General features: G+C 39.6%; 1 protein-coding gene across 1 annotated transcript; it reads right to left on the bottom strand.

Moving 5' to 3' along the window:
• Window positions 1-60,394: 60,394 nt before the first annotated feature.
• LOC149317300 (chloride channel protein C-like) lies at window positions 60,395-137,895 on the bottom strand. The gene is made up of 16 exons (XM_089518856.1): window positions 137,645-137,895; window positions 131,553-131,682; window positions 124,893-124,973; window positions 123,285-123,460; window positions 122,483-122,575; window positions 117,646-117,889; window positions 111,680-111,874; window positions 110,117-110,214; window positions 108,941-109,044; window positions 105,427-105,598; window positions 104,670-104,841; window positions 95,894-96,060; window positions 82,941-83,120; window positions 64,667-64,760; window positions 62,493-62,588; window positions 60,395-60,838 (listed from the first exon to the last, which is right to left on the bottom strand). Exons 1-16 carry the CDS (start codon window positions 137,893-137,895, stop codon window positions 60,608-60,610), a joined length of 2,484 nt encoding a protein of 827 aa, XP_089374982.1. The 3' UTR covers window positions 60,395-60,607.
• Between the last annotated feature and the right edge of the window lie 6,284 nt (window positions 137,896-144,179).

The raw sequence follows: 144,179 nt of genomic DNA, 5'->3' as shown, positions 1-144,179 counted from the left end.
CTCATAGTCCAAAGTGTCACTAATGAAATGGCACAAGACATATTGACACTTCCAGAGTTAATGGCTCAAAATATTTGTTGACAACACTGAAAGGGTTCATTTCATGTTTTGTTTGTCTATCAGGTTTCTATCTCATCTCCAGGGTGCTCACGAGGAACATACATGGGGATTGTCTCATTTTATTTTCACATCCATCATGGAATGTAGGTGAAACTGGGGAATGGCAACTGGTCCAGGAGCTTTAACAAATCAGTGTTTACTCTTGTCATCATTTTTAGTGATTCAGCCTCACCAGGAGAGTGTGCACATAGTAATGTGTACAGTGCTCAAAGATGTATGATTGCAAAAGCCAACCTTTTCTGATCATTCACCTTGTTTCCTTGACTCAAAAATCCTAATGTTGCACTCATTGTAAATAGGGCAGAATTGCCCACACTGGAAGATCCAATCTCTGTCAATTGCCAAAAAAAACCCAAAAAGTCATTAAGAAGCTGAGGATACTTTGTTAAAAACAAAGATCCCTTTCACACAAAGGATCAGTAACTTCTGACAATTTATGTGTCTTTAACAAATGGCTGGCAGATATAAGCACAAAAGTCACAATTTTTTCCAGTCAGAGTGATTTTATGACAGAAGAAACTAATCTCTACCGGTTATATACTTTTATTAAACATGTTCACAGTGCCAGTAATATATTTGGTATACTGCCTTACATGTAAATAAAACATTATCTTTCCATATAGCTTGTTCATATGGCTGCATAAAGGTGTGCTCTTGTGCAACTCCCATTCATTTCTAGTGTCGGATTTGTATAGAAAACATTACTGGACTGCCAGAACAATATTATATTTCTGAAACCTTACCAAAATGAACTGCTAAAATTATCCTGGAAAGTAGCAAGGCACTGTCAAATCTGGCCTCTGTTAAATCAACAACTCAGCTCATTCTACAGTTACCTTTGCTAACCTTTTAAAAGAGTGCATGAATGGTTTCCCAAAAGTATTTTGCATTAAAGTGTCCACTGGTATGCACCCCAGTGGTCACATGAGCTTTGTCTCTGAGTCACTCATCAGATGTGGTACAGCAAAAGGACTAAATCAGAAACTAACATCCAGGTTAAACATGCTACAGTTATTTCCTAGAGGCAAATTCCAGGCCATGAACACAGAGAGCCAGTTTATACACTCCTCAGGCTAAGTAAGTTTTTACACATCCAGACACTTATCAGCAAGCTGGATTTTTTGGAGGTGCCTCTAGTGAAATAACCATCTCTGTGTTTTACCATGGATGCCAACACAGATGCGTGTCTTCACTCAATCCACTTGAACAGTTTTTGTAGTGACATTATTAACTGCAATTTACACCAGTGCAAGAAAACCTAGCTAGAAAACTCTGCTGGGTGCTGAAAAGAAATGACCAGATAGGAACCCAAGAGCTGTGTGAGAGCCATACACTATTATTAGACAACTGTTGTTGTTTCCGACTCATGCCAAAAGTAAGGTGAACCTATCATGGAGTTTTCTATGACTGAGAGTGTGTGACTCACCCAAGGTTACCCAGTGGGTTTGCATGGCCAAGTGGGGAATTAAACCCTTATATCCAGAGTCCTACTTCTATGCTCAAACCACGACACCATGCTGGCTTTCAACTAGACAACTACCCTCTGAAAATTAAAATGATCAATTTACATTCATCTCCCAGAATGCCTCACAAATTAAAAACCTTAATTTTTATACCATTGCATATCATGAGAAATGCATGCTAAACCAAACTCTTTGTATATACTCTTTGTTACCACAGGGTAACTGCAATATTTACTCCTAGGTAGAATAAACTGATTTGAGAGCCAGCATGGTGTAGTGGTTTGAGCATTGGACTACAACTCTGGAGATCACGGTTGGAAATCCACTAGGCAAGACATATGCTGTTAGCCCCAGAAACCTCATGATAGGTTTGTCTTAGGGTTGCCATAAGGTGGAAATCACTTGAAGGCACACAACAACAACAACCAACAAAAATAAACTGATATTATAAATCCATCTTCAGTACTATTTAAACCGTTAGATCTATATATCTATTCCATGAAGAGTTTCCTGCAGTTTCTGTTGATATAGATTGCATCAGCTTTGCTAACTGGCACATGGTATTGAAATTTTTTTGGTCAAATACTGGTAGGCCAGCACTAAGTAACTATCTGCTTTCTGAGCTCAATTCATGATGTTTGTTGTAACTATTCATGCTCTAAATGCAGGGACTGCTCATGGATCTGCTACCACAGGGGTGGAAATCACTCATGACTTTACATCTGCTGCTATGAGCTGTGTAGCAGCTTTTTAGGACTCTACAGAGATTCAGCACCAGGAGATCTCTCATACAACTCAGAACAGCTGTGGGAGCAGCAGCAATATGTAAAATTAACAGAGGATTTGGCACCCCCATGACGCAGAACCACTAGTCACCCATGCCTAAATGGCTTGGGCCCTGGCTATCTAAAGGACTGCTGGTTACATAACAATGTTATAGTCTTCAGGAAAGACCCTCTTGAGAATGTCATCACTTGTGGAGGATAAGTGATGTTAATATGTATGCAGAGCAGGTTTTTCTTCTTATTGGCTCCTAGGCTGTGCAATACAATACAACCTCTCAGTGCTAGACAGTGGTAACACTCTCACTACTTTAGAAAGAGGGTGAAGACACATGTCCTCAAACTCACATTTTAATCTGTTTGGATATTTATTAACTATTGTAATTCTAACAGTTCTACTGGGAATTTAATGGTTTTATTGCTTAATTTGTTGTCAGTTATCATTACCAGCTCTCATGGACACTATTTTTTTTTTTTTTTTGGTAGAAAGATATAATTTTAAAGGATTGATTGAGTGATTGATTGATTGATTGAATTTATACTCTGACTTTCTTTTGAGATGTGTTCAATTTATGTAAAATTAAGCTAAAGCATTCATTTACAAAAATTAAAAAAGAATTAAATAGTATTATATTAATGCATGATTAAAAACAGTCTTTAAAACTTTTAAAACATAACTACCAGTAAAAGATTAAAAATATAGTACACCACTTCAGACATGCTACTGCTCCATAATTATCCTAATTGTTCCTAATTATCAGACATAAGCTGAGTTCCTACATCATCTCAGTATAAATATCCACTGCTAACATTCTGCTATGCTAACACTCTGCAGTTTATATACTGAATAACAACAAAGTGCAGTGTATGAGAAACTGTTAGTGTATACAGCTGTCACCTCATTACACAAAACGTGTAATGTGCAATGCACAGAGGCAGTATGCAATGCCCAATGTACATTGACTCACTACTCTAGGTGCATTATTGTATATCTGCAAGGGTTCTACATGCAGAACTCTGTTCCTGCCACAGTCAGATGGATATAGCAATTCCTTGTTGTCACTCTGCATATTTAGCACCACTCACATCAATATTTGTCACCAAGAGGATTCTGGACATAATTAACACCACATTCATTATGGCTCTGTCTTGTTCCAATTTTTAGTAACTTGCCTTTTAAAAATATTCTAAACCACTTGCTTAGTCCAAACATCTATTCATTTATTTTTAAATGTTTAGTATTACCATATGTCAAAAGGTTTGGCTGAGACAATTTAATAGTGTCATAATTCACCCTGATGATTTTTAGAAAAGGTCAAAATTGCAAACTTAATATGCACAAAGTGTTGAAATCCCATAGTAATATAATATTTCATACAACTTGACCTTGTTGTTTCAACACCTTTGAGGTCTTCAGGAAAGCACCAGGACTGATCAGGACAAAAGCAATCCCTATGGCATATTACAAAAATGGGACACAGGATAAGGAACATTTGCCTAGGAGGGAAGCCGCCGCTGAATAAGCACAAAACTCTCAATTGGAGGAAAAGGCCACAACTTTCTTCTTCTTCTTCTTCTTCTTCTTCTTTTTGGCTTTACTTCGTGAACGAAGATTCGGGAAGGACTCATCCGTGCTTTCTACAAGGGCGTTGATGACGTTGGATGTATCCTTTGAGCCTGTGCAATGGATTTTTCTGGTGGGGCGCAGCGTGCACAGAACTGGCCTCACCCTTTAAAGCAGAGGTTCGACTGCTGAGGCCTTGACAAGCATGGACAGTGGCAGCGAGGTCCTCGAGTCATAGGTTTGATTAGAGTTTCCTGCTCTTAGATGGTTGACCTTACAGGGTTAGACGAGCACCATCTGCTCGGGTTTGGGATTAGAGTTTTCCTTCTCCTAGGATGGTTGCCATAAGGCTAGAGAGCCCATCCTGCCCTTTGGCGCTCTTGGTCAGACCTTTCGGTTGTGACCTGTCTGGCATGGGAGGCCCTACTGGTGGCTATTATACCACTGCCAGCATAGCTCACAACTTCATTAGGGTACACAAGCTTCTCCCCCACACAGTCAGAGCATAGCTGGAGGGGAATAGGAGGCCGAAAGATGACAGTTAAGGAGGGAGGAGCCTCTTTCTTCAAGCTAGCCTTGATGGAGCTGGGTCTGCCTGATCACTCCCTCTCAGGCCAGAAGATGACAGTTAAGGAGGGAGGAGCCTCTTCCTTCAGGCTAGCCCTGATGGAGCTGGGTCAACTTTATTATTACAACCATAATAAAACAACCAAAAGTAGGGTTGGCGAAACAGCATAAGGTCTGGATCTGTCATCCACCAACTCCTGGATGAACACAAGTGTTTTGTCACGGCCAAGGTTCGGGATGACAGAGGGACAGACCTATTAAACACCCAGCCGGTAACTGCCCATGCAGTTGATCACATATCCGCACATGCGATTGTTCACCTCTCTGTCCCTTGTCAACAGGGGACGTGGTCGCAATGTTGCCCCACAATGGCAGCACCGCATCGGTCTCAGCACCCCCATGTCCCCATTTGGACTCCTGATCCGGGGCTACGCAGCCCTGGAAACCACAACTACAGATCCTAGACCTATGCAACCACCTAAGAAGTTGTGACAGCAACCCCATTCCCTGCTGAGGGTGGGTGGGTGGGGTGAGCCAGGCTGCAAATGGCACTAGCCAGAGCACCGCGTGGCCTTAAATAGGCCTGTACACCAATGGGAGCCCAAGAAGGGGGTGGAGGTCCCACCTCCTGGCCTCCCAGCCTATCCAGGGCAGCACCAAGGGATGACGCCGCCTAACCAGAAGGTGCTTCTGCCTCCTGGTGCTATCTGGGACATGTAATCCAGAGCCCCAGACCAGAAGCGATTCTTCTACCTTGTGCCCAGGCCAATCCCGGCCCAGGCAGCCCATCGCACGGGCTTCTGGGACTGGCCTGGGCCAGGCGGCATGGCCAGCAACCATGGCTCTCCCCTGCTGGGTCAGGCAGCCTCATTTAGCCTAAACAGATGTTGAATGCAGAATAGAATGGAGGCTGAGCCATGGCACCAAAACAACTGGGTGGGAAGGAGGACATTTCATCCCACCACATTATTTGTAAGCTGCAGCAACAAATCTAACAAACATTACAAATTGCAGCACACTGTTGCTATACTAGCTAAACTAGAGATTTCCACATAGCCCTTTCCTCTTCCCCAGAGCTGAGTCCACCAAAATGGGGAAATCTATCTTGACATTTGCCTGAAGATGCCCCATAAAACTGGAGACTCAGGGCCCCACTCTGAGATCTGTGAACCCTACAGCATATCCAAGTGTCCAGCCCAATATAAAGAAGACACAGAAATGTAAAGGATCTGGGGACAGGGCTCCCCCCAATACACACACCCACCATTCCTTCTGAGCTCACAAATTTCTTGTGATACCCAGAGGATGAGCAACAGGCTGAAAGAATTAATTGTTCCAGCTGACAACAGCAAAGATACAGCTCTTCTCCAGTCCTGAAATGGAAGTTGTACTGCATCCAACTGAGAATGTATACACAGTGGTAAAATATCCCTTGGAAATGTGCATAATCTTCAAATCCTGATTTTTTAACAAATATGCAGTTTAAATTTCAGCATTAAATGCATCTTTAGAAAAACACTTTTCCTCTCCTCAGGAGGCATTGGAAAGATTCCTTATTTGTCCTGGAACAGGGTCAGTTACCTTGAAAAATCTAAAACAAAAGCAATATTTTACTGAGCGGTCATTGATAAATCTGTTTCTTGGTATGTGCATTTATATTGTTTGGCTGTGGATAGATCCAATTCATTCCTTTTTATGTATATAAAAACTGTTTCCACAAAGGACCATTTTTTTCAGTTGCACCAGTAAGAACTGATTTATTATTGTGTAGTTTCTGATGATGGCTCCCCAGATGGCAGAGGGTGTGATCTTTATTGTAATCCTTTCTCACTCTACTCATGATCCAACGTCAGAGATTTTTTACTCCAAACCCCTGCTGGTTTGAGCCTTCATGTTCCAAGTCTTATTTCCCTCCTATGGCTGGCCACAGTTTTAGCATCTGACTTTCACCCTCTACCATAAGAACATGTGGTAGACTGACATTAATGCCATTGTGTGAGTCATTAGTGCTGGAAGCACCATAATTCCCAGAGAACCAAATGATATGCTTTGAAAACCAGTTAAGACATTATGCCATTAATCATTCCAAGGGAAATTTTAGTAATATTAGGGAGAGATCACTGGTTGAGACATAAGGAGTGCTAGTTTTATTGGTTTTCATTAATAACAGTCCTTTGGTAATTCTGCTGACACAATACCCCAAATAAGTTGCTTGCCACTTCCAGTATAAATGTTCTTGTCCAGCTTCATAAGGGTATTTAGAAGCTTGTGCAATTGATCCCTACCAAATATGGCAAAAAAACACTGACACTGAGAGACAACTGACTGAAATTCCACTGAAGTTACTTTTCTCCAGTGAAGCAATTTACATGTAGTTTGTAACAAGTGCACTGCCAGCCTGGACTTCTTTGTCAGCACAGAACGTGTAAGAGGTCTTTTTAATCATGCTGTCAAACTGCCACAGTTTTAACTTCTTGCTTTCTGTATCAGCGCTTTCTAGAGGCCTGATACGATGAGTTCATGTTTTTGAGCAATGCTTCCTAGGGCAGGTGTCAGCTGACGAGTGCTGACACCTCAAGAAATGGTGCAGCATTAGCCCATAGGGTTTTTTTTTCCTTGCAATCCAACATTATACCACTTACCAAAGCATGGTACAATTTTGAAAGCAGCATAGGGATAAGACAGGGACAGAATTATACTGATGATGTTTCTTTATACTCTGTTCTCTGTACCATCCGTTTACAGTAGAGAAGCATCACATTTCCCAACACAGATTGAGAGCATTTGGAATTCATTAGAATAATCAGGATTCTACTAATCTACAGTCAGCCTTTTGTACTGGGGAGACTTGGTTGGTTCCAGAGACCACCATGGAGATAAAAAAATGTGGGACCTCAAGTCCCATTACCATTAGTTGATGCCCATGTGTGCCGAACTGGTGTGGCTGTGTGCACACACCACCATTGACGATAGTGGGCCTGGACAATCTGCAGATGCTCCAATCCATGAGTGGCTAGCCTGCTAATATAAAGGACCAATTATTCATTATCAGTTTCTTCAGAACAAAAAAAAATCAGATTAAAGGTGCAAAAGAATTTTTTTTAAGTTTGGTTGTATTTAAGGTAGTAAAGTAATCTGAAGTAATGTAAAAGCAACTTTGTTTTTAACTGAATTCATGTTCCTACCACTTTTGAACAGAAGAGGCTACACCACTGGACAGAGACCAGGTGGTTGTACTGTACAGTGCTGCTGCTCCTGTTAGTTGGAAAATCTACTTTTTTGTACCAGATCTTCCACTATCATCCATGCTGAATGGGCATCTAATTTATATCCCAAATAAAATAAAGGTGCGGTACAGACCGCCATAAAGCGGTGTACTCGCGTCAAACTCACACAAATTCTAGAGTTAGGGAGCACGCACCAACCGCACACTCTCTAACCCTAGTTCGTGTGGACAGCGCCATCGTTATGTGGTGCATTCCACATGGGGCACATGAAGATGATGTCACACACACACCGCATCCAAACAGTGCAGCACGCATGTGACATATCAGTGCCACTGGAGGGCTCTTATTGCGCCTTTCCAGTGGTGTGGAAAGGAGCTCTGAAATGGAGCTCCTTTTTAGGAACAGATCATTCCCGCAGCAACTATATGGCCACAGGAACAATCCTGAGGAGAAAGGGGCCACCTCTTTCTCCTCATGGCTCCCGGGGTCATCAGGCCCCAATCCTCCATTTTTCTGAGCCGCAGAGAAGCGGCATTTTACATGGCCCGGAAAAATGGCGGATTGAGGCCACAGGACTGCCAGTGAAGCTTTTCCAAACTTGCTATTACCTCTAAAGCTTCAGAATGGCAAGAAATTAGCAGGTCTTATTCAATATTTTGGACATGATCACGTAATTTGCTTTTCAGTATTTTTCATGCAAGCATCTACCGTAGAAACAGAAACCTTCTGCAGCCTTGTCTTTTGAAACTTGTTGCTGGGCTCAGACTGTTCACTTCCTGGCAAAGATGAAGTGTCATGCCAATTTTGATGTCAGATTTAGATTTTTAAAAAAAATAAGGTGGGGGATAAGAGAATACAATAAAAGTTTTCTTTTTACTTCTTTCACAAATTCAATAGTTTTATCAGTTCAGTAGTTACTCAGCTTTGATTAAATGCAAACACTGATGTTCCAGTGAGATTTCTTTTAGTGCTTTTGAACAGATTTTTGTGTTTCATATCAATGAAGTAATGTGTTCTGAAAGTCTAATAGTTTAACCCCTTCCTTACTCTTTGCAGGACCAGTTTATTCAGTCATATATTCCAACATAGAAACATCAAAGCAAGCTATAAAAAGCTGTAAGTGATGGAGCAAATCTGTGGTCATTTGTGGATTTAGAACATCAAATTCCTATAAAACCTGTGTACACTTTTTTTAAAAAGTTTTTATGATCCTCAGTTTTGAAGATCTGTTTGTTCTAGAATATATGAAATGATAATAGGGCTTTTACATTTTACTGGTGTTTATAACAGATTAGTATACAGGAAACCAGAGGAGTGGGAAAACAATAAAGCTGATGTTGGATACTGCTTTCATCTTCTTTGATGGTGTTCCTATTCTCTAGCACAAGGGTAGGAGTTACACGGTCCTTCAGGAATCCAGTTCAGTCCTTGGGACTCCCCACTGATCCCCTCCAACCCCCCCAATTTTTTGGAAGTTCAATAAGTATTTTGTGACTGAAAAAAGACATTGTTAAATATGCTTAAAGAGAAAGAACTCATATCCACCCTACAAGAAAGCCCAAAATGACTAGAAATGTAAGTTAGGAATGAGAAACAAATCTAGAGACAGAATGTGAAACAAGTCAGGAACATTCAAGCACTCAAGATGATCTTGAAGGTTATCGCATCAGTGCCTGAAACGTTTCTATTCTGTTCCGAAAACGTTTCAAGATGTAACGTTATGGGAACGGATATTATCGCATTCGAAAATGTAAAGCGTTCCGAGAACGTAACGGGAACACAATTTACCGCATTTGTCCTTATAGGAAGCGTGATAAGTATGAGAACGTTTCAATATTCGCGCATGCGTATTTATTTCGGAGGACCTTGTAATGATGACGTAATCACTCTACTGTTCCTTTTCACCCGGAACTGAATCAGGTGACCTTTTGTGGGGTGTAAAGTTGGCGTCTAAGGAAGTGTTTTTGGAGCTACTGTGCAGTATTATAAAGATTGATGAAGAGCAAAGACGGAGGAGAAGAAGTCACACTGCAAAAACTCTATTTCTCTTGAAGCGACGAAAAGCTGCTTTAAGAAAATTGTTAATTTTAGCTGGCAGTGGAAATGTAAATATTACCACTTGTCTCGCATGGATGTCCACCTGGCCTCGCATCCCTCGCTGGTGGGTGAGACCCCGCGAGCGTTCCAACTGGTGGAGCACAGAAGTTCTCCAAAATTGGGATAATGAAATGTGGATATCCAATTTCCGCATGCCCAAAGAAACTCTTTTTGTCTTCCCACAGAGACTGGATGGCCATGTGTCAGGATTGCTTTGATTGTGATTTCCTGCATGGCATGGTGTTGGACTGGATGGCCCTTGTGGACTCTTCCTACTCCATGATGCTAGAAAATGCTTCATTATGGATGTGAAGAAAGAATTAAAAAGACACAAAATATAACGTCCCCATACAATTTTGTTGTAACCAGCCTCTGCTGGCTCATGTTTTTTCAACCTTACATTATTATATTACCTCCTCGACATGCAAAAAACTCCATTTTTACAATGAAAGAATAGTATTCTGATCCATGTCATCAGGGAATACCGTGGTCATGACCATCCATTAACACACAATTCATCTTGAGGATTGTTGTGATAAATTTAGTTAATTTCACTTTCCTAAAAAAAAGCTCCATGTCAGGATCTTTTTAACTACTAAGATAAGGTTACATATTATGGATGACATGAAAATCTAAGAAAGGTGCAAGATAAGAAGTCAACAATCATCAACACTTTACATATTTTACGCACCACGTACAACATACCAGTAATACAGCTTTTGATCGTATTGAACCTATTCGCTGCAGTACTAAGTTTTGGCCCATTATTACTGAAATGATACCTCAACCACATTGTTTTATTTATTATCTCGTCCATCATGTATTGTGACAACTAATCATTAATGCAAAAAAACTACTACAATCATCTTTATGACCATACATAAAGATGACATACAGTGTATTATTGTCCATGAGTACCACATGCACAGAAGGAAAGGATTTCCCAGAAAAAAATTGTTTTCAAACACTGCCTTGATTTTTTATATACACATATAGACAAACACACACACACACACATAAATATGTAATATATACATAATATATATATTACACACACACACACATATATTATATATATATATATATATATATATATATACACATATATATAATATATATTACACATACACACATATACATATATATGTAATATAGCTATAATATATAAATATACATATATATTGCCAGTTATCTATATATACAAACATTGATATTACTAATCTATATAGATGTCATTTATATATGTGTGTGTGTGTGTGTGTGTGTATAAAACATGTTTTCTATTTATTACATATTTCACATGTTTCATATATATATATATATATATATATGTTGTATATACATATGTATGTATATATAGAGAGATAGAGACAGAGCGAGAGAGAGAGAGAGTTTTCCATATACATATATATAATACCATAATTATACACACATCTATCTACACATAGCCCTCACAAATGGTGGGGCTTGATTTTTTTTCTCTATTTATTTTACTCGATGAGTCCCAGGGAGAGCAAGAAAACCGACGCTCTAGGAATGGGGAGGAATGCAGGGAGGGAAGTCCGTTCAGCCAATCAAAACAAGGCAGATCATGAGAACGGAAGTAAGAACGGTTACATTACCGCTCTCACATTTCTTGGACCGTTTTAAAAACGTTTCCACAAGCTTGGATCACTTTCTCATCCGTTCCCTCCGAGGAACACATATGGAACGCTTTGAGGGGTATGTAGAACGCGATGGGAACCCGATGGGGACATAAACGTGCGGTAAAGTTAAAAGTGTTCTGTTCCAATCGGGTTCCAATAACGTTCTCGGAACGCGATGCGATAAGCTTCAGAGTTACTGAAGCAAAGCTCATCTGGATCAGGAGGACTTCATACCCCTTCCTGTTTAGTAGAATCAATGACTAGTCTGATTTAATCAATCAGTCCAGGAACTAAGTGGTTGCACACAGATTCAAAGATTGTGACAAATAGCCCGAAAAATCCACAAAAAACTATTGTGACAAATTGAATCCACTGTCAAAATAATCTTGCCATTAAGACATTTCTCCTAATGTTCAATCCCAATCCATCATAATGCTCTTGCATTTCTATCCCATTTGATCTAGTCCATCTACCTTTGCTCTTTCATCTGTGCCAAACCTAAGCTAACTATACTGTAAAGATTCAAGAAATCTGTTAGGCAAGAGCTGGTAGATATATTTCAAGAATAAAGTAACCATCTGTAACAGCTCTCTGTATAACCCAGGATTATTTAATTTTTTAAATGTGAAAAGGCTACATCATGTTCATCAAACAAATTTCCCAGTAGGATTCCTGAGCATTCATGTAGGCTGCATTTAGCCTTTTATTTTTATACTATATTGATATTCTTTAAAACTGTCTACATTCTATGCATTATAGGTGTAAACAGCTGGGAGAATTCCCATTAAACTGCCAAATGCTTCCCATTAGACGCACCTTCTTTTAGTTACTTTTAACCTAGCCAAACACTAATTGCCTAGGCAGATTTTTTTAGAATTGCCTTTCTGACTGGTTGCTTTTTTAAAAAAATTAACCTCCAAAAATTGGCAAGTATTTGCTGAAGTTGCTATAGCCATTCTTCAGGATGAGGTTACTGAAAAAAAGGTAGTTATGTTAGAATCACAGAATCGTAGAGTTGGAAGAGACTACAAGGGCCGTCCAGTCCAACCCGCTGCCATGCAGGAAATCTCAGTTGAAGCATCCCCGACAGATGGCCATCCAGCCTCTGTTTAAAGACTGGAGGAGGAGACTCCACTACACTCCGAGGGAGTGTGTTCCACTGTCCAACAGCCCTTACTGTCAGGAAGTTCCTCCCAATGTTGAGGTGGAATCTCTTTTCATGCAGTTTGAATCCATCGTTCCGGGTCCTGTTCTCTGGAGCAGCAGAAAACAAGCTTGCTCCCTCCTCAATATGACATCCCTTCAAATTTAAACAGAACTATCATATCACCTCTTAACCTTCTCTTCTCCAGGCTAAACATCCCCAGCTCCCTAAGTCATTCCTCATAGGGCATGGTTTCCAGACCCTTCACCAATCTGGTCGCCCTCCTTTGGACACGCTTCAGTTTCTCAATGTCCTTTTTGAATTGTGGTTCCCAGAACTGGACACAATTATTCCAGGTGGGGTCTGACCAAAGCAGAATATAGTGGCACTAATACTTCTCTTGATCTAGACACTATACTTTTATTGATGCAGCCTAAAATTGCATTGGCCTTTTTAGCTGCCACGTCACACTTTTGACTCATGTTCAACTTGTGGTCTACTTGGACTCCTAGATCCCTTTCACATGTAGTTTCATTCAGCCAGGTGTCCCCCATCCTATATCTGTGCATTTTATTTTTCCACCCTAAGTGAAGTACCTTACATTTCTCCATGTTGAATGTCATTTTGTTAGCTTTGGCCCAGCTTTCTAGTCTATTCAGGTCATTTTGAATTTTGATCCTGTCCTCTGGAGTATTAGCTATTCCTCCTAATTTGGTGTCATCTGCAAATTTGATAAGTATGCCCCAATTCTGTCGTCCAAGTCATTGATAAGGATGTTGAATAGCACTGGGCCCAGGACACAACCCTGTGGGACCCCACTGGTCACTTCTCTCCAGGATGAAAGGGAGCCATTGTTGAACACCCTTTCGGTTCACCCAGTCAACCAATTACAAATCATGTAACTGTTACCTTGTCTAGCCCACATTCTACAAGCTTTTTTGCAAGAATTTCATGGGGAATCTTGTCAAAGGCCTTACTGAAATCAAGATATACTATATCCACAGCATTCCCTTCATCTACCAAGCTGGTAATTTAATAAAAGAAAGAGATCAGATTTGTCTGGCATGACTTGTTACTCTGAAACCCATGTTGACTCTTTGTGATTATGGACTATCGTCAGACTAACTGGACAATAATTGTTGGGATCCTCTTTTTTTCCCCTTTTTGAAGATGCCCTCCTCCCATCTTCTGGGACTTTTCATGTTCTCCAGGAGTTCTCAAAGATTATTGCCAATGGTTCCGATATTATATTTGCCAGTTCTTTTCATATCCTTGGATGTAGTTCATCTGGTCCTGGAGACTTACAGTATATTCATTTAGGTTAAACAGGTATTCCTGTACTATCTCTTTACCTATTCTGTGCTGAAATTCCCCTATTCTGTCTTCTGCTCCATTATCCTCAGCTTGAGCACCCTTTGCCTTTTCTGAGAAGACTGAAGCAAAAAAGGTATTGAGTAATTCTGCCTTGTCTCTGTCTTTTGTTAGCATTTTGCCATATTCTCCATGGAGTGGCCCTACCATTTCCTTCCTCTTCCTTTTGCTGCGGACATATAAAAAAACCCCTTTTTATTGTTTTTAACCTCTCTAGCAAGCCTGAGTTGATTCTGCGCTTTAGCTTTTCTGACTTTACCCCTACACGTGCTCACTATTTGTTTGAATTCCTCTTTGGTGATTTCCCCATTTTTCCATTTCTTATACATGTTCCATTTAAAAGTTAGCTCAGTTGAAAGTTTCTTAGTCATCCATCCTGGCTTCTTGAGACATCTCCCGTTTTTCTTCTTCATTGGAACTGCTTGAAATTGTGCCTTCAGTATCTCCCTTTTGAGAAACTCCCATCCCAGTGTTCAGTTTTTAATGACAGTCCATTTCTTAAAAGAGTTCCAGCATTTCTGGCACCTCTGTAGGAACCTGGAACTTGGCTGTGACTGAAACTGGATTTAAGATGGATCCTTTACATTGCCCTAGGCTTGGCTTGAATCATAGTCACCAGTTATTCTCTGGAAGAGGAAAAAAAATAATTAATGCCTTTTTTAATTACAAGGTACAGATTCTAAGGACTTTATCACATGAAGGAAAATGGAAGTATTTATAATAGCTATTATTATTATTATTATTGTTCACATTTAATTTTATTACAATTCAGGAATTGCATAAATTGTCAGCATGGTGTACTGGTTTGAGCATTGGACTGCAACTCTGGAGATCAAGGTCCAATTCCCACTTAGCCATGAAACCCACTGCATGACATTGGGCATGTCACACGCTCTCAGCCTCAGGGGAAGGCAATGTCAAACTTCTTCTGACCTAAGCTTGTCAATAAAGCCCCATGATAGGTTCATGTTAGGGTCACCATAAGTCAGAAAGGCACACAACAACAACAGCAACTTGTCAGCATTTAAATTAAGCAACACCCTTCTAACAATTATCAATAATAATAATATAATATAATATAATTATTATTATATAGTCAAGAACTGTAGCACAAGAGAGATGCTTTCAAAACTTTTCAGGTACTCTAGTGCTAGATTACCATAATATAGTGCACCCACACCATATACGGGCGCACTATACACAGCTTCAAATTTACAATGAAGCCATGTGACAATAAAATGAATGGCATGCACACTGCAACTACAGTCCCCATTGTTTTCAATGGGTACGAGAATACACAGATCCCCCATGTAAGAGAAGGTCCCACTGCACTACAGAAAAGAAGGGAAAGGGTTTCAGCAACTAGGAAACCAGAAAATCTCAAATGGATTATGAAAACAAGAAAATAAGCTCTCACTGCTGATATCCCTGAACACAGAAGGCACTGCCGCCACCGCCACCCTCCCCCAAAAGAATTAACCAAAAGAATAGATGCACACATGGTTTTGGAATTCAGAATGCACCAAAATGTACAAGAATAGGAAATAAGGTGGCATTCAGCTAGAGTAAAAAATTGTGGTGATTGACAGAAATTACCAGTAAATAAATTAGAAGAGAACCAGTGTAATAGTTTGAATCTTGGACTCTGCAACTCTGCAGACCTGAGTTCAAATCCTGACTCGATCATGGAATCCCATTGGGTGACCTTGGGTAAGCCACACAGATCTAGACAAAGGCAACCCCCTCTGAACAAATCGTACCAAGAAAACCCCATGATAGGTTTGGCTTGGAGTAGCCATGAATCAGGATCAACTTGAAGCCACACAACAACTCAAAATATGTACCAAAATATGTTTGCATGTGAATTTTACAATTAAATGTTACAATTAAATACAATATAAGAATATGCACTTTGAGATACAAAATACATTTATAAATGTGTATTTTGAAAGAAAATACAAGATATAAGTTTCATGTAGATTTTTAGTCTAAAAAATGATTACTATGGAAATAGGATGGAACAGACTTGAGAATTAGTGTCAGATTGACACAGACCGGTAAGAGACTAATCCTTCCCTCCCTAGTGAACACTTGAACAGAAAAGAACAGGGAGTTACATTCTAGGAGCATTGACTGTTCTGTTTTGTACAGCAAAGCTAAATTCATGTCTGAACAGTACTTCCTTAGCAACAAGGTATGTGATGACAAGGTCAAAAGAAATCAAAACCAAGCAACAGGCTCGAAAAGCAAATAAACAAGCTGATGAAGAAAAAGATTGTCATGTTTTGTGCAACAGAATGGTAGAGAAAACTTTACAAGCTGTAAGAGAAAAATTAACTGGCAGCACTGCAATAGTGTATTTCAAACCCTCTTGAGGTAATTGCAGATGCAAACCCAGTTGGACACAGAGCTATTTTGATGGAATGGGGTCATGTTGGAGCATATGCAAGAAGAACATTAAAAAACACAGAACAGTGGTACTCATTAACAGAAACAGAAGCCCTGGCAATTGTGTAGCAATATGAATACTTCCATTTGTCTCTTTATTTAAGTAGACCACAGATTATCAGTGACCACAGATTTTCAGATCCAACAGTTTAGACTTAAAATCACCAGCCATTAAAAAATGGAGCTGATGACTTATGACTCTATATCTTCACCATGAAAAAGAGCAACAAGCCAGCTCTTATTCCCACAACACAGAAATCAAGACATTCCAAACTATACAAGTCATGCATAGCAGACGGATTTATCAAACCGCAGATCAATGTCATTTGCCAAAGCCAAAGAAAAAATAGCAATATATGTAATCTAATAGAAGGAATGACCATTATTCAAAATGGAAGGTGGTGAACAATGACCGCAGATATCTAAAAAACCATTTGCTAAGGAGAGAGAGGGGGTGTCCAACAACCTGATAGACCAGACAACAGTGAAGAACCAGCAATGGCCAAAGAAAACAGTGTACCATCCTATCAAATTTGGTTTGTTAATGTACTTTCAGCAAAGGCATTGGTCAAGGATGATGGGAACTGCAGGCAATATCTTGGGGGAATCATGCTGTAAAAACATTTCATTTTTACTACTAGCACAAAGGAAGGGACAGAATATATGGCATGCAGAGGTCAAGCTGTTTAGTGTATGCTATAAAGGAAAACACTTTTCATTAGATGAGGGAAAAGCCTATAAAGTAAAATAAAATAGAGAATTTTTATGTAGAGAGCTGTGATACTCAACACAACTAGGTGATCAAGTTGTGTTGAGTATTAAGTTGATGATACAGTTTAATGCAAGCAACTTAAATACATAAGTGGTTCTTCATTAACAAGATTATAGTTCATATAAATATATCACTGGAATAGAAACTGGACAGTTTCTTACTCAGAATGGCATTGTATTGAAACTGCAGAAAGATTTGATTATGCATTATGAATGTGCATCAGCCACACATGTTCAAGCCCCAATTTGGTGGTTTTGATAGCAGCCATTTTCTGGTCAGATCAATTTGGAGGCTGTTCATTTTAACTGATGTCTGAATCCAAAACTTGATTCAGAAATTGAAATACTTTGTTATTGTTTCTTTGAATAATTCAGTGCAATTCACAGGTACAGTTGTCCCTTCTGTGGGATCAAGCCAGCCAAGTTTCAGATCATTTTTGTACAAGGAGTGGCCAATACCACAGATTCCTTTTTTTAAAAAAAACCTCCAGATACTTTAGGTTCTTGCCATGTAAGCCACGATAGCTGCAGTTCAAACACAGATGGAGAGCCACAATTGCCACCCCTGCTTTCAGGTTTGAGCATTTCAAAGAAGAGACAAGATTATTTCCCTATATTTGATAGTGAAAATTGTGATGAAAATGATACACACTATATTCCTTGTGAAAGGAGATTGTTCAGATTTGGTGTGATGCAAATTCTCTTTCTCTCACCCTTCATCATATATACCTTTTTAAAGGTATATAAAAATGGCATACAATTGTCCCACAATTTCAGGATCATTGTGGAGGTTAGGCAGTTATGATGAGTAACAAATAATGCATTTTTGTTTTCTGATCACTTAGCAGTAATGCCACAGAAAGTACAACAGAAAGGGACCATGGATGATGGATGTGGAGCATCCATCAGCAGGATTATTTTATTTCCAGATAAGCACCGAATGCTACATCTTCCCAGGTCCCACATACTCTACCAAAATGTTTCTAGAATTCCTGCACTAGGAAGAGAGAGAAAACTAGGCAAGAATACTTAAAGATGGAATCAGTATTGTGATATATGACTTCAGTATCCCTCCCTCAAATCACTGAGATCCTGGTAAAACCATTTATTGTGATAAAAAGCTAGAGAAGCCAATCACACACTACAACCCCCCTCCTTTCCCTTCTGCTTCTCTCCTGCTAGTATTTTCTTCATATGGAGTGCTTGGAAAGAGATATGTCAGGTTGCAGAGACATGCTGTCTGTGTCTTTGCTGGGTCCCCCTGAATCAATATTACTATCATATTACAAAGTAGGATGAGCCCTACTTTGATTCAAACACCTCCCAAATCAATCCAAATCAGCAATTTTCACAGTTCTGGATTTGAGCTGCATCCATATGCAAAGCACATCCCTACTATGCATGCCTTTAAAAATATGTATAAATACAGACTGTTCATGCCACCCAATTTTACCTTACATCTTATTTTTACTGGTGATAAAGGGATCCAAAATAATGTGTTTCTTAGTATTGTATCTAATAAAGAACCTTTCTATCTAGTGTACGAGTACAGAATGTATAATTCTGAAAATTGTCGTTATTCAGAAATGATAGGTTATTTTAAAAGAGCAGTGTATTGACACCAAAATTTATTTATTGCACATGGTACAACATTTTGAATAAAATGTGTTATTTTTTTAAAAAAAGCTTTTGATAGGACATATTAGCAGCACTCATGGAACCAAGTATGGGTGTATTTATCTGCATTTATTTAAAGCCTTTTTATCCTGCTTCTCAGTCCAAAAAGCTTGCTGAGCATCTTGCATATAATCCATAAAAGATGGTCCCTGCTCATAACCTTGTAGTGCAAAAAGACATGACACAGAATGAGAAGGGGATGAGGAGGAAAAATGAAAGAAGCAAGTAGTCTTTAACTGTGAGTGATCCAGAGGGGCTGTGTAGAAAACAAAATCTCCCACTCTCTCTCCACTAAACCAATGGCTGTCAAAGCTAGAATGGCATTTCTCAGTCTTACAGCCAGTTACTAGGAAGAGCACAGCACAGCCAGGTGAGGTTTGCATTTAAACAGATTGTCAGCCCTCCAAATTCATGGATTCTTTATCCACGAATTCAAGCATCCACAGCGTGAAAATACATTCCCAAAAGCAAACCTTGATTTTGCCATTTTATATAAGGGACACTATTCTACTATGTCATTCTATTTAATGGGACTTAAGCATGCATGGATGTTGTTATCCATGAGAAGTCCTGGAACCAAACCTCAGTGGATATCAAGGGCCCACTGCATTTTGAATAATCAGAAGTTATAGCTTCTTCTCCCCTGGCAAAGGCAGAGTTAAATAAAGGCCTGACTGATGTGCATTCAACCATTCCAGCCTATGTAGCTGTGATCCTAATTCAGATAAGATCCATGAGTGAGTGATGTTAAGACTGTCCTATCACAGCCCAGATAAAAAGTAGTGCAGATCTTATCAATGATGCTGTCACCATGTAAGAAATTTCATGGCAAAGTTAAAGACATAATTGCAAGAGAAAATGAACCACGCTTTTAAAATGTCAGCTCTTCTGACACCAACCAATTTCCACCTCTGTCTCCAAGTTCCTTTCCTCTCTGCTACTGCTGCCCCAAGAATGACAGGTAAGAGGACAAGAGAGAAATCTCTGCCACACCATGGAGCAAGGATACACTAGTTAACACTAACCACCCCACATTCCCTTCATTCTTCCTCTCCAGAAGCAGTGGCATCACTAGAGGGGTGTGGGGAGTTTGGCCCACACCAGGTGACACTCTAAGGGGGGACGACACCACTGCTCCTCAAACACCTACTTTTTGGGTGTTTGGGCTGTGGCATTCACCTGCTTCCCTTTAAAATGTTTTAAAAGAACAGTGAGAGGAAAATGGAGAGGCCCAGGAATTTTTTAAAATTCAAATTTTAAAATTTTAAATTTAAAAAATGAAATTTTTAAAAAAATGAAATTTTCTTAGACCCAGGATGTAACTTTCTTATGGCGAATCTTATCACATTCACACATCACCAGGCAGTACGCAGCCCTGGGCTTCTCCAGGCTTGTCCCACATCTTTTGAAGAATGTGCGAATCCCGTTCTTGAAAAGCTGTGAGAGAAGCCCAGGTTGCATATGGGCTGCATACTGTCCGGCAATGGGTGAATGCGATAAGATTCACCTTAAGAAAGTTACATCCCAGGTCTATCCCAGCAACGAAGCTAATGCGATAATCTCCACAGTGTTAGAGCTGTGTTGCATGAAGGAGCCCTAGTCCAGCACTCTGTTCATAAGTCAGGGACGTAGCCAGGGGGGGGGTCCATGGACCCACCCCTTCCATTAGATACAATGAATGGTGTGTGCCGCCGCACCCAAACCTCATTATAATGGTGGAACTTAGTCTGGACCTCTCCCCTTCTCAAAATCCTGACTACATCTCTGATACAGTGTTCCACTTGTGGTCACCCTATAAGAAACTCAGAACCAGGAATGCATTAGCTTAGGTTCACCAGTAACTCAAAGCTGGATCAGCATAAGGGGTTTAATATCAGTTCTATCATCACACAACTGATGTAAGATAAGGATAGAATTGCACTGCTTCTCACAATTTGTGTCACATTTGGGTGGTGTAATTTTCTATTTCAGTCCAGGGATAGAAGCATCCTCCAAGACCAAGTCATTTGAGTACTATACGAAAGAATTCAGGGTGGTGCTTATATGTTGTTGGGATGTGGGTGTTCAAAGTATTTTTTTTTTAATCAAATAGAAACTAGAAACACACCCAAAAGCTACAGCAGATATGGTGAGTGGACTTCTCCCCCACTCCAAGGCTTAAGTCCTATTTATGGAAAACATTTGTTCTTTTCAAAAGGGAAGCTGTTGGGATGATTAGCTCTTTTGTGACCACTGATAACTCTTGACTTTGTTTTGCACAGCTGGCTGGCCAATGCCAGTGCCAAATACAGACTGAGCATTCCAGCTCTTGACTTAAGGAGCATGAGGTGGGGGGGGGGGAGGATGGAGGACTGGGAGGAAGAATTCAGTAAGTCAGTCAAAGAAGGACAGGAGAGAAAAAGAATAAAAATATACACCAAACGCTAGCCACACACAATAGCTGGAAAGCGGGAGTGGAGTGGTCTTTTCCTTTGTCAGCAGCTAGTCAATGTATTCTTATAAGCACTTCCATCCTGTCAGGTTCTCTACTCAGTTTCCACCTGCTAGCAAGCCAGCTCTAGAGGGAGCATTGACCTGGCCACTCCCTTATTCTGCTGGCGCCAGCGGCTTGATGGGCCTTGCACTTTGATTATTTGTGTTAACAGTTAATTTAGCACCAGGGACACGTGTGCCAAAGCTGCCTCCACTTCCTCCAGCCTTACAACAAATGGGACTTTTATGAGATGCCTTTCACAGCTCTCCCGCCTTCTCTGACTTGACTCCAGTCTCCCTCCTGCACACCCAGGTTCAGTCTGGCCTGTAATCTTTTCTACATCTTGCAGGAAAAGAGCTATTTCTGGCAGCTCTGTCTCTTAACACTCACCCCCGTCAAACTGATTTAATGGAGATTTATAGATTGGGGGGATGGGAGTTCCAGAGCTCTCCAAGGCACTTTCCCAAAATGCTGTGTCTACTTTATGCATGGAATGTTTTAATCCTTGGCACTGAAGCTACACCCTCAACTCTTAGAGTGGTACGATATGTATATTTATTTAGTTTCCTCTGTGCAATAATGCTGTTGAAATCTTATTATTTCAGCCCACTAACAAATCAGCCCACAACATTTTGTCACCTCCAAGAAAAGACAAGACTGCATCCCCTGTCCATTCTGCCTACATAATCTGGCCAGAGAGACAGCTGAACCTTATTTCTTCAACACTGTAAAAGGGACATCTTCAATTCTCCCCAAAAACATCAAGATAGCTTAAATAGTGCAGGAAATGCTCAGTGGTGCACACAGTTCTAACCTTCAACTTCTCATTGGTATTTCCCACCCTGCATCATCTGCCACACAAGGCCACTGCCTTGGTCAATGTGCAGTGGGTTCTCTTGGGTCAATGTTCAGGACAAAAACTGAATTCTAAGAACCATTTTACTGCCATCATAAGTTGAAAACTTTGCTTCAGTAAGGATTCAACGAAAAGAGTTGAGTATGAATCCATGTACGTTATCTTTTTAAGAAATTCCTTCTCTGTCCTTTTAAAATCCAAATTATATCTAAAGTTCTAATGTTAGAAGTTTCTGACCACAATAGGGACAGGAAACACATGCTGTATGTTTATTTATTTTTTTACAGTTGTGATTGTCTCCCATTTTCTACCAACCAAAAAAATCCCTTTTACTGAATGTGATTACATGCTATCTCTCAGCTGTATTGTTCTTACACTCATCCTGCACCCTCTTCAACAACGGAGAAGAGTGTCTCACGAGAAAGCACTCATCCTACCCCATTAAGTTCTTTGTCAGCAAAGGCACTCCACTTGAACCAACTATCACTGCTGGACAGACATGCTGGAATACCTTTGTCTTGAAAAATCATAACCTGAATGGTTGCAGCAGAGTAATCTGCATGGAGGAAAGATGAAGTATGTTTACAATTACTGCTAATTGCCCGCCCATCCTCACTTACTAAAGTCCCTCAGATGGCATCACTCCCTCTTCTCCCCCACAAACATCCAGTGTGTGTCTATCATTGCTCTTAGTTTGTAGTTCTCTATAGGCTACTGTCCCACAATTGCAAGATCCATTCCATGTTGTTCCATGGAGACCACAGGGGGGCTAGCAGCAGTGACAAGGAGAGAAATGTTCCTACCATGGAGCTGCTGCCATATAACTCATTGCAGCTACTACCCTGCTGTCTGTCAGACCATTGTTTAAATATATAGGTGTCCTACAGAAGTAACTAGTTGGCAAATGTACTTAGGTGCCTTTTCTCTAAGACCTTCTCTTGCTCAAACTATTTTCAGTGAAAGTTTTGATATTGATCTATGTGTTGCCTCAGAAGCTTGCTCAAATAACCAAAGCAGACCAAATTGGAAAAAGGCCACAACTTTATTAAAGCAAACCATTGGAAGGGTTGGCATAAAGCATAAGGTCAGGATCTGAAAAATCAGACAACCCCATGTTTGTCTGATAGCAAAACCTGGTACCCACCAGGCATTGGGATGACCTAGGGGCTAATGAACACCGCTTGACCGCACCACTGCCGTGTGTTCACATATTCGCTAAGCCCCTGGTCACCGGGAGGCGTCCTTGCGTTATGGCCCCCGCAATGGCCATACGCCTGCCCAATTCGCCCCCGGGTCCCTACTGACTCCCAAACCAGAGCTCCATAGCCCTGGTACCACACCGTGCAGATCCTGGCCTATGCTGCCGCCCCAAAGTTGTGACAACAAACCCACAAAGAAAGCGGTGGGTGGGTGGGAGAAGCACTCTGCTTGCCTGCTCCCTTCCTGCTTGGCTCTGTCCACGTTGGAGCCAAGCGCTGACTGGGGGCCGGAGCCGGCCGCGCAGCCTTAAATAGGCCCCGGCTCCGCCCCCAGATCACCAGATCCGGGAGACTCTTCCTCCGGGGCAGCTAGCCAATGAGCTGCCCTGGAGGACCGGAACTCCCGGACCATAGAGCCCAGCCCCTAGAGCGTCACGGGGCGGGAGCAGGACACTTCCGCCCCGCGCACCAAAAAGGGGCTGGGGCAAGCCCCAGAGGCTTCTGGGGCTTGTAGTCCGCGCCGCTTGCTAGTGGCAAAGTGGCCTGCCTGCCAAGCCAGGCGGCCGCTTTTTGTTTCTAGTAGATAAGGTTCCCTCCAATATGGCCTACTGAGATAGCCAGTGTAGTGGTTTGAATACCCACTTGGGGATGACTCAGGGCTATGACTCAGGTTTGAATCCCCACTTGGCCATAGAAACTCACTTGTGACCGTAGTCAAGTCACACTCTCTCAGTCTTAGAGGAAGGCAGAGAAAACCCTCCCCCACAAACAAATCTCGCCAAAAATGTTATAGGGTTGCCTTAGGGATGCCAAAAATCAGAAATGAATTGAAGGCACACAGCAGCAACAACAACATGACTCCTTGATAGAAGGAAGTGGGCAGAAAGCATGATGGGTCCAGGAGCATTGGCCTCACATCTCCTTTCTAACACTCTGGACAGTGAAGTGGTTAGCCTCTCAAGGTGCCAACATCTGCGAAACAGCCAAATGGTGGAAGGACAGAAATGAGGAGAAGGAGAAGCAGAGAGTCGCAATAGACTCAGGATAGGCCACAGAATTGGACAGAGAGCAGGGGGTAGGATGCCATGGATTGCCAAGGAAAGGGACAGAGGTAGGTCAGGCTACTGATCTAATGTAGGGGCAAGGCTATTTTGTGTGGAAATGATCACACTCCCAGTTCCCACTGGAATAGATGCAGATTGTAATCATAATAGATGAATTTTATCAGACAGCCCCACAGCCAGGCAGTTGGCAGCCCATTTCCAATCCAGGCTTCTCCTGCAGCTTTTCAAGAATGGAAAAATCCTGTTCTTGAAAGCTGCAGGAGAATCCCAGATTGGATACAGGCTGCCTACTATCTGCCCATAAGGCTGTCTGATAAGATCCAACTGTTACAATTACAACCCTTGCAGGAATTGGTGGTACGATAATCTCCTTTCTGCTGTGCTCCTGCTCACTGACTCATATGCTTTCCTCCTCTCCTTGAAAGCTGAGTAGGCATTGGGTACAACAGCCATTCCACTATTGTAGCTGCAGCACATCTGTGATCCTGGCATAACCCAAGTATACAATTGCCCTGCCAAATATATATGTATGTGTACGTCTTTGTCTGTGTATAAACACACACACAGGGGGGTCCTTGGTAACTGCTGCAGTTTGGTTCAAAGACACGCACACCCCAGATACTAAAATCCATGGATGGTCAAGCATATACAATGGTAAAGAAAAATGGTATCTCTCATATAAAATGACAAAATCAAGCATTGCCTTGTGGATTTTTATTTATTATTTATTTCTTTGGGTGCAAATATTTTCAAGCTGTGGATGGTTAAATCCCTGGATGCTGACTCCATGATAAAGAGGATGGACTTTGTGTGTGTGTCTGTATGAATGAAAGCATACCAACACACTGATCTTAAAGCAGAGGTCAGCAAATCTGGATGCACCATCCTGCCCAGGACCTCTCTACCAGTCATTTCATTCCAGTTCCAGGAGTCTGTTGCAAAACAGTTGATTTTTAAGGACTTTCCAGGGCAAAGAGACACAAAGCACCATGCTTTTCTGGCAATTTTGAGTGGTTTGAGTGCATTTTATTTTATTTTTTATTTTTGCCAAAAATGTCCATTTTAAAAAAAGCCTGAAGCCTACAAGCTTTGGAAGTCTCCTGGGAGGCTTTTCCCATCTCTGTCCTAAACAGATACACAGATGCATGGGTGCCAGTGGTGCTTGGACATCTAGAGCAGGAATGGGCAACTGTGGCCCTTGAGATATTTGTGGACTGCAACTCCTATAATTCCACACCATTGGCCATACCTATCAAGGCTGATTGGGGTTGTAGGCATATCCCTTTGTTTACAGATTCAGTATCATGTTGAGCAGAACAAATAGGGGAAAGCTTATCTGTGATAGTTTTTTGTGGGTTTTTTTGACTGTGTGGCCATGTTCTAGAAGAGTTTCTTCCTGATGTTTCACCAGCATCTGTGGCTGGCATCTTCAGAGAATACTGGAATTGAACTGCATAATCTATTATTATTGCAATTAATTCGACAGGTATTGGTTACTAACACATGACCTTGACTTTTGAAAGACAAGCTTGTGAAACCATAAGAGTTTTGCAAATAAAATTAGGCCCAACCAGAGTCCTTGTGGGTGGGCAAACAATTTTATATTTTCAAAAGTAGAGGATAACTTGCAGTGTATTCAGATATGCCTTTAAAGAAACAATTTCAACAGGTAGGGAAGTCATGATTGTGTTGCATGTTGAGGTCAGCTGTCAGCCATAAAGCCTGCATAACATCCAAAGAATGCTGACATAGAAAAAGGAACCAGTGAATATTGTGACTCAAGAGTAGCTGGCCTCAATGGTCATCACAGGATAAACTATTGTGGAATAAAATTCAGAGTAAAATTTGGCAGAGTAAAGCAAATAGCACTCAAAATGTGTCTGCATCTTTCCCCTCTCTCTTTTTCCCTATGCTTCTATGATGTAGAAGAATCCTTGGAAGAAACAAGGTACATCGCTGAGGGTAAAGTGGTGGAAGGAATTAGAAACTGTAATTCAATCTAATATTTGAGGCTTGGCAAGTGCACCTATGGGATTTCATGAAAAATCCTGAATCCTTTTCAATCTTTTTTTTTTTTAAGCAATTAACCAGAACCCCAGTATCACTGGCTCCAGTGAGCCGCTTTGCACACTGTTTTATTACCCATTTCCTTTCCTCCTTGGCCTGCATGAGTTCCCATCCTTCTGCCTGAAAAAAGAAAAGAACAAACCCTGGGCTGCTAAGGGGCCACAAAGGGGCCACCACCATGTACAAGAGCCAGGTAGTGCATTTCACAGCTAAGGCAGAGCATACACATCCATGTGATTTGCGTTTGGACTTAAGTGCTGCTGTGTGGAGCCATTTATGTGTGGCATAATTAAAAACATCCAGCAGTAATTTAATAGATCCCACCAAGTACAGACATAAAGTCTAGCTTGCTTCTGCCTCCCTCCCTCCCTCCCTCCCTCCCTCGCTTCTGCAGTTTTAGCTCTTGGAGAAAGAGCAACAGAGTGAAAAGGGAAGCCTCAGGATATTCACTGGCAATACAGAAAACTCTTTTTGTTCCTCTTCTTTTTCTTTAAAAGGAGAGTACAAATAGCCTTGGGGGAAGGAATGGAGGGTATATAAATAGCTATCACATTTAAATTGCTCTTACGTGTCCCCCCCCCCCCCCATGAGCAACAATGCTAGGAAATGAATCTTTGGTTTGCACAGTGCATTGTTTGTGGTTACCTAGAAAGATTAATGATCTGTGAAGATGCTGGGAGTTTATTTCAGCACACAAAGCATGTGGCCAGCAATGCAAAAGAATGTGTGTGCATAGCTCTGTGTTTCCTTTCGTATGTCTTTCTGTGTATATGGATTTCCATCTTGATGAATATTTTATAATAAACATATCCAATGAGTAAGGAAGGGTTCTAATTCAAATCCTACTTCACTGAGTGAATCTGAGCAAGCTACTATGTCTCACCTGTCTGTTCAACTTGTATGCATAACATATTATACGAAAAGCAGGATTGGACACAGAAGAAGGAGGAGTGAAAATGGGAGGAATGAATATCAACAATCTAAGATAACGCAGACGACACCATACTACTAGCTGAAAACATCACAGACTTGAACCAGCTACTAGGGAAGATCAAGGAGGAAAGGCTTATTGTTGAACATAAAGAAAACAAAAATAATGACCACAGAAAATTTATACAGATTCAGCCTAGACAAAGAGGAAATAGAAACTAGTAAAAGAATTGCCATACTTGGGATCAAATATTGATCAAAATGGGGGCTACAATCAAGAAATCATAAGAAGACTAAGAATGGGGAGGGCAGCTATTAGAGAACTAGAAAACATCCTAAAATGTAAAGACATACAATTAAGCATGAAAGTCAGAATCATACAAGCCATTGTATTCCCTGTTACCATATATGGATGTGAGAGCTAGACATTTAAGAAAGCGAATAGGAACAGAATTAATTCATTTGAGATTGGTGCTGGAGAAGAATCCTGAGGTTACCATGAACAGCCAAGAAATCAAACAAATGGGTCCTAGAGCAGATCAAACCAGAAATCTCTCTGGAAGCCAAGATGACTAAAGTGAGGCTGTTGTACTTTGGCCACATCATGAGAAGGCACAACTCACTGGAAAAAACAATAATGCTAGGAAAGATAGAGGGAAGCAGAAGGAGAGGAAAGTCACCTGCTAGATGGCTGGACTCTATTAAGGAGGTCATGAGTATGAATTTGCAGGGCCTGAGCAGAGCAGTGGGGCACAGGGAGTCTTGGAGATGTCTCATCTACAGGTTCGCCATGGGTCGAGATCAACTCGATGGTGGATAACAACAACAACAACTATGTCTGCACACCATTATATGTAATATGGAGATAATAGCACTTGCCTATCTTACATGGTTGTTGTTACAATTGCTTTTTTTAAAGAAAAATATGGTTTGAGTAAACAAAATATAAATGCTGAAAATTATTTTGCACATTATCCTGGCTTCCAAATAGGCCCACTCATATTTAAAGAGGTCAGCATGCAATAAAATCACCTTGCCCAATCTAAAACAATATAAATAATGAAATGATTTTAAAAGGCTAAAATCATAACAAATCCTTTAAGAGTTCATAGAAGACAGATTAAAACTAGTTATAATAGTTTTAAGCTCGAAACCATGTCCATGTGCAGATTTGTATAAAACCAATTATTCTCCAAAGGCTTTAGTAAACTACACTTTTTACTAAGCAACAAAATGACAGCAAAACATACAAATTGGACCTCTAATGGGAGGATTATTTCTTAACTGGGGTGCCACTGTTAAGCAGATCCTCTCTCATGTCTTCCCACAGTGTTGCCTTGACTGCTGGGTCATAGCTGCAGCAGACCTCAAACCTTTGGCAGATGTTTATAGGGAGAGGTGCTCCTTCAGGTATCAGAATCCCAAGCCATTTATGTCTTTAAATGTTATAGCCAGCAGCCTGAATTCAGACTGTAAGCATATTGACAGCCACTATCCTTCTTAACTAATCATTGTACAGTCAAAACATGAAATGCCTAGCCCCCTGACTGTGAATGGATTGCGGGAAGACTGATAACAATATAAGTTCTCCCTAAACGCACAGTGCCCAGTCAAAACTAGTTTTTGGAAACACAAAAGGGACATGCTAGAATAAAAATATTCAAAGAGCAGAAAATCCAGTCTCAGCCTCTTGAGCCTAATTATTTTGTCGGTTTCTTGTATTCCATAGGCTTTGGAATGGATCTATAACTACAGAGAGAGACCCTGTATTGGATTACCTGGCAGTTTAAGGAAATTGCCTTATACTCTGTTTAAAAAAGGAAAAAAGAAAAGAAATCTAAATAGGACTCGACACTCCCTCTTTACCAAGACCATGAGCAACCCACAAAGGGAGATAACTCAGAAAAGAATGGCATCAGTTCCTATTCCTCCTCCTCACTGCAATAAATTTACATTTCATTGATATGATTAAGTGCTAGAACTAAATTTCATTATCTGTTTCTGTGAATGGAATGAAATGGAATGCAATATATAAGGGGTGTCTGTCATGTAGGACATATAACCAAACTCCTCCTTTAGTGTCCATGTGTGATAACCTCATAACATACTTCCAACATTGCAGAGACAAAAACTGGGGCATGCGTGGCCAAGCTACATCAGAGTGTGAAGATGGCAGAAGCTATTCATGAAGAAGAACACAGGAGTAGCAGAGGCTGCAGCAGTTTGCTTTTGCCTGAGCCTACTGGGAAGGGCTAGATTCCACCGCCCTCTCCTCTTTCCCCTGCTGAGTCAATTGCATGCAACTACATTTGCACTTTAAACTCAGATGGACACAATTTAACCAAGCTGAGGACACAGGAGGAAAGTTGAAGAAAGGGAGAGAAACTGGGACATTTTAAAAGCTACTAGAAAAATGGGGTGGTGGAGGATTTCTTAGGACTGTTCCTGACAAATCAGGACAGTTGAAGAATATGACATATGACATGTGGTTTTTCCTGACAATTTGCATGATGTTGCAGAACTGTGATTAACGGCTGGTTGGTACAGCCAAGAATCTCTGCACTCTAGTTTCCCAGAGTATATAAGGCAGCCATCAGGCTGACAGACCAGCTAGAATCACATGGCAAAGAATGGCAACTGTATAAATCTATGCTTCTGTGTGGTGGGAATACACAGGCCCCACAACTGCACTAGCTTTTCTAAGTCACTTCACATCACCCTGGCTCAGTTACAAGAGCAGCAGGAGTCCCACATGGATAGCTGTAGAAGCCAGTCCTGACTCCTGTGGAAGAAATCAATGAGACTTAAATGAGTTGAAACAATCAAGCCTACAGGAAGGACTTTCCTTCTACGTAAACAAGGACAGAAGCAAATTATGCCAAATCTCCCTTCACTCTTTTATTGGAACTTAACTCTTATTCAACTCATTTTTTTTTTCATTTGTTAAATGCTGTGCTCATTTTCTGACACACATAATAGAAAGCAAGACAGAGGGTTTTGGCTTAAATCAGGGGCCACAATTTCATTATATCTTAATACTGGAGATCCACAACAAATATAGAAATAATGACAGGGTACTGAAAAGTTCTCAACCCAATCAAGAAGGGAATGACCTAGGAGTTTATTGCACAGCAAATCCATGCCACGATAGACGTAGATTGTAACTGTCTGGAACAGATCTTATTGCACTGCCCAGTGCCCAGGCAGTAGGCAGCCCATATCCAACCCGGGCTTCTCTGGCAGCTTTCCTGTGCAATAATCTCCCTAGAGCCATGAAACTTACATGCCATTCCACATATTCACCCTGAAACTCAACACACTTGGCACATCTTTTCTCAAGTCTCTTTAACCCTTACCAAAAAAAAAAAAAAAAAATTCTAAAGTCTGGTCACTGAAATACTGCTCTACCTCTGCTATCACGCTGAATCAGTTGAAAATTTCCTTCCTTGCAAACTCTTTTTAAGGTTTGGAAATAGGAAATAGTCAGATGGAGCAAGATCTGGTGAACAGCATGAATGGTCTACATACTCAAACACCAAAGTCTTCAAAACATCCATCCTCTTGCCAGCCCTGTGAGCAGTTGCATTGTCCTGCAAAAAGAAACAACTTTCTGCAGCTACCCTTAAAGTTTTTCCTTCAATGTATCCTTTCATTGACACAACAAGTTAAAGTAGTATTCTGCATTAACTTTTGGCCCTTCTGAAGATAGTCATCAAAATACTTCCCATATCCCCCCCAAAAAAACTATGGCCATGACCTTTCTTGCTGACCTTTGAGTTTTAAATTTCTTTGGCCATGGAGAACCTGAGTGTTGCCACTGTTTGGTCTCTGTGATATATGTGACATTAAGCATGTTTCATCAATAGTTATGAGAATTTTAAAAAATTATGATTAAATTGTTCAAAATGCTGCAAAATCAACATGGAGGTATCCACTTGATTTTGTTTCTTGTCAGCATTCAAACATTTTGCACCCATTTGGTTGATAGCTTCTGCATAGCCAAATGCTCATGAATTATAAACCCAAGCCATTCACAGGGTATCTCTAATGTCTCAGCAACTGTTTTAACTGAGATTTGCCAAGTTGCCAAAATCAAGTCATGAATACACTGAACAATTTCAGAAGCTGACACTGCTAAAGGTCTCCCAGACTTGCTGGTATCTTCAGTCTCAAAATTTCACGCTGAAGGTGGACATACCATTTCTTCACAGTTGAGTATGATGGGCACTTGTCACTCAATGTTTCCATCATGCATTCATGGATTTCCTTTGGAGTTTTCTTCTGCAGGATCAGGAACTTCATGATGGCTGGAGTTCAGCACTTGAAAACTCCATACTTTTCATTGACATGGTTCTATCAATGATTAGGGGGAAAATGAATAATACAGAAGAACATTCTCTCAAGTTTGTGAGATTACCCTCAGATATGGGAAAGTGAGTCAGACAGAGAATTTTTCAGGACCCCCTCACAGAGTCTGATCTAATTTTCACTGAGGCAAAATTTGACTAGTAAACTCCTGCCTTCCACTAATTTTTAAGGAGTTTAAACCATGGTGCAAATTCTGTATTCTGTGGGCCCTTGGGCACTTCTCTGGATCCCATAAATCCCTAATTCAGTTTTTATAATTAACAGAAAAATGCTTCTTCAACAAAAAATGTCTCTAAATATGGTTTCAAATGGCTTCCTGTCCCACAATACCCAAAAACCATACCTAAATGTGAGCAGTCCCCTAAAATATTACTTCTGGATTACCAGAAATGGGGTCAAGTAGTGCCAAAAATGACCCATTTTCATCATATTTTACCTCCTAGTTGTCACTTCCCTTGTAAATATCTGAGCTGTCATGCATGATTTCTCCTACTGCATTCTAGCAGTGGCAGCATGTGATTGCTTTGTTTGCATCAACACATTTTAGTGAAAAAGATAGGGTGCCAAATCCTGTCTTCAAAACAGGTCCAGCTGTTTGGACAGTTCATTTAAATTTGTGGCTAAAACCCAGAGCAGATTCACCACCACAGTGATTTGAAAGCCACCAATCACCACTGTGTTCTAGCCCTGTTTGAAGTAGCTACTGATAGAGCTTAGCCTACTGATAGAGCTTAACCTATACCACTGCTTTTTGAAAATATTCCAAGCTGCAAGCATGTTCCATTCTCTATTCCCCAGGTCCCAAATTCTGATTTGCAATTCAATAGATTGCTATTCTGGGTGCTCTTCTCCTTCTCTTCCCATGCTGCTGTGACAGCTGTGAGCTGGGGTTAAAAAACCTGAAGGTTTCCAGGTATCATTCGACTACAAACACTATCAAGCATAACCACTGGTGATGCCATGTAGGATTAGGAGTCTATCCAAATCTGAAAAGCAACAGAGTCCCCACTCATGCCCTGTCCAACCAGTATCATCCCTTCCATTAACTAGAGTGTGCTAGGGAAGAGATAGGTTACTTCACTACCAATTATGAAAGACAAATTCCTGCTCAGTTCAATGTGATCAAAAAACCTTGAACAACCATCAGGGTAAGGGCTAAACTAAGGAGTTTATCACACGGGAGGAATTTCTCTTAATTTCGAATGAAAAGAAAGTGGGGCCAGAACGCATTCACGTGAATTCGCTAGTTCAGTGAATTTACGTGAATTCAAATTGCATTCAAACTGACTTCCCATTGCCCTAAAATAGCTTGCCATTGCCCAAAATTGTGTGTTGTGGTCTATCACGCAATAACATGAAACCCCATGATTGCGTTCGGACTGACTTCCCATTGCCCAAAATTGTGTGTGGTAGTCTATCACACAATAATGTGAAACCCCATGATTCAGTTCAGATTGCCATTTGATTATACTTCCAATTTCCCTTGTCTGATAAACTCCTAAGTAATAAGTAGGGGTGGGGGTGCAAAGTATAATACAACCTTTCCTTCCATATGCTTCAAAGTTCCTTGGGGTCAAGGAAGGAGAGGCATAGCAAAGGACTCAGACATTGAATTGCTGAGGACACCAATCCATCAAAGAGAATTCAATGCTCTCAACATTAAGCCCTGGGTTAAAAATAGATCTGTATGATCCCTGAATTGTGGAAGCTATGGAATGTGATTGAATAATTGTCCTAAGCACCTATTTGCTAATGTCTCTAATGCACAATTATATCTCTCCCTCCCCCGCTATCCCTTCTTTCGTGCAACTTTTTTTCCTCTCCCATTTAATGTTTTAATTTTAATAGGGTGAGTACTCCCCTACAATACCTCTGCACTAGGGATGTACTGAGCTAGAACTTTAAACAAAACTAAAATGACTAAAGTATCTCCATTTATGCCTGCTGACTTCAACAGACACATAATTTGCTCAAGCTTCTCTTTGTTTTCTGAAGCCTGTGCTTTTCCTTTTTTGCAGCCTCTTACCATTTATGATAGCTCAGCTCAGAAATTAACTCACATTGACTTGTACCTGTTTTCCAATGGAGCCTTGATAGAGGACAATTGTGCAAAGCAATTCTTCCAAAAGCAGGCAGGCAGGCAGGCAGTTCTAAATAGGAGAGTGGTGACTTTCAATTCTGAGATTCCACTTGCCATCATTCAGAACTGTGGCAGCAACTGTGTTGATTTCGATTCAAGGATTACTTCATTACTGCTTTTATTGTTTCTTGAACAGGATGAAGCAAGAGTATTAACAGAAAAATGAGGCCTCCCTCAGCTATTGAAATTGTGGATTCTCTTCCAATAGAGATAGAGATCTCTTCCATATATAAATAAAAGTGGAGCACTTTTTGTACTGCAATATTTTTTGCAATGCTACAGTTTCTCTCAATGTCATTTTGAAAGGTTGCTTGGCTGCAAACCTTTTCGCAGATGAAAATAATCTGTCTTCCCCAATGAGTGTAAGATTCCACACTCCATATAACATTGCCAAATAATCATGAGAAGATGGTACTAAACTGAAGATCACAAAATCAGACAGATAAACCTGAACTGTGTCAATGTTTTCAGCCTTTGCCCAAGAAAAGATTCATGCCACATACTAAACCTACAGTGGGGTGAGCAAAATAAAACTCAAGGAATGCATCCCCAACAAGAGTCTTTTCTACAGCCTTGTTTGTCCCCCTCCAATTCCTTAGAGGGAGAGGGGACATCAAAAAGGTCTTGTCAAAAATTATTTTCATTTTTGGAAGCTTCTAAGAACTGCAGTTGTGGCAAAAAGCAAGGTGTTGGTTTAAAGGTTTGCTTTAAAAGGTCCCCCTACCAACAAAAAAGGAAACCAATTAAATTTTCATTTTGTGCAAGATATTTTTATATACAAGGTTTCTGGATGATGATGAAGATGATGATTTTCACTGGAAAAAACTTTTTCTGGCACACAGCCCTTCCCCCCCCCCCAAAAAAAAAAAAAAACCAGAAGCAAAAACCCAAATGTAATTGTCTGGAAATATTATAGGGTTTTTTGTTGTTGTTTTTGCACAAACCTCCACAATTCTCTGTCTCTCACACAAAATTTATTTGCACAGAATAACTTCTCCAAACATTTTAAATGTGTGAATATCAGACAAGAACTAAACAGATAAATGTATTTTCTGCACCGTGGGGAAAAAACTATGGAAATTATTCATCCCTGCCTGAGGAGAAAATGGTCAAATATTGACACCCCTACTGTAGTACTAGAAATTTGGGGATTGAATGAAAAATTCACTGTGTGTGTATGTGAGTGAGGAATTATTTGGGGGGACAATGCCTACTTTTATTTCTATATGTCTGCAAAACAGACATATAGAAATAAAAATTCCTACTTTTATTTTTATATGTCTGCAAAACAGTAATCAGGTTCCAAATGGAAAATCTTACTACAAAGCACTCCATTCCAAATTCTGGACAAATTGTATTTTTGTGAGGCTCCGGAGTCCCTAAAAATGGCTTTCACCAAGAGTTAAATCTTCCCATCACCTTTATCAGCCTGTCCCAAGTGGGCTGAAAATTTGTTTGGAGGATTCTGGGAGCTGTAACCTTAAAAAGTAACTTGTGCAAGATTTCCAATACAAGCAGCTATGTAGCACAGTTACTCCTGTCATGAAATCCTCAGCTATGCAGTCTTTAGTACAAGCATGATGTCAAGATGCATACAAAGTCCAAACTACATGTGCACAAAATCCATCATGGCTGAGTTTAGTAGCAGCAGTATGGTTCCTGTTTTACACATACTGTTTCTGTGTGTACCTATACTACTGTATAGGTAGTATACAGTAAATGTATTACTTTAGCTCCATCCTAAGGAATCTGGGACTTGTAGCTTGGTGAAGTACTTGGAATTCTCTGTCTGCCGACTCTAGCTTACCTTCCTGAACTACAGCACTAGGGTTCTCTGGTAGAGAATTATTGTCACTAGGAGAGAGTTGTAACAATTCTCCTGCATGGGAGTATTAACAGTTCTGCTTTTAGAAAGTGATACCTTCTAGTCAGTTAAGACCATCTCTGCTAATTACAAATAAACTAATTAATGTAGAATGAAATCAGACCCTATGTACAACACAGATTCTCAGCAAGGAATCCCTATAAATTCAGCTGGACTGCTTCAGAGTTGAGACTTTGCTTTAACAGAACATTTAGTGTCAGACTTAAAATGAGACTAAAATACAGACATGTAACAAAGAAACTTAGTAAAATATGATGAACAATCCTGAGTTAAGACTTTCAAGTACGTCTTTTTTAAAGTATTCAATATGGTGCAGGAAAATCTTGTTTCAATTCAGCCATCTGTCTTTGACAAAGAGATCGAGAAAGGGGAGAAAGAGGATGAATGAACAATAAGAAACAATCAGTCTAAAATCAGTAAATTCAGGTTGCACTTCCAAGGGTCACTAATTGCACTAAAGGGTAATCAATCTTATTTTACTGCACATATCAGTATTTTGTTACAGACTAAGGCGTGTTACAGACCACCCGTTTGGGGTGGCCTGCACCCGCCCCTTTCCCCGCTGTATCAGGGCCTCAGCTGCCAGAACGGCAGCCTCCGAGGCCCCGATCCGCCGCTTTCCAGGCCGCTTCCCCGCAGCCTGGAAAGGGGTGTCCTTGTGGCTCCAAGCCCCAAGGACACCCGGCGACGGCGGGGAAGAGGAGAAAGGGGCCGCTTGGCCCCTTTCTCCCTTGTGTCGCTGGTGCAGCCATCTGAAGGCTGCACCAGCGACGCAAACAGCAAAAGGAGCTCCTTTTCGTGCTGCGGAAAGGGCGCTCTATGCGCCCTCGTGCAGCACAATGATGTCACGTCTGCGCCACCTCATTTGGAGGCGGTGCGTTCATGACGTCGTCATGGCAGCCCCCGTGTGGAACAGGAGCTGCCATTTTGTACGTGCTGAGCACGTACTAGGGTTGGGGGCTTCCGGAAGGGACGCCCCTTTCTAACCCTAGTACGTGCTGAGCACGTACTTTTATGCCCGTCTGTAACGGGCCTAAGACTCCCTTATCTGGAATTCCAAAATCTGAAATACTCCAAAAAAAACAAAATGTGACTGACATAGTGACACCTTTGCTTTCTCATTGTTCAGTGTATACGAACTTTTGTTCATGCATAAAATTATTTAAAATATTGTATAAAATTCTCTTCAGGCTATATGTATAAGAAACATAAGTGAATGTTGTGTTTAGAATTGGGTCCCATTTCCAAGATATCTCATTATGTACAAATATGCAAAACAAATTCCAACATCCAAAATCCAAAATACTTCTGGTCCCAAGCATTTCAGATAGGGGAGACTTAACTTGTATTACCTTTTGCTATTTAGTGAGTCACTCATATCATAGCAGTATAATGCCATGTGATGTTTAATGCATCATTGTCTCAAGTCAACTGGAGGCATAGCAGCTGCTTTCCCTTCGGTGCCTAGCTTGTCATTCTTTTGTATGTGACATCTCTATGAAAAGAGATTTCACGTATTTTTCAGATATGCTTTTGACACTCATTCTTAGGTGAACACCAGCCTCACCAACCCTACAGACCTAAATAGCTGGTTAGGTACATTTTGTCCAACCCATCCCATTACTGTAGAGGCAACAGCCTGTTTTTCATTTAAGGAGCACTGATATGTCGATATTGATGATCCATAAGTCAAACTTTTGGATCAAGCTAAAGGCCTATCTAGGCACAACTCTTCTTTTTCCATTAATAAATTCTCAAGCAGCTTCATAAATTTTGTTGTTTTATGGGAGGATCTTCAAGTTTCTCCCTTAAAATCTAAATACAACATGCTGTAGACACCATGACTTTGAATAATTCCTGTTCGCCTTTGCCATCTGATTTCTGTAACATCATGAGGGGACATGGAAATCTTAGAAAGCTTTTACAAAATCATGTGCCTTTTGGGGGGGGGGGGGTGTTGTACCTAATAAAAATATTGTTCCAAAATGGATTTTGGACTTTGTTACATATCCAGCACAGCTAACCCCTCTGTTTTTTATGATTTGAAAAATACCAAATTTGTCCTTTCAACCGTGAGATCCTATACTAGAGAAGATGAATACCAACCAACAGCTGGCATTTATTTTCTGTGGGTTCAACAAATCCAACAAAATGACTTCTATTGACTTGATTTACCCAATCCAGTACCTACAATTATTTCCAGCCTTGAAAATATAAAGGGTCCCTCTCTGTTCTCAATCTACAAAAGGGATCTGTCAGCTTCACACTGGATAAAGACGGCTTATTGTGGTAGTAATAATGGAAGTAGTGACAGAAACAATTGTGCCTTCCCTGTTCTTAGCAAACCTATGGGCCATTCAGATAGAAAATCAATACCTCATGAACCCCATTTAAGAGTTTGATTTTTTTCCCTTCTTTTTTCTTCTTTATAGAAAATGAAGCAGATGATACGACTTTAACATCAAGATACTCCCATACTCTCCTCTCTATATTTTGTAGCATTTTTGCCTCATGATGGGATCTGACATTTTGAAAGCATACACAGGTTTTTGTGTTCTTTTTTGTTGATTTAATAAAAGTAATATCCCAAAATGAATTTTAAAAGTTGCCTTGTAGCTAATAAATTTGTATTAAGAATCTCCAAGTTTTACCACAAAGGAAATTTTATTATTTTATAGCATTAATATCCCCATGTCTATTCTTACTTGTATCCGCTACCTTCTACAGAGCTTTCTCCCAGGCAAGTACATGGAGGATTGTAGCCTATAAATGACATTTTGTAATTGTCTTCCTCTCTAACTTAACAAGCAGGAAACAGTGCTAAATCCTTTCTATTTAAAGACCTTGCTGACCAGTTCTCAAAGTTCTAGAAAGTGTGATTATAGGTTTAATTTTATATTTTTTAAAGCAGTGTTTGAATTTAAATATAACATATTCAGAGGTAGCTATATTGACCATATAGCAATGTACAATAACTTCCCAAACCCACAGAACAGTGATACCTCCTAGTCCTAGTTGGAGTAGATGGGATATAAATAAAGGATTAGTAGTAGTAGTAGTAGTAGTAGTAGTAGTAGTAGTAGCAGTAGTTTTATTATTATTACCTTTATTCGGTCAACCAAAATGCACAATATACATGATGCAAGCTTTCAAAGCTCCATTGGCTTAATATGTCTGATTTTTTTATTAGTAGTGTATTACCGTGGGATATCAGTTGATATAGGAACCAGTATAAAATTGACTAAATAATCATAATAATTAACATCCTTTCTAGTGACAACACTGTGTGCAGTTGATGGGAGATGAAACCACAGATATCTGGAAGACCAAAGACTTCCCACCCTGCTATAGAAACTGGTGTATAGTCATGATGGAAATTGTCATAATAATACCTACAGTGTTTTGGAAAGAAACATATTCATAATCTTCAGTGAGCTCTCCAGGTGCCAATGCCAAAATTGCAATGGTTTCTCTTCTTCTTAATAATGAGTCAGCAAATTTCATAAAAGTTCTTCTGTGGCTGTTGGCAAAACCTCAGAGACTGAAGTCCAAAATCAAAACCATATGGATGACCATTTTAATACTATTATTATGACCAGTCATTTATGTGGTACCCTTAAATGTATGGTGTACTTCTCCAGAATACTGTAGAACATGCCCTCCTAATTTTGTACTGCAGCATTAGACAAATGTTTGCTGAATAGACAGCTTGCCAAAAGAACATTAGAAAATGATTTAGAACTTTAGAGAACGGCATCTTTGGAATCCAGCATTTTACAGATGAAAACTGTGACGCATGTGACCAGACAACATTGTTGTTGTTGCTGCTGCTGCTGCTGCTGCTGTGTGCTTTCAAGTTGTTTCCAACTGATAGTGACCCTATCATGGGGTTTTCTTGGCAAGTTTCTTCAGAGGGGGGTTGCCATTGTCATCCTCTGAGGCTGAGAGACCATGACTTGCCCAAGGTCACTCAGCGGGTTTACATGTCTGAGTTGGGGTTTGAACCCTGGTCTCCAGAGTTATAGTCTAATGCTCAGACCATTATGCCACACTGGGTCTCAACATCAGAGTGTGGTCAAGATGGCAGTTTGCTTTTGCCTGAGGCTGCTGGAAAGGGCAAGGTTGTGCCTCCTTCTCTCCTCTTTCCTATCCAGTTGAGTACAAACTAGTCATGCACTTTGAACTCAGTTTCAGCAATTAAAGTAATTTGAGAACAAAGGGTGAAAGTAGGTAGAGGAAAAAGAAACTGGACCATTTTAAAAGCAGCTGAAAAACTGGGATATAGAAGGTTAATCAGGACTGCCCATGCCAAATAAGAGAGCTGGAGGGCATGCTCTAAGGCTGCAGCTGGTTTCCATAGCAGAGTGCAATTGGTTTCCACAGCTGAGTGCAGATTCAAACCTGGGTCTCCCTGAGTCCCAGTCCAACATTCAAACCACTACATCACACTGCTTCTTTTGTAGGGATACAAAAAGCAAAAAATCTAGAAAATGAATCACAGCCACAACAGTACGACAGCCTCATTTTAATAATCTTAGCTTCCAGGGAGAGTTCAGGCTTGAATTTGTTCTAGGGCTCAATTGTTTGTCTTTTAGCCATCCAAGGTATACCCAGCACTCTCCTCCAGGACCCTATGTCAAATGAATTGATTTTCTTCCTATCCACTTTCTTCACTGCCCAGATTTTACATCTGTACATGGTGATGGGAAGAACAATGGCTTGGACTATCCTTTCATGCTCAGTTGTATATATTTACACTTTAGAATTTTGTCTAGTTCTTTCATAGCTGTCCTTCCCATTCCTAATCATCTTCTAATTTCTTGACTGCAGTCTCCATTCTGATCAATGATTGATCCAAAGTATGGGAAGTCAAACTATTTTCATTCCTTCATTAACTAGGTCAGCTTCTGATGGATGTTAGCCATAGAGATGTGCTGAAGGACCTAGAGATTCCTAGAGAGATATTCTCTCAGGTTAAAAAAGTAGATTTTATTTGCATTTTATTTCATTTTCATGGGGGTTGTGCACCCCTAACTCTAGTGAATGTGGAGGACCCACTGTATTTTAATCAAGAACATGGTAAATGTTAGGATTCCCAGCTGCCAACAAGTCACATTTACCTGATACTTCAGAGCATTGCTTTTGAAAGTTACTTGGTGAGATTTTTTTTATATTTCAGACATATTTAGTGTTTCTCAATTATTTTTATATTTAAAATTAATTTTAAAATATGTTAGCAATGCATTATTTATGAGTAACAATACTGTATACTCTCAAGTAAAAAAAAACAATGAATTACTTTTAGAAAATGCTGACACATCAACCTGTTCATAATGTTTCCAAGCTCTAGTCCTGCTTTAATCCAAAGGCAATTCTATGTTTGGTTACTTAAAAGTATAAATTAATGTGTCCTGTGCAATTTATTCCCAAACAAAGATATAGGTTTGCAACTTAAATGTTATGGGAGACATTGTTTTAATGAGTATTCTTGAAAAGTACACATTTGAAAAACATAAACTCACATTCATTTGTAACAGCAAAGACAAATATACTTTGGATATTGTTAAATGAAAATATTTGAAATCCACTTTTGTTTTTTGCATGAGATAAACTGAAAGTATATTCACATAAATAAACCCAAATAAAGTTTATGTGTAATAATAAGAAGTAATAAGTCCCATTGAACTCAGCAAGTCTTATTTCTGAGTAAACAAATGATGTATTACAAGTAACAATATTATCTATTACTTTGTGGGTAACAACAGTGTTCAGTAATAATATTATTATTTATGTAACATGCACTTATTACTCCTAAAATATTTTGTTGGGGGTCATTTCTATACTTTTAAAGTGTATTTTTAAAATAATGAGTTACACAGTAACTAAATAGTAATTCAGCAGTAATGAGCAATATAATGAGACACTAGTAAAAATCAGTTTAAAAAGAAACATTACAGGCTCTACCAAACACATTTAGGATTGCACAGTTAATCTGCCTTTTTGATATAATTATACTAAGGGAGTTCACTATTGAAGACTTTTATTAAATGGTATTCCCACGACCTGAAATTTCTGGTCAGCTTTAAAACATTAAGCACTACAAAGACTATGAGCATCATACTCCAGCGCTGCAATTTGAGCAATGGCCTAGATAATTTTAAATGCACTTTAAAACAAAACTTGTAAAGGTTAAATTAATTTCCAGGTCCATTGAATTAAGACCCCAGAGTAAGAAATCTGTCTTTCATTAAAATAAGAAAGGTCACCAAGAAGTTTCTCTCCTCCACTGCCCCATTTTCTTACATTTATTTAAAAGCAAAACAAAGCAACAGCCTTTAAATAATGTCTGAAAGCCCTGAGATTTTAATAACATATCTCCAAATGCAAGTATGCTTTCAGTTCATTTGGGATGCTAGGGGCAATGGTACACAGTAAGCAAAGAGGATAAATCATGGAGCTTAATAAAACTACTTTTAGGTAAATGTGTACAAGATTGCAGTTGCAGTACATGTGTACAGCATTGCAATCCTGTAAATATTTACTTGAGAGTAAGCTTCACTGATCCCAGTGGAATCTAGTCTGAGTAAACATTCATATGGATTGTGCCTTTGTACTTCTAACATAAGCAGTTATTGGAAAATGGGAACTATTCCCTTATCTCTGAGGGAAAGCAAATGTAATAATGTTCTGACAGAAATATTTTTTCATTATCTATTTTCACACCAGACATTAAAATTTCAAAGTTCACAATATTTATTTTAATTCCATTGTTCTCCTCAACTATAAAACAAATTCCTTGGGGAAATTACAGAGCAGCAAACAAAGACATGGGAGGAAGTGATCCTAAAATCTTTTTAGGGCAACACCACAAGAAACTGCTTGCAAAACCTGATTGTTTTATGTGACAGATGTGCCTTTATAAATCTTGAATAGATTAATAGGTGAAGATGGCTAGGAGCCATGGATAAAATAAATAATGATATTTTTTTAAAAAAACTGAAGCCTAGTTCTCTAGTGTTTTGTCAGTCCAGCAAATGAAATGAAATTTTTCTACTCCAGAAATTTCTGCTGATAGTTTCATATATTGTTATGCATAAGCTTGAAGCAATATACAAAAAATGTATTATGATGTCCTATATAGACATTATTATATGTTGTGCATTTTTAATTTGTCATATCTATTTGTATTTCCTTTTACATAGCCACTGAAGAAGACCATTGAAATGCTTACATAGGCTGAAATGTGTTGTGTTTCTTCTTAAATAAATGTTAAAGACTATCTACAGAGCATTTGGAGATGTATCTCCTCAATGGACCACAGAGTCCAGGAAAATATTATGCAGAAACTGGAATGCAAAACTGGCTTGGCCTAGATAATTTACTGCCTGAGGCAGAGAAGATGGTAGAATGTTCTCACATACCATATTTAAAAATGGGTGCAAGAGCAGTAGTCTTTGAACATCATGATAGCTTTAACTGGAGAGTCTATAAATTATTTTTTAAAAAAACATCCACCATTTACAAATGTTATTTAATTATACTGGAGAGTGGCCTTCTCTACTGTGGCACCCCAGTTCTAGAATACCACTGGAGGCCCATGTGCTACCAACATTGCTGTCATTCCAGTATCAAGTTAAATGTGGTTGTTCACTAAAGCCTTTAAGGCCTAGCTGATTTTACACAAACCCTCACAAGTACATAGCTGTAAAATGGTTTTATTGTATGTTGCCCAATGATCTTTAGAGGATGGGAGATAAATGCTTTAGGATATTAAAATAAATGCATATATAAATATATGCATGCCAAATCTCAGATTCATGCAAAATATCTTAAACTTTACTTTTTCAAACACAAGACTGATAAGTTTATCGCACCGGGTTCTCGGCCCGGCCCAGCAGGAAACGGAAATGAGTGGGGGACGGATTTTACCGCACACACCCGTCCCTCACTCGTTCCGTTCCCCCTCTCTTCCCTGCCCCTTCCATTCCAGAGGGGACGCTTTTTGAGAACTGTTCAGAACAGTTCTCAAAAATTTCCCCCTCTGGAACGGATTAAGAACGGAAGAGAGGGGGAACGGAACGAATGAGGGACGGATGCGTGCGGTAAAATCCGTCCCCCACTCGTTCCGCACTCATTCCTACTCCTTCCGTTCCGTTCTCAGAACGCGTGGAAGGAACACAGTGCAATAAAGTTCTATGACACAAAAAATATAGAACCATGCCAGACCATATTACTCATAAACCAAGATTTTAAATGTGAAGTCAAAGGCTTTCATGGCCGGCATCCATAGTTTTTTGTGGGTTTTTCGGGCCACATAGCCCAAAAAACCCACAAAAAACCCCAAGATTTTAAAATCGTTATATCTGTCTTGACAAACTGCCTAAATAACACAGCCTCACAATCTATAAAGTACAATCAATTGGGGCTTAAAAAAAAACAACAACACCCATATACTTCAAATGCAGTCAGAAGTTTATGAAATGTAATCCATTATAGCAATAAAAATAAATCTATAGGGATGATAGAAAATCTATGTTTTCTTTAGATGCAAATAAAGCATTCAGAGAGCTAGTGTAGTGCAGTGGTTGACTACAACTCTGTGTTGGGCTACAACTCTGGAGACCAGGGTTCAAGTTCTCACTCAGCCATGGAAACCCATTGAGCAACCTTGGAAAGTCACATTCTCTTGCCGTCAGAGGAAGGCAAAGGGAAAACCCTTTTAACCAAATTTCAAAGAAAATTCCATGTGTCCTAGGGTCGTATATATTGGAAATGACCTCAAAGCACACAACAACAGCAAAGCATTCAGTACTCTGGGAAGGTCCAAATGTTAAGTTGATCTTAACTCCTCCCACCTGGGCAACGGCCCAGAGGACTTTGCCTCGTCGCCGGAGCGGCGTTCCCAAGGGGCGGGGCCGGTGATAGCGGCCCCATAAAGCCGGCTCCCGGCCTCCCTGGAAGGACGCTGCCGCTCGCCCTCCTCCCACCTGGGCAACGGCCCAGAGGACTTTGCCTTGTTGCCGGAGCGGCGTTCCCAAGGGGCGGGGCCGGTGAGAGCGGCCCCATAAAGCCGGCTCCCGGCCTCCCTGGAAGGACACTGCCGCTCGCCCTCCTCCCACCTGGGTAACGGCCCAGAGGACTTTGCCTCGTCGCCAGAGCGGCGTTGTTGAGGGACAGGGCCACTATCCTATAGCGGCGCAAGAGGCGAGAGGGCTGTCTCCAAGTCTGCCTAGAACAGAGGATGATTGCTGTATCACACCTCTGCTCTTCTTGTGGACTGCAAGGGGGAGGGAGAGGGCATGGACGTGAAGAATGTTTTGGCTGGGGAGGAAGAGGGTAACATCGGTGTGAGCGGGGCTCCTATTGAGGTGGTGTGGGGCAGGGGGAGGTATAGCGGTAGGAAGGCGGACTTGCGTTACAGAGGAAGGCGAGATCGATGCTTAATATCGATCTCTCCTTCTGGTCCCCCTCCTAACCAAAGGGACCTGAGGGTCATTCCAACCAGGCCACAAACCCTGTCGCTGCTCCTGTGCAATGCCAGGTCGATCAACAACAAGTCCCACATCCTCCATGATCTGCTGGAGGATAGAAATTGCGACCTGGCTTGCATTACCGAAACCTGGCTTGGGCCTGAGGGAGATGCTGTGTGGGCACAGGCCCTCCCTGCCGGGTTTTCGGTGAAGGACCAGCCCAGGTTAGGTGGGCGGGGGGGGTGTTGCCTTGGTTCATGAGAACACCTTGTCTCTCACCAGGAACCACATCCGACAAACTTCTTTTATCGAGTGTATTTACCTGACCCTGAAGGCTAGGGACAGTCTAGGGATTGTGTTGGTGTACCGTCCACCCCGTGCGCTAACGGACTCCCTTAACGAGCTGACACAGCTGGTTGCAGAGCTGATGTTGGAAACACCCAGGCTACTAGTCCTGGGTGACTTCAACATCCCCTTTGCGGCCAATTATGTTCCATCCGGTGCGGCTCGGGAATTCATGGAAACCATGGCGGCCATGGGGCTGTCCCAGCTGATTATGGGTCCAACGCATTTTGCGGGTAATACACTGGATTTGGTTTTTTGTACGGATGCGGAAAATCCGTGGGCGGAAATAACTAATATTTCCCCCCTGCCATGGACGGATCATTTCCTCGTGGAGGCAAAAATCAAGGCTTCTACCCAGATCCCCCCCCGGGGGTGGAGGACCTATTAGGATGGTCCACCCTCGAAGGCTGATGGAACCTGAGAGGTTCCAGGAAGCCTTAGAGGGGAACATGGTTGGAAATGACGGCGACTCTGTTGATGCCCTGACTGGTATTTGGAATACCGGTCTCTCTAGGGCTATACACAGTATCGCTCCCAAGCGCCCTCTCAGGCCTGCTTCCAAACGTAAGCCCTGGTATACGGAAGATCTCCGGGCAAGGAAGCGGGTTCTGCGACGGCTAGAACACCGCTGGCGGAAACACCTATGCTTAGCCGACAAGGCTCTCCTAGACCGCCTTTTGGAGGACTACGGAGAGGCGATACGAGCAGCCAAGAACTCGTTCTATGGTGCTCGTGTCGCGTCCGCGGAGTCGCGTCCAGCAGAGTTGTTCAGGGTAGTCAGGGAGCTAACTCAGCTCCCTCCTGCCCTGAACCAGATCCTTGAACCTTCTAAGGCCTGCTGTGACCAATTTAACAACTTCTTCGCGGATAAAACCTCTCGGATAAGCGAAGGTCTTAACGCCGGCATTAGGGCAGAACCAAGGGTAGAGGCATCCAGAGCCTCCGTGGACTCCATTAAACTGGATCAGTTTGAGTTGGTTAGTACCGATGATGTGGACAAGATCCTTGGAAGCGTTCGGAAGACAACCTGCTCTCTCGATCCCTGTCCCTCATGGCTAGCGGCTCAGGGGGGACCGGCAGTAACCTCGATGTTACACCGGATTATTAATACATCTTTGAGGGATGGGCAATTTCCATCCAGCTTAAAATTGGCCACTATAAAACCGCTGTTAAAAAAGCCCTCCCTCGACCCCCTGATACATAGTAATTATCGGCCAGTCTCGCTGCTACCATTTTTGGGGAAGGTGATCGAGAGGGCGGTTGCAATCCAGCTTCAATCGGTCTTGGATGAAACGGATTATCTGGACCCATTTCAAACTGGCTTTCGGGCGGGTTACGGGGTTGAGACGGCCATGGTCGCCTTGGTCGATGACCTCCATCTGGGCATCGACAGGGGAAGCGTGTCCCTGTTGGTGCTCTTGGACATCTCAGCGGCTTTCGATACCATAGACCATGGTATCCTTCTGGAGCGCCTGGCAGAGGTGGGAATCGGGGGCACTGCGCTCCAGTGGTTCCGGTCCTACCTCTCTGGGAGGTTCCAGATGGTGCAGCTGGGAGACGAATGCTCCGATAAGAGGGCCCTTACAACGGGGGTCCCTCAAGGAGCCATTCTGTCTCCCATGCTTTTCAACATTTACATGAAACCGCTGGGAGAGATCATCCGGAGACATGGGGCGCAGGGTTATCAGTACGCTGATGACACCCAAATAGTCTTCTCTATGCCTCCGACTGATGCAGTGACCGAGGATGGTGTCTCTCCTCTCGTGGCCTGTCTGGAGTCAGTAATGGGCTGGATGAGGGAAAATCGACTCAGTATTAATCCAGAGAAAATGGAGGTACTTGTGATAGGTTCCCCTGGTCCAGGAATGGCGGTGGTTCCACCTGTCCTGAACGGGATCACGCTTCCTGTGAAGGACTCCGTGCGCAGTCTGGGGGTGCTCCTTGACTCGTCGCTCAACCTTACAGCTCAGGTGGATGCGACGGTCAAGAGCACCTGTTATCAGCTTTGGCTTATTCGCCAGCTGCGTCCATACCTGGCACAGAGAGACCTTGAAACGGTAGTACATGCTCTGGTAACCTCTCGATTGGACTTCTGCAACGCGCTCTACATGGGGCAACCCTTGTACCAAACCCGGAAGCTACAGATGGTACAGAATATGGCAGCCAGACTGGTCACTGGTACCTCCAGGGCCAGTCATATTACACCTGTACTTAAAAATCTACATTGGCTGCCCATCCGCTTCCGGGCACAATACAAGGTGTTGGTGATAACCTATAAAGCCCTACATGGCTTGGGCCCAGGATACCTGGAGAACCGCCTCTCCCCATACATTCCACCCCGCACCCTCAGAACATCTGGGCAGCAACTTTTGAGGGTCCCAGGGGCTAGACTGGCCTCCACAACAAGGAGGTCATATACCATCGTCGCCCCAACCCTCTGGAATACACTGCCCATAGAGCTCCGCTCAGCCACCTCCCTGGCCCACGTCAGGAGGGAGCTAAAAACCTTCCTGTTCAGGTTGGCGTTCCCTGAATTAGAGTCCAGCTAGCCTCCCCCTACCCTTCGACAGCGATGGCAGCTGGTTGTCGGGGTTTTAATGTTGATGATGTGTTTTATTGTTGACTTTAATATTGTTATTGATATATGTATCTGTATTTTATTGTATTATAGTTTGTTGTTCACCGCCCTGATCGTTGGAAGGGCGGTATATAAATAAAAACTTTATTATTATTATTATTATTAACTAGAGAAAGGTCCAAAACACACTGCAGAAATAATCCAGTTTGACACCACTTTAATGGCTCAGTGCTAAGGAATTCTGGAAACTGAAGTTTTGTGAGACATTTAGCCATCTCTGTGTGAGAGCTCTAGTGCCACAATAAACTACAATTCCCAGATGCCTTAGCACTGAGCCAAGGCAGTTAAAGCAGTCTCAAACTAGATTATTTCTGCAGTGTGTTTTGGACCAAAGGCCACTAAGATTTGACTGAACTTATGTCAACTGAAAGATCTGATTATGAATTGTATGTCTTACACTGTGAAATAAAGTAATTTTTAAAAAAGAACTTAAGTTAGCACTTATATAAATTCAATTTGTTCCCTACGTCAACTCTAGTTAGTACTAAAAATGGATTTCACCCATAATATCTATTCTCAGCTCATATTCTTTATTCAGTTACTCTCATCTTCCTGCTCCATTAACTTCGGGTTACCATACATCTGCCTTTTCCTAGAAATGTCTTCCTTTTCAGAGCTAAAATTTCTGTCCAGGAAGATTTTTAAATGTCTTTGCTGCTTTGCCTCCTGCCTCCTCATTGCCCCCTCACCAGCTCCATCAAGAGCTCTTCTAGGGGAAGAGACTGAGGTCAGCTCAGTGGAATAGTCAAAGAGAGAGAGAGAGAGATGTGGGTTAGGGGGGAAGGCAGCTTGATGGGGTATATGAAGACAATGTTTGCTTAGTTGTATAATGAGTGACTGAGAAAACAGGGAGCAAAGTTCTTTGGGAGACACTGGTAGAGAGAAGGAAAATGTCACTTAGCTCTGGTCCATATCTTGCCTGATACCTGCACGGGAAGAAGTAGTGTGTCTCTCTTTTCTGCCACCACCAAGCAGAAACTGATTGTACTACAATCATAGTGCTATGATTCCACCACTTTAAGCACCATGGCTGTGTCCTATGAAATCTTGGTTTCATGGTTTAGTGAAGTACTAGAACTTTAGCTGGGAATTCTAAATAGTCCCCTTAAACAGCAAATTCCAGCATTCCATAGGATGTTGCTATGGCAGTTGCAGTAGAATCATAGCACTATAATTACCTAGTGTGGAAGGGCCCCTGATTGTGTATAGGCCTTCTTTGCACAGTTCTACATTCAAAGAGGCAGGGGAGGAGAGAGATCATATTTGGATACGTTACATTTAGTGAAAGCATCTTGTGTGCCTTTTTTTAAGTTGCTGTTTGTCTTCTTTTCAAAAAGCAGAGTACAGCTTTCTGTCTGTTCAGAAATCTGTCCAGTTGAAGTGTAGTTTAGGTACAAAGAGCAAGGTTTTGAAGTTTTCCATCAATAGGTAGCAACTGAAGAGCAAGTGAAGCTGGCACACACTGGTCACAGTTTCCCTCACTGTGGTGAGAAATGTTTTATTTCTAAATTTGCATCTACAGTTGGCCCTCCGTTTGCATGGGGGATCCGTTCCAAAACCCTCCCCCAACAAAAACAGAGGCTCATGCAGCCCAGGCACGCACACCTTTAGAAACAACAGAGGACACCCTCTGAGCATAATCAAGTTTGTGGATCTCAGATCCGTGAGTTAGGAGGGGCAACTGTGTATGTAAAAAGACAACATTAGCTACTTTTATGCAAACCTGTGTCCCTTCTTTTGTCTTTTCTTGAGAATGTGTGAGTAGCCATCCTTGTTTAGCACTTCTTCATATGTTATACCAGCAGTGTGGTAGAGGAAAGAGGGGCACAATGCTGTCCGTTACCATGTGGGGACTCAGGAGTAATGCATGAATTAAATACTTGAAAGAAATGTTTATCCTCACTCTCACATTAAAAGACATAAAAACAAAAGTAGAGCAATATTATTTCAGACTAACCAGTCCAGCAAGCCCGTAGTCTTGGTTTTATTTTTGATTCTTCTTTCTCATGTATACCCCAGATCCAGACCACAGCTAAGGTATGTAGATTCTTTTTATACAATATTGCCAAAATCTGACCATTTCTCTCTGCCTCTACTACAGGGGTGTTCCCACTCACTTAAAACGTGGATCATGATGTGAATTAGGGGGTATCGTTTCCACCTAAGCCCGAATTAAATCTCCATTGCCCCGGAATCGTTCCCATAGAGATTCAAATCTGAATAGGATTATCTTGAATAATTATAATTATATGCCTATAAACTGGTTTGAAAAAACAATAAGTTTTAAAGCGAATTATTTTTGCTCCTGGGGTCCGATTCGCAGTATCCAAATGGGAACAAAAGGGTGTCTGATTCGGGAACCTGGAGATGGGAGGAGCAGCGCTCAAAGGGCTGGCCTGGGGGTGTCACCCTCTTTGTTCTCTTTATGCATCGCCAGCGCCATTTTCTTCCATTCGCATAGCTTTTGCCTCAGTGGATTGCAACCTCCCCTCTGCTCCTCATTCATAGACCGATGTGTGAGGAGAGCCATTGAACACCATTTTAAACTATTCTTTTTTCTTTTTTCACTTCTGCCTGAGGACCTGAGCAGCAGATGGGCTTTGCAGGACATGCCTGCTTGATCTCTCCCCAGACAGTCCAGGGAGCAATGGGGGAGGCAAAGGGATTTGGGGGAATAGAGGCTCCTTCCAGAGGAACTATGGGAAGACACAGGACAGCCTGGACGTCCAGGAATCTGTGGGGAGGATCTGAGCCTTCTCTTCTCTCTTCCTCAAAGAGTCTCTACCCATTGAACTCCGCTGCCTTCTCCTTCTTGATCCAATTTGCCAAGCCTGAGCTTTGGATGCATAGTCTCTACCCACTGAACCCCACTGCCTTCTCCTCCTTTACCCGATTTGGCAAACACACACGCACACACACTAGATCGATAGATAGATAGATAGATGATAGATAGATAGATAGATAGATAGATAGATAGATAGATAGAGGAAATGATAGGAGCAGAGGGGAGGTTTATATATATATATAAAAACACACACAAACATATAGGTATATACACACATACATATTTGTGTGTGTGTGTGTGTGTGTGTATTTCCAAAGTAAATTATAAAGTAACAACTTTTTTAACTTACGAAAAAACACTCATCTGTAGTTCCAAACCCACTGTAGAAATAATACAGTTTGAGACCCCTTAACCTTCCCTGGCTCAGTACTAAGGAATTATGGGAACTGTTGTGTTTGTGAGACATTTATCCTCCTCTGCCAGAGAGTGCTGGAGCCATAATAAACTACCATTCCCAGGATTCCCTAGCACTGAGTTATGGCAGTTAATATGGGGAGACACAGAAGAGGACGAATAGAGGCTCCTTCTAGTCTGGGGAGGCACAACAGAAGATCCTCGGATGCAGCCGATTTTCATTGGCTGCCCCAAAAAAACCAAAACCCCAAGACTTGTGATGTCTGAAGCCTAGGCGCTTGATTGACAGCTTGCGGACACAAATGGGAATGGGGAGCAAGTTAATCCGCTTTAAAATAAAGTGATTTAAAATAAATGGGAACAAAAACAGGGTCTAAATGAATCGGGGTAATTTGCCCCTTTTCATAATGGAAACGATGGAAAAAATTCAAATTATTCCCAGAACATAATCAAAATCAGAATCGCGCCAATATAATCCGTTTTATCTGCCAAGTGGGAACACCCCCTGCCAAGATTCTGGTCCATGTCCTAGTGGTATCACGACTTGATTTCTGCAACATCCTTCTGGCTGGGCTTCCTCTTTCTCACCTCCGTCCTTTAATTTCTGTCCAGCATTCAGCTGCACACGTTACACCATTCTGACCATATCTCTCCTTTGTTGTCATCCCTTCACTGGCTCCCCCTCCCTTTCCATATTCAGTATAAGCTTCTGTTGTTGACTTTTGAAGCCCTGCATGGGCTGGCCCCTCCTTATTTATCAGACCTTCTTTCTGCTCACCTTCCTGCTCAGGCCCTCTGTTCTGGTAGTCAAGGTCTGCTGTCTCAGTCCAGGATTTTCACTGCCCCATCCCAGATTCATCCCTTTTCACTTGCTGCCCCTCACTCCTGGAACCTCCTTCCCCCACGAACATGGGTCATCACTTCTTTAACCAATTTCAAAAATGAGTTGAAGACCATCCTGTTCAGAGAAGCGTTCCCAGGCATTGCATGACTATTATTTGCTATTTGACGTTTTTAATTTGTTTCCTGTTTTATTGAGCCCTTTCCTGTATTGTTATGTATTATTTATATGTATTATGCTACTATTTCTTAGATTGTACACCATGGGCAGGTTTATTTGTATCTATTTTATTGTTTGTATGTACAGCGCTGTGCAAACTACAGCGCTATATAAATAAAGCATAATAATAATAATAATAATAATAATAATAATAACCAGTCCTGCATTTTTTTTTCACACAGTGCCCAACCAGATGCCAATGGAAAGCCCATAAGCAAGCCAAAGAAGAAGAAAACAGTAATTGTCTCATGTCTCTAAATTTGTGCTAGTCATCTACCTAGTGACAGTTCCTTCCTGGTCTGTCATGCTTAAGCTTTGTCCTATTTCTAAATAAGTGTTTATAATATATAAGGAAGACAAACAACTTAGCAGCAATCTTCTCATAGATTATGCATTTAAGTAATGGCTCCTTATGCCAGACAGGATAATTTTCTTACCATTTGCTTGTCACCTTTTGATGCAAAGCAAGACCAAACCACCAAATCAGCAAATAGCTTACAGCCCTTTCTTTTCTTGAAAGTGGGTGCATGCCAGCTATTGCATATGGGATAATCAAAGACTTCATGTGTTGCTGGTAGCATATATGAGCTGTGAAGAGAAAAGAACTCATCATTTGACAACCAAATACTTGGCAAAATTTAAATGCATTGCAAGGTTTAGTGAACGTTCATTTTCCCTCACTTAATCAATGTCTGTTGAGAGACACTTTTGCTTTCTTTTTAACAAATCTTGGAAAAGTGAAATCTCTTACACACTCACACAAACCCTTCTAGTCTCCATTATTTTTACATTCTCCTCCAAAAATATGCGCCCGTGCAAAACCTAAGCTTCTTTTTAAAGTGTGAGAATTGGGAGAACTATTTCCCACCATTATTTTGAGCCTGGCTTGACTATGCCTTAGTACTTGAAATATAAATATTGGACATATAATAAAAGAGAAAGTGATTCAATGCCTTTATCTAGGCCAGGCCAACTAAGATTTATATTGCTTCATGGATACAAGCCTTTAATTTGTTCAGAACACAGGATTCATTATGTACTATACTATGTACATGTAGTACTAAAGACAATTTTGTGATAACAAATGGGTAAGAGATTTTAAGTGTGGTCTGGTGTTTCTCCCTCTGATAACTCTCTAGTTGTTATTCCTGTACACCATGTCCTCCAACATTTAACAGATGAGAACTAGGACACATATGTCTAAGCAATGTCAGAGTGTCAGAGTCAACATAACAAAAATTATATAGAATGATGAACACACACGCTAGGAAAAGCTGCAGCAGTTTGCTCTTGCCTGATGTTACATCTTCTCCCTCCTGCTGAGTTAATTGAATGTGAAATACTATTGCACTTTGGACTTAATTTGTAGCAAATGAAGTAAACTAAATACAAAGGGGGAAAGTGGGAGTAGGAAGGAGAAACTGGGACATTTTAAAAGCAGGTGAAAAAATGGGACAGCAGATTAATCAAGACTGTCCCTACCAATTGTGACAGTAGGAGAATATGTGCACTCCCATGTCTCACCCAGAAAGGAAGAGACAGATCCCTGTCAGAGACTTTAGCACCCATTTACTGGATAGAGAATGATAGGTGAAGATGGAATGATTATTTGGGACCCAGCCAGTGATATAGTTATAAATTTTGAAGTGCAAATACTTATCATGACAGATTTGAAAGGGAGAATCAAAAAATGTGGCAGCTCTGTTTTTCCATATCAACAAAATGCTTCTCCCAGTTTTCATTACCTTCAAAAGTAGGTCTTTCATAAAGTTATGCAGTTAATTGTGTATTCAAGCTTTTTGTTAACTGGACATTCAAATCTTTTTCTTCCGAAATTACATTCAGGATATTTGTGGCTGTTCTGTACCAATATATTGTCTGGCATTTTGTTTTAATTTTATACCGTGAACTGTCCACAGTCTATATTGGGAGAAAGGCAAGCTATACATTAAATAAATAATTTTGTCTGTATTTCTTCTATGCCAATATCACAATGTATTTGTTGTTGGGAAAATCCATTGCATTCACACAGAGAGAGGCCTATTATAAGGATTGCAATGAAGTTCAGAGGGAAGCAGGGAATGTTATAACTTTCCATGGTAATAAATACAAAACCAGGGCATCAGGGCTGAATTTTGGGGACCAGGTTCAGATTCCCACTCATCCATGCAAACCCCTAGGTAACTTTTGGCAAGGCACACTATCAGCATTGTTGCTGTTGTTGTTGTATGCCTTCAAGTTGTTTCCAATTTATGGCGACCCTAAAGTGAACCTATCACAGGTTTTTCTGGCACTGAGTGTGTGACTCACCCAAGATCACCCAGTGGGGTTTCATGGCCAAGTGGAGAATTAAATCCTGATTTCCAGAGTCCTAGTCCAGAACTCAAACCACTACAACAAACTTACTCTATCCACCTTAGAAGAAGGCAATGGTAAACACTTTCTGAATAAGAATTGTGAAGAAAATCCTAGAATAGCGTTACCATAAGTGAGAGTCAGCTTGAAAGCACATAACAATAACTTCAAAAGGAATTAGGAATGCAATAACCAGTTGTGGAATTTTTTTTTTGCAATTGTATAATCAACCCCATTACTTTCACTTACCTGGATTAAGAAAGTTTCCTTCATTTTCCTAAGCAGCAGCAGCATAACAAGAAGAAGGTTGGAGCCAAAAATTGCACCTCTGTGAAGCTATAAGAATTAGAAGCATTTTCCCAAAGCCATTTTTTTTCTGTGATTTGCATGAAGCCATCGCCACTTGCATTCTGAAGTGATAAAATTCTGGAACAACTATACAATGTGTTTTTTGTAATATTTTTATGTTGAAGCTGAGGCTTCTTCATCTGGTCCCACAAAAGCTGGTCAACTCATTCTATGTCTCTGTGAGACAGTCATAGGGAATGAATATGCCTTCAAGTCACTTGTCAACTTACAGCAACTCTGTGGATTTCATAGGGCTCTCTTAAGCCAGGAATACTCAGAGGTGGTTTTGCCATTCTTTCCTCTAAAATGTAGCCTACAGTATCTGGTATTCACTGACAGTCTCCCATCCAAGTGCTAACCAGGGCCAACCCTGCTTAATGTCTAAGACCAGGCAGGAGCTGGTGCCTTTATAGTATTTAGGCCACATCTTTTCCCAAATTACAAAAATATACATTTTCAAGATGCATCTCTAGTCATGACTGTTAGATCCTGGACGCTATCATATAAAACATAGAACCCACTCCATTATCTGTCTACAGATAGTCCTTTAAACTTCAAGTTGAACAGTCAGGTTTGACTTTTCAAATGACTGCTTGGGTTGTTTGTTTTTTAAAAACAAAACTGAAAGTTTATAGCCTTTTATTGTTTTCCCAATTTCTAGCAAGTCTATGGGCCATTAGGGTGAAACATAATACCTGATGAGCTCAATTTGAGAGTATGCAGACCCTTCTTATTACATTTTAAGATAACATTCAGCCTATGACATGACTTTAAGATCCTGTTAGTTTTGCTGCCCATCATCACCACCCCCTTTTCCATACCTGTTCTATCTTGCCCGACAAAGAAATCTGGGTTTATTGAAAGTTTGCACAGATTTTTATGCCTTCTTGATTGGCCTAGATGTGTAACCACAATATGACTTCTTGTATTTGTGTTATGGTCAACACAGCATCTCCTGTGTTTCATATCACATTCACGCTTTCTTTTTAAAATATTCTTATATACTGTATTAAAACAGAGATAGGCAAATCTTCAGGTGTTAATGAATTAATCCATTTGCCCCAGATGACATGTAATAACAATATTTATAGTCCAACATAATCTGGAAAGCCAAAAAGTCTTTACACCTCCTTTAAAACATCAGTACTGTGTTTTTCTTATGTACCTGAGCCTGAATTCTATACAATGGCCATGACTCCAGAAGAGTGAAGCATACTTAAAATAAATTTGTTCACATTGCACCGGTAATTCATGAACACCTAGAGAAATATTTCACATTGATAAATAGAAGTGCCATTTTTAAAGACATTAGCTAATACACAACTACTTGGGGATCACACACTAAATTGCAACATTCAGATAACTGAGGGTAAAAGATGAACAATCATTCCATAAGACTTCCAATCAACAACTTGCTTTGCAATATTGCACTTGTTGACCTAAAGACCTGACGTAGACCGATGTAAAACCAGCTGTGAACCAATGTGCAACAAATATGTGCTACTGGCTTGCTGTTTCGGTTCATTCAATAAGTTCTCTTTCCCTCTCAAGAATGGAACAGTAAGTTGTTCCTCTGGGGAAAAAATGAAGAACTTAAACCCAAATCACCAGCTTTTAAAAATATTCTTCTTCAGGGAAAAAAAATAGTGTTTTAAGGGTTAAGCAAGTAGAGGTGTTGAGTATCATACCCTGGGACATTAGGTCTACTTGTATCGTCTTTTCACTTGGCACAAAACTACTGAGAATGATCCAAAAACGATAAACATCTACTGAGGTAATTTTTTCAGCACTGTAGTGCTACAGTTCTATTTGAAGATGGTGGGCTGTGCATGAGATTCATTTCGTTCATTAAGCAAGTCCTGCAGCATTTTGTGAACATGTTGGAAAGAGTGGCACCTAGTGGTTCCTATTGGCAGCTGAGCTTCATCTTTCAAATCAAGACTGTTAGTAACAAAATGCACATTTTAAATTAGGAAGAAAAATGATGGAAAGTAGCAGAAAATTCTACTTCATTCTTTGATATGGCATTTCCATCCTCCCCACAGGATGTGTCAACATTACTTTGCTGACAGTAATAAACTTTATTCCATAAGAGGCGAGTGTATCCTCATGAACTAATATGCTGGAGAAGACTCACTTTGGAGGAAAGAGCTGTGACATGTCAGTAATCATTAGATAGAAGTAAAATTTGTCATGCTCTGAGACTGTGCTCTCTTTTCTATACTGATTGATAAACATTTGCACCATCCATAATATTCAGTCAAAAAGAGGCTGCAGGCAATAATAGTCGTTTGACTTCTTTCACCCAACACCCCACATATACTATCAGTGAACATACATAATTATGTGTAAATCACTGAGTAGACTATGAAGGTTTGCAGACCAGACTGCCAAAGATAGTAGAACATTAGCTTTTTCATTCAAATACTTGACTGGCTATCAGAGATAGCTCATCCAAGGATGTTCAACAACATATGGCATGTGAAGGCAAAGGCTTTCATGGCCAGGATCCTTAGTTTTTTGTCGGTTTTTGGGGCTATGTGGCCATGTTCTAGAAGAGTTTATTCCTGACATTTCAACAGCATCTGTGGCTGGCATCCAGACAATGCTGGTATGGAAGAGAGTGGGGTATATCTATACTGTGTAATCCTGTGTAGGGAGGAGTGACTTCCATGTTAATATGTGTATTGTTCTGTTGTTGAATGGCAAGGCCTCAGGGTGGGAGGATATGCAAAGAGGATTAGTGTCTCTTTAATTAGTGATCACTGTCTGCTGGGAAAACCCCTGACCAGGTCAGAATGCACAGGAAAGCCACTGAAATCCACAAACACCAAGACAACTTCAACAGGAAAGACGAAACCCTTAAAGTTAGCAAAGTTTGACTACCAGTCCTGAAAAACACTAAAATCAAGACCCAGCAAAATGCAAATGAAAAAAACCACCCAGGGGGGGTTTATCTTGGTGTTTGTGGATTTCAATGTCTTCCCTGTGCATTCTGACCTGATGCATTGGCAATCTTATGAAAGGAGCATGAGTGATAGCACAGCCACAGAATCAGTCTGGAGCAAAGCTGATTAAGAAATCTATATTCTGAGAAACTGGGAGGATAAAAATCTTTTCTCAAATATATATGCACAACCACCAGTGAAAAACAGATGGTTACTTAGGTAGTTGGACAACCTAGATAAGACCTTCTTCTGCAGTTTCTTTACAATCTATACCGAAGTTCGGAAAAGTTGCCTTGGACTGTGCGAACTGAAAGATGAAAATTGCATTTCAAATATTGCTTTTCCAAGGTCTAACTTGGTGCACTTTCCTTTTTTTCTAATACGACTACATTTCTTTAAGGCTGTGTATGTTTTCAACATTCCCTCCCCTAAAATGGGTACAAAAAATATCAGTATTTCTAATAAACCATTTACCCCTTTGCCCATTGAAAGGCAAGTTTGCTGAGAAGAAGAATGATCCAATACCAAACTACCTTGGAATTAAAAGATCACAACTATTTATTGATTGCAGCTGCATTAGTTTGCACTTGTATTGGGATAGGATCCAGGCAATGGCCAGCCTGCCTGCTGCCCAACAAACCATACCTCCAGCCTCTGCCAGAGAATGGAAGTGGACGATGTGGACTCGCCCAGGTGCCAGTCCTCCCAGGCATGAACCCCATGGGCTCCACCTGAGAGGGTGGTGGTGGAAAGGCCTCCAGCCCCTGCTTGGGCCAGCCATTTCCAGCATACTCCCCTCCCCATGTCCCATAAGGGGACCCCCCCCCTGGGACCCAACCCGGATCCCATCCCATTCATTGCCGTACATAATTGTGACAAACACACATAAGAATACAGAATATAAAGGGAGGGTAGGAGGTAATACACCAGAGAGGAACTGGCCTGATGGGCTGCGAGCACGGCAATATATGCCACTCTCCAGGACCTGAGTGAAGACTGCCAAGTTGCAGTCTTCACTCAGGTCTGCCACATGGCAGCCAATGAGAAGTGAGGATGCAGTTCGCTTCTCATTGGCAGTCCTTGGAAAGCACTGCCTGGCAGGGAGCCTAACACCCAGCTGCGATCCTAATCTCAACTGGCAACTTTGGCCACAGGTGAGTGCCCACAGCCCCATATTTTGATATTCAAGTAAAGAAAAATGCAACAACTAATTAATTCTCCCATGATGTTACAAATATGTCTAAAGAGCTTTGTCATTTGATCCATCAGCCCCGTACATTTACTCTTCCTGTAAACCTTATTTATACTCTAATGCTTCCAGCATGAGATCACTCCCCAAATTCATAATCCTCCAAGTTTTATTTCTGAATAACCATTTGCTCATCTACTTCATGAGGAATTTTCTTTATTACTTTGCTTGCATAAAATCTAGTAAAATTATTCATAAGATGAATCACATGTTCACATAACAGTACGTGCAGAGAAACCTCTAAATGAATTTATGCCTTTATATGCTGAGATGTGACCAAACAACTCCTATTGAGTTTTTATTTACTAGTAAAACAACAGGAAAGGTTCGTGTCACAAATGTTGCACAACAATTCTACAGGCAGAACCCATTTATTTCAGGGTGAAATGCCAGTAACATGAAGACACAAAGAAAGAATTCTCTGGCTGGCACCATCACCACAAAAAATAAGTTCCTACTTTTCTGGAATAAAAACTGCTTAGAAAAAAAAGTTGAGACAAGTCCAAAAGTGGCTTGGAGGAACCCTGATTCCCACTAGTAAGGTTGAATAAAGGTTGCCATTTTCATCTGTTCCCAGGGAAAGGCTAACATGTTGGGATCATGATGTCTGGGCACACATTATGGCCTTAGACTGAAATCTAGCCTAAGCCAACCCCCACCTACAATTTAACACACTGCCCAATTGGCTAGCAAAGTTGAAGGTGCCTTCTTTGTCTGTTTATAATCATTTCAACCTAACAATTTCCAAGTTGTTGCAGCAATAACAAAGACCTACTGGGCATTTCTCCTGAATTTTTAACAGCTTTCTCCTTTTGTCAAAATGTTGCCATTGTTGTATTTACTGTCTGCATTTTGTAAAGTGGCTCTCTACTGACTATCTTTTTTTTTTATATTTACCTTGAAATATGAAACAACTTCCCTTTGTGCAGTTGTTGTGTGTTTATATGATGGAGACATCTTATTTTTGTTTTGTTTTTAATAGAAACAGACCTTTTCGTTTGCAATAATGGCAAGCCTAAAAGTAAAACAACAATTTTTAACTTTCATGGTATAGAATGCATGATTGTCCTTCTTTTTAAAATAACAAACACAAGAAAAGATTTGATAAACTAAGCATTCCTCAGTCCAATTACTTCCTAGTCTAGAAGCTCATCATCAGGCTGAGGCTGCTGTGATGACTGCTGAAGTCCTAACTTTTCTTCCAGTTGGAAAGATATCAAATCTTTCCTGGTGATTATGCCAACAACCTGGTTCTGTAAATCCACAACAGTCAAGTGGCGAAGGCCCAGAGACCGAAAGATGATATATGTGCGCTGCAGAGAGAAATTAGCTTGAATCGACATGGCTGACTTGTTTATGTATGGTTCCTGCAAGATAAATGAAAGGAGATATTAAGGGAAATAATATAACTTTACCACATCTATAATGCCTATCAGTGACATAGTGCTGCATTTTTTAAAATCTCTTATTTTAAAAGGAGCAGAAGCACAATGTAAAGAAGGTTTCAGTTTCCACTAGATTGGGTTATTATTGCAACATACACAGATCACATATCATAGAGCAGCTAAAACTGTTGATATATTCAAGGATTCTGCATGAATATAGTCAATTACCACATGTATGGCACATCTTTAAGGCTTTTGAGACAGCTACGTTTTTTATTATTTTTACAGAGCAAAATATTATAGGATGTCAATAAAGGCAATCAGGAGCTTAGAAAAAGAAAGAACTACTTTTCCACCCAAAATATAGAAATTCCTCTGACTGAGGAACACCTCAGTTAAGTCAACTTCAGATATTAAGTTCTTCTTTCTCAACCAATGCTGAGGGAGACACACACAACTAAGGTATATCTGTATGGAAAAGTCAGATACACAATGACATTTGTAAAGTGCAGCACAATGACATTTTGCCACACAAGTACTAAAGAAGCAAATGTTGAGACACACAGTATAAGTGCTAGAACAATCTCATGTGTAAAAAAAAGGTCTAATGTTAAATCCTTTGTTGGTGTTTATTGCACTGTCATAGCAGAAAGTTAGGTATAGATGCAGAATTTCTAAAATAAAAACAAACATCTCAAACCAAGAAACATCCTTCCTTTGGGAGAATCATTCACAGGTTTATAGTTTTGGGGCTAGGCTACTGTTATGCATTCTTGCTGGGAAAGATCCATAAGCTTCAGTTGGGACTCCAAGAAAGCATACGATAGCATTGCTTGATCATCTGCATTTGTTCATCATTGTTTTTAAGATACATATAAAGATATAGGACTCAACAGAGTCATCACCTTCCACTTCTCCTATGTTCATCATTATTTCCAAAATGTATCAAAACCATCTTATCTGGGGTAATTTTATAGGTATGCTGTCAGGAGTCCATGCTTATAGAAAAATGAAAGATAATACTTAAACTTTCTTATGGTTATTGCTCAATGAAATATTGCAGTCCTTGGACAATAAAGTGTCTGCCTTTGGTACATATTATTGGAGGTGTATATACTTCTATATTCATGCGGAAGTCAAAGAAACAGGGCTGCCTTTGGCTTTAGCTTTCTAGTGCAGAAATTAACACGTAAATGTCAAAATATCTCACTGTAAATAGACATAAGATTTTCATTGCTGTGTCGTTGGAGACAGGGAAAATCTCAGGAACAATGCTATGCATATTGTTTTAGTGGGAGTCAAACACTGACATTTAAATGATCTGTTCCATTATCACAGTATCTTTTCGCCAATCTGGAATGTGTTTTAATCACAAATCCCCTTGAAATCGTTGCCTTTGTTGTATTTTCTTGTTGGCTCATTGTATCAACATCTGTTATGTTTATATAATTTGAATTAAAACTCAGGAATGCTGTTTGTACTCTGCTACTTTTGTTGAGAGTGCAGCGTCCCAAGATTGGCAGTGTTTATGTAAATCAGTGTAGCTGACAGAGCCGTCATAAACAGAAGAGAAAAATATAACAAACACATTGTTCATAGAGGAAACGTTTGTTTTCAGAGTTGGCTTTACTCTTACCAGATTGATGAAGAGCTGCTGATACAGAGGGTCTGTACTATAGCAGTCCAACATTATGGCCATCCGTTGCTGATCAGGCAGTTTTTCAGCTCTGATCTAAAATAGATAATACCACTATTACTTTGAGCAGTTTATTAACATTCCAACTTCCTAGCACAATGCAACTGGACTGAGTTTTTAAGAAGGAAATCTGCAAGCACAAAGGAACATTTAGATTTCTTACCCAATGGTGAAAAGTCCTGATAGAAAGTTAAATTATAGAAATATTCACCCCTTGTCTTTGAAAAGTCATCTGCTCTACTTGACTCCTTTTGTTGACTGAGAGTGCAGCAGGTGCAGCCAATTAACAGTTTACATGTTCAAAACAGCAAGATTGATTAGAATGTTATTACTTCAGATTAATAAACCAGCAGGATCCAAGCAATCAAGACCTGATATGAATGTGACAAAGTCAAATCAAGCTTTATTTATATATCTTATTTTCCTCATTTTCAGGGAGTTCATGACTCAGAAAGAAAAGGATGAGCTTCCTCATCCTGGGCTCTATAGCAGTAGCAATAGCAGGTACATTTCTATGCCGCTTATCAATGCACTTAAGCACTCCCTAAGCGGTTTACAAGGTGTAAGCTAATTGCCTCCAACAATCTGGGTACTCATTTTAGCGACCTCAGAAGGATGCAAGCCTGAGTCGAGCTTGAGCCCTTTTGCTGGTATTGAACTCGCAACCTTGTGGTTTTGAGTGAGTGGCTGCAGTACAGGCATTTAACCAATGCACCACCGGGGCTCTTTGGTCTTCCCCACTCACCCAAATTGTCTTCCATTTCTGTAAGTAATTTAAGAAATGGAAGAAGCACAGCTAACACTACATAGTAAGCAAAATGTGAAGTTATACCAACTGATGAAGCTAGCAGTGATGTGAACAGAAATGAGGGCTTGTTTACATATGTGCACATAGTGCTGAATCTCCCCATATAAGCCTGTCCAACCCTTAAAATCTTTTGGGAAGGGCTTACTCTCCCCCTTCCAGGCCCCTCTAATGATGGCACAGAAGAGAGCCTTCCCAGGGCTGATCCTAGGCAAAAGGATTTACAATGAATGTGCTGTGTTTTATATGTTTTTATTCTTTTTAATGTTTTAAAAGTACATTTTTAAGCACTGAAATAGTAAAAAAGTTCCCATGTCTTGGATCAAATATTGATCAGAATTGTGACTGCAGTCATGAAATAAGAAGTCTAGGAATGGGAACGGCAGCTATGAAAAACTCGACAAGATTATAAAGTGTAACGACATAACTCTGAACACTAAAGTGAGGATAGTCCAAGCCACTGTGTTCTCCATCATCATGTATGGATGTAAAGGCTGGGCAGTTAAAAACAGCCCTATAGAAAGAAAATCAACACATTTCAGATGTGACACTGGAGAAGACTGCTGAGGAGGCCATGACGGCCAAGAAGACAAACAAATGGGGTCTAGAACAGATTGAGCCAGTACATCATTGAAAGCCAAGATCACTACATTGAGGCTGTCTACTTTCGCCACATGATGAGGAAAAATGAATCATTAGAAAAGGTAAATGTTAGGAAAGCTGGAGAGAGTAGAAAGAGAGGGCGACCACATGCCAAATGGTTAGACCCGATCAGGGATGACATGGACCTGGGCCTGAAGAACCTGAGCAGAGAGGTTGAGGCCATGGGATCTTGGAGATATCACATGCATAGGGTCACCATAATTCAAAGTCAACTGGAGGGCAGTTAACAACAAAACTTTTGTAACACATACTGTTTGAACTCTTTTATTTTAGCTTAGGCATAAACCGCTTTGGTCACATTTTGGGAGAAATATGGGATATATCAAATAAATCAACATTACCTCCCATGCCAGCTAATATTACACTAGGGATCCTATAGTGAACTGTTGTTGTTCTTGTTGTGTACCTTCAAGTCATTTCCAACTTATGGTGACCCTAAGATGATGCTATCATAGGGTTTTCTTTGCAATATTTGTCCAGAGGAGGTTTGCAATTGCCTTCTCATAAGGCTGAGAGCATGTTATTTGCCCAATGTCACCTAGTGGGTTTGATATCTGAGCTGGGAATTGAACTCTGGTCTTCAGAGTCATAGTCCAACCCTTCAATAAAAATTAATAATCCAAAGAGATAAATTTTAAAAAATTACCTTCTGATAGGAAAGAAGTGAGCAGGGTTCAGATTCTTCCTCAGTGACCATTTCAAAGATGTCTTCATTTTCCAGGAGCACAGAGAGCTCAAGCCTAGTTTCATGGAGAATACGTTCATCAACATCATTTCATATGAGAAGTTCTGAATTGCTAAGAGACTGAGTTTTACATAAATAAATAGCAAATTTCTTTCTAGGTACTGTTTTGTCAACTTGATCTCCATAAGTAATTGGACTGCAACTCCCATCTTCACTTACTACTGGGCATGCTGGAGACTTTTGGAGCTGTAATTAAAACATTGGGGAACAACTATGCTAAGACAGTAGCCCTCATTGTGTATCAACTCTGTCCTCCTTGTAAGCAGAGGCAAAAAAAAAAAAATCAGATTGACACTAAGTAGAAGATTAGCCATACAGCTACAAGAAAGATTTTGCCTTGTGATCAGGGGCATTACTATGGAGGATGCAGGTGACATCCTAACAGGGTGACACCACTGCTCCCCAAACATCTGCCTTTGAGCAGAAACAGGCAGTGGCATTCACCTGTATCCCTTTAAAATGCTGGAGCTCAGCAGAAGAGATGGTGTGAGTGGAATGAGGCTCAGTGGGAGGAGAAAGACTCTGGTATTTAAAAAGTAATAATAATAAATCATATCTTACCATATCTTCACTTAAAACACATGAAACTATGATTATGTAAATATATTCAGTGTGTATAATATTGTAACTTAAAGGTATGATTTTAATTTTGCTAGTTGTCTGTGTCACAACCATTGCCATTACATTCAGTGATACGCGAATTACAATTTATGAGTAACATCAGTACAAAAAACATTACTAAGGATTCAGTTTTGTATGGTATGGGCAGAGTTCAATGGGGGGGTGACACCATGAGTTACTGTACCAGGTGATGCCAAGATTAATGATGCCATTGCTTGCGAATAGGAGATCGCCAGGTGAGACCCTCAGTTTTTATTGTTTTTTAGTCTTCCAACTGCCCTTTGAGATAGACGTCTTCAGGGCTAGCAGAACTAGGTACAGCTCCTTTGACTGAGAAAGCACTGGAAACTTGCATTGTTTTCTAATATTTGTTTTATTTACACACACAAAGACAAAGCCAACTGATTGGCCACAATGGATAGAAGAGACAAGGCTGAATAGACCTTTGCTCTGATTTAACAAGGTACCTCTTAGGAGATTATCACACCTGCAAATCCCACCGGAATAGATGTGGGATTAAAAAGTCAAAACCAGGTATTATCACATACAGCTGAGGCTGGGCGAGTGCAACTCATCTGCAGCCCTGACCCCAGCTGTGCTTATCCAGCTGCTTTTCAAAAACCAGAGCTTGCCATTTTTAAAAAGCCACAGGATAAGATTGACTGGGGTCTGGGCTGCAGATAGGTTGCACTCGCCCAGCCTCGGCTGCGTGCAATAATACCCGGTTTTGACTTCATCACGTAACAGGATTTGCAGGTACGATAATCTCCTTGGACTCACAGCATGGATGTATAGTAAACTAGATACTGGGAGATTTCCTCACTGGGACATAGAAGCAGCTTAATAGATCTTTTATATGGTTGCTTACAGGCAAGCATAGATATGATCTAAACACAAACTGATTAAGGCTTTATTCAGTTTCTCCTGAAATCATTCAAGTAGAGTTTTAGTAGGTAGACTGCATTAGGAAAACCACCAGGAACTGATGAAAAATCATTAAGTTTCCTGTGAAGCTACAAAGACCTTTCCAATATTTATTTTCATAAGACCTCTGGAGACAGATCAATCCAGTGTCAGTTTTTCAGCTGAGATCTTAGCCATTATTTGTTCTTTGACTTCAAAGAGATGAATGCTCTAGTATAGTTCATGCATAATGGTGAACCAAGAATCTTGCTTATGAAACTACAATATGCATGATCCAAGTGCTAATACACTAGTGGTTTTTTTTTTGCTTGTTTTTCTCCTGCTCACACAAGTGAGTAAATAAGACTGTCACAGATAGATTGGTGTTCATGGTTTATTATGTCCAAGTAATACAGGACACTTTGTTTAAAAAATAAAGCTGTTTTTTAGTTTCTCGTATGCCTTTTCTGTGCTGCTGTCTGTAATGTTTGTGATATGTTTCAATATTAAATGTTATTGGTATGATATGTTGTTATGTAACTGCTTTTTTAATCTAATAAAAAAAATTGATTGCAAAAAAAATAAAGCTGTCTAAAAGCTGGTTTAAGAATACTAGTTAACTTGTACACAATAATCGCACCATAATCCCTGTTTTGGATATCATCCTACTTTATCCTACCCCCTTTGTTTACCTAAGCTACAGAAGCAAAACAGAAGTTAGGTGTTCCCCATCCCTGACAGAAAAGCTCTCTATAAATAATTATCTGAAATAGGGGTGGCACTCCTGATGGTTTTTAATTGAAGTTCCCATAATCTTTACGTAATAATCTTTATAAATAATAGTATTTATGCTAAGCACAGTGAAACAGGACTAGTGAAGTACAAGTTTGTGGTGGAGAGAGGCATAATTACTCAGGATGCTCTTGTTAGGTAAAAAATAAAATGTGCATTTATTGTCACAGGAAATCCATCTTCAGACATGAAAGGAAATAGACAAAAGCAGTTATCCTATTCGTAATTACAAGAGCCCCTAAAAGCAGGATGTCATGTGAGGGTGTATACTAGGAGCCATTATTAGGGCTGTAGCCCCATGGATAGTGGAAAATGCTGGACGTTGCTATCCAACAACAGGTGGAAGATTGCATGATTCCCACCCCTACCTTAGAATGATCAATTGATTTTACTTTGCTTTCCTCTTAAGGCAATAGTGGTTTCAAGAACTTCTGATGCACAAAACAGCATTTCCTAGCACTCTTGAACTGAAATTGTGCTCCATAGTGTATTATAGTCCTAGTAGTTGTTCATATGTTCTGATATAATGTGCTTGATTTTATCTTGCATATTTTATGGAAAGGCATCTATCTAAAAATTAAAATGGGATGGCTATTCAGGAAGCCTAAAAAAATAAATAAATTCATCAGACAGTGAGCATCTGACTGTTTTCAGTCATGGGAAGGAGTGTGTGATTTAGAGCATCAAAACATATCTTTTGGACTACAGCCCTCAGATTTTCCCATCCATCATTGCCACTGGTGCAGAGGGATTCTGGCACCTGTAGTACAAAAATTAAACTGTGTACATTTAATGAAATATGTTTATCCAGTCAACATGTAGAGGATTGAATCTCCAATACTTTTCTTGCTTTAGATCATGGATTTTCTTCATTTTGTGTGGAGTAAGGTACAATTTATTGTAAGCCAACATGGCCACTGGCTGAGTAATTTAGGAAATTGTAGTTGTAGTGTTGTTGTTTTTTAAATAAATTTCCTCTGTCCCTGCTACAGGCCCACAGATGTCTTTTAAGGAGTAAAAGAAATATGCAGTTTTGCACAATGCTAAAAAATAGCAACATTTATTTAGCATAAGAGTCTTGCTGGTAAATTTGGTTGAATTCCAAATCCTTCCACATTATTTTGAAATAAACCCAGTAGGGATTCACATAGGAACCAAGCTCGGAGAAGTGAAAGAAGAAATCCGGATAATGAAAAACGCACATGGACATGCAAGAGAGAGAGAGAGAGAGAGCAAACATAATGAAGGGACATTTTGGAACACCACCAATGAAAAACCATCCAAGGCTATTAAACTTGCCACTTTCAGGAGAAAAATGATCACCCATTATTTCACTTGGAATTGCAAAAGTCATGCTTCAGAAGCATAACAAGATCATTCTTTGATGTTAGATACATCCTTCCTATCACATCATCAAGACTCTAACACAGCAGCTCAAGCATGTTTCTTGCACTATATTTGAGGCTTAACAGGAAGTTTAAGAGATCATATGGTGAACTGGAAATTGTTCCTCTGTTCATTATTTATTTAAAAAGGAAGAAACTCCTCTAGGAAAGAACCTCTTTTCTAAACTATCTTGGCAAGGCCTTGCAGTACTTTACTGCAATGCCAAAACAGGCGTTACAAAGACACCTAATTAAGTTAACATAATGGACTATTACCCAACCCTCTCACATAAGATGCTTTTCATTTCTGGATACTATGTCAACATGGAAGCATGTTCCACTGTGCCTCTTGAGCTGAAATCACTGTACCTGAAAATTTATATAATTCTGAGTGACATAAGGAGAACTTTCTGAAATTGCTACAGAATGCTTACAAAGCAGATTAAAGCTGTAGTCCTCTACCTATCCGCAGTACAAACAGTACTGAGTGTAAATGCTGGATGATTGCTGCCACTTGGAGTTTACATATGAGTGGCTTCATGACGCTTTAGCGGTGTGGTGTTTACATGCCGTATGCCGCCAGAGCATCATGAAGCCAGCTTTGGGGTTCAGCAGGCTTGGAAAAGCTGACTTTTTGCCAGCCAAAAAAGAAGCGGGTCTTTGTCACTCAATTTTTCACTGGCTTCAAGGCAGATTGGGGCTATGCCATGTGGTTGCCGTGGCCCCAACCCATTTTCAGAAGGGGCGGCTTCAAGCTGCCCCTTCAGGGCTGTCTGTTTCAGTTGATAATTTGTTCAAAAATAATGTTTAATTTGGGTCTCTACATTTTGCAGCTTTTGTTTAATTAGGACCCATGAAGAACATCAATGAAAGATGCAGAACAGATAATAATCTTTCTGGCCCATAGATTCATTTTTAAAAAAAAAATGCAGCAGCAGTATATATATTTTAAAAAAATCATTTTGTACTTTCATTTTAGTTTTCAAACAAAATCCAAACAACCTGTTATACTGAATGTTAATTTCTCAAATACACAGAAGATTTTTATCATCATAGTATTAGTTCTGGATGTTGTTGTTGTGTGCCTTCAAGTTGTTTCTACTCATGGTGACAATAAGGCAAATCTATCATGGTGTGTTTTGTTGTTGTTGTTGCAAGATTTCTTCAGAGGAGATTTACCATTGCCTCTCTCTGAAACTGAGAGAGTATTATTTATTTACTGTATTTATACCCCGCCCTTCATCCCTAAAGGCTCTCAGAGCGGCTTATCGAGTGGGTTTCCATGGCCAAGCAAGCATCTGAACTCTGGCCTCCCAGAGTTCTAGTTCAGCACTAAAACCACTACACCACACTGTCTCTCTTAGTTCTGATTCTTGTTGTTGTTGCTGTTACTATTGTGTGCCTTCAAGTCATTTTTGATTTATGTCAACCCTATGGCAAATCAGTCAGAGGGTTTTCTAAAGCTGAGAATGTGTGACTTGCCCAAGGTTACCCAGTGTGTTTACATAGCCAAATGGAGATTTAAACCCTCGTTTCCAGAATCATAGTCCAACATTCAAACCACTATGCCATTCTAGCTCTACAACAACCATATTTACTACTCAGCTCTTGCTCTAGTTGGGAGGACAATAATAGAAAGAAAAGATTCAGAAGGGAAAATGCCTTCAAAGTTTTATGAAGGTTTTAATAAACTGTGCCTTTAAAAACAATCAAGCAAGCTTAACATTCAATTTAAGACTATTCTATTATCTGCTTAAGCTATGGAACAAATATGATCAGTCTTTCCATACACACTAACTAGACCTTAATGCATATATTTGAATCCAGCTTTTAAAAACAACCTGTACTTACCTCAAAGCCACCCACAGGCTGCACTCTAACTACATATGTTTTTAATTCATCTCTCAGGGTTTTAATTCACACACTACTTCACCCCTGTTCATTCTTAAGCTGTGTATACCTGCACAGCTTTTTGCATAACAATGAACGTCATTTTACGTTTTAAAGAATGTGGAGTATTGTCCTTGCTCCATCAAGTCTCCCCCCCCCCCTCGACGGCAATGGCAGCTGGCTGATGGGGTTTTAATTTTTGATTTTAATATGGTTGTATTTTAATATGTACTGTGGTGTATTTGTAATTGTATTATTAATATGTTGTTCACCGCCCTGATCATTGGAAGGGCGGTATACAAATAAAAATTTTATTATTATTATTTATTGCCCCAAGCAGGGCCGATCCAAGAAAATGGTACATAAAATGTGGATACATATCAACAACATGATATGATTGCTGTCAGTCTACTGCTTATTTTCCATCTGTCAGTATTAGCCCTTCCAAAAAAAAACTTATTCAGGATTATTCACCACAAAAGGTAAGAATGTGGATCTTAGATAAGGGACTTTTTTAAAAAATGGAATATCACATTTGGAAATCTCCTACACCTCCAAGAGTATTGCTTATTGGAAAACATATTTAGTATGGATCATCAGTGTATTAAGATGGTCAAGTAACTGCAATGGGCACCCAATTTGCACTCATTTGTTTATTTTATATCCCACCTTTGTTCCCGAAAAGGAGCCAAGATGACTTACACTATAACTTAAAAACAAACACAACTAAAATAACATGAAATAGGGGATGAGTTGTTATTAACAGCAGGCCTTGCCACTCTTAGTGCATAACATGGCTCTGCAAAATCAGGAGGTATGGCTGGATGCAAACTTGGCATTTTCTCAGCAATTTTCCTCCCTCACCATCCGTAAAATTGTCATCTGCTTGCCTTTTCCAATAACACCTCACACCCTGTAAAGTTGTGGGTTCCGTCATAACTTTTACTCCAAAGTGCACAAGTTTTAAGATGTATTTTAGTTGGAATTCCATTCCAAAATGGAACTAAAAACAATTAAGGGTATATTAATCCTTCATCAAAATGAGTTGTTGGGTTATTAACAGTTAAAAGCAATAAGTGTGTCCAACTAGTTTCTCTCTGCAGACAGAAGTATTCTGTATGTGGAATGGAGACAGATGTGATCTTTAGTTATTGCATTTCCCTCCTTCCTGCAGGTAACTGTGTGCATGACAACCCCACAAAATCTGTTCCATAGAGGGTTACATTCCACCCAGCTCTTAAACTATCTGTGTTTCTTGAACTGTCTAATGTGAGGTCCATCATTTTCCTCTCCCCAATGTGCAAAGAGAATAGTGTCATATTTTTGCCTATTGGTTATTTTTTTCTTTCCTGGGAACTCTTCAGGAATCAGCAGCTGGTGACTAATAGACATCGGTCTTCAACTGATCTGCTTCCTTTGAATATTGCCTCTATGTTAGAGTGGATATATTTGGATATGAACTATCAAGTGGCCATTCTCCATTTCACTAAAAGTGAGCCCATTAACCATATTTTAGCCTTTTTCCTGATGATTCCTAGAATCTCCTTTCAATGATAGTACCACTATAGCCTGTCTACCTATATAAAGGATATTAATATTGTTGTGAAAATACCTATTTTTATAAACAGTAAAATAAATATTGTTGCTTGGTCCTTTTAAGTTTAGTAGCTGTGCAACCCAACCAGTGAAAGCAGATGCACATACTCAAATAATTGCTCTAAAAATTTGTGACTAACATAAACAAATGCTAATAACTCAGCATACAGTTCGCAATAATATTGTTTTTGATGGCAGGCTATTATTGGAGAGGCAATGCCCTCCTTTTGTCCTCTCCCTGTAGATTTACCCCTTCTACTTGACCACCTAAAAAGTGCGGTAAGCAGAGGAATCCTGACCCAGAAATGTTTTCCTCCTCTGAAATTCTTTTGAAAAGAATGTATTTTCTATCAAATTGAATGAGACTAGTTGATCAACCAATGGAAATAGTTTCAGGTCATGCAGTTCTATTTATACATAGAAATAGCAATAATCTTATTGTGAATGCTGTAACATAGGAGTGGGGGCAACTGCAGGAGGTCCAGGAACCAGTTTTCTGCTCTTAAGAACCTCCAGGGGCCAGAAAGCCTACACAAATGCCACAAAGCAAAACAAATCTCTAGAAAAGGCCAGAAATCCACTGCAAGTTTAGACAGACAGATAACCTTATGGAGGAGAAAGTCCTGAAACCTATTTAACTGGGTGAATTGCTGCTTCTGGAGGGAGGCTGGAAGGATCAAAGGCCGCAAAATAATCTTGGAAATTGAAAGTGGTCTTAAGGTTACACTTTACCAACTACTGTTCTAACTACAGTAGTCATATTGCACAATACATTTTGTGTGTAAAAAGACCCTGGAAACCAATCACCCAACCAAAGAGTGTCAAATCAGTTTTGTACATAGTCACATTGTGATCAGTATTTCAAAGCTGCTTCATCATCCATACATGGTCTATGGGGGTAACTTTTCTTCTTTTCTAATTAGCTCCTCAAAATCTACCAAATGAAGCCAAGTATTTGTATAGAGGCTCACTGGGACAGACTTTAACAATAAAAGGGTACCTTTCATCACATGCTCTTCCAGGATTATTATTTTTTTAATGAGAATTGCACTTTCGGCTTTTTGAACAAACGTTTGCCCCTTGTTTCCCCATTAATTTTCTTTGTTTCAGAATCTAGAGAGAGGTGAAATTTGTTGCTGCTCTTGTTAAACAGATTGAAGTCAGAGACATCTGCTAATCTACTGCAGTCTTCCAGATAACTACCAGTAGATCTAATCTACCTTTTGCCTGCCTTTATTTATCTGAGAAAATAATAATTGAAAGGACAGCCTTATATTATATTCAGTTCAACCTAAAGATATTAATTTCAGTTACAAAAATGTCTCTTTATGAGACATTTGCAGATTGAAGAAACTTTGCTTTGATTACCACACTGAGGAAGGTCAAGGAAATTCCTAGACAGAACTGTGGTTTACATATCTTCTCCTTGTACCCATATTTTTCTCAAGCAGTGTATAATCAAAATAAATAGTTAAAATTGATGAAAGATGCTTGTCCACAAGTAAATTTAGTTTTGATTCACTTTGCCAACCAGAGAAAAAGAATGCCTAATAAACAGTTATGAAATATACAGACAGGCCTTTGGATCAATTATTTCTCCTTTAAAAGATGTTACTGCATAAAGCAGCTTTAAGATTTCAACTTTGTCATATTTTCTAAACGATGATCTGTTCGATTTACTTTCACTTATGCGACACTGCACTTTACTGGAGTGAAAGCATGTATTAGCTAAACAATGTAGTTTGGATTTAGTGTTCCCATGCATCATTATAAAAATGTTTCTCTCAGCAATAGCATCATTATTGTTACTAAGTACAGCTGCCCTGCCATCTCTATCACAGATAATAGGAGAAATTTCTTACCAGTATATGAACTAAGAAACTAATTCAAGAGTATGGCTGCATCCAGACAAATTTTGGGATCTAGTGCTTTCTTGACTCTGAGTATTCTCCAACTATGATTAGAGTAACCTCTCCAAGCCAGAATTGCAAAGTAGAATCAAACTGGCTGGATCTCATACCTTAGAGGAATGACGCAAGATGCAGTTCACTATTTCAGAGATTGATAAATTAGCTGTGAATTAAGAAACATGTACTAGAGAAGAAATGAAGAACTGATTTGAGATTTAATCTGGGCAACTACAATGAAATACTATCTGTTCAAATCCCACTGCTGCTGTTCCTGCAGCATTAGGTAGAAGATTTTAAGTGCAATAGTGTAAGAAGGTTTTAAGTGTAATGTGCACCATTTTGAAAACTGATTTGAACGTAGGGCCTTTTTCTCTGACATCAGTGTTACAGGCCAGGCTTGTTCAGCTGGCAACTTTGTGGTCTGGGAGTAAACCTATGAAGTACAGAATATAACATGAGAGATCTTGTAGCACCTTTGAGACTAACTAAAGAAAGAGGTTGGCAGCATGAGCTTCCATAGACTTAGGTCTACTTCCTCAGATGCATTTGAGGAAGTAAACTTAAGTCTATAAAAGCTTATGCTGCCAACTTCTTTCTTAAGTTAGTCTCAAAGGTGCTACAAGATCTCTCTACATACTATTCTACAGACTAACATGGCTATATATTTGAATTCTAGAATATAACCTGGTGTAAGCTATAGGGTATAGAATATATGAGGTAACCTATAATACAGAAAACTGGTTGTATTACAGTGTGTGTGTGTGTGTGTGTGAATGATAATCTGGCGGCAGTTTAAGTCTAGAAAAGAAACCTATGAGAAGGCAAATAAGGCAAATAAGAGATATGAGCCGATGTGACCTATAATAATCTCCTAGCAGATGTAATGCCTGTTAAATTATAATAAAAATGAGAGGACATCCAGTTGATTTGACTGAGAATAACCTGTTGTGTTACCTAATTAGACCAACATTAAATTTTGGACCCAATTATCAACTACATTGGGTGACTCTAAACAGTGTGAGGTAACTCATGATGTCACCTTCCCATTGACCTCCTTCCATAGAAAGGAGAAGTAGAAGGGACGACTGAGTGACTGTTGTGAGCATCAGAGTACAATGAACAAGGAAAGGGCACACTACAAGGATGCAAAGTGAGGTGAGGGAGGGATTAAGAGGGAAAAGGTGTGGGCTGGTTAAGCAGCAGTGGCAAGAAGCAATGAGACTTTAAAACAGGTTTTCTGAGGGGTATTATTGCCCCAAATACCCTGAGGGCACCAGATACTGTCGGATCTCAGAAGCTAAGCAGCAGGATAATCTCTGGCTAGTACTTGAATGGGAAACTGTCAGTGACTTCCAGATGCTGCACACTATCATATATTTCAGAGGAAGGAACTGGCAAAACCACTTCTGAGTCCTCCTTGCCTAAGAAAACTCTATGACATTCATGAGATCACCATGTCAACAGATGACTGAAAGACACGTCCACACACATTGTTGGTCCAAGGTTACATGGTAAATTCCATGAGCAGTTATTGGTTTGGGTCTCTCTCCTCTTGGACTTGTTCACACTGGTTCCCTATACTGATTCTCTCAGATCAATTGTAACTGTTAAAAACTGTATAAAGATTCAAAAAATATTGGGGGGGAGGACAATTAATGTGCTAATTTGCCTAATTATTGTATTAATGGTGCCCTTAGAATTATGGTCCCCAAATCTGAGAAAGTAAAATATGACAACCCTGAAATATCAGGAAATGGCCATCAGTGTCCTCCTCCCTCAAGTCTCTTCTCTATGGCACTATTTTGTTTTCTAAACTCTAGCTGCTCACTTGGGTAAGACTGCTATGTGGGGATAGGTGAGTGATCTTTCAAGCACAAACAGCCTAGGAAAGCCTTTAGAGTATAATTGTAATTATAACAAATGAGTAAATATGTGAGTGAGGTGAACTTTTAGACACAAAAAGCATAGCACTTTACACATAAGGTTTTTAATGTGTTTTTTTAATCAAAAGGAACCCACATGATGAGTAAAATATATATTTTATTTGCAAGGGCCGATTGTTGGGTAGGATCAAATTGCCTAAGAAAAGGAGGAGGAAAACGCTTAAAACATCCCTTGATGAGAAAAATGTCATTTGGATCAAGAAGGAATAGCTGCACCAAGTACTGCCACAAATATTACCATCTCCTGAGACATTTGCCCCATCTGGATTGTAGGTGTCAAAATGCATTTTATGGATTATAGATGCTATCAATAAAGGTTTATGAAGTTTTTCATAAGACTCAGGAGGCCCTTTCACACTACACAGTTATAGCACTATCATTCCACATTGTATGAAATCCAGGGATTTGCAAAGTAGGGAGAGGTATTCAGAATTCTCAGCCAGAGAGTTCTGGTGCCATAAAAAAAGCTCCAACACACACGCAGAGGGAGAGATTCCATAGGATGGAGCCAAAGCAGTTAAAATAGAATCATAGTTCTATAAATGTTCAGCCTGAAAAGACCGCTCATCTCAACTGATGAATACAGATTTTTTTTCTTTAATTAATTTATACCCCATCTTTCTCTTGGCATGGGATCCAATATGGCTAATAATAATTTTAAACACAGTTCAGCAAAAATTATTGTACAAGTTTTTTAAAACAAACAAATTATTCCATTTAAAAAGCACATGGTTAAAACAGCTGAAATGTATTTATAATATTATTATTATTATTATTATTAACCTTTATTTATAAAGCGCTGTAAATTTACACAGCGCTGTACATACAATCTTTTAGTTAGACGGTTCCCTGCCCTCAGGCTTACAATCTAAGAAGACACGACATAAAAGGAGAAGGGAGTGGTGGGGGGGAATGGGATCAGGTCCAGCAGTTCTTCTCCACCTCCGAGGCCTGGACCAAGGCAGATGGACTGGAGGAAGGGCTTGGCTTCTTAATGGATGGTATAATATAATTTAAAAGATAATAATGATACAAAATAATAATTTTATTAGTGAAACATTGTAATTTGTATTAAGAAAGATAATTTAGTTATACATGAAATTGTTAATCTCTATTTTGGCAATGCCAGCTAAATAGGCTTGAGACCTTTAAACTGACACTGCTCAGTCCACCTTAACTCTTTCCTCTTTCAGTATACAATATATTGGCAGCTCTAATTCCACTATACACATTGGCTGCTTCACCTCACGATTTTTAAAACATCTACATGTAAATCAATTTACCTCCATTTATTTAAATATGATTGCTTACTGGATATTTCATGGTAGCTAGTTGTATCTCTGCCTCATGGCTATGTCACCACAATTCCTAAATCAACCACTGAATGAATCATATTGCCAGAAGAAATGCAATTCAGATTTTCCTTCTTTCTTCTTTGTTTAGTCCTTAAGTAAACCAATTGTAGACTATTACAGGAAATTGTTATAACTTTATTAAATTAAGCTTCTAGAGAGATATAACAACCAATGGTAAATAAGAAAGCTTTTCCCCCCTCTATAACACTATTCATGGTAACTGTGGTAACTGAAAACATCTGAAAAGATTGGAAAACTGGTCTTTCACTCTATTTTTCTGAAGCTTTGCTTGGGAGAGCCCAATACTAAATTACTTTGGTGTGTTTTCTTCTATATCCTCTTCAGACCTCCCATAAATGAATTGCAGGCACTTTATATTTAATTATCCTCAGCAAATGGGGTTGAAGCCACTTTTAAACGCCATCCCTGAACAAAGAAATTAGTTTGCATCTTGGCAAGGCCACTACTGCCCAGTGAAGATATTATTTCCATATACATCTACATATGCTGGTCCAGGTGCTGATGCAATGTCTGCTTACTGCAGCTCCTATTATCTTCCACTGTCTGGTAGATTTGAGGAACCCCTCAGTAGTACAGCTCCTGCCTCTGGTTCAACCATAGTTGCAACTCTGTCAAATGAAATTAGTACGTATTTCTTCATGTCCTTAGAAAAGTGATACCAGGGTCAGAGTAAGAGATATCCAGGGTTGGATCCAGATTGTGCTAAATTAGCCATGATGAAGCTAAGTTAACCATGACTAATTTGTCTATTCATTTCAGTGGGACTTAAAGCATGACTAACTTTAGTCTGGATGAAAGCATGGGCGAGGCAGGGGGGGGTTACAGTAACAAAACAAAAGTAAATTTTCCAGGCTATGCTCTAGATCAACACACTGTCTGCTATTCATAGTAAGGGGAAATTATGGTTTCACTATATTATCTTTAAAAACGAAGTTTAGCCATAAGAATTTCAGCCCCAAATCAGATGCTGATTTCTTAATTTTGAATTAGCATATTACCAGACAACACCAGATTACTTACTTAAAAGTAAAAGTAGTCCCCTGACATGAATGTCTAGTCGTAACCAACTGTAGAGGCTGGCACTCATCTCCATTTCTAAGCCGAAGAGCCAGCATTGTCCAAGGGAACAATGGGAAGTGGGACCTGTCTGTCTACTTACATTTACATGCTTTCGAACTGTTAGGTTGGCAGAAGTTGGGACTAGTGACAGGAGCTCATCATGCAACAGTCAGGCCTCAAACTGCCAACCTTCTGATTTTCCGATCATCAGAATTGGCATCTTAACCACTAAGCCATTTAATAAATGTACATTCCACTTTTCCTCCAGTGATCTCATGGTAGCATACATGCATTCTCATTCCCACAACAGCATCCATGTGAGGTAAATGGGTCACTGTATGGGTGGTTTTCATGGTTTAGTGGACACTTGAATCTGGGGGCTTGCCTACAACTAGTGGGAACCCTCATACTCACTCCACAGAAGCAGCACAGTTTCCCAGTTAATAGCAACTCTGGTAATGGAAACTCGCTGTGGCAAAATTAGGGTAACTCAGAAGAAAAGGGTGGTCCTATGACAATCATGTGTTCTACAGTGTGAAGTATTTCTGGCCACATAGCTGTGTCCTTGTCATCAATCCAGATTTTCAAAGAAAATGCGAGTATTGCCTGCAAATCCTGTGGAGCATCATGAGCCTTGGTTGCAGCTGCCTCAGGGTGAAGCACAGGGTTTCCTGCCAATGTAGACAAGCCCTGAATGTTCCCAATCCAGCCCTTTAACCAATCACTGTACCACACTAGTTATGCAATTGTCAGCATATCATCTTCCTGGCTCATAAACTTTCTTGTGTGTAAAGGCAGCTCTCAAAGGTCAGGATGTGTTTGCAACATTACATTTCCTTCAACTATCCTCATTTGGCAACACAGTCCAGATTAATCCTCTGCCATCCCACTATTTCAGATGACTTTAAAATGGTATGATTTCTGTCTCTTCCTCCAACTTTCCTCTAAACTTATTTGACTTGATGCAAACTGACTTTAAAGTACAAAGGTAGCTTGCATTCAATTAACTTTGTGGGGGACAGACAGAATCTTGGCCTCCCCAAGAGACTCAAGCAAAAGGGGCGGGGTTAGTGGGGCAGGACATCCAGAAGCAGGAGGTCCGGGAGCTTCCAGTGGCTGAGGCTTCTGGGGGTGGGGCTTCCCTATGCTGGAAATGGCATGCATGCTGTCCCTCCCCGTACTGGAAAAGGATGGGACCTGGAGGCAGTCGCATTCCTGCACAGAAACCCTGTACTTCACCCTGTAGCAGCTGCAACCAAGGCTCAGGATGCTCCTCAGGATTTGCAAGCAATACTGGCATTCTGTCCCCTGTGCATGCCACTCCATCACCCCGAGTGATGCTCCATGCCTCCCACATGCTTCATGCCCCATGTGCAGACTGCACATAGGGGACAGAGCATGCGGGTGATAGAACGCCCCCCCCCCCCCATGATGCTACTGGTTTGTACTCATGCCATTAGGCATGAACCATGCCTAATTGTGATGGTTTTCATAAATGGTAGCTTGGTTAGGTACTGTGAAATAATTTTCCCCTCATAGAATTACAGTGTAGATTTCAAATGTACAGTTAAACTTCCATAACTATCTTAAGAGTCCGTTGTTGTTGTTGTGTGCCTCCAAATCATTTTCTAATTATGGTGACCCTAAGGCAAACCTATCATGGAGTTTTCTGGGACTGAGTGTGTGGAGCCCCCAAAATCACCCAGTGGGTTTCCATGGCCAAGCGAAGAATTGAACCCTTATCTCCAGAGTCATAGTCCAACACTCAAACTACTAAACCACAAGGGCTGTCTTAGAATCCCAACATTACCTTTAAAAAGAACATTTTCTTCAGTGCCTATGAGTGCAGAGTTATCATTCTTTGCAAATTTAAGTGGAGATTTGATACACATCTCCACCTTTTCACTGCCATTGTCTCACAATTTGTTGTGATATTTGTACCCAGTTTTATGTGCTCAATTAACTTAGGGTATATCCACACTGCAGAATTAAAGCACTAGTTCGGTAATATTTCCACTGACCTACCTCTATCCTACAGAATCCAGGGATTTACAGTGTGGTGAGGCACTAGTGCTCTCTGACAGACCAGGCTGAATACCTATATATGGCTGTGAAAGCTGAACAGTGAAGAAAGCTGATAGGAAAACATCAACCCATTTGGAATGTGGTGTGGAAGAAGAGTTCAGCAGTTGCTACCATTCTCATTCTTCCAAATTCTTTCTCCCCAGCAGCATTATGACGGACTGAAGTGAGGTTGCAGTAAACAGGCAGTCACATGTTAGTGGAAAATCAGCCATAACTCTTCATTAGTTATGGATTGCACTATTTTGGTGTGACACTTCAGAGAAAGATCTAACCATTAGTCTGACTAATATCCACTCCCCACACCTCATCCTGGGGAACCTTTGAGAGAGAGCAACCTTGTCAGCATTGAGATATGCATTGGTCATGTGGAATATTTCCACCATTGGAGTATGAGTCAGGCATGTCATCCCCTAAGCTAGGCTGAAGCTGTGTAACCCACCCCTAGGTTCTCTGATGGGGAACCCTACATGCTGAGTAATGGGGTACTACAATCCTGACAGCCAGCATGGTGTAGTGGTTTGAGTGTTGGACGATGACTGTGGAGACCAAGGTTCGACTCCCAGCTCACCTGTGAAAACCACTGAGTGACCTTGGGCAAGTCACATTCTCTCAATCGCAGAGATCAATCGCAGAGAATGGCAAAGGCAAACTCCCTCTGATGAAACTTGCCAAGAAAACCCTGTGCTAGGTTTGCCTTGGGATCATCATAAGTCAGAAATGACTTGAAGGCACACAACAAAGAACCCTGTTCCTTCTTGAAAATAGATTTAGATTAGTGCCTTCATTCTCCTTAACAAAGTCTGTAGCAATTTCCTGTTTAGTCTTTCCAACACCTAAATTGGTATTTCCAATTGATTTTGCTGTAATACAGCCAGCAAGATGCTGTACAGGACAATGTGAGGCCAGATGGCGGGGGGGGGGGGGGCAAGAGCCTTTCGGGCTGCCCCTCAGTTTATCAAATGGGGAAAGAATCTTAAACAAAATTGGTTGCTCATGATAGTTTGTTTGTTTTTTAAACAACAAATCTGTTACTCAGCAGTCTTTTCTTAATATGCTTAACTGGACAAGTCTGAGAGTCACTGAGAAAAATAAAGAACAAATAACTGTACACTTTTTAGGGGTTAAAAAAAAGATGGAAGGAAAACTAAAACTGAAAACCATTGCCAGGCACTGTCAGAAACAGCATGAAGCGCTAGAAAGCAACTGTATGCAATCCTCCGATCCTCATTACAGAGAGGCAAATTAATATTTTCTCTACAAGGAATGAACAGTGAACAAAAATGAGTTTTACAGTGCAAAAAAAAAAAAACCCATTGCTGTCCATACAATATATTTTGTCAATTTCTTGTTTATTTCCTATAGAAAACAGCATTGTAGTTGAGAAATTTTCTCCACCCAATTTCTCCTCCTCCTTTCCACCTATCTTTTCAGCTTAGGTTTCTTGGGGTGCTTATAGTATTATGAAATTTTGAAACTAAAAATGAAATTGTGAAACTGGTAATTACTGCATCTTCAGATGAGAAGTTAGGGTCTGACTAATCTTTCAAAGGGTACATATAGCTTCCTGCCAGCCTGTTATAAAACTGGTGAGGATCAGCATTTTCGTTCTAGACTCATCCTACACAACAGAAATACCATCGTAATTATAATCCCAAATCACAGTGGTTCTAGAAATCCAGAGTGCTTGATAGACCATTATACTTTCTAGCCTTGTCCTTAGATATTTGTGCCCTTTGTACTGCCACTTAGCTTTTGTACTTCCATAGGCCTGATGTCTTAAAGAATAGCCAAATTATGCATTTAATAAACAACAAAAATATTTACACTCTTATACTCTCTGTACAATGATGGTATGTATCATAGTGATTAGAAAAAAATTGTTTGGCTTTTTTGTTTGTTTTTCTAATTCATGCTTACTAACAGTTATGGGTATAAGCTTTCTTATGTTTTGCAAGACTGTCATGAAACTGCCTTTTCCACCTATAAACTGATACTGATCAAGAAATCACATCTGTTTTGATATGAATTCTTTGGGGAATGGAGACAATCGCACATATAATAGCATAAACTGAATAGTTCTGTTCCCTTTTAAAAAATACCAATATCCATTGACACTTTTCTCTCTTGAAGTGGAAATGCCTGATGATTTTAGATCCTGCCTACTGATGCACATCATGACAAAACATTTTAGACTTTTTTGACATGTTTTATCTTGAAAGAAGTGAACGGGAATACAAGTAAATAAAAGGGAGCTTGCTGATTTGTTTTTGTTTTTGTTTTTTTCAAAGACATTGGATCAGGTTCAGTTTTACAATCAATTTGACCACACCAGTCTTTCTGAACCATTTTTTCTAGCAAGGCTCTCCAAGTACTTTGAGGAGTTAAAAAGACACAGTAATACAGAGGAATACAGAGAAAAGCTTTCCCAGACAGTACTGTGTAAAAATATGCAGAGCAGTTCCAGCCTATGGAAAGAATACAATTGTAGATGTCAAACTGCCTACTTCATACAACACTGATTTTTGTAACAAGGCATGTTAAAGTCTTCTTTCTTTGTTCTAAGTGCTAGCCTGAGGGGTCACTTATCTTCAAGAAAGAATGCAATGGTGTCTTACCTTGTAATTGTTCCCAGGAACACCTCTGCTTGATCTGCCTTAGATTTGCAAACCACTGGGAATCCACTATGGTTGGTGTTGGCAAGGAGCTGAGCCAAGAAAGCAACATTTTCCTTTAAATGGAGAACCCTGACGTGACGCTTCATGACATCTTTGGCAGCAAACAATTCCAGGTTTAACCTGAAAGACATAAAGCAGGCAGACAAGTATTTATTTAGTAAACAGGAAACAATGAGTGCTGTACTATGTTAGCATTTGATGACTTTATAATGTGCTGGAGAATTATTTCAAGCTACAAATAAATTGGTTTTTATCTGTGAATATTTTGTTTAAAATACAATTAGCCAATAAAGTAATTATCAAGCATGGCCGCCTGCCTAAGAATAAGATGTATGATACATCCAACCAGATGAAAGCAACAGTTTTCTAGAGGAGGACAAGAGACATTAATCAACTTTCAAACATTGGGTTTTAAGGTCCTAACTGAAAATGTAATCCTCTGAAAATCACATTCAGGTTACAAAAAGTCCTTTGAGCATGGGGGAGAATGGGAAGAGGACCTAAAAATAAATCTGGCTTTCATAATAATGAAAGAACAGTTGAAATAGCTCAGACTAGTTCTTTACTCATGCTCAATACCCTGCCTATGACAGTGGCCACAGATGACTGCCCAAAGATGCTGGAAACTATGTTCACAGATATCAGGGACCATTTATGTCACATTTGCCCTACTTATAATGTTCAAGCTGTTCATAATAAATTGTTGGCTGACCTAATGATTTTGTGGAGCCACACCGCCAGAGTATAAAAACTGAATAGAATCTGGTGTCATTAGAGGAGATTATTTATTTGCCCTGATATATTACTTACAGTGGCCACATGTCATCATTTACAGAAAATAGTCCTCTAGGTGAAGAGCTGTTGTGGGGTCCCCTTTTCTGTCAAAAGGCTAAAGTGGCTAGTGTTGTTGGGAACTGAAGCCCAATGTTTGGGTTTTAGTTATTTAAAGTTTTTATAGTGTTTTTTACCTACTGTACATTTGCTTAGGGGTAGGCGGTGGGTTGAGAAGCAATAAAGAAATGCCTTAAATAAAATAAAGAAGGAAAAAAAGATAATGAGACATGAGTGAAAGGAGAATGCATACCTTGAAGAAGCCCACCAGATTCTAGCACTAGGATAGCAGACTAAGCAGACACTCAGATCAACTGCTCAGAACCTTCCTCAGTACCCTCTATGGTGAAATGTATCATGCTCCCATTAAATTATAATAATTCTTTCTAAATTTGTATCTACACATACAAACATATATAGATTTTATTCAAAACTGTCTCCCTTTTTAATTATGTATAAAAGCCACCCTAATCCCATCCTTTCTCCACAGAGCTCTGGACACCTTTCATCCTCCTCCTGTCCCCCAACAACCCAGTACTGTACTTTAGACTGACCACTGTGTAATAGAACCAGGGCTCATGGGGTCAAAACCCCAATACACCCCTGTTCCTTCCAGCTTTCATTGCAATCTTTGCAGTAGCTACAAGGAAAGTGTGGGGGGTGTGTGTGGTGTTGTTGTTTTTTCCCCGGAAATATTGTATAACTATGAACTATGCCAATTTTAATCCAAATATTTTAAGGTGGCTTCATCCTGACTGGACAAGACCCATGAGCTTTGTAAAAGATATGCTCCTGGTTGAGGTGAAAGTTGATAGAATTTGAATGTCAATACATTTACCTGCATTTTTAATTCTCCTTTGAAACATCACTATACAGCTGGCATGATGACCACTATACCAGTGAGGCTAAGAGATGGCAACCAGTCCAACAACACTCAGGGTGCTTCATTCTGGGTGAGAATTTGAACCTGGCTGATATTTACGGGCTACTTTCTTGAGCCTATGAAGACTTGAACACAGACTGGCTTAAGTATGCTAGGTAATACTTACTGATCTATATATCTTATTCCTACTCCTTATGAACTGCAAAAGAGGCAAATATATGTCAGAGTAGGTTATACTATTTCAGACTGCAAGAAGAAGTTCCCTTAAGTAAATAATGTACCATACCCTGTCTCTTGAATTCTTTGCACATAGAAAATTAGATCTAGAAATAGCTTCTAGCCTGTTCCCTGAAATGCTAAATTATCAGTATACAGGGGAAATGTTCCATGGGAAATTATTCAGCCAACTGCGGCCTGAGCACTATAATTCAGAAACAAGGGTTCTGCTTCTAGAAAGTAGGATTTAAGTGTGATCCTCAGCAAAATAATGTTTCTTTGGCTGAAACTTCTTTATAGGACTAGAAGCCTGTATAGTTTCGTCTATACGACTAACATTACTCTGTCCCACCAAAAAAAAAAAATGGTCAGGGGAGGAAGATTCCTAGAGCTCTGTAGTGCCAACTCTCTCAGGCTATACAGACAAGAGGAGATGTGGCTGTTCAACTACAAACATAGACAAATGAATACGTAAATGTGAAATGTGTTTGGGTTAATTTAATGTGTGTGTCATTTGCTTCCCTAAAGAGAATTTAAAATATCATTTGTTTACCAACGGCTAGCTGAAAGGATGTGACATGGCATTCCAGATGCACTCTGTTAATGATAGAAACCACATATAGAGCAGAAACAATGCAAAATATTTGAAGCATTTCAGAAGGCTTTTCATACACATGTGCACAAATGCACGCTACTCTCAACTATATGGAGGTACATTAACAGGCTGACAAGGAAATCATGTCCACAGACAGATCACTCTCCAGGCTAATACAACAACTGGGATTTTCCTCCTTCATCCCTAGAGGTTGGCCAAATCAGAAAAGCCACACAACTGTGCACCCATGCTGAATGGGATTACATTTCCCCTGAAATCTCAGGCTCACAGTTTAGGTGTTCTCATGGACTCAACTCTGAACCTGGATGCCAAGGTTTCAGCAGTGGGCAGGAATGCATCTGCACAGCTAAAACTAGGACACTAGCTGCACCTGTTCCTTGGGATGTCAGATCTGGCTACAGTGACAAATGCCTTGATTGCACCCATTTGTACTATTGTAATGCACTCTACATGCTGCCTTGGGAAACTGTTTGGAAACTTCAGTGAGTCCAAAATTCTGTGGCCAGAAGGCTAACTGAGGCCAGTTACAGGGAGCATATAACTCCCTTATATGTTTAAAAAGCTGCGCTGGCTACCAGTTCATTTCCAAGCACTATTCAAAGTGATGGACATGGCCTACAAAACCCTAGTCCAGATTATCTGAGAAATCATATCTCCCCATATTAACCTACAAGTCTCCTGCCACCACCACAGAGTTGGGTGAAGAACACAAGAAAGAGCCTTCTCAGTGACAGCTCCACACTCTGGAATTCCCTTTGACTGGAGAACAGGATGTCCCCCTCCCTGCTCTCCTTTTGCCAGCAGACCACAGGCTTTTAATGTGTAAGCAGGAAGGCTTCATATTGTGGGTTGATGAGTTTTACACATATTCTTATATTCTTCATTTATTTTTAAACTTTTATATGCCTTTTACATTATTTTGTACTGTTTTAATGTGATGATTTTAAATTGTTTTTGCAATGTCATTGTCAGGATTTTTGTGAGCCACCTTGGGTCCCACTCTGTGAGAAAGGTAGCATACAAATGAAATAAATAAAAAAATAAATAAAACTTCTTGGTAGATTTTTTTTAAAAAAAATGTTTCAAATTAAGAGAGAAGCATCTATTTCAAATTTAAGAAAGTCATGTGATATACAATGAAGGCTATGTATAGTTGTTACAGTCCATATCCTTTCCCCTTAAACTATAAATAATGATTTGACATCAATGTAATTTTATTTTAAATAACTTTGCAGAGTTAGGATTTGATGTTTTAGATGTTTTCCTATGTTTGGGTGTACCTTCAAGTTTCCCGACAACTTATGGTGACCCTATCAATTTCATAGGGTTTTCTTGGGCAAGGAATGGTCAGAGTTGGTTTTGCCAGTTCCTTCCTCTGAAATATAGCCTAGAGCACCTGGTACTCATTGGCAGTCTCATATTCAAGTATTAACCAGAGCTGACCATGTTTAACTTCTGAGATCAAACAGGATCTGGTACCTTTACGCTATTTACATGTTGTTAAATTTTTTCTATACCCAATGGGCTTTGAGATCAGGTCTGGATGCCCTGGTTTCTGATCCATTAGGTCAGGTGGTCAATATATGTTGGGTGGTCTATATTAGACACAAGGCTGAAAATTATTATTTTTTTAAAGAAAAAAAAAAGCCTCCCAGTGTATGAAAACTTATCAAAACACCCCAACCACCCAAAAACCTCCTAGAATCTCTGTTTTCACCAGCCTCAAAATGATGTCTGGAAGTGTCACTTCTAGTTGCCATTTTGAGAAGAACTGTGATGAAAACAGACATTTTTTACATGCTGTGTGGGTGTGTGATCTGCAAAGAGGTTGGAGAGAAAATGCCCACTAGCCAGTATACAGTTGCCTAACCTTGAGTAAATATCTGGACACTTGCTATTTGATGTTCTTTTGTTGCCTGTTTTATTGAACATTTCCTATATTGCTATGTATTTTATATGTATTATCCTTTTATTCCTTAGATTGTACACCATAGGCAGGCTTACGCTTATATATTTATTGTTTTATGTACAGCAAATCTACAGCACTATATAAATAAATAAATAAATAAATAAATAAATAAATAAATAAATAAAACACATCACTGACATGGAGGCCACCAGCTGCCATTGGTGGGAGGTAATGGGTTTGTTTGTTTTTGGGTGGGGGGGTGATGGTTGGTTATTTATCAAACTGATCTGGTCTCATTTGATTTTATCTATGTATAAATGCTAATATTGCCTAGGTTAATTTGATCACATCTGGGTTATATTAGTGCTACAAATATTACTACTCACAAGGTTGAATCAGTGGTGCTTGGTTGGCAGAGGTGTGTAGGAATTTACAGGTTTGGTAAGCACCCAGTGGCATCTTTAAGACGATTGTTTGCTCCTGAGTCCTGCAGTTTAGAATTTCAGGATTTATGGATGGGGTAGGGGATTACTTTGCAGTTCAACTTTTCTCACCCACTGGCTTTCCAAAGTCTCCAGATGTGGGATGACATTGATGTGGTCCTGGGGAGTGGGGCATACATCTGGTACCCTCTAGGTCTGGATGGTGTTGCCCAAATGTTGGGCTTGCTGCCTGGATAGACAGGAATGCCTGCATATGTTCTCTATCCATTGGCTGCTGCCTTTAACAGATTATGGTTAATGTCATCTACAAAATATTATTTATTTAAATAATTAGCTATAAAATATGGCCCTAGTTAAATCCATTTTTTGTGTAATATCTCTTTATTTACTCCTCTGGGTAAAAAAAAAATCTTTCTTAACACTGCAAAGTATTGTGTCAAACAAAACTAATTTCAGGTTAGTAAGTAACCTTCTGACAGCAGCAGAAATGTCAGTACTTCCATTCTGGGAAAGGTATTGCTCCTCCACAGTCTGACTGGTTTGTTATATGGCTTTGTTCTGTATGAGCAAGAGAATATGGATTGCCCAAGGTCACCAAGTGGGTTTCCATGACTAAGCATGGATTTGGACTCAGAGTCCTAGTCCAACTCTCAAACCACCACACCATTCTAGCCTGTGGGACAGGACTACAAGAATCAAAATGACTGATGTGGAATAAGAGCTAAGGAAATACTTTAAAATAGGCTTTATCAAGTAACAGAGTGCTTTTCTTATTTTCAGAGTGATAATATTCATGACATTATTTATTTTATTTCCTCATTCTTTCTGATTCAAAAGATCACAGGTAAGTAAATATGGTATTTTGATTATGTGAATATAAATTCAATTTTATATATTATCATGCCATTTTTTAAAATGACATTTCTCATGCCTGTCACAGCCAAACAGATAAAATAACCACCATGGTGGATCTGTATTTTAAAATCAGCAGTGGTGTCCCTTGGGCAATTTCTGACTCCATAAAATGGTTTCTTTTAATGTGTTTGGTTGTTTGCAGTCTTTACACCTCTTGCTATTTGCAGTTTGTAATTACAACCATTTCTAAAATATAACATGGCGTGAAGCAATTCCATTTAATTTTACTCATAACTAAACAATTTGAAATTAATATGAAATTAATTAAACACAGTGACACATAGGCTTCAATGTTAAACAAAAGCATCTGGGTTAAGAAGGAACAATGTTACCTCAACACATGTAAAATGAAAACTTGGACTTAAATAGAAGCTTCACACAAGAAGTTTTTTAAAAAACAGCTGTGGGGTGTGCAAAAGTCATTAAGAAGCTCTCAGCATCCCAACCATATTATCTATATTTTAATTCTGGCAAGAACCTCCCTTGGTTGATTTGTTTTTTAAGAAAAGATGACAAAATAAAAAGGCAACTCCCAACACAAACTGACAGGAAATTGCAAACAGTAGGAGACCTGTGTAGATATCTGTTCCTATTGGCTGAAATCAATGGTGGAGTACAACAACAAGCAGCCAAATGTTGGCAATTATATAGAGGTTTCTTACATCTATTATTTTACTGGATAGGTCACCACAAAGAAGCACCAGCTTACATGAGACCACAGCATGAACCCATCCCTTGCTGAGACCAAAGGCGCAGATCTTTGTCACATCTCAGGATTGTGGCCTTCTGACGTCATAGGATGTATTCTTGGACATCCCAGAAATGAGGTAGGCAATAGTTGGGAGAAGTTCTGGAAGTTTCTGATTCAGCTGATGGTTAAAATGGGCATGAAAATCTGGATGTGTGACCCCAGAACGTGAATAAAACCTGGCTAATCAGAAAATAGGACAACTTAGAGCCAAGGGGAAAGACATTTTGGCAACCACACAGACAGCAAAATGTGCCCTATAGCAGCAACAGTTGTCACCATTCTCATTACAGCTTGCATCCCACATGACCTTCACCTACCACACACATGAACCACTGCTGACGTGGCTTGTACATCCAGAAGGCTCATGAGTCATGACACTAGCACACCACTCCCTGCCTTGATCATGTGACTTAGTATAGTTCTTAAGATATAAAGAAATCTTAAGAGTGGATCAGTTTGATCAATTTCTCTATTGACACAGCTGGATTATTTAGTCAGTTTTAAGTGGAAAACGTCAGGATTTGTTTTTCTGTCTGTCAGCTGGTGGCCAGATACTATGGTATCCTTAACCAATTAGCTGAGTAACTCATCCAGTGACTGGACTCACTGTGTGCTCCCTCCTATAAAATACTCCATCTAACAGCTGAATGGAAATTAATGTAACCTAAAGGCTCCAATTAATTAGTGTGCAATCCCCAGGCTCTTTCTAGGTAGCAGAAAAAATTCCATTTATGTTGTTCTGTTAATAGGAATTCACTCTTTGCTTGTTATCTACAGTGACCTGCAGAAGAAAAAATATGCAATACAAAAAGCTTCCAGGAGTCTGAATCAAATTTATTCCCTATGAGGCCACTGTGAGCTTCTTTCTATAGAAAAAGAAATGATTTTGTTTGGTGAGGCTTTTCAGAATGGTAGGCAGGAGGTAAAGAAAATGTGCTTATTTTACGACAATTTCCAGAATCATTCCAGTCAAGAAGGCTAGTGCCCATGCTACTTGGAGGGTGAGGGTGTTCTGGTAGGATGCCATCAAAGACACAGCCTTCAATCACAGAGCACAGCTGTTTTATTCTGGCACCTGTTTGCCTTTTGTTATGCTATTCTTCCAAAGGAATTACAACCTGACTCTTTTTGGAAAAGGAATGTATTGAGTCCATACCAGCCTTGCAAAAGGCTGTGTGAACAATATGAAGCTCATGGTGACTTTACACACACACACACTTTCTTTAACTAGAGCTTACTCTTTTTTATTTTTGTCAGGAAACAAAAATAAATATGAACAATAAAAATCACATTCAGTTCAGAGACAAACACATATAACTGCAATCCTGTTGGTTAGTCATAACTAGAGTAGACTGAATCAGTTGCTGAATAGTGAGTTAAAGTGTAGGTCAGGGGTAGGCAACCTGTGGCCCGCGGGCCGGATGCGGCCCGGCAAGGCCTTGGGACTGGCCCCAGCCCGGTCCTGCCACCGATTGCCACCAGGGCCTTTGGGGGGCAATTGTCTATAGAAGCCTCAGAAACATGCATTTATATTAACATTTTTTTAAAAATCAGCAATTTTTTTTGCGTGTCCTCCATTTTTTTAAAAAAAAGTGTCTTCCATTTGAAAATTTTGTCCTACATTTGTCCTGGTTGATTTATATATTTAATTTTTTTTTAATTATTTAATTATTTATTTTTTGGCTTCGGCCCCCCAGTTGTCTGAGGGACAGCAACCCGGCCCCCGGCTCAAAAAGATTGCCTACCCCTGGTGTAGGCAGATCTAATTGATCCAAAGTTCTACTTTAGTTAGTACTAATGATGTTTAGGCCAATAAGATTCTGACCCAGGGAAATAAAGGTTAGCGTGAAAGTTAAAATAAAGTATAAGTATATATGAATGTACTTAGCTTTTGTTCTTTCCAAAAGTATAATGGAATAAGGGAGACATAGAAAATGTCTTCTTTTTTCTTTTCATGGAATCATAGAATCAGAGTTGGAAGAGACCACAAGAGCCATCTAGTCCAACCCCCTGCCATGCAGGAAATCACAATCAAAGCACTCCCAACAGATGGCCATCTAGCCTCCAAAATCTCCAAAGAAGGAAACTCCATCACACTCCCTACAAATGTAGATTATTTGCATTGGTGTCACTAGGGTAGCATTAACTCATGGTGCCACCACCGCCATTGACCTCGTCCCATTATCACATCTAGAAAATCTTTAGTAATGTTTTTGTATTAATGTTACTCAGAAATCATAATTCCTATGTATCACTGAATGTAATAGTAATAGTTGTGACATAAAAACTAGTAAAATTAAAATTATACCTTTAAATTGCACTACCATATGCACAGTTTAGATGTATTTACATATGTATAGTTTCATGTAGTTAAAGTAAAAATTTGGTAAAATGTGATGTCTTTAAAGAAAACTCTAAAGGAATAAAAATTTTAAATTAAAAAAAATTAAAAATTAAAATTAAACTTTTTTTAAAAAAAATGGGGCCTCTCCTTTCTTCTCTCACTGAGCCTCACCCCATTCATACCATCTCTTACAGCATTTTAAATAAAAACAGGCGAATGGTGCATCCCATTTCTTTCTCAACGCAAATATTTGAGGAGCAGTGGTGTCAACCCCCCCTTAGGGTGTCACCTGGTGCAGTTTGCGCACACACACACACACACACACAGCCAGTGACACCACTGGCTATTTGTTTGAATTCTTCTTTGGTGATTTCCCTTTTCTTTCATTTCTTACATATTGTCATATTCCTATAAATTCATAGGAATCTGACATCAAAGTATTGTGTATGGGGGGAGGAATCGAGGGGGATTGTACAGTCTGCCCTTGCTAATATGTGGGGGAGCCATTCTGGACACACACACACATACCATAAGGCAAAAAACACAGGACCTCAAGTCCCATTTGTATGAATGGGATGCGCTCCCACGCGGTGTGGACACACACTATGGGGCTTGCCATCCATGTATGGCGTGGGCACACTGTAGATTGAAGCAGATGACTGTAGCAGGAAAGCTGAGCTGTTTATGATGGTGCCTGCCTTTCCTGGGAGATGGTAGAGAGATAGAAATTGAGAAGGAGCAAACGTCAAATCACATCTTTGAAGTGGACAAATGGTGCAGGCTACAAGTGTGGGGAGGGGGCTGGACAAAGGACTTTTCAAGTGTTTTTTAACTTGGGAAAAGACAGAGTTGATTCCAACTGTTGTGGGGTAGTTTTGTGTGTTTTAGGGGATTATCACACTGAGGCTTACCATGCTGAAATTGTTGGCTAAACACCTCAGAAATGCAGAGGTGTGGTAGCCAGTCATGCTTCTGAAGCATCACTGAGGTGCCCCACTCCTCTCCCATCAATTAAGCATTTGCAGAGCAGCCATTTCTTTAATAACGAAACTTCCCATTATTAAAGAAATGGCTGCTCCGTGAACACTTCATCAAGTGGGAGAGGCGAGGGGACACGCTTCAGTGATGCTTCAGAAGCACGACCAGCTACCACACCTCCACACTTCTGAAGCATTTAGCCAATGATTTCAGCACAGTAAGCCTCTGTGTGATAATCCCCTTAGAATCCAGAATAAAGCAATAGTTAATTTTCACTACAATGCTGTCCTGGCTCTCCAACTGCCACACATGACACATATGTTTCCTTTAAGCTTGCATCTCATCTGATAGTTCTTTGTACATCCACTCTGATTTCTTTAGAAACCTCCCAATTTTCTCCCACACTGGAATTGCTTGCAACTCTACCTTCACTATCTCACCTTTAAGCAGCATCCATGCATCATGACTTCCTTTCCATTTGAGCATTTATGACCATAAGATCTCACCTAGTATTTCTCTATGCTTAATAATATGTGTACATACACAGAAGCCCACATTACAAGCTTCCCTCAAAATTTATAAGAGAGCAAACTTATGCCCTGTGGGTTTGACCAGCAATTCTAGATATTGTCTGGGAAATCTGCAAGCAAAGACCATATCACAGCTTTATTATATGAGCAGGTACATGTCTGTGCCACAGGAGCAGTGTCAAATGGCCAACTTTATTTTTACATCTGAAACATAATTCTGGTCTTCTAAATTAATGTGTTCATTAATTCTGTTTTTTGCTCTCTCATTCGCCCTTTATTGCACACTTTCTCACACATACCATGTTAAAACACAGAACATCCCTAACCTGTGTTTAATTTGAAAGTGACAGATATCTATATACAAATTTGGAAATGTGAGTGATTTTTCAATAAATTCATTTCACTCCAATTAAAAGATGTATATACAAATCCCAGCTTCTAGAAGTCCAAGTCAGCATTTTGGAAGAGGTAATATCAAAATATTAACTATGTAATACAACCAATGTTCTAATATACAATGTTAAATGATTTTAACATAGCAAGAATTCTTGGCTCTCAAAATCAGGTTTATATGACATATCATGCAGAAACACCCAGAGACTTTTGACATGGCTCACATTAAGCTAGAACAGAACAAGCACCAGATTCACTCAGCTCTTAACTCAACTTATTCCATTAAAAGGTAGGCTGTAAGATATTTTCTCTCTTGAAGTGCATAGTGGCTTATAAAAGTAGGAAGAGTTGCCAAGTTGTAGATGTGTTCAAGTGCTCTTGCCCTCATTAAAAAGCACTCCTTGGCAAGCAGCAGTTCTGAGCATTCCAGCGAGCTTGTTTTTATAAAAGGAAGGGGGCTGTTTATAGCAAAAAGTGCGGCACAACTGGAAGTCACAGCATACTGTTGAATTACATACACCTTGATTAGCCAGGATCAAAAATACAACAAACTTGCATGATCAGGAATAAGTACTTCTAGACAACAGTTAATACTTAGGAAGCAATTATATCTTTTGGTCATGGGTTAATTAATGGAAAACGCAAAACCTTTGATGCCTCCAACCTTGGCTGAAGAAAGGGCCACCATAAATAGATTACCCTTTCTCATCTCTAATATATTGCTTCTTGTTGCTGTTGTTGTGTGCCTTCAAGTCCTTCCAAATTATGGTGGCCTTAAGATGAACCTATCATGGTGTTTTCCTGGCAAGATTTGTTCAGGGGAAGTTTGCTATTGTTAGCATACTAAAAAAGAGATACACTGAGTGTCTCCTTCACATATGAGATCAAGGGCCATGAAATAAGTGTCCTCTTTGTTTCTGCGAAAAGCATGTTTTTTAAAAAAAAAAAAAAAAACACACACACACAATAAGAACAGCCTCTTTCTACATATGTTTGTGTGGATGTTTTAAATCTCTATACACTGTTTGTATCCATTTACTGCACTAACTACCTGTGTCTGTTCTGTTTTCCCATAGCATTCGTGCTCTCTATGTATGGCCCACTTCAGATATAAATTAAATATGATCTAGCATTTTATGCACAAACTTTAATTTTTAACTCCCCATTCCGTCCACTTACTAAGGCTGCAGGTAAGCAGAATGAAGCACCCATTTTTGTTTTACCCATGCTCCCTTATGCCCTAACTTAAGAAGCACTAGCTAGTTTAAACCACTAGTGGGGAAAGTGTGACATATAAGCAACATTTTCCCAAAAAAATAAAAGAGGTAAAAGAACCAAAATGCTCTCAAAGCTTGGCTAGGGTGCACAAGGACAATTTCACTGAGGAGGTGGGGGTAAACCATTTTAAGCTCATGGAAGGCCCAGCAAATGAATTGCAAGTTGCCTTCTAGGTTACTTCCTGTTATTTTTGTTAAAAAAAGCATTTCCTGAACCTAAAACAGCCAAGTGGGCCCAAAACATAGTAAAATTGCCCCCCTAACCCCCTGAAAGGCATTAGTGTGCAAAAAATATGTTGGTTTTTGTTACTGTTGTTGTTTTGTTTTTTGCATCCAGGTATAGTCATAGGGGACAACATGATCCCCAAATGCCCAAAAGTTGCACATCTCTGGTTTCAAATGGTTTAGTGAACTTCAGGGTGACCCTGAGCTATTAGAACAAATAATGCTAACTTGAAGTTTTCACACAATGGAGAACTCAGTTCAGTTTTAAAACAGAAAACGTTTCCCATGACCTCACTGTGGCTTCACTACAGACTCATGACATCTTGTATAAGGGGGAGGAAAGGGGTGGATATTCCTGGCACTGCCAGCAGGGCCCTTCCAGCCATATGATAGTCCCTAAAACAGAAAAGGTGACACACAGCAGTAATCCTTTGAAGTCAGACAACTAAAGAAATCCACACATTTCACTGACTCTTGGAAAACCTATTAACAGGGAGCAGGATTATAATTTATATACTACCTTCCTCTCAACGTGAGACCAATGGGAGCATGCAGCACAGATTAAAAATAAGAAACACTCACCAGTTTTCCCTGTGGCAAACAAATGGCTCAGCATCTAAATAGGGGATGCATTTCAGCTTCAGTAAAGAACTGTATAAAGATGTGTTAAACCAGTCGCCGACCATTTTGGCTAACATGACAGCCAGCATGATGAGTATCAAAGACTGTACATCATTTGTGATCTCTACCTAATATAAAGGAGAAATGGGAGCATGTAATATTAAAAGATAGCCAGTGGTATCAGCAGGTTTCAGATTAAAAATCAAATTTTAATTATGTGATTTTATTATTAACAACTACCACCAGTATCATTTAAACTTTAAATCTTAAAGTTTTCAGAAAGCACTGTCTGAGTGTTGAAGGCAGCAAAAAGGAAGCTGCCAAATACCAAGTCAAATTATTTGACCTTCTATCCCACTGTTGTCTACTCTGTCATGTGCTCTCCAACACATGAGACAGAGAGCCCTTAAACTCACATAAGTGATAACACTGTTCTTAAAGCAAAGTGTAAAGAAGCCACTTGATAGTTTCACCTCAACAACCACTCAAGATAAGGGCTCCAGTTAATGACTGCCCATGAACCTGTCAAGAGCTTTCTTCAGACTTTGCCTTACGTCTAGCAAGTTTAAGCTTCTACGCAGCTTCTGTCTTTGCAGATTTAATATGGTAGGCAGAATAATATAGGATAGATTCAGGCAGAAATCTGCCACATACATCACAGGCTCAAACACTTTGGCGTGGTTCTAGAAGAGGTATTACCTGAAATACAGATGTATTTTTCATGTCATATGAGTTTCCTCATCTTATATCTGTGTACTGATGTATCATTTAACATACAGTTAGCCCTCTGTATCCATGAATGTCTTATCCGTGGATTCAACCATTCTAAGCTTGAAAATACTGGGGGGGGGATGTTCCAAAAGCAAATCTTGATTTTGCCATTTTATATAAAGGATACAATGTTCCTATGCCATTGAATTTAATGGGACTTGAACATCCATTGATTTTGGTATCAATGGAGAGTCCTCATAGCCCAGTGAATACCAAGGGTCCAGTGGGCCTTATTTTGTGACTGATCATTAGAAAATAACATAAGTTTAAATTGCAGGTCTGATTGTTGAGACACTATCTCTATATAATCTCATAATGGGAGGGGAAAATGGGTTAATTGCAAGGAATATACATTCCCCTTAATATCTAGTTTGGCCCACAGTCATTAGCAAAAGGATGTTATGAGAACATTAAGGGTTAAACTAGATAATGAGTATCATGCAGATTTTGCAGCGGTTGTTAAAGACATCTGTTTGACATACTACAGTCCTCTCTCCATTCTTGCAGTCTTCAGACTTGAATCCCTCGCTTATGCATGAGAGACAAACAGAGGGCGAATGAATGGGGCTTGAATATATGCAAAACTCCATTTTCACGAGGAGGTCTGGAACAGATCCCCCGTGAAAAAGGAAGGGCGACTGTACATAGTTTTCCTTATCCCTGTATTCAGCATGCATTATTTCATACTTGTGCAGAAATCCTGTTGTGGGAGGGAATAAAAGTTAATCACAGGAAATACATAATTCCCTTAATTATGAACAGAATTCAGTGGTGTCACTAGGGTTGGTGTCACCTCAGTGTGGTAACTCATGCTGTCATACCCAAGCTACCTGGCATCCCCCTCCTCAGCTAGACCAATGGTCCTCCAAGAGTACATTGGGCCACTCTGGAAGAGAAAGGCTCTGGTCTACTTGCCGCCAATGGCTGGTGGACTGGGACACCCAAAGGGACCATTCATGTCTCTGGCCGTTCCAGTCTACCTTGTTCGCAACTCTCAAAATGGACCAGACATTATTCAGCAAACAGAGCCACTTCCAGGTTTTCACCATGGCATGTTGACAGCATCCCAGCTATCTTCCTTGTCACCTGTGGGTGGGTGGGACAGGTGGACTGGGTCCTCCTTGGGAACTTCAGTCTCCAGAAGTCCCAATCTACCCATAGAGAGGCACAGAAGTACAAACTGGAAGGCTGCCCCCTCCCACAAGTATACCAGGAGACACTCCCCTGTGAGGTGTCACCCAGTGTAGTCCGCACCTCCTGAAAATGCCCCTGATAATATTCTAAAGTGTTTCATTATTTTGAAACAATTTCAATCTAGAAAAAGTAGAGCAAGAGTAAGCTCTTTCCCCACCACCACCACCACCATTGCTGGTATCCCCATTCAAATCAGAGAGAAACACACAAATATATGGTTTGAGTTGAGAAAGCACAATATTCCATGCAATAAACGAGCAAAAAGAATGCATTACTATAATGGGTTATAAGTCCTGTAAACTGGTTATCTGAAAAGACCATCCTTGCCATTTCATTCTTGACTTAGAATGCTTGCTATGGCAAAGTTCCCCCACCTTCAACTAGCTCTAGAGTAGAGGGCCTATTTTGGGGGGATATAGGACTGACATGTAAGGGAGCAACATGAGGAAAAGCAGACATAAGATTAAAATCAGTTCTATATTAAAAGCAAGGAAGGGGGGTGAGGAAAGCTAGGGAAGATAATTTAGCAGTCAATAAAGTTTATCTTATAATTGTGTTCAGTGTAACACACTGATCACAACAAAACATTTACCACCCCACTTGGTTTTAATACTTATTTGATTTAGATCTTACAGCATCGCAGCCTAGACTTTTAGCACTGTTACATCTGTATAGTTCACACTGCTAGTGAACTGTAGAAAAATGCTGTTGATAGACAGATTTATAACACCTAAACAATAAAATTACTTTCACCTTGCTTACCTTATAATTCTACACTTACTGAAATGCTTCAGAGGCTGTTTTAGGGGGGAAATTTTACACTGTAACTACTCATAGAACTTTCCTACAAGTGCTACATGGCCTAAGCTTCCACATCATTATAACCAATTGGCCTCCTTCCTATTATTTTAGTTTTATTACATAACACATACTTATGTATTTCATTACGGGCATCAACCGGGCATAGCACTTCAAAGAGAGGAGGGCAGCTGTCCAGGAAACTCCAAAGATCCAGTTTACATAAAATGACTGATAAAAAGCCCTGGCCCTTGTTCTCAGCCACACTGCGGTTAACCTGTTTCGGGGTTTTGCTTTTGGTTTTAAAAATGGAACCTCATTAGAGCTGGACCTGCTGATGCAGCACACTTTTACCAAGGATATATATTTTTTAATTTGAATTCATGGAACAGGGGAGTTCCAGTTAAAAGTTAAATCATCTGGTGCAAAAAGCATATTTGTACTCTATAAAGACAAAGGCAAAAAGGGTACCATTTATATTTATGTTCATAAAAAGGCAAGTGAGTGTGGTATATGTGAAATTTGCTTAAAATATAACAGCTGCTTGCCTCCTTTAGCAGGCAAGAAAATGATCTCTCTTTTTGAAAGTGATACTGCATGCTCACAATTATCTCAGATTTTAACAGCAAAGAGTTTGATAGCACCTTAAGAATTAATGAATTCATTAGGACATGAACATTCCTGGACTTCAGTCCACTTCATCAACTGCAAGAAGTGCCACCCAGCCTTTCAGGAATATAATGCAATACACAACGTTTGAGATAGAGTGGGAATGTATAGGTACAGTATGTAACCCACTGGATGAACTTGGCCCAACCTCTTACTCTTAGCTAGACCTACCTCACAAGGTTGTTGAGAAGATCATGTGGACAAGAGGAGAGCTATGTCCATTGCCTTGAACTCTAAGGGAAATGACAATTGAAAAACCTGGCAGACAATTATTAGAGCAGCCAGGAGTGTTTGTTGTTGTCGCTGCTGCTGCTGCTACTTACTTACTTACTTATATCCCACATTTCTCCCAATATATGGACTCAAGGCAGCTAACAAATTTAAAACTGTACAGTGTAAAAACAATATAAAATTTATAAAACAAGTAAAGAATTTAAAACAATTACACATTAAAATATTTAAATGTACTAAAGGTTGTATACAAACCTGACATCTGACTTACATAGCATTTGAAAGTTTAATCATCAGGTTTAAAAAGCCTGACAGCATAAAAATGTTTTTACCTGTTGCCAAAAGGAGAGCAGGGATGAGGCCATCCTGGCCTCTCTAGGGAGGGAATTCCAGACCCTGAGAGCAGCCACCAAGAAGGCCCTCTCCCTTATTCCCACCAAAAGAACCTCAGAGGGTGTTGACAAAGAGAAGGACCTCTCCGATCTTACCTCTCTGGTGGGCTTATAAAGAGAGATGCAGTCCTTCAAATAACCTAGACTCAAGCTGTACAAGACTTTACAGGTCAGCACCAGCACTTTGAATTGTTGTTCTTGCTGCAACAGACTAAATATGGCTACTCCTTCAGAAACTGAAACTACCTTGAGTCATATAATGTTCACCACTACACTGTTATAGCACAATTATACCACTTTAACAGGCTGCCTCCTGTGGAATCCTGGGATTTACAGTCTAGGGAAGGGCATTTAGAATTCTCAGCCAAAGAGCTCTTAGGCATCACTAAACTACAAACCCCAGAATCCCACAGAAGGCAGGCATAGCAGTTAAAGTGGAATAACAACACTATAACAGTGTAGTGTGGTATAATATAAAGTGTGGACATATGATATAAAGTGTGCAAATCACTGGTTCAAGGATGAGGACTGTGCATCCATCCAGACACTGATGAAGGGCAGCTCCAAGCAGCCAAGTCTGAGGAATGCTTGGAGATGTCGTTTAATAACATCTGGAATGCATCCAATTCCCAATAACCAAATTTAAACTATTACAATAAAAAGGTAACTTAAGGGGCAACATCACTCTTTTTTAAATTATAACTTTTGCATTTACTTTTATAACCATACATGTGGCTTTACTAAATGGTAGAGGAGGTATATCACTCCAATATCTAAATGGTAGAGGAGGAATATCACTCCAATATCATTCCAGTATTGCCACACTGTGTCTTATTGTGTGTTGTAGGTACTGAAGCGACAATGAAGTAGACAGGAGAAGTGTGTGTTTTACTCACAGGCCAATAGTTAAGCGCCTTGCAGATTTTGTACAGAATTCAAATCGGCACTTGCCTTACTCTCCCTATTCTTAGTAGTTGAAGGCTGACTTACATGTTAAGCATGTTCATTCTGGAAAATGTTAGTTAAGTATAAAATATTGAAGTTAACAGCTTAGTGGAAAGGTAGATGCACATTTCCAATGAAATCACAATCTTCATTCATTCAATATCCATTTAGAATGGAGAATATTTCTACTTTGAAGCTGCTGCTATGTGCTCAACACAGCCGAAAAACAGTTAATGACATCCACAGATGTTTCACTTTTTTGTAGCAGATGGAACCCTTTTTGACATTTTGTGTTTCTTTTCCCAGAGGCTTTGGATTCCCAAAGCAATGCATAATAAAATAAATAAAAACATTTGTTACAAGCAGATTAAAAAAACAAATTTAAAAACCAGTTTTGAAAATGCAAAATCCAAACGCTTACGTTGGGATTCATGCCAAGAAGGTTGTTATCAAACCATGACACAGCTGGACACTATACACAGGGACCATAAATACTAGAGCTGGGGTAGGAAACTGTGATCCTGCAAAAGTTTTTTGGACTACCAGTTCCCCAATTCCTCATGACTGGCTAGGGCTCATGAGAACTGTAGGCCAACAAGATCTGTAGAGTGAGAGTTTCCCCCTCTTTCCATCAAGGGCTTCTCTAAGTGATACCTGAACCTGGTTTTAAATAGCCAGAAGATATCAGAGACACTCACTCCACTTCCCCTTCTATGTAAGTTTGCTACTGACATTCCACCTTCTCTCTCCTAGACATCAGTTCAACCGATACATGTTAAAAATATTTAGCAAAACCTTTGAGTGACCTCTTATCTCTTGTTGTTTTTATTGTGTTTTTTCAAGTCATTTTCAGAGTTTTCTTGACATTTTTCCAGAGGGGGTTTGTTCCTGCCTTCCCCTGAATATTTTTACTTCCACTGAAGTAATATTCCTGCAATACAGAGAAAGTTCTTACAATGCCCAAAATATGGTTTTGCCATTAATTGACAGAACATAGATATATACATAATACACATTTGACTTGGATGGTTATATTATATTATATTATATTATATTATATTATATTATATTATATTATAAACGTCTGAGAAATATAAGGAATTGGTAGTGATACCACAGTGAAAACCATGCAAGTTCAAAGTGTAATGACTGGAAATTCCACATTTAAAAAAAAACTCTTCCTGTTGATGATCTACATTAAGATCTCACTATCACCATATTCACATTGCTTCTCCTCATAAATATCACAACTTGCTACCTGCCACTCCTTTTTGTTACATTTGTTTCAAGATTTGCTTCTTTTAAAAGTTCTGCTCTCTATTCCACTCTCCCTGTATTTTCTTCTCTTATGTCCCAGAGCTCAGAAAAGTTACTCTGGGGGGACTACATCCCCCAGAAACCCAAGATCACTTTTCTATCCTATTTTGTCTCATCTATGTGCTCTCAATACCTCTTCCTCTCAGTAGCCATATTTCCTTCTCTTGCCAACATTCATACCAAATTCCACTGCACAAAGTTCATTTGATATCATTCTGATTTTTTTTACTGTATTTATTTTACTGAGTTTTTGCTCTATCAATCTGTTTCTTGAAATCCCTTTATAGGATTTGCATGTAATATCAAAACTAATGTAATTCCAAGAGAAAGCAATCTATCACCAAAAAAAAAAAACCACTGGGGCTGATGGCAAAGAATAGCTACAATGTACTCCTTACCCATCCTATGCAACATCATTTGGACCCATATAGAGTTGGACCTCAGTGCACTTTGCTCCTGGGTGGCTTGTGTGGCAAGGTTCTTTGGAAAACAAAATCCATCTAGCATTTTTAGAGCTTGCATTAAGACTTGTGTGTCAAGATGGAAGAAGTAAGCAGTCAAGAATGAAGAATTGGACATAGTCTGGGGGGTCCTGCTAGTTCTTTTACAAAGCATTCTACTAACCAACCTGTTCACTATCCCTGCATAACTCTTTCCAAATGGAACATTACACAAAGCCAAACTAAACATTCCTATCAGGCAATATCAGAAAAGTATGTGTAATTTTACAGTTCAAGGGCACACGGTTTTGGGGATTTGTTTTGTTTTTTGGGGGAAATGCTTTTGCATTGTTGCATCCAAATCAAGTTTTTTTCTTCTTCTCCTTCTCAAAAACTAACACTTCCTCAAATGATGCCACTATTTGCTTTGGATATACATACTAGATGAAGCTCAGGTCCCCAGAAAGAAGCACACAAGTTCTATCCTGCCACCTAGGGGAATTAGGAGCACATTGCAGGTCAGCTATCATTTCTCTTCACTGTTTATTATGCTGCCGTCATACTCTGTGCTGCAAGGCTGTATGAAAGTTGCACTATTCCTGACCTTTTTATTACAAGCAAATTGTGCTGAACACAGCTTTCCACCCTGAGATTGGAAAACGTTCAAAAAAAGACTTTTTTTTTCAGCGATCGCATTTTACCCTCACAAGAAGTGAGACTGAAATGAGAGTTTTAATTGTCTTTCAAATCCCAAGTAGTCCCTATTTTTGATTTCACTAATTTTGTCCAAATCCAATGCAAGTTATGTTTGCATTCTTCTTCAACACTGAGACTATTGCAAAGGTCACAGCTATGTGGAAAAGCAATTGGTTATTAGAAAGTTGGTGTCTCTTTAATTTTGGCTCTTAGAAAGCAACAAAATAACAGTGATTATATTTATCACAGAACAAAAAGACTATTTCTCGCTTATGCTACTTTTTAAAAAAGAGAAACAGCTCCAAGCCTGAGTCATGCCAGGGGATTCCTTGCAAAATAGTAGGTGGCTCAGAAATGTAGCTATGGGAGGGGGAGAAACTTGAAGGCATTACCCCTACAAAGAAAAACTGTGCCCTGATACAATGAAATTTTAAAATCTCTATAGGACTGCAGAACAATCCTCTGCTTGAAGGATACAGATTTGAAGGCATTTGGATGCCTGACCAGCCCAGTATGGTGATTAAAAACAAAAAGAGAGAGAACTGGAGTCTTAAAATTGCTATCGACCATACATGCCTGGAGTGTAGACTAAGCCGACAAGTCACCCATTACAGTCTTGGCTCTTACAATGACAGCTATTGCATTTTCATTCAAATGACAGTAATTTTTTCTATACATGCAGTTGTACATGATGATTAGCATGTGCAAATTTTGATATAGACCTGTGCCCTTTTTTTGGTGATATGCAAGTGGCCAGCTTAATCTGTTAACAAAATAAATGCCACCCTTTAAATGATGAACAAGTTTGCAACAAGGGGAAAGTTGCCCCAGTCCAACCATCCATGCACCAGTGGGGACATATCATAACAGATAACTTGGTTGGTGTACATGTGCTCACCAACCCCCGTGCTTTGTAGGTCTGCCCCATTCAGGGTTATACATCACATGAGGACACAACATCTGCAAACCTTTCTCTTCCACAGAGATGCCTCCAATATGTGGATGGCACAGACATTGCCAGTGGGCATCATGCCACTCTTTCTGTTATGTAGCTCTTACATGAGAGAGAACATTAGAGCTAATTTCTACACCTTTCCAAAGAATTATGGGAGGGTTGCAAGCTTTCCTACTGCTTCCCAGAGGCCTTGACTCAGGACAAACAATTGGTGATTTGGATCATTCACAATCATGTTTTCAGTCTATGACCCCAGCATTACAACATTAATGATAATTTTTGTTAATTGGTTATTTGATAGCTGTCCTTATAGGTTAGCTTATACAAACCATTATAACAGTCAAGGAGATGGTGAGCCTGGAAACACCACTGAAGAACGAAGCAGCTCCAACTGCAGCAAATAGCCCTGGATCAACCCATGCACCACTTTCATCAGTCTGAACGCCAAAAGCAGAAACCAGTATCAAACCAACAATTCTGCCATATAATGCTCCTGTATACCTGCAAAAGAAAAGAAGGAAGTAAGGGGAATAGTCTGGGCAGAAACAAAAGTATCCTTTTTTTCCCCCTGAGTGCACTAATTGTGCAAACATGGGCCTAGTGGAGTGTTGTAAGTGCCATCCATTCACAGATTCATGTTGAGAGGCATGAGATACAGTACTCTGAAGCCAAACAACCATCAGTCCTACATCCATCTACCCATTCATACCTGCACATCCATACCTGCACAGGGTCTAGCAGAAAATGAAAGTAGCTTGACTTAATATATGGTCTCTTTTGCAACCCAGTATTTCTCCATTCCTGTAAAGCAGTGGTTCCCAACCTGTGGGTTGGGACCCCTTTGGGGGTCGAAGGACCCTTTCATGGGGGTCGCCTAAGACCATTGGAAAACACCTATTTAATTACAGTTATGAAGTAGCAAGTAAAATAATTTCATGGTTGGGGGTCACCACAACATAAGGAACTGTATTAAAGGGTCACGGCATTAGGAAGGTTGGGAACCACTGCTGTAAAGCCACAGGTCTCTTTGTAGGCAGAGAAAAATGCATTCTTTATACTCAAAAATGGACCAGTAGCAATACTTACAGCATAGGTATAACCAAACCACTGGCAACAGCAGAGCCTGCAGTCAAGCAGGACAATAGGAAGTAGAATATTAATGCTGTAAAAAGAGAGGCATATCCAAACTCCTTGTGAGTCCCACGTCTGAATAGGTATGTGATACCCCTCGCACCATTCTCAGCCAAGAGAGCAGCCGCTTTAAATGAGACAAAGAGAGAAGGAAGAATACAAAATGCAAGATTGCATAATTTTACATTCTTTCAAAATGCAGACACACACATTCGGTACAGGATTCTATGCAAGTTCTGTACAGATTTGCATTTGCATTTGCATGTGTGGCAGGGACATGCTCACAATCGCCTGGTCTTATCAATCCTCATTTACAACTATACATCAACAACTGAGGACATATATGTCCATTCCCTGCTATCCTCAAACCCACTTCATTTTGTCTGCCTTAGAATACAGCCTCCTTAAGAACAGAGACTTAGCTATTGTTTTTGGTTTATCAAATTCTGTAAAGCACAAGAGACTTTAATGTGTGATATAAATAGCTAACAAGGTTGCTGGTAGCACTGCTGTTATTATGCTTCATATTCTAATGCATGTTTTCTTCACAGTAGACCTTGGAACATTTTTTTAAGTAATTTGATACTCATTACTTTTTAGAGGCAACCTGATGCCATTAATTGTTGCTCATTAGTCTGTTAGATATTAGTTTTCATTTTTTTAAAAAAAAAAACCATACACTTAAAAATACTTCTTTGTAAAAATACAAAAATGGTCAAAATCCCCTCCACAACATTTTAGGGGTAAGATGTTATTTGTACATGAAAAGTATAATGGACATATTAGTTGTTACTTTATTTAGCCAGTATGGTGCAGTGGTATGAGCATTGGACTGTGACTCTGGAGACCAGGGTTTGAATCCTGGCTCAGCCATGTAAGTCCTGAGACAAGTCACAATCTCTCAGCCTCAGAGGATGGTAATGGCAAACCCCCTTTGAAGAAACTTGTCAAGTAAACCTCATGATAAGGTCACCATAAGTCAGAAATGACTTGAAGGCACACATCAACAAGCAACAAATTATTATAATGCTGTTGTTATCTCGGAAAATATAATACATTCCACACAATGTCATAATTGCTTATAAGAAGCATGCCTCAAAATGCTCAAAAGGTAGTTGTTTATTGGTAGGAAAGCCCTGCGAAGGTCCCATCCAGTTAACCTTCACCTTAACACTGGCTTTGGATGATGGCAGTCCTGAGGAATTATCTTTATCCCACCACTGCCACCAAAATATGCGAAGACAACACACCTTCACCTTATTCCTTTCTCTAGATGGCAGTCCTATGGGGTTTTCATAAATCCCACCGCTGCCACCCATTTATGGGATGCGAACATGCTAAACTCTTAGTCAGGGGTAGGCAAGCTTTTTGAGCCGGGGGCCGGGTTGCTGTCCCTCAGACAACTGGGGGGCCGAAGCCAAAAATTAAATAATTAATTTTTTAAAAAAAAAATTAAATTAAATAAAAAAATAAACCAGGACAATGTAGGACAAAATTTTCAAATGGAGGATGTATTTTTTTTTTAAATGGAGGAAACGCAAAAAAAATTGCTGATTTTTTTAAAAAATGTTTATATAAATGCATGTTTCGGAGGCTTCTATAGACAATTGCCCCCCTTGCCCGCCTCCTCCTGATAGGCCAAAGGCCCCATGCCCTCATGCAAGAGGCCAAAGTCTCCGGCGGCAATCAGCAGCAGGACCGGGTGGGGGCCAGTCCCAAGGCCTTGCCGGGCCGCATCCGGCCCGCGGGCCGCAGGTTGCCTACCCCTGCTCTTAGTGTTCAGTAGTGTGTTTTGCGTTTCAAAACTCAGGTTTCTTGAAACAATAACAAAAGTTTATTTAAAAGTAGAATTTTATAAAGTATCAATGATATGAAGTTGTTATTATAGTTTTTCCTTGTGTTACTTAGTTACATTTGCACTCTTTTATTCTTAGACTCTGGCGGGTTACAGACCGCCAAAAAATACGTATGGAATACGTATTAGGGTTAGGAAGGGGCGGTGCTTCCGTGCCCCCCTAACCCTAGTACGTATTCCATACGTACAACATGGCAGCGCCCCTTCCACATGGGGGCCGCCATGTTTACGTATCGGACGCATAGCGTCCAGACGTGTCGCGGTGCCTATGATGTCGTGAATGCGCCAGCGGCGCCTCGCGACATCACAGAGGCGCCGCAAGAAGGAGCTCCATTTTGGAGCTCCTTTTTTGCTCCACGCGGGAGCCGCGCGGTGTGGCTGCTGCGGCTCCCGCACGGAGCAAGCGGCGGCGGCAGCAGACCGCCTCAAAGCGGCGGTCTATAACCCGCCTTAGTAGTGGCTTAGATTTCTTAGGAACCAATTGTTTCCAACCATATGTTTTCTTTGTTACTGATACCCTTCACATATATTCTTTAACCACCCCAGGACTTCCCTGTCCCTCTTTGGGCAACTCTTTTGACTAACTCAGCCACCAAAGCTATTGTATCCCACAGGATAATAAATAACTGAAACCCTCTTCCAGACTTCAGTTATCTCTCAAGTCTCTCAGTTTCAGACTCTAACTATATTACTGTCCCTCACTGGACATAATAAACCCTTCCTGGTCTGCAGCCAGGTGTTCTATGCACCACAAGCCCAACTCATGTCTGCCTTTGTGTGCATTGAAGGCCTTCTTCAGGAGGCTACCTGGAATCAAACTTCTGAAATTTCTGAACCAGGCACTGGTTCCTTGGAAAAAAAAACTGAAAAAATTGGTTTTCATTTGTCCAATGAATACAAATTCTTGGTTCAGAAATATCTGAAGTTAGAGTCTCAGTAACAATCTGAAGAAGGTCCTAAGAGTACACATAGACCAAAACATGTCGGCTTCTTCTACCAGTAAACAGCCACCTTGATTGGATTCTCCCTAGTTTTTGCTTCTTGTAACTTGTAACACATTATTTCCAAGCTCTATTTCACAAACAGGTAAGACAAATCATTCTGGCCTTCTTACTTGTTCCTCTAATTTTCTATATCATTTGTACAAAGTCCTACATAGAATTGTGCTAACATAGGCTGCAACTGCATTGCCAAAATAATGCAGTTCGACACCACTTTAACTGCCATAGTGCAGTGCTATGGAATCTTGGGATTTGTAGTTTGTTACACCAAAGCTCTATGGCAGGGAAAGCTAAATATCTCATAAAACTACACATTCCAGAATACCATAGCATGGAACCATGGCAATTAATGCAGTGTCAGCCTGCATTATTTCTGTAGTGCAGATGCAGCCAAAGTTTCTAGAAAACTGAGCCACAATAGATTGTGTTAGGAAGCACCTCTGCTTAGGAACTCAGAAAATTTAGTTATGGTGAACTATATTCACAGACATCCTTTTTGAATTTGGGGACTGTGCTCAAAAACAAATTGGAACACATACAATTATTGGAAAAATACACTTACATAAACTCAGTTCATTCTTATTTCTTTCTGTGAGAGTGCATTTTGCCTTACCTTCATTAAAGGTTTGGTTGAAATATTTCACTGCATCTGGCCCATTCTGAATTGTTGCTGGTGGGCAATTATACTCTGAAACTTGCCACCTAATTTGGCTTACACTTGAAAATAAAAAAGAAAAGAAAAGAATGTTAAATTCATGAGGTGAAAATATGACCGAAGGGTCCAGACAACTGACTTCTATGCAGATACAGACCATGTGAGACAGTGTTGTGCTGGCTAGCCCTGTCCTGCATGGCAACTGCAGCCAACAACAACTAGCCACATATACAAAAAGGGATACTACAGAGAGACAAATGTCTTTATAGAAAGATCTTCATGTCCAGGAAAATCCTGGCCAAATCAAGATGATGATGAAAAATGGGAACACATATAGTGTTTCATGAAAACTGACCATGTGGTAATGGGTAGCCCACAAGGACCCTTGACACACACACACTATAAGTCAGTATACTGGTGTGTACACAACGGACTTCAGAGATTAGGTCTAGAATCTGCCATCTGATAGCAGAAGAACTCTGTTTACCCTCAGTTTGAGAGAGATCTTCCCCCTCTCCCCCACTCATATACACACACCATTCATCAGGTTCTCCTACATCTCTGTGTGCAACATATCCAGGAGGTTGCACAGGCTGTTGTGGGAAGAAGGAGAAGTAAAGAAGTCTAATTTCATTAGCTTAATTGTCTGGACCTAAACCTAATCCAGTTCTATACTTATTTTCTCTAACTAGCCTTCACCTCTCTTACCCAAAGAACACCCTCCATTTTTAGCACCATTTGTTGTAACATCTCACACAGATCACTATCCAGCCATAAAAGGCTCTCTCATGATTCCAGACATACCATCTGAGATTTGCCACAATAGATTATTTCTCGGATACCCTGCCACCCTTAAATTTACATGGTGCCATAACTCTGTGACAAAAGCTTCTACCATCAGAAGCATAGTTTCTAACTATGAAATATATATATGATGTACACATTTCATTTTCTACACTCCCACAATCAAGCAAGTTTACACATAGGCTCCAGCATGCCTACTCCTGAGCAATATGGAACCTCACTGAAGCTTCAAAGTTGGACTGGTTCTCAAACAGAAGAAACCAAGCATTTATACCATACAAAGCATTATACAAACAAAGTATATTTTGTACAAATCCAACATGTACTTACTTTTGGGACTTACTATCTAGATCAAATGCTGGCAGGTTCTTAATTGGAGTACAATGAAAGAAATATGGCAAGTAGACAGTAGCGGTAAGGGTCACAACCTGTCCACCAATTAGAAATACTGAATATTAAACACATGAAATCTAAAATAATTAAGTCCACCCATTACTGCAGGGCATTCTACATGGAGATGCATTTAAAACAGACCAGAATCTACAGCTAATCCAAAATGTTCTCTCCGTCACAAGACTATTTATCACATTTATCGGAGCATCCAGATAGGGCTATTTCTAAAGCCAACAGATTTGAATGGCCCCCAACTCTGCCTTCTTATTCTTTTTTTATCTTTAAACCAGCCTTGGACTCATAAACTTTAAAACCAAGGACACTTTCGAACAATGAGCTATCTTTTGTAATGGAAGGCACATGGTTAACCTAAACTTACTCTTATTAATACTGTAGTTATTGTGCTTATTAATTAAGGTAGTTTTTTCTGCATTTTATAGTCTAGAAATCAGTGGATGCAATTATCTTATAAAGAAGAGCCATATGTCTGTTTTAATTTATATGTATTAAGTAAGATCAAATATAGCTATTAAACAATCTAATAATACATTTTTAGAATATAGATATACCACTGCCCAAGATATGTTTTTAAAATGTAGATAACAGGTTTGATAGTTGCACATTCCCATATAAATCTAAATGGTAATGACTAACTTTGGACATTATTCATAAACATTGAAGGATACTGGTAGAAGGTAAACTACCACCTGGAAACTCACCTCTGAATATTACATGTTGTACTATTCCACCTCTATTATACTAGTTCTGTGCCAGAACTTAACATTATTTAGCCTTCTATTAATCTTTAATTTTTAGCAACAGATCTTCATTCTCTTTGAATCCAGAGCCAGTGGTGGAGCTTAGATCCCAGTGGCCTTGGAAACATAAAGCAAAAATAACCTCCCGAAGTCATTTCCACTCCCTTCTTTAAAAAAAAAAATAGGCACCGTTACATTCACATTCATTGTTTTCAGGGGCTGTTATGAACACAGCCATACATCTACTTACTTCTGCTTCACCTTCCCTGCCAAGAAAAGCGGGGGGGGGGGGGGGGGACAGAAGGACTACAGTGTTGGTAGCATCTGCCACACACTGCTGAGAGAAAAGGATACAGGGCAGTGAGTAGCCAACTACTGTTCTGAATGCTTGCTAGGAGGAGTGATGGAGGAAATTGCCTGTTCTGCAGCACAGACAATTTTCCTAGTTCTGCACCTCTTCCTATACTGTCTTTCCTCCAGAAGGCATTCAGAACAATAGCCAGGTTCCTTGTTGCCCAATCTCAATCTTCTCAGCAAAATAATAGCCAGACTCCTCATTTTTCCCTCCTCCTCCTTTCATGGCAGGGATTAGAGTGGGACAATGCAGCTCACAGCTTTCAGGAGCCTGATCAGCTGGCAGCCTAGGGGCTTTGCCCTTCCAGATCTCCCCTTCCTTGGCTCAGTCCTATCAAGTGAAACTATAACATTGGAACACACTGCAAGACACACCAAATTTACTTACAAGGACTAGCACAACTTCTAAGAGCTTCATTGCTCTTCTGAGGGATGTTTTTGGAATTCTGCTGAAGAACCACATGCGAAATTTATTAATCTTTATATTCAAGAAAACAAAGAGTGCTCCTAAAAGGCCCCCAAGTACTCCAAGGAAAATGGCTGGAATGAAGGCCAAGATGCTCATATCCAGTAAGTTCTTAACCTAAATTGAAAGGAAAAGAAACAGCATGTTCTATGAATTTTGCCAGTTAGTTGATATACAGCAGCCACTATGCTAGAAGAAACATAATACAACAATTAACAAATAAGAAGAAATGATGTGTATAAAAAGCAGATTGTACTCGTAATAACCTATGGGTCATAGCCAAAAACTTTGGCCAGATCCGTCAAGGTATCCAGTGCCCCTGCCTTTGCCTTTTAGGATCAAAATGAAGCTATGCAAAACTGTTTACACTGCTGTTGTGTATGTAGTTTTGCATAAGACTAGAATAAAACTAAAATAAAGGTTACAGATCTCAGTCTTTCTATTCACTTGTCCCCTGTGAAACAGCTGGAAATCGCTGAGGCTTATCAGCCACAAAATTGCAGTGTGGCAGCAGGACTAGTCACAAAATGGTGCAAAGGTATGGAGGCAAAGTTTGACATAATCTCTTTCGGCATCCATCAAATACTGCTAAAGAGAGCACTTCCCAGCTGATTCAGCCACCAGCTTCTCCGACTTGGGGAGAGATCAGAAATTCCCCACCATCTAAATCCTCTGTGTCAGATTCTTCAGTTCTAGAGGGTGAGTTATAGCACCTTCCTTCTTTCCTTTAAATAAAATAAATAATAAAAGTTTTATTTATATACCGCCCTTCTTACAATCAGGGCGGTTTCTCAATATATAGGCTACAACAGGGTAAGGCAAAATACAACTCTCCAGATGCAGCTGAATTGCAGCTTCTATCAGCATAGGCAATGTTCAGCAGCATTGGGAGGGCCACTCTTTGCCTACCTGTGTGCTACAACTTTGTCTTCTAATGAGTATTTGCTTTCATATGTATCTATCCATTCATAGCATTTGTGGAAAGCTGCTACTGGTATTCATCCAGTGATAAAGCAAAGAGGTACTGGGCAGGATGCAGCACAGAAACTCCAGTTGTGGATCTCAGCACATTTTACTTGAAGCTGTAAGCTGTACCCAGTGTTTTCCATGGCAGTTAGCCTTTTGAAAGCCTTTCTGACTAAAATGGCTTGGGGTTGAATTAGCTATTTGTGCTCCAGAACTCTGTTAAAATTTAAATTATGTCTCCAACCAAGATAAACTACACCTTGTTCTGAGTAATTGTAAACTGTAGCCTGATATGTTTACCCAGAAGCAGTCCCAATGAATTCATTGCCACTTCCTCCCAAGTGGGTGCATAAAACTACAGTTGTTATAAAGCATAAATTCACCTTTCTATAAAAGCTCCATATTTGGAAAAATCAAAGAGACAAAGTGTAATAGGCCTTTGTTACAATGCTATGTTGAGCTCAGTGAAAATAAAAATATTTTTCTTGAAAAACATAAACCACAAGCTTCCCATTCAGAGCTTCTGCTATAAAACATGAAAGAAGGCAAATTCCCCTGGAGCCTATTGCTAACTGAAATGAAAACATTTTTGATTATCTGGACTATCTGGCAAGCAGAATATGGTGGAGCCTTGGTAGAAACCACATTGGCAACTGTCCCTTTGGGGAAACGGGAATCAAGATCATTTGCTCTTTTGTGAAAAAACCTAAATGAGTTTGTTATGGACTATAAGCTGTTATTCAAGGCAGACATCATTACAATTCGTTTGTACAGAATTACACAATGACAACAAAGAAATCAACTTTTTCACGTTGAGCAAAATCTTCCTTAGGGAAAATGTTCCATTAAACCACTTCAATCATTGGTTCTTTGAAACATGTTGTTGTCACAAGTTCATAGATGCAGACAGAGATATTACTGCTTCTAGATGAGCTGAGATTTCTAGAATGTGTTCAAGGGCAGCCACATGCATTACACGAGATATGTTTAGAGGGTACTATTATATGCATAACACTGACCAGATACTTAGGGTCTAAGAAAGAGTACAACTGATATCACATCTAATTATAATGATAAATGGCATTCATTATAACATCTGCCACATCCAAACTTAAGTACAGAATGTTCACAGGCTGTCATGAACCTCAAGAGAATATGACTGCCTCAAAAGCTAGCATTTCCCCAGGACTGTTACCAGTACAGTGGCACATCATCAGCCCTTCAATCTTATCTGAACTGAATTTTAGTTTATTCTCCACATCCAGTCCATTAATAATCTCAGGCAGTTCTTCTCAGACTGGAAGGTGAGATTTCTAAAGTGTATTCAAAGACAGCTCCATGCATTACACTAAATAAATTGGGAGATTACCATTATGTGCATGACACTGACCAGAACCTGGAAGGTAATGGGTAAACCACATGCAGGTGGAAAAAAGGAGCTGCTTCTTCCTTAGGATGTCGTAAGGGCAGCGACACAGCCCTATGATTCCCCTTCCTGGCAAAGACATTTGGACATTCAGACGCCCATACATCATGGGCATCCTCTTGTGTGGGCAGTGCCACTCAATAATGGCACTGCCCGCACATACTAGGGCTCAGGAGCGTGTGGTTTCTGCGCTCTCCCGAGCCCTAGTTTTGGCCCCATGACGGCGCTTCCTACCCGTCTGTTTTGGATTATGAATGAAAATATCTCCACCTGAGACCACAGAGAGCTACTCTCATTAGTGAAGGAGCAATTGGAGCAGCAACCTGACTCAATGTGACAGATTCTTCTAACTTTCTGGGTGGCAGAAAATACACATGATCTCAATCTATACATACACACACACACAGAGTATATATGGGTTGCCAAATGTATATGCGTTTAGAGAGCAAGTAATTTTTGTAATCCACGCTAACAGGAGACACATAACATAACTTCCATTATTCTACAGGCTATGAAAACATCTAAAACTTCATATATGAATGCATAGATTTATGAGTTCTGGTTACACAATAATATCAAAAATCATTAAACACACTCTGCTACCAGATGCACAAAGAAAATAGTCTTGAAAAAGAACTATCAAATATAACATGTGTCAAGCCACTTCCTAAAAATAAAGCCAAGCATGACTCTTTTTGCAACACTTTTAAGCAGTTTCTTCTTGTTTCCTCCTTTGATTTTTAAACTTCATATGATAAAACATGAACCCTACTGCAAGGTGAGAGAGAGGAACAAAGAAAAAGGATTCTGCTAGATCAATTCTTGCTCTATAATAAATTTTTAGTGGCTAATAGCTCTGATAATACAATTATTATCTTCAGTTTTACCTCTTGAGCCATTATACTGTGAACTAAAGTTGGACATCTACTTTATTTTAAAATACAGTACATACATATCATTTTAGTAAGAATTCCCAACATTCCTTACTAAAGTATAATAATAATAATAATAATAATAACAACAACAACAACAACAACAACAACAACAACAACAACAAACAAAACAGATGCAGAAGCTTTGAAGGGAAATGCATCAAACCTCAACAGCATTTTAATTTTAAAAAATCCAAACCACAAATATTAAAAAAAAATCTTGGCTTGGCTCACAAAGTTCAGTGGTCTTGGCATGAGGTCAGCAATCCTAGAAAAAGCATGTCTGACTCATGTTCATGCTGGCACAAGAAGGTCCTTTTCTTATTGACTATCTGCCTGATTTGTAACGGTCAGAGCATCTGAAATACAACCTCCAGTTATCTTAACTGATTGGGAGGTTTAGTGGTGAACGGACAGGGGATGACATAGTTTATTTGTGAATTTCTCTAGGTATCTAGCTGGCCACTGTCACTGAGCATAAATCCAAGTCAGATAGGTCTTTGGTCTGATGTATCCAGCATGAAAATGCTTATGTTTGTCTCTGGCCAATTCACAGTCTCTCATTTGATACCACTATCAAGTTTGCATACATCACAAAATCTGAAACACATGCTGGCTTACATCCTTTTATTTAGAAACTTACTTCTGATCTTGCCTACAAAGTAAAGAGCATAATATCATGGCTGCAAATAATTCCCTACTTTTCATACTGGTGAGGCTTACTCTTGTCACTTCAATTTATATAGATGCTAAGTACTAAAAGAGGGAATACAGTAGAGTCTCAATTATCCAACCTTCGATTATCCAACCTTCCGGATTATCCAACGTCGCTGCTCAGTGATTTCTTTACATTTTCAGAGGACTGAACTGTTTATACAGTACATATTGTACATCACAATGTTGATCAGTGATTTCTTTACATTTTTAGAGGACTGTTTATACATTACAATGTTATTCCTATAACGTTACTGCAACGTTACTTTTACTGTTACTGCAATAAAACTTCAATACATTTGCAATTCATAGTGATTTCAAGGCTTTTCTTGGACCCTCCGGATTATCCAACATTTTCGGCTATCCAACTATCAGCCCGCCCGTTTATGTCAGATAATCGAGACTCTACTGTAATCCCACATATAACAATATCTCCAATATTGATTTGCTTGGAATTCTTGAATATACTGATAATGTTGTTTATAATATGTATTGCACCAAGAAAACACATGTCTTTAAATTGCTCAGGTAGGATTTTTTGGACATCATAAATGCTCATGGAATCACAGATCAATAGGCTTCCATGAGTAATTCATTACTTTGGGTCTCTGCACACGGTCCATAAAGGCCAGCCAGGGGGTGGAGTTGGGGCATGGTGTCCACATGATGCATGCCCCAACTCTGCCCCCAGAGTGGTGTTATCCACATGGTGTGCAGCATCACAACACTCCTTTGATGCTGCATCACATGATGCAGCGCCAAAGGAGCACCTTAAAGCCACAACGCCGTGGCTATTTCACCCTTTCCAGGGCACAAAAAAGAGCTGTTTTTGTGCCCTAGAAAGGCCAGATCAGGGCCGCGACATGCGACGGCACAGCTGAAGTCGGCTGCAAGCCACCTCTTTGGGGCGGTCTGCACAGCACCTTAGTTTCCCCCACCCCTGGACTTCATTTCTATTACATCCATGCTCAGTTATATTCACAAAGTTCCCTGGCCATACATCTGGTTAAAAAACATGAGTCTTCACAGAAATATTCTAAAGAAAAGTCTGCAAATAATCATCTTAGATACAGAATCCAAATATCAAATGGGGAAATGTACTGCTACCTCTAGACACTGAAGTTGATTTTCTTATTTATGAAGTAGTGCTATAAATCATGGCCTCGCCATTCACCAACAGGCCAACACAGAAATCACCTCCCCCCCCCCCATTCAAGGGCTACACAGTATATATACCCCATACACCTTCATGCCACCATTCTCTGATGATGTCAGCCACAGATGCAGGCAAAAAAATCAGGAATAAACTCTTCGAGAGCACAGCCACATAGCCTCCCAAAAAACACAAAAAACTATAAATCAAGATTGTTCTACAAAAATCTTTCCTTCACTCAGTTGTTTCTATAAGCCTCTGTAAGCCTCTTTAAGCCTGACAAGAATCTACCCCCTGTCTATATTCTCTAGAAGGGTATGGGGAGGGCAAAGCCATACGTAACCACTTCTGAAGTGGTGGTGACCAGGCAGCCTCCTGGCATAATTCAGGGTACTGGTTTTAAGCCTTTAAGTCCCTGCTATTCAAAGTGGTTGTCCATGGACTGGTACCAGTTAATCAACCTATGGCTGCTAATGTCCAGCAAGTTTCCAAAAATGAAACAAATTTTGTAGCCAGTGGGCACAAAGATGGTTCTGATCCCTGGCATTTTTGAAGAAAGAACCCTGCCAGACTACCATATCAAACAGCTTAAGAAGCAATACTTTAATTTCTTATGACCTTAGATCTCAATGCCTAAGAGGACCAGCTCCTGCTATATGTCTATCCCAAAATTTAGTTCCTTGTCATTCATACATACCCAAAACAAAATCCTCTTTTCTGCTTTGAAAAACCCAAATTGACCTCTGTAGACAAACCCAGATAGAGAAGAAGAGAGTAAATCTGTAGTGAAGGCAGCCATCAGGCAGCAAAAGAATGTTTGCCAGGCCAGCTTGATATCCCAGAAAGATGCCACCTCCTCTAGTGTAAATAGAAGTCCTCCCACCGGAGCATGGAAAACAGATGCAATGCCTGCTCCTGCACCAGCTGTAACAAAATTCCTCCTGTAACAAGATAAGAGTAGGGAAATGTTTGAAATATTTTAGTAAAAAAAACAAAATTAATTGAACAGCAGCACATCTTTGTTTCAAAACAGTTACATGATTTTGATTTTTAATAGCTGTGCTGTTCATCTTCAGATCACAAAACAGCAATCTTCCAAAGCTGCTTAATGGTAAAGTTGGAGGAAGTGCTCACTTTATACACCAAGACGTCTTGGGGTGGACTTAGACAGAGTTAGCTGCTTACTGCCAAAGCTTGGAAAGCTTATGGAGGGAAGGGGCGCTATAACACCCACAATCTCCCAGCCAATTCTGGGAATTGTTGGAAAATATCAGACAGGGGGAAAAGCCAGAGTAAAAGGCATACTGCCAGCATAATCATGCAATCGTGCTGCAGATTTTCAGACGACATCATGCTCATCCAGGACTTATCCCGTGAAGATCCAGGAATGCTCCAGCAATAAACCATTCACGTGGAAGTCCCAGGAATGATTTAATTACAAGAGCATTCCTAGATCTTCACAGGCTAAATCTTCGATGAGCGCGATGTGTCTGAAAATCTTCACCACGATCGCACGATTATGCCTGGAGTATGCCTTTTACTCCCGGCTTTTTTTCCCCATCTGATAATCTCTGTTGTCCAAATGGTTAACCTTTCTAAACTAGTGCATCCCAAGACACAAAAGTATACAGAGGCAAGGAGCATACTGTCAAGATTGGTACCTGAGTTGCTACAGTATACGTCAGGGATTCTAACACACACACACAGAGAAGAGAGAGGGGGGGTTAGGAACAGCATGAAGACATGGTCACAGTTATATTTTACAGGTGATCAACACTGAATTCAAGAATTAAATAACTTGTACAAGGTCTGTTATAATATTTTATCATGCAATTTATATTACTTTTTCTTGTTAGGATTTTGGGGATCATTCAAAGATATAGCAAGAGATATGTCAAGTAGATTCTGATCTTCCTTTTGTAAATGTTTACTCCAGCTTTAAGGCACAAAGAGTTACATTTCAGCTGTGTTCAGTATGTCAGAATCCCAAAACAAAGTTTAGAAAAGAAAAGTGAGGCAAAGGCAAAAAAAAAAAAACCAACTCAAGCAGCTGTCTGAATTTAAATGTTTGGTGCAGATACTTAGCAATCCTGCAATGTATCAGTCTACGTCTATAGTTTAGGCAAAAGTAATATTTTTGGAGATAGCTGACTCTTGCCAGATGAATCAACCCATGCCTTATGCTCTGTAAACAGGAGTGAAAGGGCCAATTGTACTATCTGTAACCAGTTCCAATGGGCTCAAGTATCCTTGGGAAATTTAAAGAGCATGTAAAAATACTTCTCAGATCTTTGCTATTGGTCATGTGGCAAATTTCTTCCATAAGCATCAACTTAAGAAACACATCACTAATTGCTGAGGCGAATTAAAAGGCAAAATGTATCATGTTTATTTGGGCTGTCTGGTTATCCTTCAGCCACAGATAGCTTGTAATAGCTTTTTGTTTGGAGCTACAACAAACAGTTTGGTCAAAGGTTTGGGATTTATTTACATATTTTCATAATCCAGTGTTTTAAAGCTATAGAACTTGATCCTTCAAACCTTTGCAAATTCAAACTTGACATGAACAATAACACTAGTATAATAGATCCAGTTTAAAATAAAACCTTATAGCGTACCCCAAGGATTTGCAAATGCCGTCATTTCACAAATAAAAGATAAAGAGTTTGTGATTTCTGCCCATACAGCAAGATCTGCTGATTTATCACATCCAAGTATCTTGAAAAAAAGGTTATTTATACAAAAGAAACATTCTCCCTGTCACATTGCATGAAAATATTTTCTGATGAAAAAAGTTCATTTAAAATCCTATGACTATTGTTAATGGGAAGTTCTACAGCAGAGCAAGACAGCCACTTTTTCAATGTAAGCCAGAAGGCAATTAAAAATCGTATCAGAACACATAAAGTTTATTTTCTTCTGTAAATTTGGCATACCATATTTTCCTCCCTTTAACCATGCCTTCAAAAGTCTTACTCTGCCACCTCATTGTGGAGTGCAGGCGTCCCTGTTTTTGCTTTTTCTTAAGGCTCTACCAGTAGAATACAAGCCCAAATGGTGTTGTAACACGCTGGTGAAGCTCAGAGCATGGCCCTGGTGGAAGAATGCATACAAACCATTTAAAGCCCTAGTTAAGTATGGGGAGGGTTGTCACCAACAGCCAGGCCACCTTCAACTGGCCACTGCAATTATAAATACAATGGCAGTGTGAAACAGTTGTGATTTACATCAATGGAATAACAGCTTACTCTAATGAAGTCATGAATTTCAAGGTACTCAAGGTATATTGGGGCTCTAAATGCATCCCAAAACCTTTGTTCTCAAGTTTCTCTAAAAGAAAAACAAATAACCTGGCAGGTGTGTGGAATTCAGACACATAAATGTGTATTGTCCCTTTAAGCAAAGTGGGCAAACTGCAGCTTTTTGTGGGGTTTTCGGGCTATGTGGTCATGTTCCAGAGCAGTTTCTTCCTGATGTTTCGCCGGGATCTATGGCTGGCATCTTCAGAGAATGATGCTGGCGAAACATCAGAAAGAAACTCTTCTATAACATGGCCACATAGCCCAAAACCCCCACAAAAAACTATGGATGCCAGCCATGAAAGTCTTTGACTCCAAACTGCAGCTGTTTTTTACATTGTTTTTATTGAGATGAAATACTTTATCATTTAACAAAAGTTACAAAACTAAGCTAAACATAAAGACACTTAAACACATAGACCATACATAGACCATAAAATACAAACAAAACAGACCAAGGAAATAACTTCCACAATTCTTTCTCTTATTTTTGATTTACAAATAATTTTTTACTTCCATATATCTAATCTAACCATTAATTTCTTAACTCTTAAATTATATAAATACATTTTTTATATTTCTATTGTATTTTTATTGTTTATTTCTATTGTATCTTGAACCAAGCCAATTATAAACTCATCTTCCCACTAATTCTTTAAATAAATTATAAAAGGATTCCATTCATTTTTAAATTTATTCAGTGATTTTTTTAAGTAACTGTGTTAATTTATCTAATTCAAAGAAATCATATAATTTTTTAAGAATTTTATTAATATATAAATACATATACAAACATCAAACATACCACACAAAATAAATACATAAACATAAACACTCATTGAATCAACCTTACCCACATATATCTCCTACCATATAACATTCATTCTAAAAAATTTCATTATTGTTTCCTGAAAAGAGAGTATCTTCCCCTAATATAACTTAAGAAATTTCTTCTTAAAGAATGCTTGTCTTTGCTTTACTTCTCCTATTCCGAATAGGTCTTTTTTGTCCTTTGATTTTAATCATATTACTTTGTTTCCCCACCTTCTTATATACATATATCACAACCAATATAACTATCCATAAATGTACTTCTTACTTCTTACAGAAATCATATAATTTTAGAAGGCAGTCCTTTATTTTTGGAGAAGCATTCTTCTTCCACATTCCTACCTATAATATATGTGCTTCTGTGGTCATGTAGAACATTAATGTGCCATGTTTCTTTTCTATATTTTCGCTCATCACCATACCTAATAAATGCATTTTCGGATCTAAAGTTTCTGTGATGTTTAAGGTTTTTTTTAACTTGCTCATGGATCTCTCTCCATTATTATTATTATTATTTTGCCCATTTACAGATACATCAGAGGTAAGTGTCAACTTCTTTGTTGCATTTCCAACAGGTATTTTTAGTATTTTTACTAATTTTAGCTACTTTATATGGTGTCAGATACCACTTGTATTGCATTTTATATATGTTCTCCTTTAGGTCATAATGAACAGTATATTTAATTCTCTTACTCTATAATTTTTCCATTGTAGTTGGATTGGGCAAGCTGCAGCTTGTGCATTGTACGTGGACATTGCCATTTTTTATCAAGCCACTTCTCGTTTGGGAAGAGTACCCCTACACACACACACACACACACACACAATAAAATCAGAGTCAAACAACCTAAAATGTCCCTTTGGGAAAGGGAATTATTTTTGGGAGGAAAATGGGATGTGAAAATGAGGGGTGTGAGCCAGCGAAGCCGTCTAAAATCAAGGGATATATATATATGGCCCCCCCAACCACTGGAAACTGTCCATTCCATTTTAAGCAAAATACAGCCTCTTGTCTTTTATACACATTTATTAGATAGCAAGCTATACTGAACACAGTTTTACTTCTGACTATATGTGCATAGGATTGCACTGCAATGCTGTCTGAAATACTGTATTATTCCCTACAATGGGGGTATGACTTTGAAGGAAGGATGTTTGGATTTATTCCACCTGCCACTCCAAAAATCACAAGGACACCTGTTTCTCCAAAAAGAATTAATTTAAGCAACTCATCAGCAGCAGTACAGTCATTATGATTATACATAAGACCCCATTATTGTTTTTTAACAAATTTGCTACTCTTACTTTTATATGTTACATTACCTTCAAGTACCGGTAAGCCAAAATAGTTTTCAAGCTACTTTGACCATATAGATTACTTTAATAAGTTATAAACTCCCTTACTTGTCTGCTGTGTTCCAAAATCTGGTAAAGGAGAGAAGATTAATTCCAAAGATCTTTGGCTTGAACTGGCTCAATCCATATCCAATTATTGCTCTGTTTCAAAAAAAAAGTGAAACATTACTCCTATTGTTAATTTGCAACATTTAAAGAAGCCAAATAATCAGATGCCCCAGACTACAAAACAATTTATATTAATTCTTCAGATTACGGGCTCAGACAAGTGTGGCCGGGGGGGTGGGGGAGTAGAAGGAAAGAGAGTAAGGGACTGTAGAAATTGTAACCTTCAAGTCAACTCCAATTTATGGCAACTTGGGCCCAAAACACACTGGTCAAATAAAACGGCTTCTGGCCACTGTGGGGGCATGGTATTCAGATGATGCATGTCCCCAAAGCGGCCAGAGGCTGCTCCAGCACTGTGATCCAGTTCTCTGGACTGGGTCAAAAAGGAGCTGATGTAATCTGGCTCCTGGCAGCACCAGTTTGGAACCACTGCGGTGACGTCCTTGAAGATCAGGCTGTGTGGTCACCATGATCCCAGCCTGATCACAGCCTGATCACAGCCAGAGTAGCCTCCAGCTACACTTTACCAGCCATGTACTTCAGCCCCCTGTCATAGGGCTTTCTTGGTTGGATTTATTAAGATAAGGTTTTCCATTGCCTTCCTCTAATGCTGAGTGCAACCTGTCCGTCGGTCACCCAGTGGGTTTCCAGGGCTGAATGGGGATTCAAACACTAGACTCCTGGAGTCAGAGTCCTGGAGTCAAGCCATTATACCATACTGGTTCCCAAACTAATTTCTTACCCCAAGTGAATCATAGGGCCTTCTGGTCCACAGAAAAGTCCAGATGCCACAGCTAGAACACAAGAGCCAAATGTTCCCAGAAAAGTCCTGAAATTAAAAACGTGCTGAATTGATGCACCGTTCAAAAAACCAATGACTTCTGGTAATCCACTTGGTGCACCAGCTGGACAAAAGAACTGTGAGAACAAAAGCAGTACAATATTACTGTAGTAGTTGCATATCCACAATGGCAACTAAATTCACAAAATTGTAATTGAATACATTGGTTCCTCCCCCCACATCAGAATGATCAAAAATGGGTTTATTTGACTTTATCTCAAAATATGCTGGGAACTGTGGCTTCCTATGAATTCTCTGCAGCTCCTGCCCTCCTTCAAAAAACTATAATTTCTACAATCTCTGTTAGGTGTGTTTGTTTATATTATTATTAGGTTGCCTGGAGTTGTTTATAGGTTCCAGAGTGCACCCTTCCAGTTCTATAATCATGTCTTAAATTCAGTTGCTAGCCCTATCTGGAGATGAATCAATCACTAAATGTTGAACTAATACTTTGGTCAGTCTCATCAACTCAATGGGTCTCCTCTGGTTGGGACTTGTATTTAAACCCTTGACTGGAAAATTTCACTAAGTAAATCTGTCAGGGTAGAACCTGGAACTTTCTGGTTGCTTAACCTATGTTTTACCATTATATTATGCCAGGGCTCTTTCCCTAATAGGCTTCCTTTCAAAGGAACATTGTTGTAAACTTCCTTGTGAAGAATTTAACAATGCAAAAACAATACAGTGAAATCAAGGCAAACAAGAATTTCAGACTACATGCAAGTAAAAATAAGAAATCTTCATTAATCCCCAGTGGAATGAAAGTATCTTCACCTTTCTATAAAAAAAACCATGAGAAATAAATCCATATGGACTTTTTTAGTAGAGCATTCCAGCTGCTTTTAATGTGGGTATTCTTTTAATCTACTATACGGTTCTAAGTTCAGCCACTGGGCCATGCTGGTTGGGAAAAAGATATAATTTTCTTTTATCCTTTCTGTCCATTTTGATTTTACAGCATTTAGTCATGCTTCAGATAAGCAATGTAAGAAAAACAGTTCTACTGAATCAGTTTCTTCTGGTACGTTACAAGAATATTTAGAAGCCCTTTATACTGTCAGTATTCAAATGTTTATACTAGCAGTATTCAGACTGTGCTGCCTACAATGGCTCAACTAACAGAAGATCTATTTATTGCCTTATTCAGGAATTCTTTATTCATTTTCAATCAGATTGCAAGCAGGAAGTGCTTTTCTGTTCAAATTCAAGCAAGTTTCCTGATTTTCCAGCATCTTTGCTCATGTGGAGATCACCATGTGAATAGGAATTTCTCCTCTTCAGACCTGTTACTTCTCCTATGAGGAACTTAACAAGGGAGGGAGATGGGGTTAGGCATTTTCCCCTGCTCATGTGTCAGTTCACTCCCAGCATGAAACATCTCAAGAGGGCTAAATTTGCAGATTGCACCAGCACTGGGTCTCACACACTTTAACTGCAATACAGCACTCTCCATCTCTCAGAACTTGGTATTTAAAACAGCTGAACAAAGTGCAGTACTCTGACACTTACCACAACCAATCCCGATGATACAATGATCATAATGAGGCCAATTCCAAGGATGCAGAACCAAGTCATGTGAAAGTTGTTTTTCTGTCAGTTTTACAAATAAATTATTATTGGGAAAGAAGTGACATTCAATGAGAGGTTGTTGTTTTTTACTTACCATACAAATTCTACTGATTTTTTTCCTACCTAGTGGATTACAACTTTCATTACTCCTAGACAAAATGGCTGATTGTATGGTAGCCTAAGTTTTTTAACCAGTAGAATCTCAGAGGCAGTTCACCCAATTTTAAGTTAATTTAAATTAAACAGCCCTTAAATAGAAAGTATTACTTAACCTGAGCATACCTGGATCTTATATAATATATAAATATTATGTATTGAAAATTGATTAGCATTTTAAATGCTTTAAAGATGTGGAGCACATAAATATAGGACACTGTGTTATACTGAGTCAGACCATTTGTTCATACAGTCTAGCATTGTTTTCACTGACTGGCCATGACTCTCCAAGGCAGGATTCTTTATAAATCTTACATGGAAATACCAAGGATTGAATTTTACTTTTGAACTATGATCCCTCCCAAATAACACTTCTAGTATCACATGACATAAATGTAATCATGTTCCTAAAAACTCATGACTGCTTCAAGGCATTCTGTTTCAAGAACCAACTTAGAACCATGCTTAGTCAAAGCTGCACTTGTATTCATACTGAAAGCCCCTAGAATTTACTTCTGGGCCACAATGGATAGGATTAGGCTGTGAACTCCCATTTAGAACTGCAATATTCATTAAAATACAATCCAAGTATATCTTCAGTCACTATTCCAGTTACAATGGTACAAGAGACTATTCTTTACATAACGCTAATGCCCCTGCAACTCTTAACTAAAACCTAACTGAAAATTACATATTTTAATGCAAATCTAGGTCTCTATCACAGTACACAATTATAGCACTTTGATCCTACTTTAATTGCCATAACTGTTTCCTCCAGAATCCTGGGGTTTGCTACAGCTGTCTAGCAGCGAATTTCAAACAACCCACAGAAATACACATCCCAGCATTCCATTGGTCAAAACCATGCCAGTTAAAGTCATACCATAGTGTTATTGCAGTATAATGTGAAAGGACCCTAGTTATAATTAGAGGGAAGATCCACTGAAATAGCTAATTTAATTTTTAATGGATTTTAATGCATGTGCTGCAAATCTGACTGAATTTAGATCCATCGCTTTGTTCATCAAGTTTTCTTAGTGTGTACTTATTTAAATTGTTATTTTATAATGCTATAAAATGTGTCTTCCACTCTTAATTTTAAAATAATGTTGTTTTGTCTTTCCCTCTTGGTTTCAAAGTCATGCTGGTTCAGTACCCATCAAAAGTAAATAGACTCTCAAACATTTTCAAAAATGTCATGGTGTTGAGGTTAGATCCACTTGTATCTGACAGTGAAAGATGCTTCAGAGATGAAACAACTGAGCAAGCTACCACAGATTTCCTGTCTTAGCCTCAGGTCAGCTCTTTGACTGGAAATTGCAAACATGTGCCATACTGCAGCGATTCAAGAAGATCAGATAGCGTGTAACATGGACACTTTGCAAATTAAAGAAGTAAATATCTCAGACTTGGAATACTTTCCCCTGGTTTCTTAAAGTTCACTTATACATGACTTAGAATGTCAACATTTTGACAGCATCCTTGACAAATATTGCAAATAACAAGAAAGGACGCTATTGGTACAAACAAAGCAATGCTGGGAGACAACATAAACATGTTTTGATTGTATGAAGAAACCAGGGTTCAGAATCATGTGGCTAAAGCAGCTGTGACTTGCAGTCTAACAACAACTGAGGGGCATTATTTCCTCCCTGGAATAGGAACTGGCTACTTCTGAGCCAGTCAGGTTCAGCAATGCACTGCACTGCAGTGGAAATTGTGTTTTTTGGTGTGGTTTTTTTTTTAATGTACTCTTCATTTCAAAATAACATGTATATAGTGTGTGCCTCGCTATGGATAAAGTGGCCAGGTCAGGAATATCTCAGGCCTTGAGAGTTTGGGATCAAAACATGAGGTGTAGAGACGACCCCCTTGTGATAGGGAAGGATCTGGTGGTGTCATGAAGGAGATAAACAAAGCACCAGTCTCAATTGTACAGAATATGCCATTCAAAGAAAAAAAAGCACTAGGTCTAACAAATACGCAAAATATATATACATACACTTGCAAGGTGAGTGCTTTTACCCTGAGAATCTTCCCTTTTCCCCTGAGGACTGTAGAAGAGGGGCTAGGCCTTGAGATCTGACAACCCTAGTTATAGATCCAGATCATTATTCCAGGGAACCCATTTGTGTTAAACAAAAGACAAACACTCCTTACACTCCCTAGAGTTGACACTCCCTAGAGTTTTTCCTGGCATTAATATTAGGCTAACTGGGTGGCAATTGACCTGCAACTAGGGATGCCATATCCCAGTGGCCGCCGGGAAAATCCTACTTTTGGGGGCCCCTCCCGGTCCCGGCCCGGTTTGGCCCCCAACCATGCATTGGTCCCGGTTCGGGGAACGCTCCTGCAGCCATTGCTGCTGCCGCTAATGCGGCTGGCCGTGGTGCCAACTCACCTCCTCCTGTTCTTCCTGGAGTGGTGGGACCGTGGGCAGCGCCAACCCACCTCCTCCTCCAGCTCCACCTTCCTCCTCCTCCTCCTCCTCGGCGGCAGCAGTGCCATCGCCGCCGCACCTCCCGCGCCAGGGCCAGGGCTTTCCTGCCCATGCACGCAGGGGGCTCTAAAGCAGGAGCTCATCCCCTGCTTTGGCCAGCCGGCCAATGTCCAGCTGGCCAAAGGGGACGGGCTCCTCGGCGCGTGCCACCCAGGCCTCAGCAGGGGCCAATGGCAGCGCGCACGCCTGCCCTGCTTCCCTCCACGCGCACGCACCAGCCTTAGGAGGAGGAGGGGGAGCAGAAGGAGGAGGAAAGAGCCGGAGGAAGGGTGCCTTGAAGGGCAGAATTGGGGCAGAGGAGGAGGAGGAGGTAAGCTGAGTCAGTGGCCATTAGGTCTGCCTTGGGTTTTTTGGGTTTTTTAATTATTTTTTAAAAATATAAAATACTTATTTTATTTTATTAACTTTTATTATTTCTTGTTTTTATTTTATTAATTTTTATTATTTTTATTTTATTTTATTAATTTTTATTATTGCTTTTTTTCATTATTTTTATTATTAAATATATACACCCCTGTTGCGTTTTTTATTTATTTTTTCATTATTTTTATTATTATATATATTCACCCCTGTCTTGATTTTTATTTTTATTTTTTGTCTAGGAATAATACGAAAATGTCCTCCATTTTGATCATGCCTTAGACACATGCATTTAGATTAACATTTTTAAAAAATCATTAAAAAAAATTCGCGTGTCCTCCATTTTTATAAAAACGTGTCCTACATTTGAAAATGTTATCCTACATTTGTCCCGGTTTGGAGGTCCTGGCTTATGGCAACCCTACCTGCAACTAACATGCTCAGTCTGCCTTTTAGGATCAAGGAAAGGGAGAAGGAACAGAGCAGGTGACAAAGTACAAGAAGTAACAAAGTGATGCATTGGGAGGGTGTGAAGTGAGGTGAAGGAGGGAGTAGAAAAGTGTATGGTACAGGGGACAGAATGCAAGAAGCAAGAGAATAGTTTACTCCAGGGACATGAGTGATGTAACGGAGGAGTAAAGGGAGAGTTAACGATATGAGCAACAGAGTGCAAGAACCAAGGGAGAACCTCATTGTGAGGGTATTAATGAGGCAAGGGTATAGGAAGGGAGAGTAAGCATTTCAGTGAGAATGCAAAAAGAGACATATTGTGAGGGTGTACAGTGACGTGACAGAAGAAGGGAAGTGAGAATGGAGGGAGAAAGAAACAAGAACTGCAGCGGCAGCATGCAAGGGGCAGGAGAGGTAAGTATGAGGAGAGGAGAGGCTCAAAGGAGGGCGATCTGATTTCAAAAGGTGAGGAAGGAGAAACAGGGTTTAAGAGATGCAACAGGAACATCAAAGGAAGAAGCAGGAGGTATTACTGAGGCACAAGATAAGTCCAGGGAGGGAAAATAATGGGGATGAAGCATGTTCAGTGCACAACGAAATCTAGCAGCAACAGAGGTGCTCCAGAAGGAGGGGAGAAATGCAATTCATTTCCACAGTGCTCTGCTTCCTGAGCCACTATGTGATGCTAAGGCAAGGGGAAAATGTAGACAGAAGCATATTAAGGTAGAAATCTGATATGAAATTTTAAATTCTGGAAAATTGATTCAAACAATAATAAATTAAAGATAAAGTCTTTTTGCTGGACTAGCTCCATATTTCTTATAAAAATTATTTTGTCTTGGGAATAGGATAGGATCATTTTAAGTTTACTAAGATAAGTTAATAAGTTAAATGTGTATTAAAGATTTAAATGTTAGGTATACCATTTATTTCTACAGTGTAAATTCTATAAGGGAAACAAAACAGCAGCTACAGGGGTGATGGTGGATAAAGGATTTATATTAGGGGAAGTACAAGGATAGAAACATATCTATCACATTGGATTGTCACTTCCTTCAAAGTACTTTATTTTTTCTTATACAAAGGAGTATCTTTTTAAGCCTTTTTCAGGAAAAACAAAAACCCAGCAAGCTATCTATTATCTACCTTTGTCCATCGGTATTTATCCTCGAAGACTAACAGGTTTTTTGGCATAAGCTTTCATGGACCGCAATGCACTTCATCAGATGCATGAAGCGTTACCGTATTTGGCAGATATCGATACTCATGGTCAAAGTAGGAGAATGCAATTAGTGGGGGGGGGGATGGAAATGTAAGTACAAACAATTATCATTATCATAACTGGTATTAACAAACCATAATTGGGTGGGAGCTTAGATGAGCTGCCTAGTACATGCATTGCAATCAAAAGTTCAACAGGTAAACGAAAGTTAAACAAGACTGTTTTCTACTTATAATAAAATATTTCACCTGTATTTCCAAAGGACCATGATAAAAAAAATTAAATGGAAGCAATATACAGAAGAGCTACATAAAAATGAAAAGTTGAATAACACATGGAAAGAAGAAATTTACAAAAATTAACCCCATATTTTGCAAAGTGAAATGAAAGCCACACTCCAATGAATTTGAAAGAACAAATCACCGGGAACATATGACACATATTCCAACATCAATTATTACTCTTTGTCCTTACATTCCTTTGCCTCTTGTCCTGTGAATGACATGGCTGTCACTCTGTGCTATTTTAATGAATCTTAGCTTTTCGCCAAAAGGTACCAGATCCTGTCTGATCTTGGAAGATAAACAGGGTCAGACCTGGTTAGACCACCATCCAGTTCCAGGTGCTGTAGGCCATATTTCAGGAACAATCAAAATTACTTTTAAGTATTCCTTCAATAAGAAAACCCTATGAAATTCATGGCATTGCCATAAGTCAACAGGTGACTTGTAGATACATACACACTCATCTCATGAGATGTCTCAGAACCCAACAAGAGGAAGAAGAATACCTGGGTAGATGAATTCAGAGGCTGGGGCATATATTCAGCAACATCCTTTTGTTCACCTTTCTTGCAACTAAAATCCTACTCCTGGTGTTTTTGATTATGGTAAACCACAACAGCATGAACACAACTCCTTGGTCTCTTCACAGCAATGTTAGTTGCAACCCTTAAGGATAATGGTTGGAGCCTACATTTGTTTTCATTTTGATGGTAACATTTTTAACCTCTGCCAGGTTAAAATGAAGACCAGATGCTCTGAACTACTTATCCATGATGTCCTCTTTAATGACAAGTGGGCTCTTGTTGCTGACATACTAAATAATATGCAGATTCCTTACAACCACTTCAAGAGCTCAGCATAGCTGACTCTGTCAAAAGGAAACTGAAACTATGCTCCACCACACATTTGCCAGTGGGCCTATTGCACCAGTATAGTATTCACTGTCCTCAGCAAATCCACTGACGATTTCTGCTGTCTTGGGCCTTATGTTGTGTTGTTTTTGTGATTATATCTAGTGTGCCCAGACTAGATTCTGTTGTGGTAGTAGTAAAACCATTCATCCATGCCCACAGAGGGAAAAGGAATACATTATCAGGAAAGAGAACAAAACAGGTCACACATATGCATGCATATAAATACTAACATGCTAATGTACAGGCGTAACTTCATTCAAAAATGGATTTAATTTAAATAGAAATATTCTACAGTTCACCACAGTGGGAAAGACTGTGACAATGCTATTTTAGCCTGCATTAATAGAAACAAGTTTCCAAGTCAAGAGAAGTAATAGTCCCACTATATTCTGCACTGGTCAGGCCGCACCTGTGTTCAGCTCTGAGCACATACTTTAAGGAGCATGTAGACAAGTTGGAGGAGATTCAGAGAAAATGGTTCCTGCTAGCAAATGCTCAGTCATTAAGAGAAATGGTGCACCATACAAACACACACATCTCTAGGTGTATCCACACAATTGACACTGACCAATAGTATTTTCATTCAATGTTTTAGAAAGAAATGTAGCAAGGGACAGAGATAGCATAATCCTAATGAAAGATAACAAAATAGTAGTTGAAATTTACAAAGAATGTGAAAAGAGAGATTGATTTCATTATTTGTTGCCATTTTACCTGGATATAACTCTCTACCAGTTCCCATTTCAGCTGGATGAAATAATCAATTATTTGGTGGATCAGGAAACCCAGGATTCCTACTAGTATTCCAATGATGCCCATCGTCAACCATCGATCCCAGTCCAATCTGAAAATGAAAAAAAAACCATAAAAATAGCAAATCAATTGCAATTAACTCATTAAAAATTTGCCTTTTGGTAACTGAAGTAGTTAATGGACACATGTCATAGTATCTTGACTTTGGGAATGAAATCTGTGACTTCTGAGAATCTTAGCTTTCAGTTCAGAGAGATTGTCACATTTTGCTAGCCTTAACTTCTTCAGCTACTGCTCTAGGAAATTAGAAGGTTGGAAGGAAAATCTTCCCTAGTCACTGATTGAGTCTCCTTGATATCAGATATCAATCCTGTTCCCTGGAAATCTTCCCCCATCTGGATATAAATTTTCTCTGCAACTTCTCTTGAGCAATTTATGCCTATGACTAGTCTCCAGTCAAAATGCAACCTCTGCCAAAAAAAAAAATGCAATTAGAGCCAATTCATTTGACCTTCAGCATTATTACAGATACAGAATTTGAGAATTATGGTAGAAATATAAGCTTTTGAAACATTCAGGGTGTAGCAATGGAGGGTAAATGAAGGCATTGCCCCATAAATAAAAATTCTCTCTCATGGTGAAGGGTCTGGAAACCATGCCCTGTGAGGACAGGCTTTGGGAGCTGTGTGTATTTAACATGGAGAAGACAAAGTTAAGAGATGATATTATAGCCCTGTGTAAGTATTTGAAGGGATGTCATATTGAGGATGCAGCAAGCTTGTTCTCTGCTGCTGCAGGGAATAGTACCCAGAACAATGGATGCAAGCTACAGGAAAGGACATTCAACCTAAACATTAGGAGGAACTTCCTGACAGTAAGGGCTGTTCAACAGTAAAACACACTCCCTCAGAGAGTGGTGGAATCACCTTCTTTGTAAACAGAGACTGGAAGGCCATCTGTTGGGGGTGCTTTAATTGTGAGTTCCTGCATGGCTGGAGGTTGAACTAGATGGCCCTTGTGGTCTCTTGCAACTCTGATACTACCCCAAAATTTCTAGCAATGCACTTAAGGATTTAGAAATACAGTTTAGGCATTGAAAGAAAAGGATATAGTAGAATTTTGCAAATTCCTAACACTTAACACTTCATAAATTTATTAGAACATTGTACATCTCGAAACAAGCTTTTTTGTACACATACACTTTGTAAGATGCAGGACTCACCTTTGGTTCATCTACAGCTGCATGTGAAATTGATCCTGGACTTTGATACATGTGCTGACACCATGCAAGCATTCAATGCTTCATCAGAAAAAAGCAAATTTAGCAACTATTTATTTTGAAAGTAACATACCTGAAGAAATTTCAAATGGACATCCTCTCCACAAGTTGCAGAGAATTCATAGCACATTGGACTTTATTAACAGTTCAGTCATCACAGTAAGATAATTTGCACAATATTAATTTACTTCTTAGTCACTGTTATTTAATTCACTCAACTATTATACATGTGGAAAATACTGTATTTTAAATTGATTTGCTTTTAAGAAGCTTCACAATAACTTTCTAATTAAAATGCATTAACTGGGGATTAGTTTTGTCATTACTTCTGAAAACATTTCCCCTACAGAAAGATCTCATAGTGCCCTCCCATTGAAAACTGTTTTGCTACCCACCCACCCCTCATTGAGATTACTTATTGTCACGAATGGGTTACATTTAGCTCTTTTAATTATCTGTGATAGCATTAGGAGCTAAAATGCATAGGTCAGTTATCTCTGAATGCTAAGATGCCAGAATGAATTAACAGAGCCAGTGATCTAGTTCTTCCGGGGTATTTTTAACATTTTCGAGATTCTTATCAAAGCAAGTCCACCTTTCCTTAGAATCAGTATGTAGAGAGATCTTGTAGCACCTTTGAGACTAACCTAAAGAAGTTGGCAGCATGAACTTGGATCTGAGGAAGTAGATTGAAGTCTATGAAAGCTTATGCTGCCAACATCTTTCTTTCATTTGTCTCAAAGGTGCTGCAAGATCTCTCTACATACCAACTTTCCTTACTCATTCAGTCCAAAGTAAACCACAATATATCCTGGTTACAAGGAACTTTCTCTCTTACAATTGATTTATATGCCTAAGCTATATCTCAGTAACATGTCTGTGCATTATTCTTATCAAAGTATTATGTTTTTGTTTTTGTTTTTTTAAACTTCCTGAAAGTCTTGCTTACTTGTTACTAGTATCTTCCTCTCCCATTTGAATTTTGTGATATTTTTGGGAGACCCTGCTTAAAAAATTGTATAACCTGCCTGTGAATTTGAAATTTTGTCTAATAAACGAATGCAATTTCCAATGCATTTTGTGTCCCTTCATAATGTATCCATTCCTCATCATTTGTCCAATCTGCCTGTACTCTTCTCTATCACCAATAGATGGCATTATAGGGCTTTTTCTTAATGAATATACTCAAAGAGAAAATAATGGAAAGTGATTGCAACCTTTGAGAGAATTACAAGTTCTACATCTCTCTAAACTTTAGCCCCTTTAATGACAAGTATCACAACCTTTTATGATTGCCTTTTAAAGACAATTGATGTTAGACATGTCCCATTTTTTTCCATAATGTGCTTCTTTAAAAATGGGCAGATTGAGGGGATGAATCACGTTATCAAAAAAAAAGAGGGCAGGGCTAGTCTTCTGACCTGTTCCATCCAAATTCTAGATGGATCTTGGTCAAATGTGGTCCTTGAGATGCTGGATTGCAGCTCCTGACACTCCTCACCATTGGCTATGCTGGCTAATACTCATCGGAGTCATAAACCAATAATATCTGGAAGACTAAGCTCTACCAGTCAATGAGCTAAATCCAATTTGTTCATCCAACTCAAGTCCCTACTTTAATTTCATCTTAATCTTCTTGTTTTTATTCAATGAGCTATGAAAAATCTTGATTTAGATTATCTGACTCATGTCGAACTCTTATATGAATTGTGATCAATTCCATTATCTAATGTTATTTTAATTTGTTCCCTGACATTTTATTGAATGTTAACATGTACTAAAATGTATGAAATTTAATTATTTTTTATTTTTGTAGAATATACACTAGTCAAGTTTATTTTATCTATTTTAATCAATTGTATGTATAGTGCTGTGTAAAGTTACAGTCCCAGATAAGTAAACCTTAATAATAATAATAATAATAATAATAATAATAATAATCCTTATGTTGGCATTTTGTCATCTTACTCACTAGAATGAGTTTAAATTTTGCTTAAATATTCAAATTATTTAAATCTGGATAAAATATATACTTAAGTGGTCCACTGATTTATTTAATAGTTCAGTCTCACGCTCAGAAATAAACCCCTATTAGTTTCAGGAGCTTATTATTTGCATAGCACCACAGCCTATGTAGGATAAAGGAACTGGGATAAAATAACTCACATTGGGCAACTTTTTCTGGAAAAAAATGAGAACATTAGGTAGCAAACACAAAACCACTCGAAACCAGTAAAAACAAGACTCCCAAATATTATTTTACTGTACCTTGTAAAGCAATTTAAACCAATACAAGAATTAATATTTTTACATGGTGTGATGTTTCTTTCTGCCCAATAAATCTGTATTGATAATTTAGCATTAGTTACATGAATCTCTAAAACTAACACTTATCTGAGTACCTGCTTTTATGTAGCAAAAATGTCACTATCCATATACATGGGGAAGTAGACTCAGGAGAGCCTTGGGGATTTCAAATTTACTGTGTTCAGGGAGCAAATGGAGCAATGCTAAACCAGAGCTTAGGAGAGTTAATTTGAACTACAACTCCCAGAGTCCTCGTAGCCAGTAGTGGCCATGCTGGCTCATGATTCTGGGAGATGTAGTTCAAAATAAAGTTTCTACAGTTGCCCAAAACACTGCCCAATGAAGACTGATCCTGCTCAGTAGCCTTTTAAAGCTTGCTGTAAAAAGGGGGGGAAATAGTACACAAGGAAAAAGGTAAGACAAATACTCTGTCCTTATTCTACTACGAAACCAAGTGATTCCATACCAGCCAACCAATATGGTGGCAAAACCAGAGAGAAAGGTTTGTTTTTTTCATGCCCAAAAAGCACCCAGGGCTGGTATCGTGTTTAGTTCTAGCTATAGTAGATCTATTCCATCGTTGAATGATGAATCAACACATAATTTGATTCAATGGGTCTACTCTAGTCAGGACCAAAAGAAAATTTAGGCCAGGTGTGCAAAGAAACATTGGGTTATTTGAAAAGCAACATTGCGGGCTGTATCTATTCACTGCCTGCTACAAGACAAGCCCTTATTGTGCCAGCTTATTATTCTTTGCATTTACTTCCTGTAAGCCTAGGGTCTTTTGTAGGGAGAGGACCAGGTTTAAGTCTCCTCCCTCTTCAGAGCTTGGACGTAACCAGTTACAAATAATATAATTTATTCGTTTTTTGCACTAAGGCAAAACTATGCCATTTTACCATTGCAATGTGATGTGACACAACTTCACTCCTTATCAACGTCAATTGTAACTTGTTTTGCTACTTCTATAGTTATAGAGTGAGTGTTTTGAATTGCAACGCAGAGGCTTGTATATTTCTGGTTCTCTTTAAAAAGTAACTATTTTTGCTACCTTCAAATAACACTTTCTTTTATTGTAACTATTACTATAACTATTACTGTAGACAACAACCTTAAGGAGACCATTTGTATAGAAATTGTTAAAGGTTCCTTTTTTGTTCTTTTCACACCATAAAAATTCATGTCGAAGTAGCAAATTTGGCTTGGAAAGGGGGGGGAGCTTATTTTGATTAGTTTTAACCCTAGAAATGGCTACAGAGAGCACACAACTCCCTTGTTGCAAGAGCTCCATGGGCTGCCATTTCCGGGCACAATTCAAAGTGCTGGTTCTGACCTATAAAGCCCTATATGGCTTGGGTCCAGGTTATTTGAATGACTGTATCTCATTTTATGAACCCACTAGAACACAGATTGTCCAGAGAGGCCTTTCTCTCTGCCCCACCACCTTCCCAGGCTTGTTTGGTGGGAACAAGAGAGAAAGCATTCTCAATGGCTGCTTCCTATCTCTGGAACTCCCTCCCTAGAGAGACCAGAATGGCTCCATCCCTGCTTTCGCTTCCACTGCAGATAAAAACATTTTTATGCAACCAAGCTTTTGCACAGAGACATGGGTGATGTATGTTTTAAGTTTAAAATTTTAATAATGTAATGTTTTTAAACTTTTGAAATTGTTTGTTTTTTAATCTCAGTATTTTTAATGTTTCATGCTGTTTTAACTTGGGCTGTTTTAAATTTTGTTAGCCACCTTGAGTCCCTATACTGGGAGGAAGACAAGAAATAAATAGAATAATAATAATAGAAATTTGTTTCAGTTTAAAGGGGGCACATCATGAGATCATGATATGACAAAAGGAAATACACTATAAGGGGCTTGAGACCCCAAACCAAACAGGGGTTGCAATTAGTCCCAATCCCCATGTACTCCGCTGGTCTGGAGGACTCAGATAGCTTCCATAGGCTAAACTGCCATAGCACTCAGAAAAAATTCACAGTGTATTAAATACATTGATTGTATTAAAATATATTGATTGTATTGATTTTAATACGTTGATTGTATTAAAAGATTGTATGTACAGCACTGTGTAAATTTACAGTGCTTTATAAATAAAGGTTAATAATAATAATAATAATGTTTACCATTTGTGTTGTGCGCCTTCAAGTTGCCTCCAATTTATGGTGACCCTAAGGCTAACTTTTCAGGGGTTTTCTCAGTGAAGTTTATTCAGAAAGGGTTTGTCATCACCTTCCTCTTAAACCTGGACTGTTTGACTTGACCAGAGTCACCCAGTGGGTTTTCATGACTGAATAGGAATTAAATCCTGGTCTCCCAAGGTCTAGGTCAAACACTCAAACCACTATACCACACTGGTTTTCTTATCATTTATCCACCCCATTTGCAATTTTGCATGTCCCTTATTTAATCATACTAGACCAGTACTGATTTGGATATTAAGGATGTTGTTACCTGTAGCTTTGTCCCTGCAGCCATTTCTTGTAAATCGTACTGTGTGAAGGCAAATAATCCAGACTCTCTGGAACGGACTGATATTCTCTTTTCTTCGCTCGAAGACTAATTCTTCCTAAGCAGCTTTGGTTGTTGCTGCTGCTGTCACACCTGGGATCAAGAGACTCAATCAAATCTGGCCGATCTTCTGCCAGCAACATTTGCTCTTCACCCTCATGTGTGCACCTCTTGTGAGAAAGAAGGGTTGGCATTTTGCAGAACCAGGGGCGACCAGAAGAGACCCAAGATCACAGTCTGGGAAGTGGGCTCCCTACTGCATGAGTTCAGTGACCAATGCAACAGGACAGAAGATTCTAAGTGTGCAACAAGGGCTCTCTGGCTTATGTTGTGGGTTGGGTTGCTGCAGCAGCAAACAGATGATGTTTGTGTTACCACAGCTGGCCAGAACTAGATTTTGCGTTATGGGTGACTTTACCAGGGTACTGCTTCCTTCACAACACACAGGATTTGAAATGTTAGATTTAAAGATTTAAAGTTAAACAGAAATCACGATATTCCTTGCTCTCACCCCCCACAAGCCTAGTCTCTTAATATAAAAATATTCTTTTTAATAGGCAAAACAAACCCAAAGTTTGAAAAAATATCAGTATTTTGGCTTCCTACAAAATTAGGCAACAGGGGATGGAGGAGTCCTCTGCCCTGAACATCCACCAATTTCTAAGAAGTCCTTACTTTGGCTGTTTGTTGACCTGTCCTCTTGAAACAAATAAGCAGGAGGAGGAACAAGGAAAAATAGTGGTAGTATGGACTGGTCCCAGAAAGGAGAAGAGGCAGCAACGTAGTAGTGGCAATAGTAGTGGTTACTCAGGTAGATGGGCCCCACACAGCCATTTGCCAAAATGTCTGCCAAAACCTGGAACCTTTCACTCTTTACTACATAAATTCACAGTGGAAAGTTAACAATTTCAGATACTGAACAATGTACTGTCCAAACTCTTACCCACTCCTTCAAGTTTCAGGGCAAGTAACAACTTAGGCCTGTTACAGACAGCCAAAATAAAGCTGCTTCGAGTCACAGTGGAGGTATGGTGTTTCACTGATGCATGCGCCCTAAGAGTCCAGAAGTCGCACCAAAGCCACGCTCCAGCCCTAAGGACTGGAGCGTGGCTTTGGTGTGGCTTCTGGACTCTTAGTACGCATGCATCAGTGAAACACCATACCTCCACTGTGACTCGAAGCAGCTTTATTTTGGCTGTCTGTAACAGGCCTTAGTTACCTTACTTTAGTCAGAGAGATGGAGACTGTCCCAAGGCTGAATCACCCAGTGGTTTCATGGCTGAATGAAATACTAACACTTGATTTTCCTCCCTACAAGGACATAATCTCCTGTGTGATGGGGGACCCCATCATACATTATAGCTGAGTGGCTTATTTTACATTGTCACCTTGTATCGTGAATGTATAGCATGGCTTCTAGACGTGGGTAATTGTGGCAATATAGTACATGCACACATTAAAAGAGGAAGAAAAGACAGACAGAGGGAGAGAGATTTTCTGCAGGAGAAATTTCATCCATCTTAATGTAGTGTAGAATTGAAGATTGATATTCTGGATAGCATTAATTCTTCATTAATTACTTACCAGTTTCTCATGTATGAAGTTGCCTGTAGTCTAGCACCTTGGTCTTGAGGGCCCATTGTACATTCTGCTACTGAGAGGGACTAGGCTTGTGAGAATGGAGGACATGGCCTTTTCTGCATGTAGCCACACCTCCATTGTGCAATTTCCTCCCTATGACGGTTATACTAGCCCTGTCATTGATTATCGCCAGGTAATTAGTAGAGACACTGCTATTTTGCTTAGCATTTTTATATTTTGGAGTGTTGATTAGTGCTTTATTCTTTAGAAAGCTTTTAGTTAGTGTTGTCATATCCCTGTTTGGCCAGGCTTTACCCAGATTCTAAACAAGCCACCTTGGGCCCAACTGAACCATCATCTGGCCTGGATTCCAAGCTTTCATTTAAAAAAACACACACTTCTAGCCCTTGTAAAAATCTAGCTATGGGACAAAATGTGGAAGCAACCTTCTATGAATTTGTTCTGGAAGAAACAAGTCCACCCCTACCTTTCAGGGACAAGAGAAGGGAGAGTGCATAGTGCAAGTGGTGAAGTGCAGTAAGCACCAGAGGTGCATTAGAAGAAGGGAGTGAGGCATAGGAGGGAGTAGTTCCCTATGCCAGTATCTATGGCATTGTGTAAGCAGCAAGGAAGACAGACGTCGCAAGGATGCAATGTGAGGCAAGGGAGTAGGACAAAGGGAGTGATCAGTGCAGGCAGAGAAGTACAAGAAACAAGGATGGGGAACATTGCAAGGGAGAGAAACAAGCAAAGGAGCAAGAGAGAAAGTGAGGAATGTAGGTGGCATAGTGCAAGATGCAAGGGAACGGCTCACTAAGAGGGTGCAAAGTGAGGGAACGTGTAGAAAGGAAGGGAAGTAATTCCAGTAGCCTTGTGTAAGAAACGTAGGAGTGCATTACTAGGGTGCAATGTGAGGCAACCCATGGAGAAGGAGAGACTGAGTGGTGGAGGTGATGGTGTACAAGAAGCAAGAAAGTGGAACAATTGAGGACATAAAATGAGAGAAGAGGCGAGTTGAAAGGATGACAGAGTGAGCAACTGAAGTGCAGAATGGAAGAAGAATGGGAGAGAGCCATTGCCAAGATGAAAGGGGTGGAGATGGAGTAAGGGGGTACACAAGGTGATTTGGGAGAATAGCAGAAGCAAGGAAGGAAAGCGTTGCAAGGATGTACAGTGCAGAGGTAGGAGGGAAGGGGAGTGAACAATATAGGTAGCACTGTGTAAAAAGCAGGGGATGTAGGCATGTCAAGGCTGAAGTAAAGTGAAGGAGGGAGTAGGAAGGGAGAGTGAGCAGTATGAGCAGCAAAGTATAAAAAGCAAGGGTTCTGTAACACAGGTTTGATCAGACTTGATTATAGTGTCCCAAATTCACATGGTAAATTCCAGGGCCAAGTAGACATTTTCACTATGGCTCCCTATTCCAAACCCATCATTTTAAAACATTACTCTGTACTGGTTCTCCCAAATCAGCTGTACCAGTAAAGATCTGTATGAAGGTCAAAACACAGTAAAAGGGGAGGGGGGAGAACCTGCAACAATGTCTTCAATCAGCCGATTTAGAAAGTATATGAGATTAATTTGCATAATTAGAATACTTCAGCATATGTTATATATACTACCTTGAAGGCCTTATGGCCGAAGAGCAAGATATTTAATAACAATCAGTACTAATGGATCTAGGTATGAAATGAAATGAATAAATGAATGAACAGAATTAAGTAATGGTACAAGGAGGAAGGAGATGAACCATGGAAGATAAAATCCTCTGAATCTACACAATATGCATTGGTATTTTGTATGTTGAAGAAACAGTCTCCAAACAGGAAGATGAAATGTCTCTTGCACTGGTATTGCAGATAGGTTTACTGTAAACTAAAAAACAGTAACAATATTGCATATTTACACAAAAGGGCCTGACTTGTCAGTAACTTCAAACAAGGAAATTTCCAGTACTTTCTAGCAGTCCAACTATTTATACAGCAAAACAACAATGAAAGAATACTGCAACTCTTTACCTGAATTATTTTGGCTTTCCAACAGGTAGGGGTGAGACGGATACATGAGAGACTGTGGATCTCCCAGTGATCATAAACAACAAGCTGGCAATTACTGGGGAGCAGGGATGGAAAGCCAAAGCATTCAAGTAACACACTCTTCGTTTTGACTGTTTCTAGGGGACTTTACAGAGGTTTAGATCTAACACTGGCAGAAAATATTTTCAGTGTACTGTACAAAAGGCAAGAAGCATTCTTCTTTGGGCATGCTGCAGTGAAAATATGGTCTCAGCCATGTTATAAGAGGAAAGGGAAGCTAAAGAGAAAAAAAGATGAGGACCAGTCTGTTTCTCCCCCTCACCCCAAAAAGGAGACAAATCTGTGCAAACTTAAAGACATTCATGCATAGAATCTACAATCATTACACAAATGTTTTGTAACTTACTGTTAAGAATGTTTTCCTTTCACTAGTGGGGTGAATTGTGTGATAGGATTCCAACCTATATCTCATCGTCGTCATCAAAATAATCTATTCATTTATATCCCACCTTTTCCCCAAAACTAGGATTCAAAGAGGTTTACAAATTAAACCACTGCAAAGCACAAACGTGCCAGCTGGTTAATGATCATATCCAAGGCAGGTTCTGTTAATTTTCTTGATTTGTTACAACTTGGCTTGCAATAAAAGTTATGTTTGCGAAATACCATGCACGATAAAGCATTTTTCTCCCAGCCTTATAATTATAAAAGTCAACCAATTACATTTAACACAACATCAGTGAGGCAGACAAACACAAGTGTTTTTCCCCCTCTAAATAAAATGTCTGGAATTCATCAAAACAAGATACAATGCCCATTTCGATAGGGAATTATGACATATGTTGGGGGATAGGCCTAGCAATGGTTATTACTGTAGATGGGCAGCAACATAAAAAGAAAGGCACTGAATGCAGTGAATTGTTGTTGTTGTTCTTCCAGATACAGGATGTATGTGTGGTATATGCCAGTACCACAAAGTGATGATCCCTGGACTGCTACCAGGCTGTGAGCCATTGGCTGCCAGTCTGCCACAACCAGAAATTAAGAAAAGTAAGAGAAGCCAATATACACAAATATGGTACTTGCCCCTGGTACATTGGGGGGGGGGGGGGGAGTTGCTGGTTTTCCACATCAGATATCTTGAGAAAGAATGGTATATACCATTTAGCATCCATGGCAAAAACTATATATGGGTAAACTTAAAGACTATTGATGGAACACAGAAGTATATTTGGAACTTTAAAAAAAACAGGAGCTCTCAAATGTAATCATTTTTTTTAACTCAGGAGTTTTGTTTCTAAAATGTTTTAAAAATTATTGCATGTGTTTTCATAAATTATGTATTTTTATTTTTGTCTTTAGAAACCGCTTAAAGAAAGAAAATTCTCTCCAAAATAATCCAGGCCTTAATAAATATAAGCAATAAATTTAAGGGAGAACTGTTTCTTCCTATGTCATTTATTAGTCACAATAGCCATACAGGATCTCTATGTTCAGAGACAACAAACCTTTAAACATAAATCACGAGGGGGAGACAGGAAAGATATTTACTTCACATTGGACTGCCTAGAAAAACATAAGAGAAGCCACAGCAGATCAAACAAATGGCCTGTCTAGGCCAGCATTCTTTTCACAGTTGCCTGTGAGAAGTCCACCCACCAAATGTGAGTGCAATTGCACTGTCCATCACACATTCATAAGCAAATGATATAGAGGCACAATGTCTCTGATACTGGATGTGGTATATAGACATCTCACCCCTTAGTAGATGAAAACACTAACCACCATGAACTCTCCAATTCTCTTTTAAAGCCATCCTAACTTGGCAGCGTATGGCAGCGAATCCCAGTTTTAATTATTTGCTCTGTGAAGAAATATTTCTATGTGTCCTGAATTTTCCACCATTCAGCTTTAACAAATGACTCCAATCTCAGACTGAAAGCCACTAACTAGGCAATGCAAGAAAGGATTGCTAGAGTGCCTAGACTGGGAAATGTGAACTGCCATTTTTCACCATGTTTTCTTTTACTTGATGCACCTCTAATATCTGAAATTTAACATACAATCAGAAATCATGCTTTGAAACTTTATTACTAAAGATGAACTTTGAATTAAATTGTAGCCCATGAAGTCCCATCACTGGGGTTTTTTGGTACACATGAAGGAAAAGAGGTTAGTTCCCTATTCAGATTTTGTTCATTTGGCACTTGTGTAAGCTTCAAGCAGCCAAACTGTCTGAAAGCAAATATAAATCTTAAAGAGAAGGCTGCTCATTTATTATATGCACCCAGTTTTCCAGAGATATGTAATCAAACAGATGGTAGAGCAGGCACTGAGAAACTGATGCACTCAATACACACTACAGAACAGATTATTAGTACTATTATGTTCTAGGAAAACCTAGTATTTTCTAGGGAATGAGTCAGTCTTTTAGAGATAGGTACTAACACAGGATAATTAAAGCACCTCCTTATTCCAGATAGAGAAGACTTGTAGTAGCATCTTAATTCAGCACTTCTGACAGCACAAAAGGCTCCACCACATGTGAAGGCAACAAGTTAGCTTAAAGTATAAAATGCAAGCAATGTGACACACACAGTCCCATCCATCAAATCCCAATCTAATGGCAGATTAATTAAACAAACATTAATTGGATATAACTTAACACACATACAAAAACCTCTGATAAACACTTGTGGAAGAAAATTTAAAAACATTAAATTTCAGGCACATTCAAGGTGTGTGTAAGAGAAAAAAAATGTATTTTAGGACAAGCAGGAAAATTAAATGTCTTTGTCGCCTGCTTAATACAGCATATTGCACATTGTTTTCATTTATAGAAGTTTGTCAAGCTGTTGGTATTT

Source organism: Sceloporus occidentalis, unplaced genomic scaffold (genome assembly GCF_023333645.1).
Source record: "Sceloporus occidentalis isolate IW3139 unplaced genomic scaffold, rSceOcc1.0.p SCAF_3, whole genome shotgun sequence".
Classification (NCBI taxonomy): Eukaryota; Metazoa; Chordata; class Lepidosauria; order Squamata; family Phrynosomatidae; genus Sceloporus; species Sceloporus occidentalis.
This window is presented reverse-complemented; position numbering and strand designations above follow the sequence as displayed.

Excerpts from the sequence above, each read along its gene's own strand:
- LOC149317300 (XM_089518856.1), bottom strand. The coding sequence starts at position 137,895 with ATGCCAACCCTTCTTTCTCACAAGAGGTGCACACATGAGGGTGAAGAG. Across the intron at positions 111,875-117,645 it reads AAAAGAGGATTTTGTTTTGG|GTTAAGAACTTACTGGATAT; the intron begins GTATGTATGAAT and ends CTTTCAATTTAG. Across the intron at positions 109,045-110,116 it reads CTAGATAGTAAGTCCCAAAA|TGTAAGCCAAATTAGGTGGC; the intron begins GTAAGTACATGT and ends TTTATTTTCAAG.